This window comes from Cavia porcellus, unplaced genomic scaffold (genome assembly GCF_034190915.1).
Source record: "Cavia porcellus strain 051 isolate PalLab524CR breed Dunkin Hartley unplaced genomic scaffold, mCavPor4.1 scaffold_19, whole genome shotgun sequence".
Classification (NCBI taxonomy): Eukaryota; Metazoa; Chordata; class Mammalia; order Rodentia; family Caviidae; genus Cavia; species Cavia porcellus.
The window spans coordinates 37,474,694-37,618,872 of record NW_026947502.1 but is presented as its reverse complement, the minus strand read 5'-3'; the positions used below and the strand labels follow the sequence as shown (position 1 = coordinate 37,618,872).

The 144,179-nt window shown below is 38.4% G+C and overlaps 3 protein-coding genes across 7 annotated transcripts; 2 read left to right on the top strand and 1 right to left on the bottom strand.

Moving 5' to 3' along the window:
- Nucleotides 1-49,904: 49,904 nt before the first annotated feature.
- Nucleotides 49,905-107,315, bottom strand: Ap3s1 (adaptor related protein complex 3 subunit sigma 1). Of its 4 annotated transcripts, XM_013156126.3 has the most exons (7): nucleotides 106,970-107,195; nucleotides 93,942-94,033; nucleotides 90,599-90,710; nucleotides 64,398-64,469; nucleotides 59,229-59,336; nucleotides 56,175-56,215; nucleotides 49,905-50,614 (listed from the first exon to the last, which is right to left on the bottom strand). In XM_013156126.3, exons 1-6 carry the CDS (start codon nucleotides 107,036-107,038, stop codon nucleotides 56,180-56,182), a joined length of 489 nt encoding a protein of 162 aa, XP_013011580.1. In that variant the 5' UTR covers nucleotides 107,039-107,195; the 3' UTR covers nucleotides 49,905-50,614; nucleotides 56,175-56,179. The 4 variants fall into 4 exon arrangements, with proteins under 4 accessions (XP_013011580.1, XP_063087028.1, XP_003473325.1 ...); XM_063230958.1 differs by lacking the exon at nucleotides 64,398-64,469 and having other exon boundaries at nucleotides 106,970-107,315; XM_003473277.5 differs by lacking the exon at nucleotides 56,175-56,215 and having other exon boundaries at nucleotides 106,970-107,185.
- Nucleotides 107,316-107,457: 142 nt separating this feature from the next.
- Nucleotides 107,458-119,010, top strand: Atg12 (autophagy related 12). Of its 2 annotated transcripts, XM_003473276.5 has the most exons (4): nucleotides 107,467-107,666; nucleotides 111,712-111,848; nucleotides 116,246-116,308; nucleotides 116,989-119,010. In XM_003473276.5, exons 1-4 carry the CDS (start codon nucleotides 107,504-107,506, stop codon nucleotides 117,046-117,048), a joined length of 423 nt encoding a protein of 140 aa, XP_003473324.1. In that variant the 5' UTR covers nucleotides 107,467-107,503; the 3' UTR covers nucleotides 117,049-119,010. The 2 variants fall into 2 exon arrangements, with proteins under 2 accessions (XP_023422256.2, XP_003473324.1); XM_023566488.2 differs by lacking the exons at nucleotides 111,712-111,848; nucleotides 116,989-119,010 and having other exon boundaries at nucleotides 107,458-107,666; nucleotides 116,246-116,307.
- A 5,931-nt stretch (nucleotides 119,011-124,941) lies between these two features.
- On the top strand, nucleotides 124,942-135,666 carry Cdo1 (cysteine dioxygenase type 1). The gene is made up of 5 exons (XM_003473275.5): nucleotides 124,942-125,336; nucleotides 128,007-128,084; nucleotides 130,056-130,210; nucleotides 133,781-133,950; nucleotides 134,933-135,666. Exons 1-5 carry the CDS (start codon nucleotides 125,167-125,169, stop codon nucleotides 134,960-134,962), a joined length of 603 nt encoding a protein of 200 aa, XP_003473323.2. The 5' UTR covers nucleotides 124,942-125,166; the 3' UTR covers nucleotides 134,963-135,666.
- Nucleotides 135,667-144,179: the final 8,513 nt, after the last annotated feature.

The following is a 144,179-nucleotide window of genomic DNA, read 5'->3' as shown; positions in this document are numbered from 1 at the left end:
GCAACATCTAACTAGTGTTTTCAAAGTATGTGTCTTTTATCCTTTTACTTTAACCTATATTTGGATTTTTATATTCAAAATAAGTTTCCACAAACCCACTAGGTTAGGCTTACAGGATGACAAGCATAATTAATTGGAAAATAACTCCCAAACCTCAAAACTGACACCAAGGCCTTCTATTGTGAATTTTAGAGCATCAAAAAAAGATCATCTTAAAAACTTTCCATGGAGAAAAAAATTTTTAAAAAAATAGAAGTCTGAATGGTGTCAGACTGCACACAACATTGCTAGAACCTAGCTAACATATTGTAATTCTTTCAAAATTCTTGGTGGAAATTATTTGCAACCTAGATTTACAGTCACAGTGTTTGAGACCTTCAGATATGCCAGGACTAAAAACCTTAATTTCAGTGTGCTCTTTCTTAGGGAACCAGTGAGAGATGCCCTTCTTCATCCTCCAAAGAAAGATAAAAGATGGGAGGCTCAGGAAACAACAGACTCCGTTCTTGAGGATGAGGCTGTGTAGCAGACTTGCTAAAGCCAGTGCGGGAGCACCAAGAGGCAGCGGCAGGACTGTCCGGCATGCGCTGCCCTTCCCGACACATTCTGGCTCCAGGTATGACGGCTCCCCCGCAGCCTTTTAAGAAAATTGCGAGCTAGAAACAGAACTTTGAAATGGGGAGAGGAGGAGAGGTTGAAGAGAGGGTAAAAGAATGAAAGAAAAAAGTTACATCATGCACAGGAACAAATTCTCTATGATTAATGTGATCACTATGCATATCTAAAATGTACCAATGAAATCTAAGGAAAAAAAGAGATTCTTCAAAATAAATGAAAAAATAAGATAATTGATAATTCCAAGAAGAAGAAAAAGGTTATCTCAGAACAGAAACACACTCATGGCTATATTGTTGGTTTAGTAGTGAACAATGTGTGCATAAATCATTATGAATTTAACTTAAACTGTGGCATAAACATCTTAGGAGGATGTGAAGAACGACATTAAATGAGGTGGTTAAAAAAAAAAAAAAACCAGTTTTCTGGATGCGGTGACACACAACTGTAACCCCAGCACTTGGGAGTTTGAGGCCAGCCCAAGACACATAGTAATTTCCAGCCCAGCCTAAACTAATAACAAGACCCTATCTAAAAAAAATTAAAGATTTCTCATTTTGATGAACCAATTTTCAAAATTCATCTTCAAAAATTAACAAATTGAAAGTAATTGTGTATAATGTTTAGAAATATGCAAATATATTCCAAAGAAATAACTAAAATGCAATTAGAAATTGATGGGGAAAGATCTGGGGGAGGACTGCTACTTTTTATTATAAGCTTTTTTAGTAATGTTCAATTTTTTAAAACTATAAGTGTACATTACATTAGTAAAAATGTAAAGCATAAAGCAGTTAAAATTAAATAAGTACATGCATGCATGCCAGGGATCTATGCATATTAAGGAAAATGCAGAGCATAGCAGGAAAGGTTAGGGTGGAGAAACCAACTGTGATCTCATAACTCCAACAGTCATTGGAAGGCTTTATTGTATTTACTTCACCTTTTACAAAAGTAGCATTATAACTTTACATACAATTGAAATTCTACCTCCTTTGCTTAATATTATTCCAAAAGCAATTTTTCTTAACTATTTTACTAGCTACATAACATTCCTCTAATATCCTTTCAAAGCTCATCAAGGAGATATGACCATCTGCATTAACTGTTAGTATATGAACAGCAAGTCGTCTCTAAGAAGAGCGGATAGAGGAGGTCTTTTTGAAAATTACATTCATAAAAACTCTTTGAAAATTCAAACTAGTTCAGATAAAAAGGGAAACATAATGGCTTGGTGTTGTAGTCAGTGTTTGCAAGAGGATGAACTTAGTGCAGGAAACATAATTTATAGGTTTGTTTTGTAATATTCATTCAAAAAGTCAGTGCAGGAGATCTGTCCACATACTAGAGAGCCAAAGAATCCAGCTGAAGGCCTGGATCCCACAGCAGTGTCCTGCACAAGTCCCACTAAAGACCTAGAGCTCACGGCAGTGACCTCCATGAGTCTGACTGGAGACCTAGAGCCCACCACAGTGTCTCAGGCAAGTCTGTATCAAGGACCTGCACTGGGAAGGCCCAAAGGTCAGTGATTGGGGCTAGAAAGTCTGCACCAGCAGGAAGAAGGAGCTGTGCCAGCAGGCTGAGAGATCTGCACGGGAATCAGAAAGATACACTCAGGGTAAGGACCAGAGCTCCCCTGAAAAGATTTACAGCCATCTTCAGCAACAGAGAGGTCCCAAGTTCCTCTGGTGATGAGAACAGCGGACTTCATATCAGGAAAGCCAGTGTGACAGGCTTCTCCAGGAGAATCAATAGCACCATCTTCCACTCTAGTTCTCTTTTAATGTGGGCAACAGTCCTCAGGGGGCCTTCCACACCCAGAACCACACTGACTCAGTTCAGCTGGGTGTTCCAAGTTACCATCAGTTAATCCACCACACTCCAGGAACAAGGTCCAGGTCATTATTAGAGCATTGGTAGTTCAGCATCACCCAACTCCCTCCAACCCTATCTGTCTGTCTCATTCCCCGCCTGCCCAGTAATACTTGCTCTTCTGGTCAGTTCTTAGTGGCTCTTCCTCAGGGTTACAAGATGACTGCACCAGCTACAGCCTCATCTCTTTCCCGGGCCATTCTTTCGCTGTCCTCTTTAAAGGGCTCTTACTCTGCTTGGACCCGCCTGGGACATCAGTCAGTGCCAGACCTTGTTAATGGGCCAGGAAATGGAGTGATTTGATTGGCTAAGATGAATTGCATTCCACTGCCTCTGCTCTGACTTTTTCTCCTCCTCCTTCTCCTGAACTCGGGCCTCACCCATAGGAACTGAGAGCAGTTGAGAGAAGATTTCCAAATAAAAATCTGCAAATACTTCTTGAGGAAGAGGAATGGGTTTTGAGTAATCAGACAACAAATACCTGCCACAAACTTCTCTTTTTCTTGATTTGATCTGCTATAAGAGTAAATTGAGAAAAGTATTTAAAATAAAGCAACCCACCATAATATTTTGAAATGTTTGTTTTGTAGCCCACACCCTCTGAACTCCTCCGTTCCCTTCAGTTGTGCCCTGTCCTGTGAGGGAAAGCCTACAAAGCATCGCCAACCCAGCCATAGCAGCATCCTTTGCCAGTCTGCCCAGAGGTGCAGGACAAGTTCCACGACTGAGCATGCCCGGGACACGTCACATTCCTGATGACCAGTCTAGGGGGGATCTTCAGGCTTTAACGTTTTGCTTTTTCACCATGCACACTGTTCACTGCCCTGGCTTATAACCTTCCTCTGTCCCACCCACTTCCCACTTCCCAGAGAAAGTAAAGCCAGCAGCTGAAAACCACTTCGACTTTCCATACGAGACCTCCTTGTCCCCAAACTCATCTCTTCCTCTTCCCTCTGTATACAACAGATACCATGCGCTCCTGATCTAGGCCAGGGCATCCCCGATGCTCTGAATCTTATGATTCTCACATTTTCTTGGGAATCTTGCACTATCCCTTAATCTCATTCCTTTATACTCCCATTCTCTTTCTCCTCCGATGTATCATTTTTACTTCCTATTTAATCATGCTTTTTAGAGTAAACCTGTACTTCTGAAAAGGATTGTTCCTTGACCCTGTGTGCTGATCTATCCACTGTCTTCTCCAGAGCGTGTGCTTCTGCGTCTGTTTTCCTGTCTGTCACTCCTCAGGTACATCCAGCTGAAATTCCAGCTCTTGAAACTGCTCCTTCTTGGATCACCGTCCTATCAGTGTGGCTTAACTAAGGTTCTCATCTTACGGGATATCTCTGCCACACTGCTCACAGTGGACTACTCTTCTGTCTGATGTCTGCTGCTGATGCCACTGTCCTTGGTCTCTGCATCTCTCTTCAGCCCATCTTTTCAGGTACTTGTGCTTGACCTTCCCTTCTACTCAGACACTCAGTACAGGAGTAGCTCAGGGCTCAGTCATGGCCTGACTCTCTTCTGACTCTGTGTTCTCTCTTTCTGAGTGATACCATCCCATGCCTTATGTCCAAGTGACACACACGCTGGTAAGTCCTACATGGGTGTCTGCACCTCCTTATTCCTTGGTAGCTTTACTATTTCCCCAACTCCTTCATCTCAGCTGAGTTCATTTTTCTCGAACCTCTCACGCTGTAATATCTGCTGCCCCTCAAGTGTCCCCAGTCTTGGGGAATGGCATCCCACTCCTAGCACAGTTGCTTATACCAGAATCTGGGAGTTAGTCACATTTCCTTCCTCGTCCTCAGTCCTTATGTTGAAGCAATTGCCATGTTTTATCAGTTTAGCCTCCAAAACATTTCTCTAATATTTTCTCTTTAAGCCCTCTAAACCATCCTCCTGTCCCAAAGCCAGAATGTCAGCCCTCACCCAGAGCATTGCAAAATCCCATGACTCTTCAGACATGTGATTGTGTGCTCAAAGCCTGGCTTATCTACTGGACTGCTTACTTCATGAAAGTAAAGATGTGGGCTGTCATATTCACGCTTATGGTTCCCAGTCCACTGCTTAGCAGGGTTTATGCCTAGTAAATCTTTTGCAGAATTAGTTAAGGAACATAAAAGGTTTATTTTGGCTCAGAATTTTATTCATCTCATGACTGGCTTGGTTCTGTTGCTTTGAAGCTGTGACATCATATCATGGCAGAGCCTGTGGCAGAGTGAGGCCACTCACCTCATGGCCAAGAATCAAAGGAGAAAGCAGAAGAGGAAAGGCTCCACTATCCCCTTCAAGAGCATGTCTCCCCGACTTGATGACCTCTCACCCACCTCCACTGGCAAACATGCAACCTTGCAGTGGCACTAGCCTGAGAATAAAACCTTAGCACATGGGCTTTGGGGTGGCACTAAAGATCCAAAGTCTAGGTAAGAGAGATGTCACCTGCTTGACATGAAGTGTTTCAGAAGCCAACAAAATATCTATAATCAAAATGCCAGGCAAAGGAAGGGTTGAAGAGGTGGAAAAGTCAGAACCCTCGAACACGCCTGGTGGGTGTATAAAATGGTGCAGCTCCTTTAGAAAACAGTTAAGCAGTTCCTCAGATGATTAAATTTAGACTTACCAGGAATGATGGTTATGTTTGTCAACTTGATTGATTTGAGAACTGCCTAGGGAATTGATAAGGCACACTTCTGGGTGTCTAATGGGGTCACAGAGGCACACTCCAGGGATCCAAGGATTGCATTGTCTGGGCTGCCTCAGTGTCCAGAATTATTCCGCACATTCACCTTTCACACTAAGTGTCACTTTCGAGAAGAGACAGAAGTCTCACAGCCACATCCAATGAGTAAGGTAGACAAGGACACACCATCATGTTTCTGCAAGCCTGCCTTTCTGTTGGAAGGAGCCTCAGCAATGGCATTTTGGTATTTTTCTATCACACTTTGTAAAAACATCCATGAAGGAGAACTTCCAGAACTGCTTCAAAAGGCAGCTAGAATAATGGAATAAATGTGTTTAAATCAAGGGGAGTGTTTTGAGGAGGATTAATAGCAATATGCCTTTAATAATTATTTAAAATTTAAGCATCTACTGTATATTTTGACCACCCTTTGTATAGCTGGTCCCTAGCCTCTTCTTTGTTGGGTTTATTTCCTGCTCTGCTTCCCAGCTCCCACAAGTGGGCAGCTTCCCACCACTATATCTCTGCTGAGCCCAGACTAAAGCTTCTAAAGCCATGAGCCAAATGAAGCCTTTCCTTCTTTAAACTGAGGATATCAGGTATTTTGTCCCAGTGATGGGAAAACTGCCTAATATACCATATGACCCAGCAATCCGACTCTTCAAAGCATGTCCAAGAAAAATGAAAACACATATGTGCACAGTAACTTATATATAAATGTCTGTAACAGCATTGTTTGTGACAGCCAAAACATGGAAATCATCCAAACACCTATCAACAGATACATGTTATTTGGACATAGAGGAATAAAGTACTAAGGCATGGTGTCACACGCTTGTTATTATAGCATTTTGCAGGGATGAGGTAGCCTCCTTCCAAGTTTGGCCCAGTCTGTATAATTTAGCAACTTAGTGAGAATTTGTCTCAAAATAAAAAATATTTAGAAAAGGCATAGGAATGTAACTCAGTGTGAAAGTTCTGGGTTCACTCCCCAGTACTGCAAAAAAATAAAAATAAATAAAGTAATATTACACACTGTAAAGATGAATCTTGAAACCATTCAGCTAAGTGAAGGAAGCCATCTACAAAAGATCACATATTATATAACTATGATATGATCTATGAAAGTCTAGAAGACAGAAAATAAGTTAGTAGTTTTTAGGAATGAGGAGTAAGGAGATGGGCATATGGAGCTAAAGGGCCCAGAACTTAGTTTTGAGGTGGTAAAAATATTCTAAAATTGACTATAGTGATGTTTACATGTGACTATGAGCACACCAAAGACCATTAGATTGTATACATCCCATGGATGACCTACAGGACATGTGAATTATATCTCAGTGAAGTAGTTTTTCTGGGGGATTGTTTGTTTGCTCTGTTTTGTTAAGGCAGCATGATTGTAGCAGTCTTTGAAATAAGAAACACAGTATAGAATGAGTCTAGGTGGTTCTGAGGCAGCTCAGTGGGGTCCACAGGAGACAGAGAGGGCAGCACGGTGAAGAGCAAAGGCGGACAGGCCAGAGAGGCCTGCTTAAATATCGTTTACCCACTTATTTCACAAGCAGACGCTGCACTGACTGCGAAAATGCCATGTGGATTATTAAAGCCAGCAGGAAACAAAGGATACGAGATGTTCTCACGAACAAACAGCTGTGGTCCCTGCTGCCTGGGGGACATTACTGACTTCATCCTCTGTTTTGCTGACATTTCTGGCTTCCTATTTTTTGCTTTTCCTTCATTTGACAAAAATTCAAAGAAAGCCAATAACTGATGGTGCCCAAGAAGAATGATGAGCCCCACTGGATGATCTTTAAGTGCTATTAAACCAGATCACAGGCCACTCTCTACACATTCTCCAAACTTTGGAAACACACACCTGTGTCAGATTGGGTCTGATACGAGAAATGCTATAATAATTCTCCCTACTGTAGATAATTGTGCTCCTTGACCAAAAAAATCACTTTTCTGTCCTTTGGGGAATAAAACAAATCTGCAAAGTAATGATATTTTCAGGGTCTGGACCTGGCATTCTATGGACACACAGATGAGGAAACAAAAGGCCCAGAAAAAAGCATAAGAATATACCATAATAACCTCACTTTACCAGGACTGGAAACCAATTCTTTCTGTTCCAAAGACTGGACTGGATTTGAAAAGGCTACATACTACTTAATTTCAACTGTATAACATTTGGAAAACAGCAAAACAGTGGAAACATAGTTTCCTGTGGCTGGGAGGGATAAGATAGCTGAAGGTCAGCTACTTGGGTCCATGGGGAAAGGCAGCACGGTGATGGAGAAAAATAACACAAGCTGAAGAAGCTAGTTACTTGCAGTATTGCCTACTTATTTCACAGGCTGCAGATACACAGGTGGAGCTGGAGGATCGACAGGGAAGTGAAACTACCCTTTATGCCACTTTACAGGCAAATACATGTCACTGCGTTTATCCAAAGCCACAGGAGACACAGCAGCAAGTGTGGACGCGGTGTAAACAACAGACTTTGAGCAGTAACAGTGAGTCAGTGCACATTCACGGGCAGGGACCGATGTGTCACTCTGGTGGGAATGTTGATAATGGGGGACGTTATAAACACATATGGGTATTCAGGAAACCATTACACCTTCTGTTTTTATTTCCTATAACCTAAAACTGTAAAAAACAAAGTATATTTTTAAAAATCACAAAACAGCCTGGACTAGTAACTGCTATATTACGATGATTTCACCCGTCTGACGCTCCTATTTCTGCCCTGTCTTCTGTCTGTGAACCATCTATTTATTAGTATACAATGAACTCAATGCTGAGTCATCACTCAGTAATGTCTTTGGTTAGTAGCTGTCTTCATTCACGCCAGACAAGCAGAGCGGCTCACTGCAGCCCAAGGATGGAGGAGCTTGAAAGCAAGCCTACTTTTCTGCTTCACCTTTTAAAGACTTTAATATCGACCAGTTCCAATCTGGATAGTTCAAATGATCACCCACTCTCTTCATCTTGAAGAGCATGCTTAATTAAAATGAAATATAGTCCATACATTTCTGTTTCCATTACATTTAAATCATCAACAATGTTCTTTTGCAATAGCCACTAGATCGCCAAATGTTTCTGCAGACTCTTTTTTTCCTCTGAGGGCAGAAAGCTACATTTGAACAAGAATAATCACCAGAGGTCTTAAATTCACAACTGGAAAATTCAAAAGCATCAGGTTTGAATTGCAAATTTGCCCACTCCTTGTTCTAAACAGGCTCTGAAAAGCAATAATAACAAGAAGCTGGCAAGTATTAATACGTGAACATCTGGGAAAGGGAGCTGAGGAGAAACGAGAGGAGAGAACAATGACCTATGTGAATGTCCTCAGGATCCAGGCCAGGCAGGGTCCCTGATGACTCCATGAGACACGGTGTCCTTGGAGCCCTCACATTCTTGTTATGGGGTGAGAAATGGCAGTCACAGCCAGAAGAATGCACCAGGCAGCAGGAGGGCATTCCAGGTCAGAAACACAGATAGGACTTAGGTCCATTTTTACATAAAACTGAAAAATCTGTAGCTGGGCACGGGACACTTCTATGTGTTCAAATATCACATGTGAAGTTTTCCCCTCTGCTAGGCTGTGGCAGAATCCCAGTCTTTGGTACTGGCAGAAGAGTATAAAAAGTTAATTTTTCATAGTCAAAGGGTTAGAAAATAATTTTATACATGATATGTATTTATATAACATCTCATTTTATATTTATTTTAGCCTTGGTATAGAAAAGACAAAGAATTGTCTCAGTTACAATAAACACCACAAAATGGGAATAAAATTTGCCTGGAAAAGAGAAATGATGGTGGAAATCACCAGCTCACAACAGCCTCAGCAGAGAAGGGCCACGCACGACTCCTGTCCATGGTTTCTTGGCTGGAACGTACTACAACTGCCCTGCAAGGAGTCTGCATGGGGTAACCTACCAAGTCTGTGCATGATAGTAAGCCCTGCTCCTGATATGAGTATCTACTTTGATATGCCTGTGCATTAAGTTCCCTAGTCTTCCTTCGCCTAATTTCTAATTAATTGGCTGCATTAAGTCATCTTTTTCTTGACAAGTTCTAATTCTATAAAACAAATCAACCACTAGGGGAAGACACTGACGGAATTTCCAGCACATCAGTCTTGAGCTGTAGTATGGAGCAAACAGAGCTTCCTATCAGTATCCTGCATCATTTACACTTTCTCTGGGTCAGATAACATGGAAACTGAGGGGAGATAGTTCCAAAAGATACTAAATTTCCAATCACCATTCCCTTTTCCTTTAGAGAAGGATACATTGTTTCTGCTGGGAGAAAAGACTGGCCAAGAGGACTCAGGCATAACTTAACTGAAGGGAGGGTGAATTCCCAGGTGGGTGTGTGGCAATGTATGTACATAAGCACATCTTACATATTCTGTATCCTTCATAGGTCTGCTGCAGCAGATTACTGTGGTGTCACACTATGCTATTCAAAATTAGAGAGCATAAGAAAAACTTTCTGTCACTGCCTGTCACCACAAGATCTATCCCTAAGCTCTCTCCTAATCCCCAAGCTACTGTAGTGCTAAATGGGGCTATCCTTAAAAAAGAAGGGAATGAAAAGAAGGGTAATGGGGCTCTGCGCTTCCCAAAGAATCAGATAAACATGAAAGCCAGAGGCAGAGGTAAGTAACTGAGAAGGAAGGATGACGGCTCAGGAGCTCTAGGAATGGAAAATGCTGAACCTATAAGCCCTGGACATTGAATATGTCCAGCCTTTGGGTGTAAATGATGAAATATGGACAGTAATGTTCCAAAGAGCAACGGAAATTCCAGTACTTTCTTGCCAGACATCTCCAGCCGCAGACATCTTTTCAAGGTCTTTTGTCAACATGAATCAGAAATTTATTGCTGTCACCAACTCCGCTCCTCCTGAAATAGATTATGAAATATGTTCCTTTAGGCTGGAGAGGGCCAAGGGTGGGGTGTATAAATGGTACATTCTTGAATGGCCCAACTTATCCAGCTCATTGAAACAGGCATAGATACTAAGCATGCAATATTTTAAGGTGATGATTACAGGGTGGGTTTTCTGGAAGCGGGCCCTGGGATGGAGTTCAGCATGCAAAATGCTGGGTGTGGTGGTGCACACCTGCAACCCCAGCACTCTGGAGGCTGAGACAGGACAGTTGCCAATGCAAGTGCAGTCTGGACAGTTCAGCGACTTCAGACCCTGCATCCAAAGTTAAAAAGAAAAAGGCTGAGAATGTAGTGTAGGGTGAAGGCACTAAGTTCAATTCTCTACACTGCAACCACTCAAGAAAAAGGCTTGTTCGGGCTCAGTACTCATGACAGGAAGTGGTAGGAACCAGACAGAGAGAAAAGTCAATATAAGGTCACCCAGTAGGAAGCTCTGAAATAAATGATTCCCTTTGGAGCTGTCAAAAAGCAAAGTCTGGGGGCTGGGGATTTAGCTAAGCGGCATAAGCACCTGCCTTGTAAGCAGGCAGTCGTGAGTTCGATCCCTGGTACCGATAAAAAGGAAAAAGACAAAAAAAAAAAAAAAAAAAAAAAAAAAGCAAAGTCTGGGGGCTGGGGATTTAGCTCAGCGGCATAAGCACCTGCCTTGTAAGCAGGCAGTCGTGAGTTCGATCCCTGGTACCGATAAAAAGGAAAAAGACAAAAAAAAAAAAAAAAAAAAAAAAAAAAAAGCAAAGTCTGGGGCTTTCTATTTTTGAAATAAATGCTCAAACTTTATTCAGTCACTACCTACTAGTGCCAAGTTTAGGAAAAGTGACCCCTCACAGCAGAGGGAGGCTTTGTGGGTGACCCCTGAAGACTGGCACTGACTGCACTTTCTACCACTGGTCTGTGAGACCCTCCTGATTTCCATTCTCTTTTTCTTGTAGTTTTTATTTTAAAGAGAATAAAACCAAGCAAAATAAAACAGAATAAAGTCAATCAAAGCAAAACCATGTAAGAGATACAGGACTTCAAAACAAGATAATAGGACATCAACAATGGTTACCATAATGCTTCTTCTTTTCTTCAAAATAGCTGCTCATCACTTCAGACATAGTAAAAATCAAATAAAACAGAACAGAGTAGAACTAATAAAAACAAAACAGTGAATGCAATAAAAGAATTCAAAGCAAGAAAATAATAAATTCAAAGTTTTATTTTAGAAAGAATAAAACCAAGCAAAATAAAACAGAATAAAGACAGAGTAAGTGACACAGGATTTCAAAACAAGATAATAGGAAATCAACAACGGTTACCATGCCTCTTGTATTCAAATAGCTGCCCACACCTTTAGACATAGTAAAACAAACAAACAAACAAAAACAGAACCAGAATAGAACCCATAAAAACAAAACAATGAATGTAATACAGGACTTCAAAACAAGATAACAATAACGGTAAATCCAAAATGGCTACCATAATATATCTTGTTATCTTTGAAATAGCTGGTATCAGATATAATAAAATCAAACAGAACAAAACCCAACTCAGCACAATGAGAATGAAACAGGATTTCAAAGCAAGGTAATAGGAAATTAATAATGGCTACCTCCTTAACAGATCCCCACATATGCTACATGTTATCCTCTGAATAGATGGCCGGCTTTAGGCCTGCAAATTCAGTGCAACACTAAACACTACAAATATTAACTTATATTTTACCTCATTAGCTATCATGGCAGCCTGTATTTCTCTGGCTCAGCTAGTTGGGGGGGACCTTGGCTCTTCTTGTATCCCAGCCAGTGCTCTGGAAGGGGCTGGCCTCTGGTTCTCCCCCCTAGTGGCCCGTGCACGGCACTGACTCACAAGGAGGGCTTGGCTTCTTGTTGTCTTCCTGCTCTCCTCCTCCAGTCTGTGAATGGCACTGACAGGAAAGGCCTGGCCTCTTGTTCTTGCCCAAGTGACCCGTGAATGGTGCCAACTCACAGGGAGGGCTAGGCTTATTGTTGACTTCTTTTTCTCCTCCTTTACAGTCTGAAAATGGTGCTGACTCAAGATTTCCATTCTCAATGGTATATACTACCTGTCTCTACCTCATTGGTCGGTTGGTCCACACCAAGGAGGAAAGGAAAAGAGATGAGAAAAATAAATGATATAAATAAGACAGGGAATGAAGAAGGCAAATCAACCTGCAGTATGAGGTCAAGTCCCACTCTGCCTTGGGTCATGGAAGACCCTGGAATCAGAAGCAAATTTGTAGCAGACATATACCACATGAGATTCTCACAGGTGAGGCAGAAAGCCTGGACTTCGCCCAGTAAGCATTTATGGATCACAGTGAGGACAACTGAGTTCAGTGCTGGGATTGAGACACGAAAAATTGGTCTCAAATGCTCCAGACAGCTGAACAGACATCTCACAGATGGGCTTCCCAATCACATGGATTCCTTTCTCTGTTGATCAGTTAGGGCTCACTAGAGGAAGAGATTTAATATAATATATACAAAGGGTTTACAAGGTAGGCTTAAGATGTCCCCCTGAAGAGTTAGGTGCAGAAGAATGCAAAGGGGCTCTGTATACACTGGAGAGCTGGAGGATCCGTCAAAGCTTATATGGGCCTGGAACTCACTGCAGAGTCCTGTGTGAGTCCCTGTAAGAAAGCTAAAAGGTCTGCAGGAGAAGCCTGGAGAAAGATTCCAACAGTGATGTTTAAGACTGGAGCTCCTCCAAGCAGTGGAAATGAGACTGTCCTCTTTCCCTTTTTATTCACCCAGACTACAAGCTATTCACCGGTACCACTCACACCCAAGGTGGGCTTGCATCTTTAGTAAGTCAGTCACACAGCCATGCCCAGAACTATGCTACGCCCATAAGAGAGGCATTGCTTATTCAAGTTGACACCACAGTTCACCACCACGCCTATGGAAATAGCATTGATGGCAGTGAAACTCCAAGATCACGCCCATTGATGCAGTGTTGATGGACGCTGATGCCATCTAATCCTCTACCCTGGAGTTTGTAGTGGAAACACTTAAGACCTGGGAGTATCAGAGTAGAAAGGTACTGATGACAAGACACTAGAGGGAAGCTCCATGCATACCCCATCACATTGTTTTAATATCAAAGATGAAAATAATTCACATGTCTACCAATAAGGTGTTAGTTAACAGATTGGTGATGAAGCTATATAATACAATATATTTACCCATTTAAATGATGGCAGAAAGCTATAGCTATTTGTATGAAACATACCTGTGCTATATTATTTGAAAACATTTAAATACATTAAAATTAAAAGATTCAATGCATATCAAATATCTGCTTATCTCTGGGGGATAGTAATTAGGCATGCATTTCATTTTCTTCTTAAAATCTTTTCTCTTTCTCTCAGTCTCCTACAGGTAACACAGTAGTGTTATAATAAGGCAGAGTACTTTCAATTTCAGGGAAAAAAGAAAGCTTAACTGATGTGTCCCTTAGACCCAGCTTTGTGCTGTTCAAATGTACTCAGCTCCATCTGTCTCAGGGATCCGGGAAACCTGTTATCTTTCACCTCCCGCTGCCATGAGGCCTCCAAAGTGTCCAGGAACCTGACAGGTCTCACCTCTTATGCATATCTCAAACCTCAGCCTGGTCTCCAACTTCCTCAATGCTCATGAGGTAGGAAACCACTTAGTACCGTGATCCCTTGACCAACAGCCTTCAGAACATATCTTGCTCTCCCTTCTCTTAAAGAGACTGAGCATCAGTCAGGGCTGCCACCAGACCCATCATGTGGACTCCCTCTGCTCCCCCGTCTCACTCTTTTGCTCACTCCTCTAGGATTTCACTCTGTAACAAAGAACCAGCACATAAGCTCCTGCTTTGGCTGCGGTCTTTGGAGAACTCAGACTAACATAGTTTGTATTGTAGGTTAATGCCTTGGAACTGAAATTTCCCAAGTAGAAAACAACCAGTCACTTACAACTCTTTTAACTGGTCCAGGACTTTTGCTGTGTAAAAACTGCCTATCCTAATCCCCCATCCACGAAGAGGAAAAGCTAGTTCTGGTCTTACCTTTTCAAACTTTCTCTTTTAATTAAAGATTTAAGGCATGTAAATTTACCCTAATATCTTGCCTTTCACTTGAACCAGAAAACTAACACTAGAGTGAAGTACTTAGTCTAATTTCCCCCCAACTCAGAATGCTACAACTATTAGGTGTATTTGTATTATTTTTTTTAAGAAGACGAACTAAGAAGATAGAATGTGAGAAACTTCTTCATGTCCTTGAACTTCATCTGGAATCTAGTGTTTGATACAAAACATTGCTTTCGTTGTTCAGTAGAACATCTGTCTCCAGACACCTACTATAGCACTTTCAGATGTGCCTGTAAGAGGAATCCTTTGGGGCTATAGTGGAACTCAGCCAAAGGAACACTGAGCTCTATTATACCAAGTGGAACACTTTACAACTCCAAGCAGATTACTGCGAGGCCAGTGTGATTCACCAGTGGAGATGCCCCTGACAGAGCCTATTTTCAAAGGTCACTCACAGTACAGCAATTGCTTTGCACCTATATCTTATGTGGCTCAATCACCCGCTCAATCAAGATTGTGCACTGTATTTTCCTCCCTTTTGAAGACACTGAAAGCATTTCCATGTGAAGAGAGAATTGCTAGAGTAGCAATCTGTGGGATAGGGTGGGTCGCGTATTTGCGAGAGAGAGAGAGAGAGAGAGAGAGAGAGAGAGAGAGAGAGAGAGAGAGAGAGAAACAGAGACAGAGACAGAGACAGAAACAGACAGAGACAGACAGAGAGAGGTGCCCTAGAGTGTTTGTGGTTGTTACACTACCTGAACCTCATCAGATACTGTGAGCCCTTGGGGCATTTGGGGCTTGTTTAGAACCTGTAGCTTGTAAGCCAACAGCCCATTTATCAGGGTTGCCTAAGGCTATGGAAACCTTAAACTCCACTGCCTCCTATTTCATCCCAGCCTGAGCCCTCCATTTAGACAACAGAGGCCTCACTGAAGAATTCAGTATGAAGCCCAGAGACAATAATAAGTGATCAGGAAAGGCATTGTCAAAATATTAGGTTGTCATTGTGCCAAGACAGTTGTATGGATGTTTCCATTCTGAAGCCTCCTTTACCATGTGCTTTTGTCATTGACGTTTTGGGTGGGTGGGGACACTTTTCAGGTTGTTGGCACCCTGAGCAAAGAACTAGACAAGACACAAAAAAGATAGTGAGGATTTACATTTATTAATAATCAAAGAGAATTACTCTCTGTAGGGAGTGGTTTGCAAAAAACCCTCACAGCAACCACAAGGTTAATGATGAGGTCCTTTTGCATCTCCCCTTCCCAGATTACTTCTTTTGTATGCAAACAAGGTATTTGGAATAACTGGCCTATCAGAAACTCACTTGGGCTAGCATCAGATCCAAAATATCTGTCATCACAGACCTACTTGGTTTCATACCAGATGTAAAGGGAGAATTGAAGATGGCACCTTAGATTGGTCTCTCCTACAGCATTTGGGAACAGAACTCTTCCTGGATCTTGTGTACTGTGCAGGTGTCCTGAGTCCCCATGACTGATCGGCCAGGCCTGCTTGCTCAGCTCCTACCTCATTTCTCTCTGAGAGAGGTAATCCTCATAATTCTTCATGAGATGCTGAGGGGGTACAGGTCTCTATCTTCACACAGCTACTTCCAGCTGCAAGAAGCCTGAGGCCATACATATTGAGGATTATGTGCCCTCCAACTACCTTGAGCTGTTGAGTCTCCCTGACTGGGCCCTCAGAAGGCAATGAGAAAGGGTTAGTGCTGTATGTCATATCACTGAGCTGTCTGTTCAGTAGGGGATGTGTGTCAGGGCATGTGTCAGGAGAGTAATGGGCTGCAGTCTGAATCTTCATCAGAAGCCTCAAATGGATAAACTTTACTATTAGGTCGAGAACACAGAGTCCAGATAGGAGAAAGAGCCGGTCAGATTATTTCCTGTCTGTCAAAAGGTGAGCTACGACAGATTCAGCAAAGAGAGACATTATTTTTCTGTGCTAGTATTTGGAAAAAGTTATTTATTTCCATGTTTCTTATGGAGAAAAAAAATGAAGAGGAATATTAGATAAACTACCAAGAGCCTGAGAGCGAGGATCCTAGCAAGAATACTCACACTATGGATCCAGTTAAAAGGAGTCCCCTTCCTCCCAAAAAGGAGTCCCAATATGGGAGCCCATTTAATCAGGTGTCATTAGTCACTACCTTTCTATACCTGAAGCTGTATTGGAGTCTTGCTTTTTGAAGAAGAGCCACAGGTGCACTGAAAAGAAGCCCTTCCATTTTGGTTTTAATTGGTGTACAAGAGTCCTTTTTTCTAGATTTTTGTGAGCATTTGATCACCAGAGAAAACACTAGTTGATCCTCCTAAGCAGGGGCTGGAAAGTCCTTTGCCCCCATAGTTAAATATTTTGGTGTAGCTAGTCTGGGCTAATAAGCTGTTGTAAGAGTTTTATGATCTCTGGGTCCACTACCACACCAGCAGATAGAGAAGTCGTCCCATACAACATCTCAGATGGACTCATAATTAGCCCAGTTTAGTAGATGTTCTGAATCCTCATGAGGGTACTGACAATAATTGGAGCCAAGATGCAGGAGTTTCCTGGCAAAGTTTTGGGAGAGTTTGTTTTAAGGTCTGATTGGCTCTTTCTGAAGGACTGAGGTCTCCATGCAGAATGAAGATGGTATTTTATTCCTAAAGCCTTTGCCACCTCCTGAGTTACTTGAGATGTAAAAGAAAGCCCATTGTCACTCTGATTTATTTGAGAAGCACCTTGACCACCCCACTTTTTTGAATGGGTAAGAAGGATCAATCTAACATACAAAGGTGTCAATTAGGACCAGTACTTGTTTAAATCCCTTTCATAGTGTTTGTGTGAGTAAAGTCTAATTGCCAATCTCCAGGTCATGGTCCTCTCCTCTGCACAGGTTTTAGTAAAGGTCGTAACCTAAGTGCAACCAGAGTTAGGAACAGAGTGGGCAAGTTTGCAGATCTGTCAGAAGATGGCCACTAATCTTGATCCTGTGAAAATCTGAGTGATCATTTCCCAAGTAACACCTCCTTCCACATAAAAGAATCAGCATGGACCGCTGCCAGAGTGGAGACAGCCAGACCCAAGCCTCTCTCCGTGAACCATTACTATCCATAGACTGCAGGGGAGGGGACCAGGCCTCACCAGGAAGTGATCCCTGCCTGGAAACCATATTATTTTTGGTGTTTTGTTGGGTTGGGTTTTATTAAATTTGATTTTGTTTGATTATGTCAAATCTGATGGCATGAGCAGATATTTCAAAGGCAGCAAGACATATTATGATAGCGAGTTTGAATTTACTATTGGTTTGTTTTGAAGTTATTTCATTCACTGTTTTGTTTTTATTGCTTCTATTCTATTCTGTTCTGTTCGATGTTTACTATGTCCAAAGGTATCTGCAGCTATTTTGAAGACAACAAAAGGCATTATGGTAACTATGTTGATTTTGTAAGGTTTTGCAGTCCTGTATCACATATACAGGTTTATTTTAATTGGTTTTATTCTATCTTATCTTCCTTAGTTTTATCCTCTTTAAAATAAAAGTTTTTTCAAAAGAATCATAAATGGTTTCCATAGCTTTCCAGTTTGTCCCTTGAGAAAGGCCCAGGTTATTTCCCAAATACCAGCAAAGCTCTTTTGTAATTTCCCCTTGGCGTAAGGCTCGTTTATTTGTCTTAGTGGTATAGATTGGTTTTAATGGTTCCTCAGAAACTGGGAATAAGGATAGGGAATTGAGAGGTTGTAAGGCTGTGCTTTTTGCCTCTCCATCAACCTTTTGATTTCCCAAGGAGACTACAGAGATGTCTCTTTGGTGTCCCTCGCACTGAAAGACAGCAACCTGCCTAGGAAGATAAACTGCCTCCAGGAGAGTCTTGCTTATGTTTTATGGATGATTGTTTATTAGTTAGTACGCCATTTTCTTTATAGATGGCTGCATGGGTGTGTAGTACCTGAGAAGTATTTTTGAATCTGTATTTAGCCTCTTATCCTTTCCTGATATGATGACTGAGCTCTGCTTTTTGAGTAGAGGTCCCTAGGGCAACATGTTTGGTCTCACCAACCTGCTGTGAACTGACAACTGCATAACTGGCCTTTAAATTTCTTTTTTGGACAAAGCTACTTCAATTAATGACTCATATCTCCTCAGGGTCTTGGAGCAGCAGGTCTCTGATGTCCTGCCTGTTTATATAGGTCTGCGAAACCATCTGTTCAAAGGGGTGGCTAAATTTCTGAGCCTGTGGGTATAAATACAGCATGATTAAGAGTAATGCAAACCTTTATGATAGTGTCAGGGCCCTGAAAGCATGGCTTAGCACTTGGTATGTTGTTCCCTTGTCAACCACAAGTAACTTGTTGTCTCAAGAATAACCTTGAACTGATGGGAAATCAGAACTTGTGCAAAGTTAATTTCATAGCTTGTCCCAAAGTTCGTTTCATAGCTTCTTTTAAATTTTTTTTTATTTTAAAGAGATTAAGACAAAAGAGGACATAACAAAGCAGATCAGAACAGAACAATGTAACCAACACAGTATTTCACCATAAGACAACCTGTAATTAACAGTAACTACCATAATGTCTCTTTCTTTGAAATAGTTGAGCATAACTTCATATATAATAGTATCAAACATAACAAAATAGTATAAAACCATTCAAGAGAATGAAAGTATTACAGGGCATTCAGAATCAAATAACAGAGAATGAACAATGACTACCATATTATCTTATTTTCCATAGAAAATTTGTTTATGCTATCACACATAACGCTTCATAGCTTCTTAAGTTAGCATAGCTATAGTTGCGATTACCATCGAGCAGGATACCATCCAGAAGCCGTTCCTTCTAAAGTTTTTGAAATGTATTATCCAGTTCTTGAGTCAAAACACCTAAAGGAATTCCTTTCTTTTCTGGTATGTAGAGGAAAGAGGATCTTCTTAAAATCAGGTGTTTCTAGTGTTAGGCATTGAGCAAGTGCATGTTTTGTATTTTAAAAGGCATTTGTCAGTTACTGTTCTCCATTCTAAAGGCACATTTTCAGGACATATGGCAGCCTAATTTAAAGATTTTTGAAGTTAGTCCAAATTAGGATCTAAATGCAATAGAAACTGGCCTTTCACAGGAAGGAATGAAGCTATTATTTGGTAGCAGGAGGCCCAAAATCACAGACAGCGTGTATCCAGTCCCTAGACATCTGTTGCTCCTCAAAAGAAAGAATATGTAAATATTTTATTCTCTGAAGAAACACCAGCCTTTTTCTTTGAGACTTTATATCCCTTTATTGAGGCAGAGAGACATAGGTAGAAACTCAGGACAGCGTCTAGTTGGTTGACAATAGCACAATCATTGCATACTCATCTGACTGCAAAAACAACACATACTTACATGCATATACCTTGTACTAGAGAAAAGGTACCCTACTATATCCTTATAAAAATGTTACATATGTTTATGAAATGCCCCACTAACCTTGTGCCCTGCCCAGAAACAAGTGGAAACTCTGATGGTACCAATTGGTAAAATACTCCTTTTTGGAAAACCAGTTTACCCCTATGAGTAAGGACAGAACAAGAAACTATGCTAGGAGCTCATTTGGGGCTTCTCCCCGCCACACAGCTTGCTTAATGTGTGTGGCAGTTTTCTCCTGCTTTAGCACTATTATCAGTTAACTTCTACTTTACTATACTTTTATTTTCTAAGATCCTCATTCCACACCAGAGAGACGTTGAGTTCTGAGTCAGCCTCACTTCACCCTTTGCAAAGAGAGATAAACCAAGGAAGCAGAGGTTCTCTTCAGGTGAGAACCCCAGCCCCCAGACCTCTACCTGAACCGACATCATCTTGGGTAGAAAATTGAGAGTTTGGACTGTTTAATGGTTGTATAGCTCCCAATTTTGTCTGAAAATTAGAATATCATCTGTCAACTGTAAGATGGTCCTCTGTTCAAGCTCCAAATTTCTTAGGTCCTTTCCCAATGCCAAAGCAAAAAGGTGGCTATTGCCAAAGCACTATGAAAGAACTGCCCAAACGTATTGCTACCTTTCCTTTGAAATGGGATTTTCTCTTTCAAAGGCAAATAGGAACTGGGAATCTGGATGGAGCGGAATACAAAAGAAAGGATTTTTGAGGTCTAAGACTGAGAGTCAATTTGTGTTTCCTGGCATGTGGGAGAAGATTGTATATCGATTTGCCACTAGAGGGTGGGTTGATATTACTGCCTCATTAATGAGGCACAGATCTTGTGTCATCTGATAGATCCCAAAGGTTTTATCACAGGGAGAATATTACAAGGAGACCAGGAAGGCTGCAGAAGGCCATGTTTGAGAGATCTGTGTATGTGAGATTAAAGGCTTTTATGGTCCTCTACTTTGGATATTGTTTTTGGTTGGAAAACCACCTGAGATCTTTTACTTTCATAACTATTGGTACTGATGAATATTCTCAGGATCCACCTGTTGGCTAAGTAGGAAGGACAGGCCTGACTTAGTTCCAACAGGCAAAATTCACTTTGGCCTTTCCTAGAATTGGAGAACTGTTCCCAATTGTACTAATAAATCTCTGCCTAGTAAGGACGTAGGACATTGTGAGACAATTAAAAACTCATAATTGAACACTTGAACCTTGAATTGACATGGCAAAGCAAGAGTAAAGAAGCTCTGAGAAGGGCACCTTTCAACCCTATTTATGGCTGTAAATCTAAAGAAGAGTTTTCCAGACAAAGAAGTTTAAACAGGGTAAGCCATGTTTCCATCTATAAGGACTTGAAGTTGCTTACCTAGGAAGTCCATGTTTATACAGGGCTTTTCACAGGAGATGGAGATGCCCACAGACAAGGGTATTGCATTTGCCCTGAACCCCTTAATTCTTCATCAGAGTGTGCAGTGGAGGTTTTAGTTGGCCCATCCCCTCTCTGGCAGCAGGGACAGTCAATCCTCCAGTGCCACCAGTTAGGCACCTTGGCAGTCTGACACATGGAGCAAGGCCTGGGCAGAGGCCTGTTACTGTGGCCCTAGGCAGCATCTAGGTTCCTTGTATTTAAAGCAGGAACTCTTTTTTTGATTGGTCCTGGATATTCCCTTACATGACTCGGTGTGCTTAAAATGTTGCCGATTGTGACAGCCATAATTTCAGCCTGCATTTTTGTTGATTTGGTTTGGTTTTAGTTGTTTAGTTGGGGTTGTTGTTGTTGTTGTTTTTCTCCTTTTTAATCTTCCTCGATTTTCTGATTGCTAAATACAGAAAAGTCTGTGTCCAGCAATTCTGTCAGAGGGGTCCGGGAACCCATCTGAAATTTTTGTAATTTGTGATAGATGCCTGGGTTTGATTGACTAGTGAAATGTTGTCACATTAGCACCTGTGCCTCCTTGGAAGGTGGCTCTGTGTTTCAATATTTACAGAAAGCTTCTACTATGCAGCTACAAGACAGCTGAATTTTCCTCTTTGCCTTGTGAAATCTTTTCATAATTAACAGGGTTTTTGATGCATATTTTTGGTGCCACAATAAGAGCAATTATCATTTTGGACCTCATATTTGGTCCATTTGTAATACTATAGTCCGGATTGGTTCTGTGAAAGGGACAGTGACATCTCCAAGGTGGTTCTTTTTTCTTTCTGTAGCATATTATTTATCTGCAAATCTAGACTGCTAGGTTTGTTTTTCACCTGGGATACAGCAGGTTGCCAAGAAAAATTGAACATCTTAACATGGAAGGTCAAAAGCAAGAGTTAAAGTTTGAGATGCATCCTCAAACCTACTAGGACCTTTTGCTTTTGAAAATTGTCCTATTTTTTTTTTTTTAATTGTTGGATACATACGTGAAAAAGGAACCTGAACTCAAATAGTCCCTCATAGTCCTGAGACCTCTGCTGGGGGCAGATGCACTGTGAGTCGAAAGAGTAAGAAACTCTACTGTGAGACTCTCTTGAGGGTGGAGAAGTTGCGTGAGGAGCATGAAATGGGTGCTGGGAAATAGTGGATGTCTCTGGGAAGCTGTCCTCTAGTGGAGTTTCTCAGCTACCTGAAGAAGATAGGACCAATTTGCTTCTCTGAGGATTAAAAGAGAGGGATTGAGGAGATCTGAAGTACAGTTGCTTTCTTTAAACCTGTGGGTGAGACCCACATCCTCCTAAGAGATAAACAGGGGTGCGAGGATGGAATCATCAGTGCTGCTGGTCTCCCCTTTCAGGTCCTCTGTAAGCGTCATATTTCTTTGTCTCTTATAGAGGGATGGTTTCTGAAAACCTGAACATAAGGTATTTCAGACCATTTCCCTTGCTTTTACATAAAAGATCTGAGGAATAGTACTGCAATTTAGACTGCAATTCTGCACCCATCTCTCACCATTTCCTAGTTCATATTAGACCCAAATAGTATTACAATGGAAGACAATTTGTTTTTCTCTCAGATTGTCAGGGACATATTGTTTCTAATCTTCAATGATACAGCCTAACAGGCAGGTCAATGGGATCTGCAGGGTTTTTCCCAATGTACATCATGGGCTTGTGAAGAGAGAAGACTAGGGTGTGTCTAACAGAGGGAGGACTAAGTTATTGATAGTTATTTCACCCTGAAGAATGAGAAAGATGAATGAAATATTGAAAAAACAAAAATGTAGGAGTAGAAGAGACGTATTAAATTTTATACTGCACACTCATGGAACCCTCACGGGCCATTAAAAATTTCTTGCACCCAGCAGAGCCTAAAATGGTTTATTCTACAACTGGGTTAGAAACAGATACTTAGATAGCTCTTAATTGACACACTGTAATTAATTATTGAAAGTGGGGGGGCTGGGGATTTAGCTCAGCGGCATAAGTGCCTGCCTTGCAAGCAGGCAGTTGTGAGTTCGATCCCCGGTACCGATAAAAAGGAAAAAGACCAAAAAAAAAAAAAAAAAAAAAAGAAAGTGGGAAGGAAAAGAGAGACAAACTTGAGGTGGGCTTGTGGGCTTCCCCTATTGGCTGGGAAAAAAACACAAAATGTGGAACTTCTTACACACACACAATGGGGACACACTGGGAGCTGTTCTTGGAGTCACGAGAAAACTTTCTGAGTTTCCCAGTGTGATAGAAGGGACAAGCGGATTGGAGCTTTCTTAGGGGAGAAAGGAGGAGAGACATGGGCTTCTTCTTGGCTAGAGTCCATAGATTTTACCAGATCCCAAAGATCATGTCAGCTATCACCTACATGACCCTAAAGTCCCCATGCCTTAGGACATGTTTCCTGCCACCCAGAAAAGGCAGACATAGCATCAGGAGGCCCAAGCTTGTGTCCAAGTTTTGAGGAGGGAGGAGGGTGAGAGGGAGAAATACAGGCTGAAACTTTATCCAAAGGCTTTACCTCTCTTACCAAGAAAATGTTACCAGTTGTTTGTGCCCCTGAGGAAACACTTTCCAGGTTCTTGGTATCTCAAACAAAAACTGGACAAAACACATAGGAAAGGAAGTGATTTACATTTTCATTTATTACATTTATTGAAATTGGAAAAGAATTATGCTCTCTAAAGTGACAGCAGGCCATTGTAAAAGGCTTACAGTGGCCAAAAGGTTAATGGTCAGGTTCTTTTGTATTTGCCATTCCTAGATTGTTTCTCTCCCATAAAAACAAGGCATTCAGGATGGTTGTCCTATCTGAAACTTGGTTGGCCTGATACCAGTTCTAATGGTCCTGTCGTAGGCCCACTGGATATAAGTGAAGAATTGAAGGTGGCCCTTTCTGACTGCTCCCTCATACAGGGCTGGGAAATTGCAGTCACCTGGGATCCTGTGTTCAGTGCAGGTGTACTGGGTCCCCATGACCGACAGGTCAGACCCACTTGTTCAGCTGTTTTGCTCTGCCCTAATCTCCTAACCACTTTCTTTCTGCAACCATGGCTCTTTTCATGACAGTACAAACCTGTTCCCTCCCTTGAAAGGACATCTTTACCAAACAAGTGAGAAAAGTGAAACAAGAGAAAGACTAGCTCCATTTGAATTAAATGTCAAAGGCTGGGGACAGAAATAGTGGTGTGGAGCACAAACCTTAGACCACTTAGCTCCACAGCCTCTAAGGGAGCCAGCTGTGTCCACCCTGAAAGGCCTGAACCTTTCAGAGCTGCACAGTTCCCATCTATGAGAGTGAAGGTATACACCTGTATTAGAGCTTTGAAACTCCTTTGTGGTAAATCCAGACTCTTTATTCAAAACAGATTGTTTTTAAAGAAAAGAAAATGAGCTGACTTGTTGGACTTAGCAAGTACACCAGTGAGAACTACAAGTCTGGATGTTTGATAGAGTCCCTGATTGAAAACACCTAAGAAAGAGTGCATCCTGAAGATTCGTCTCATATCTTGTCCCTGCTGCCCTTCCAATCGCATGTTACTTTATCCACCAGATACATGCGGCAAACCTAATGAATTTTAAAATTTCAAAGTGACAGATATCAGAACTGTCATTGTTTTGGCAGGAAGGAAGAAAGGTGGAAATTTTAAGTGCCACAGTTTGTAACAGTTAGTTGTAATTGTGGCCACCATGAGAGTAATCCTTGAGAAATAGGAGGAAAAAGCATGTTGAGGAAGTTAGTCTTGGTTGGTGTGTCCTGACTTCGTATGACAGTGCATGGGAATACTCCACATAACTCCAGAGTGAGAGTCACAGCTTGCTCAAGGTCTGGAGGGTAGCAGAGTCTTCCCTGCACTGCAGGGTGGCTCCCCCTTTCTTTTTAGGTCTCCTTCCTTCCCTTCTTTCTTTCACAGTTTATCTGAACAAATCAAGTGCTCACAGACCTCCTTAGCTGAATGTCAGTGGTCTCTGACCTCAAAGAGTCTCCTCCAACACGTTGCTGTTACTTTCTAGGGGTTCTGTTTTCCTTTGATGCTGATTAGGGGTTTAGCAAGACCCATTTGGTGCCTCCTGATTCATTATCTGGTAAAATCTGCAATATAAAAGCATAATTGGATCCAAACTCCTAATATATTAATCTGTAATGTTCTTGGTATTATCTAAATGTGGAATAAAAAGGGTTGCATATCATTGCAGCAAGTCTGTCTATCTACCACTACTGAATAAACTTCTTAGGAACAAGTGCGGTTCAAAATATGTACCCATCACTCAATCACGACTCTGAAAAGTCTCAACAGGGATGAGGAACTGGAATGAATCCTGAAGACTGCCTGTTTTCCCAAGTGTTGACTTTTCAGTATTAGATGGTATATGGGTTGGCTTTTGTTCCACAAAATTTTATGTTGAAGTCCCAACCCCCAGGACCTCATTATGTGACCTTATTTGGAAGTAGGATTACTGCAGATGTGATCACTTAAAAAAGAGAATATACTGGCATAGGGTAGGACCTGAATCAGCATAACTGATGTCTTTACAAGAGGGGAGAAGTGGACACAACTTACAAGAACATAAAGGCAGAGACTTACACAAGGAGCATCAAAGATTACAGAATGTGGGGAAGAGCCTGGGACGGATCTTTCCCTAAGGAACTTTAGGAGGAGTATGACACATCCCCTGCCTTGATCTCAAACTTCTATCTAGTCTCTAGAACTGTGACTCTATTGTTTTAGAAACTCAGTTTGCAGTACTGTATTATGGCAGCTGTAACAGCTAACACAGATGATGAGGGGGCTCTGGAGTTCCACAGTGGAGCCGGACTGATACTCCAGGGAGTGTCTGTTGGGATTTTCAGTATTCCGCCAGTCACTTTAGCAGTACCAGCTGTTGCACACCAGCTGTCACCAAGCCTGATCATAGGGTGTTCTCTCATTTCAAGGAAAGTACTGCATCCTAACATCTGGCTTGCTTTTGTGTCATCCACATTACTGCAGTTCATTTTCTCCTCTCTTATTCAGTGTTGGAGATCAAGAAAATTACATTAAGAAAAATGATGAATAGTTTGAAGATGGGTAAAAGCACAAGAACATAACAAATCACCATAACAGGGAAACAGATTCTCACCAAAAAGATCTACACAGTAAGGAATGTGTTTCTCTATGCTGACTTTTAGTCTACATACAAAACAGTAGAAATATAAGAAATCAAGGCAATGAGATGCATCCCTGAAAGAAACAGCTTTCAACCCAGATTGGTGTACCTGCAAAACTTTCTTTGAAGATTAATGGAGATATAAGATACTTCCATGACAAAGAACAACTAAAGAAATTCATATCCACCAAAACAACCCTAGAAAGAGTACTGAAAGACATATTAAAGAGAGATAAAAATGACTACAATTTCCAGAACAACAATAGAAAGAAACCACCAGATAGGGCAAGCAATTAAACAAAAGGGAAAAGCAGGAAATCAACAAGAGGAAAATAACATGACAAAACTGAGCCAGTACATATCAGTTATATCCATGAATGGAAATAGTCTCAATTCACAAATTAAAAGAAATAGGTTGAAGTAGATCAAGAAACAGGATCCAACAGTATGCCGTATACAAGAAACACATTTGACTCAAAAGGAAACTCATAGACTAACAGTCAAAGGATAGAAAATAATACTCCATGCAACAAGAACCCAGAGAAAAACAAAGGTAACTATTCTGTTTGCAGACCATGTAAATTTCAAACCAAACTACATACTTGTCAGGGGAATAACTCAAAAGGAAAACCTAACAATCCTAAATATATATGCACCAAATACAGAAGCAATGAACTATATAAGCCAAACACTAATGAACATGAAAAACCAAATACAGAGTAACATAATTGTAATAGTGGGCATTAATACCCCATTGTCACAAAGAGATACATCAATTAGACAAAAAGTTGGCAAAAAAATATAATAGAACTGAATCAAACTTGTGAATAAGTAGATGTAGTAGACGTTTACACAATGTCCCACGTTCATCAGAATGCACATTCTTCTCAGATGAGCATTCTCTAAAATAGACCATATATTAGCCCACAGAACATTCTTAAGTAAATTCAAAGTTATAGAAATTACCTCATGCATATTATCTTATCAGAATGCCATGAAATTGGAAATTAATGGCAAAAGAAATTGTAAATCTACATAAGCACGTGGAAATTAAATAACAACCTCTTGAACAGCAAATGGGCTACAGCCAAAATTAAAGATGAAATTAAACAATACTTACAGTTTAGTGAAATCAGATGCAACATACCAAAACCTATAGGACGCAATGAAAGTGGTCCTAAGAAATGTATAACAATGTATAACAAATGTATAACAATGAATTATCGCATTAGGAAAACAGAATGAGCACAAATAAACAACCTAATGCTACACCTCAAACTTCTAGAAAAAGAAGAGCAAGTCAGTTCCAAACCTCTCATAGAAGAAAGGAAATGATAAAATCAGAGCATAAATTAACACAATTGAGACTAAGAAAACAATTCAAAGAATTAATGAATCAAAGAGCTGGTTCTTTGAGAGAACAAACAAAATTGACAAACCTCTAGCCAACCTTATCAAGAAAAAGAAAGAAAAAACTCAAATTCATGCAATAAGGACTGAAAAGGGTGAAATTACTACAAAGCCCATGGTAACTAAGAAAAATCACGAATGACCACTTTGAAACTCTTTATTCACATAGGGTGGAAAACATGGAAGACACGGACAGATTTCTAGAGATGTATGAATTACCAAAGCTGAATCAAGAAGTTATAACAATTTTGAATCACCCAATATCAGCTACTGAAATTGAAAATGTGATTAAAAACTTACCAACAAAGAAAAGCCCAAGTCCTGATGGATCCATGGCTGAATTTTATAAGAAATTTAGAGGAGATTTAATCCTCTGTATGGCAAATAAATACATGGAGGCATTCTCAACAGTACTGGCCATTCAACAAATGCAAACTGAAACAGCATTGAGATGCCATCATACTCCAGAAAGAATGGCTGCCGTCAAGAAATCAATGACAGCAAATGTTGGCAGGGCTGTGAGAAAAGGAACACTTCTCTACTGCTGGTGGGAGTAGTATAGACTGGTGCAACCACTGTGGAAATCAGTGTGGAGATTTCTCAAGAAAGGAGAATTGGTGGTCCTATCAATCCCATTAACCCATGTATTCCCCTTCTGAGTATTTTCCCAGAAAAATTGAAAATGTCATGTCACAGCAATATATGTGCACCCATGTTTATAGAAGCATAATTTATAATAGCTAAATCTTAGAAACAACCAAAATGCCCATCAACCACAGAATGGATAAAAAAGATGTGGTATTTTTATACAATGGAATATTGCTCAGCTGTAGAAAAGGATAATCTTGAGGCGTTTATAGATAAATGGAAGCAACTTGAGACCATATTCATAATTGAAATAAATCAAACTCACATTTACAAATATTGTATTGTCTCCCTAGTGTAAAAAATAAAAAATAAAAATCTAAAATGTATCATAGATATTTTAGTAATGAAAGGGAAAGAACTCAAAAGAACAGAACTACTGGGATAGGGGAAAGGAGAGAAGGAAGACAGGAAAAGATTATACGTATGTTGGTAAACATATATAAATGTATGTTTATATATGTATGCTACATAGATAACTATACTACTAATCTCTTAATTCATCAAAAAGAACAGTTTGTGCTATAATTTATTGATGACTTTTGTGCCTACATTTTATAAACTGAACAATTACTTCTAAGATAACAATCTGCGATATATTAACTAGTGTTAATTTCCTACTTTTTTTGAAATTCTGTATCATTTCTATCCTCTCTTTCTGTTTTATTTTTTTAAAATAAAAGAGAATTTCAATGACAACAGAATCTTAAAGAAGTTTATGATGATTAACCCAGCATCACAGAAAGTACGTAAGAGAATTCTTGACAGAGAAAGAGAGTCCATAAGTACCAAACAGCCCAAAGGAACATACACAACTAACTGAGACGTGGTTAAAAGAAGAAATGATGCAATCAGCACTGACAAAATAAAGCAGTAACAAGATAAACCCCTTACAAAAATAACTCTCAGGATCAGTGCTCTAGCCAAATATGAAACTGTGAGACTGAGAAGTTCATAGAGTAAAAGTAAAAGAACATAAAACAATATTTCATGCAACTGGAAACAGAAAGCATGCAGAAGTAGCTATCATTTTCAGACACAACAGACTTCAAGCCAAAACTGGTCAAAAGAGATGAACATTTGGAAGAGAGAATTATTTAACATCTTACTCTAGAAAGAATAGCTATCATTACAAAGTCAATAACAAGACATGCTGGTGAGATTATAGGGGGAAAAAAGAATTCTCCTACTTTTTTTTTGAAAGTATAAATTAGCACAGTCATCATGGAATTTCCTCAAATAATAAAAATAAAAACAGAAATTCTATGTGACCCAGCTATTTTCTCCTAGGTACCTTCCTGAAAGAGTTAAAGACATCATATTACAATGATACATGTATGCCTATCTTTACAGCAATAAAACTAACAGTTAAATCTTGGAAGTGGCCTCTATGTCCACCCACAAGTGAATGCATGGAGTACTACTCTTCACAAAAAAGAATACATTTGAGTTATTTGTAGGAAAATGGATGTACCTTGAAGCCATAATTTTCAGTGAAATAAATCAATTGCACAAGCTTAAATAGTGCATAGTTTCACTATATGCAAAACCCAATGTATCGATAACTTAAAAGAGCAAAATAAAAGATCATAGAGAAGAAGGGAGTGGACTTTGTACAGATCAGAAGGACATCTAGAGCTGAAAGAAGAGGGGAGGGAGGAGGGAGCAAAAGGCACTATAAAAGACCAAGATTTGAAGTATATTTATACCACCTCTCCAGAAAGAAAATGTTCATTACATATTGCAAACAAGTACTAGCAAAAAAAAAAAAAATCCACCTACTCTAATAGAATGTTGGAGAAGATTTTCATTTGGGATATGCTTAGTTTTGTAAATAACTCAAGCAGTACTCTCTTTCCTATGCCTACTGCTAGCTGCTGAGCTGGTCTGGACCCTAAGAGAAAAAACAGAAGCCCAAGACTGTGTCTCATCTTCTGAAATCATATATATATATATAAAACTTTTTTTGAGACACAATCTTACTGTGTAGTTCCGGGTGGCCTTGAACTCATTGTGTAGCCCAGGCTGACCTTGAACTCACAGCAGTCTTTCTGCCTCAGCCTGCTGAATTCTGGGATTATGTGTGTTTGTCACCATGCCCAGCCATCTTCTGGAATTTTAAAGACAAGATTGAATCAGTCAAAGGAAGTTTATGGAAAGCAACTGAAACAAGTATGATATGACTCATGTATTACCCTGATCACTCTTGGTGTTGTTTTTGCTGCCAGCTGGGATGACTGAACTTGAATGAAATGTTCCTATCATACCGGGAGTTCTGCTGTGTGACAAATGATTATGGATTGCTGGGACTGATGCTGGGATTGATAGTTCGCATCTCCTGCTGCTTGGCCCCCTGCCCCCTTACTCCAGTGGGCAAGTTGCTAAGAGCATTCGTGTATGAGCACATAACTGCTGTCGGAAAGAACTAGAAGTCTTCCCTACGCTTTCCATATGTGGGGCCAGTGTTCCTCTCTCTTTTTCTCTTTCTTTGTCTCTGTCTGTCTGTCTGTCTGTCTTTCACGCTCTCTTTTTGTTATTCTTGTTTTCCTGTCTCGTTTTTAAAAGCCTCATTCTTTACATTTTCCACTTGGTTTCTCTAAGTCCATCTTGATTATGAAATATTAATAGGGTCAGTTTGGTTCATTACCTTCTCCAAAGCCTACTGAGATTTTTAGTTTGCCCAGGGCCAAGCCCATAAATGTTAGTTTTGCAGTGATCTTTTTTAGCAAAATCCAAGGGAAATTCTCTGTGCGGTGAGGAAAGCATGTCAAAGTGACAGGAAGAGGGAGGATAAGGGTGAGAGGAGGAGAAGGGTGAGGCTGCACATAAGCGGCTGTGGGTCTTCCCAGAAATAGCAGAAGTAACCAAGGGACACATCAGGATGCAGGAGCTGCCAGGAACACGATGCTCCTCCAGCCTCACTAGAGAACACAGCCTCGCCATTGTCATGTCTGAGTGAGAACATGCCTGCATTGAGGGGCGAGGGACAAGTTGTGATCTCTTAAGTGATTACTTTGGGGAATCCTAAGAGATAAAAATGTGGCCACATAATTCCAGAAGAAGCTCTAACATCTGTTACATGTGTCTCTGGGCCCAATCGGAGATCACAAAAAGCCAACTGGCAAAGTGTGCTAGTTCCCTTGGCCTAAATCATAGCATCTTTAGAAATGTAAATTCACCTTGACTTTTCTCTTTTTTATAACTTGTTTTCACTGTTGAAAATAGTGTTTTTGTTTTACTTCTAGTTGGATTTTCTTTCTAACTATTTCAAATCTTGATCTTGGACTCGCATTCCAAAAGAGAAACTCTCTAAAAAGAGAGCCTCTACGAGGCTCGAAGCAGCAGTTTTGGAACACAGAGAAGAAAATCAGAAACAAATTTCAAACATTCTGCTGTTATTTAGAACAAGAGTTAGGTGATAGGACAAGGTTTTGCTTTTAGTACAGGCTGCCCTTGAACTCACCATGTAGCCCAGGCTGGCCTCAAAATCGCAGTGATCCTCCTGCCTCAGCCACCCAAGTGCTGGGATTACAGACATGCACCACCGTGCCTGGCTACTTGCTTCTTAATAGCCTTCAGTTCAATGATCCTTCATATTTTAAGACGACATATTCTGACCTCCCACACATGAAAGGGAGAAAAAGTAGAATGACTCTTCTCAAATTTTGTTTTGTTTTCATTTATTCCTAATCAAATGTTGCAGTTTGAATGTTAAATATTCCCCAAAAGCTCATGGGCTGAAAGCTTGGTCCTCATGCAGCGCTGTTCAGAGGTGACACCTTTGGGAAGTGGTTGAACCATAATGCTCTGATATCATGGAGAGATTAATCCATTGAGTGACTCACAGCGTATTGGGCTAGCGGGAGGTGGTGAAAACTTTAAAAGCTGGGGTCTGGCTGGAGGAAGGACAGAAATGGCAGTGTGCCCCTGAAGGGTCTACTTTGCTCCTGACTCCCCTCTTTCTCTTTGCTGCCCGGCTGCTATGAGGGGAGCTTTGCTTTATATCAAACTGCTTGCCATGATGCTCAGACCTGTCATGGAGCTAAAACAGTGGTGCTTAAAACTATGAGCCAAAAGAAACTGTTCCGTCTTTAAGTTTTCTCTCAGATATTTTGTCACAGTTACATAAATCTAACACAACAGCCCCTTATTGCAATGATATTAACTCCAAATAACCATTATTTATATCACGTCAGGCCCATCTCTCGCTCCACTGGGACCTCAATGACTTGGCTGTTAGGGATGTTTGCTTCTTGACTACAAACTGAGCTCTGCTGTTTTGAGATAGAAACTACTGAGCACCCCTCTTCCTGTGGGGCCTGGCGGTAAGAGATGTGACATACTAATCGTGAAATCACACAAATGAGGCACTCTGTGTGTATGTTCCCACAGGACAAAATTGAGAGCATGCTTTTTTGCTTTTTGGTTTTGATTATATAACTAACTACATTCAAATGTACTGAAAGATTACCGTCATCCAGCAAACAGTTTCTTGGATGTAATATCCTGCATATCTTTATAAAATGAAGCATTATGTTGGCTCCTATCATAACTAGACTATTACCAATGATTACAGATTCTTGATGGTTAGCATCTGTCTCTCTAATTCCTTCATTATAAACATGATGTAATACTTTGATAGAAATACCATTATTATTAAAAGTAATTCAAGAGTTCACAAAATCATCACAGAATCCACTATTCAGATCGGATTGTCCTTAAAATGTGGTAGAGTGTCTCACAGACTTTTATTTCTCTACATAGACACAGAACTGAGGAAGAACTGAATTGTCATATCGTACCAAGGGTGCATGGCTGGTCCCTGACATTGTTCATCTTGGTCACTGCTGAGGCAGAGTCTCTTGGGTCTCCCCACCTTGTGTGCTCCTTTCTGCATGTATTTTTCTGACAGACGCCCCAGGGTACAGCCTTCATGTAGGGACCAGGGACTAAGGCTTCAACTCTTTCAGGAGGAGTGTCTACATAACCTATTTGGAATTCTTTCATACAGATTTACTCACTCTTATGCATATATTTATTTACTCAAATTATTTATGTGTGCCAGTTTGGAGTGAAGAGTATTTATTTTGCATTTTGCATTTGTATGATGTAATCCTATGCTATTATTACTGTTCAAATTGTTTCAGCTTTTGCCATTGGGAGCTCTTCTGGTTAGTTTGAGTCCTTTTGATATCACTGACTGGCTTGGGGGATTTTTTTGTTTGTGTTGGAGCACTTCCTTTTGTCACTAAAAAATGTTCCAGGCCAAGTGTGAGACTCTGTCTCAAAACAACATGAAAGGAGGGGTGTGGATTGCATCCTAGAATGTATGCAACCTTGAGTTCAGCCACAGTACTTTGGGGAAAAAAAAGGGAGTGTTCAAATTCACCTTGTACATTCCTGCCCCAGCCCTCAAATCAGACATGTTTTCAGGAATGTCTACTCCCCTTTATTAAATATTGGTATTTAAAATCCAAAATCTGAGTGCTGGGGGCTCTCATTGTCCTATGGCATTTCTTTCTTTTTTCTTCTTTTGATAAATATATGTATGCATGTATGTATGCTCTATCTATCATCTAACTGTCTCATAGTTTCTTCCTGTATCCAACTGTATTTAGAGTTAATTAAGCTACACATGAGACCACACTGATGTCTCCAATTCTAATCCATTGCCACTTTTTTTTTTTTTTGGTGCGGGGATCGAACTCACAACTCCACGCTTGTCAGGCAGGCACTTATGTTGCTGAGCTAAACCCCGGCCCTCTATAACCGGATATTTTGTAGGCATTGCAATTGCCAATTTGAGTTTTCCCTGTTTTATGTAACTCATTTTTCCCATCGATTTTGCTTGGAAAGTTAGTAACTTCATCAGATCATATGCTGGAATTATTTTGTGTATATATGTTCATATATACTTTTCTAGCATGTAGTGTGTCCTTTCAAATTGCAGATTCTTATTTTTGCTTACATCCTGAAAACTTTTGAAAAGTAATTTCTTTAATTATAATTTAGATTGCATTTATTCATCCACTACTTTAAGAATGCCAACTATGTGATTACTGGAGTTCTTTCATCCACCTTCATAATACCAGACAGTCTAGAATCAAATTTTATTTCCTTTTAAAATTTTTTTATTTTATGAAAAAAGGTAAAATAAAATTTTATAACAGAATAATAGGAGAATGATAATGGTTACTACCTTACATATTTTTTATTTAAAGTAGTTATTCAGAGCACAAGATATAGGCATTAAAATATTCTCCAATTGATAGTAGCACAAACTCTTTTTCAGTGAAGTAAGAGACACTAATAGCATAACTAACTTGCATCTTTTTCCCTTTTTGCTCCCATCTTTTACCCCGTCCTCCATCCTAGTTTCTTTTTTCTTTTGAATAATTTCTTCCCATTGCACAATACCTACTGTACATTTTTAAACCTGATTTATTCTTTGTTTCTCACATGGGCTTCCATTTGCCCATGAACACGGGTGCATAGACATTGCTGTGGTATGACATTTTTAATTCTTCTGGGAAGATACCCATAAGGGGGATAGCTGGGCCAGGCGGGACTTCCAATCCTAGTTGGTTGAGAAATCTTCACACTGATTTCCACAGTTGGTTGCACCAATCTACACTTCCACTAATAGTGGAGAAGGGCTCCTTGTACCCTGCAGCCCCTCCAGCATTTGTTATTGGTTGATTTTTTGATGATAGCCATTCTTTCTGGGGTGAGAGGGAATCACAGTGTTGTTTTAATTTGTACCTCTTGAACAACCAATAGCATTGATATTTTTCTCAAACCCAGAGCCTTACAGACTTTTTCACTCAGCTCTTTTCTCTTTCTTTCTTTTTCATATTTGCTTCCCTTATAAAGTATAGTTACATTTATCTTTTATTTCTTTTGAGTTCTGCAAGACTTTTTAACTCTTTCTCATCTGTTCTTTAAATGCTGTTGAGTTCTCTTGTCAAGGAAATCATCCTATCATCCTTTGAAACTCTACATAACATTTTCTCAGTTCTTTATGCATGTTTTCCAGAGCATGGTACTTTTTCTCTCTCACCATCATTTGTGGTAATACCTAGCTTCTATATGTAGCAGATTATCTCTTAATAGTCATTGCTTACTGTCAACTGCAACTGTCAAAAGAAAAAAAATGGCATGAAGAGCAGTAGAGAGTGAGGGCAGCATGTCTTTAGTTGTTAGCTTTCAAGAAGCAGTGTGGGCTCCAAAGCTTTAAGTCGCAGGCTCTTTGTGCTGGATTCTGAAGTTGCCAGTATGGTCTTGAGTTGCATCCATTTGCCCATGAAAGTCTCAAGTGTATCCTTTATGGCTAAGTAGTACTCCATTATGTAAAAACACCACATCTTTTTTATCTGTTCCTCGTTGGATGGGCATTTGGCTTGTTTCCATGATTTAGCTATTACAAATTGTGCAGGTCTCCAAACTCACACAACTTGAAATGGGAGAGGGATCAGCAGAGCTGTCCTTCAACCTACTTCTCTGTGGTTCTTTGATTAGGGAGCTCTCATGGAGACATTGCCTGTTTTCTCTCTTGGGTCATCTATATTCTTAAATGTGACCAAATGCTCCCAGTTAAAGATCTTAGCTGGTAGGTTTGACTTTCATTTTATTTCTCATTGATTTCAAAAGATTTCTAGTTTGTGAGTTTGAGAAGGCAAACAGAAACACTGAAATGACATCCAGGATTTGGAGGCAGATTTATTCATGTCAACAGGCACTGATCAGGACCATTCCCAGAATACCAGGCCCTGGTCCCCAGTGGTCTAGGGCCTTTGTGAGATAAGCAAGCAGGAAGTACAGAGGCAGAACTGATACAGTGTGCATCAGTTACCAGCCATTTCTAAAAGACAGGAGCAACCAGAATGAAAACAGGAACTAAGAAACTGAAGTTTACTGGTGAGGATGGGAGGCATTTTCTGTTACAGTTTGGATTTATGACTATTTTTTTTAAATTAAAGATGGAAAGTTTGTTTTGTTTAGTTTTGCTTTGTTTTTTGGTGGGGAGTCTTTTTGTTTCTATTACCGTTAGATGTTTCAGTGAATTTTGAGAACAGTGGAATAAAAATGTGTTACTCAGTTATGCTTAACTGGAACAATTGATTTCTTAAGTGTTTATTTCCTGAACCATTTCTCAAATGTTTGTGAAGCCAGGTAATCTGAACACTAAGAGAGTGTGCATTTATCAAACACTCAACATAAGAGATTGTCAACATGCTTGAAAGCTTCCAGGGAATAACATCAGAACAGTTGATCCCTGTTCAGGGCACAGCAGTTGTGATCAACAGGTTAATCGCGTCTGTGTTTTTATCTGAGGCTCATAGTCTTCTGCCGAGGTTGCTGCTTATTGGCAGAACGCATTTTCTTGCCGCCTTCAGACTTGGGTTCTTGCTTTTTCGCTGGCTGTCATCCCTGGTCTCCCTCAGCTGTTCGGCTCACTCAGGACTGTGATTCCTGTCCTCTGATCTGCTTCTCAGTATGGAAGTTTGCTTCAAGACTGGCAGAAGGCACTCTGTTTTGCTTTGACTCTGTCCTTTCAGCCCATGCCTGGAGCCCATTCCCTGAATAGGCCCGGATGATACCCATCTGGCTTAACTCAGTGTCAGCTGCCGAGGAACTGTAATTACATCCACAAGATTACTTCATCTTTGTCGTATAACTGGTCATAGAAGGAAAATAGTGTCACTTTTCTATGCCTTGCTGTCATGGTTTATGTCAGTGGCCCCCAAGTCTCATGCGATTATGGGCCCTGCGTTTGTGATTGGTTCATTGTCTAGTGCTCAGATTTGTGGTGTGAGTGTACACCCGCCTAGGGGAGGAGCCAGCATAGGATGTAACAGCGGGAAGAAAGTGTGTGTCTCTCTAGTGGTTCGCTGTTTTCAGCGACTGCCTTGGTAGCCAGCCATGCCACCCTGCCCGTTAGAGCCAATTGAGTACGGATTGAAACCTCCAAGAACTGTGAGAAATAAACCTTCCCTTCCTAACTTTGAGTGTCAGGTATTTTGTCTCAGCAATGAGTAAAAAGGAACTAAGACACTTGCTCACAACAAAAAAAGGGATTATTGTACACCAGGAAGAAGGGCTGTTTGGGGGCTGTCTCAAACAACCTGCCTATCATAATGCCTAGTCCTTCCTACCAAGTTAAATATCTTATGTAGGCCTTCTTAAGTCCCATTTCTTTATGAATCCTCCAACGCTCACTTTGCAGTTAACAAACTGAAGTTTGTATGCCATTTGATTACAATGATTCCGCAGAAAGCAGCAGAGTTAGCTTTACTTCTCTTTTTGGGCCTGTCTTCATTTGTCAAGGTATATCAAGGCATGAGTTTAATGTGGACGTTGTTTTCAGACTTCTCTAACAGCTACAGATGCGAGTGGGGTGTTTCTACTATGAGCCCCTGGCCCACTCACTGGGGTCTGGGACAGGGAAATTCAGCTTTTGTTAATCGCATACTGTCAGACTGAGTAAAATCGTGAACAAAATTCACAAGAATGTCCAAAAAAATTGAACACTGCTAACTTAGCCTAACCTTTCATCTTGCAGATGAGGAAAATAGGGCCCTCCCTCAGGCTACGTCTCCAGGGCTGAGATGAGGATTAAAGTCTGAAGGGAGGCGCGACTGTGAGCGGGCAGAGGAGAGTGACATCTCGCCCTGGAGGAGCAAGCTGAACAAGGTCAGGTGTGCCAGGTCTGAACAATGCCCCAAAGTTTCTAAGTCTTATTCTGGGAACCTGCAAATGTTACTTTATATGCCAAAAGGGGCTTTTGCAGATGTGAGTAAATTAAGGATTTTAAACAGGGGGATGAACTTGGGTAACCCCAGTGGGTTCCATGTAATCACAGAGGTCAGTATGAAATCAGAGAGAAGGAAACAACATGAAAAGATGAAAAGCAGAGAAAGATTTGGAGATGTTACACTCCTGGCTTTGAGTTGCAGGAAGAGTCCTTGAGCCAAGGGATGTAAGTGATGGAGCTCTAGAAGACAGAAAAAGTTGTTCCTTCAGAAACTGCAGAAAGAACCAACCCTTTGGGCATTTTAACTGTTGCGCAGTTAAACTGATTTTGGGTTTCTGACCTCTCATAAGACAATTAACTTGTGTTGTTTCAAGTCACTAAGTTTGTGGTAATTTGTTACAGCAATAAGAAACTACCACATCAGGCATTAGAGGGGATGTGCACGTCAGGGAATATGCTAAAACAGAACAGGGATTCTCAAGCTTGTGAATTGTAATTGTTGGCAAGAAATAATTTCATATCATTATCCAAAATAAGCAAGCATAGAAATGTTCCCCTACACACGAGAGAATTAAAAATTTGCAAAAATATTTGTTTCACAGAGTATTCTGTTTTCTAAATTATCTTATTGCATTATTTCACTTTTTTAAAAAATGCAGATGGGGATTCATTACACTGATTTTGTAACCCCTTAATGGCATGTGGGGAAAGAGACTTGGCCCTAACAAGGATAGACCAGGGTGCATCGGAATTGGGCTTTAAGGGTCAGTCTCTTGACAGCATATGGCAAATGTTCCTTCATGGTTTATAGTTGATGTCACTTCCAGTGCTGCAGGGGTGTAGAGGCAGAGGCCAGGGCCGCTCTTGCTAACCACCATCTAGTGGCCTCAGAGCCTGCAAGGTATGAAGTATCCAGCCCAAAATGTTAGCAGTCAGCAAGGCTGAGTTTCAGAACTTTCCTACAGCAGCATCTTCTCTTACCCATGCTCTCTGGTAGTTTGGTTTGTTTTGAAATTTTCTCCCAAATGTGTCTCCCTTACGATTCAGTGCCTCTACTGCCTAGTACAGAACATGGCCAGCCCTTGTGAGTTATGCTTGTGTGAAGTGATAGCTGAATTTAAAATAGCAGCATTAAGTGGGAAAAGGTGTGTGAGATCTTGGGACCCGGGGGCCTCGTCTAGGCCGTTACTGTCAGGCAACTAGACCACATCGCAGGTTGTTTCAAACTTCCAAAGCTGCTGCATAGCTCAGCACTGCCGTCTTAAACCCTGCTCTATAGTTTCAATTTTACTAAAGCTGGATTTAAAGTACATTTGGAGATCCTTTGAACAAACAAGGGTAACACTGGTCCACGGAAAACAGAAAAGATGACTTCTACTTACAAAGCTGTTTAGAAGCTCTCTTCACTCCAAAGATAACTTCACCCCTGTCTCTAATTCTATACAGTTTATTCTAGGGCACTAAAAGGCAGCTCAAGGGTAAAAGGAATAATCAGTAACTGGCTTCTGTTGTTTCCACAAATAACTGGTATAAAATACACCATATGTTTAGGGAATGACATCTAATTAAAGCCAGAGTGGGGCCACTTTCTAAGGGAGGCCCAGACCATATTCACAGGACGAGCTCATAATGAGGAGTGGTACACCCTGGAGATGGAGTGCGGACTGGAAATGAAAATGTTTATTTTATCCTTTATATTTTGGGGACTTTGGGGGGAAAAAATCTCGCACTTATTGCTAATAATTCCATAACCCAGGGTTTTGAGGTCAGGGTTACTAGTATCTTTTCCTGTCCAAGGAACATGAAAGCACCAATAAAAATAAATTCCAGGAAGTGGAAGAAACACTACAAAGAGAGTTTTGAGCGTATTAATTGGAATTCCTTCCTCCTGAAACTAAAATAGCTTGTCTGTGGCGAGTACTGTGGTCCTACTGTGTGTTGCAAACCATGTGTCGCAGTGTAGCATCCTTTCTCAGCCTTCCAGGAGCCAGTGCACAGGGGAGGGAAGGGCTCAGCCAACAAATATTCAGGGGCAGGAACAGTTTAGGAGGGCGTCAGAAGTTTTCAGAAGGGCATGTTCCAAGCAGAACATGTTGGGAAGTGAAAAGCCTTCTTTCCTAGCCAGTGAGATGACTTTTGTGTTTTTATGGGCTTCTTCCTGAAGCAAAGGCACGTAGTTAAAAGAAAACAAAACAAAAAGCTGCAAAAAATATCAGTTCATTGAATGCTACTGATTGTGGTTGGCTCCGTGCTCAGTACTTTATATGAATTAATTGCTGTAATTGTCATATACTACCATTGGCATTTCTACTTACAGATGAGAAAACTAAGGCCTAGGAAGATCACTAAGCTTAGTAAGTCACTAGGGATTTTGACTCTAGAGACCATTAGGTGAATCCATTGGATATGGGATCTTGCTAAGTAATTCAGGCTAGCTTTGAAATCACTGTATAGCCCAGGGTGGCCTCAAACTCTCTGTGATCTTTCTGCTTCAGCCTCCTGAGTGCTAGGATTACAGACTTGCACCACCACGTACAATGGATATGGAATTCTTAAATATGCATTAACTTTAAAAATCTATAGGTGTTTTCTAGTCACTTTGATCTCATTATCAAGAGACAAGTAGGCAAAGGAATCTCTGCCCACCATTCTTCACAGGTAACTAAAATCTGACCAAGGAAAGGAGAGGAGAGGAGAGGAGAGGAGGAGGAGAGGAGAGAAGAGAGAAGAGAGCAGAAGAGAGGAGGGGAGGGGAGGGGAGGGGAGGGGAGGAGAGGGGAGGGGAGGACAAAGGAGGGGAGGAGGAACTGAAAATGATCAAGATATGTTATATGTAATGTACCAATTCCCTAAAAACAAATACCACTATTTTGTATTACTAACATGCACAAAAAAAAAAAAAAAAAAAAAAAAAAAAAGAAAAAAGAAAAAAAGGAAAGAAAAGAAAAAGGCTATTTCTACTTTGTATCTCGGGAAGAGACACACATTTCCTTTCTGGAATGCAGGACATCAATACACCTGGATCCTACAGTTGTGAGGACCAGACGAAAATTCCCCAAGTGGGTCATTTTAAGCAATTTAACCGAGGCTCTTCTTATTTCCACCCCCTTGGCGCCTGGTCCTGTGTAGCTTGCCTGTTGAGATACAGCACATAAATGATATGGATTTAGGTGTATACTACAGCCTTGAGAATGTTGCTTCTCCTTTGCAGGGTATCATGTTCATGTTGGTGCTCAGGCATGCCGCTAAAAGGCCACTCCATCACCCTCTCATTCTGGGAATTTGCTTTGTGGAGCACTGTTAAACCAGTTATCTCCGGGATTTGTATTCACTGTTGAGTTCTGGAGTTTAAAGGCTCTCATAAACAACGTGATTCAAAAAATTTTAAGGACAAAAAAATTACACATATTTATATGTTATTCCTTAAAAATTTTTGAATCATGTTATTTATCTGAGCCTTTGAACTCCAGAACTTTCCCCAGTGGCCGTGAGTTCACTCATGGAAGAGACAGTATAAATTGAAGAGGCAGTATGATTCATCGAAGTGTCCATCTGCTTGACAGTCTGCAAACATCCTAAGGTCTCTAGCCTCCAGATGACCATCATGAATGACCACCTTGTCTATCTCTGTCTGTGATTATATGAATGTACATGTGCTTTCTCTGGGGAATCTTGAATAATATAGTGTGAAAATAAAAGTGGTCCAAGGTAAGACTATAGACTCCTAGACAGACTAGTTACTTAACTAGTTACTCAAAGGGTTTTGAAGTTCAGAAACAAGAAGGTTTGCAGAAGAAATATGCCGATGTTTGCAATGTTGTAACGCAGCTCAGTCCAAGTCTAAAGTCTCAGAACTAGGAAAGCCAGTGATATAATTCTCAATCTATACTCAAAAGTCTGAGAACCCAGGGGTCACTGGGGCAAGTTCTGGAGTTTAAAAGCTGAAGATCTTGCCATGTCCAAGGCCAATGGCAAAAGAGAAAGTGGCCCTGTCCAGAAGTAAAATCCAGACAGGTTTTCCCGACTGTTCTGGATATATTCAGTGGTTTAATTGTTTCATCCAGGATCTCAGTCAATCAGACACTACCTGCCCACATTCAGGTCATATCTTCCCTACTCAGTTTTATGAACCATACCAGTCTTCACAAATGATCTAGCAATTTTCTAGACACACTTTGAATCAATACCAAAATTAACCATCACTCACACATCCATGGATATCCATATACACATTGAAGCTCTGCCCATTGGAAGGGTTTCTCCTACTGTCTTATCCAGGAACTAAAGCAGATGTCCTGGTCAACAATTGAGAGTGAAACTGGCCACGAAGCTTACTTATGCCCTCTGGCTCCATCTGATCCTATGATCCTATTTCCATCTTATTACAGGTAGTTTCTGAGTCCACCTAACCTCATATTTTGTGGGTTTGAGATCTTAGTTCTGGATCTGTGATTACTTGTATCCATCAGGGAACCAACAGCCCAAGGGACTATTTTTACAAAGGTCCCACTACAAGTGGTGCAGGTTGGTTACAAAATCCAAAGGGGCCTATAGTATTAATTTCCACCTAAAGTCTGCTCATAAACACTACACAGTATTTTTTTCAACAACTGGCAGCTCCAACATCATTGGATAAGCCTGGTAGTAGGGGGCATGAGGAAGAATCACTTGTGTACTCTGAGCCTCCCACAGAGGACATTTCTGCTCTGGGCTCACTCAAGTTAGGAATCCGTTAGTACCAATGGGTTGAAATAGTGCCTCAGTATGAAATATACTGCCTTCAGAATCCAAAAAGACCTACCAACCACTGGCTTCCCTGAGTGTAGAAATTAATGAAGTGCAATATTACTCTGATATTATAGATCACTGCATTCTTAAAAATTCACTGATATGCAGGCTCCCATCTTCACAGTATATCTGCCAACCATAGAAACTACGTACCTTACTAAAGTCTACAATAAACCTTGGAATTCTTGCTCATCCAATCTGTATCACACAATGTTACCAACATACGAACCAATGTGATATTATGTGCAGAAGATCCACATCCTTTGTGCCTGTACAATGGCTCGGGGCAGGTGAATTCACGTTTTTAGTGCACTGCTAGGTACCCAGAGTGCATGCGATCTAACCCTTGCTAACATGGATAGAAACAAGTGTTTATAGATCAATGACCACATACCATCCCCAAGGAGGCTTTCTTAATTTGCTCACAGAGACCTCACCTCTGGTACAGCAGCTATAATTAGGCCTGCAAATTGGTCAAGCTTGGAGCAGGCCACTCTCTCCCTCCAAAATCCTTTTATAGGGAACAGACTTATCAATGAAGGAGGGACATGACAAAGACCACTATTTCTGAATTCTTAGTTTTTTAACCTCTACCCTTCTCCCCAAATTGCAGTATTGCTATTTATACTACTCTGGCTTAGAAAGTGGGGAAGTTACAAAGACTTGTTCTACAGTAGCTCATCTCACAAATCACTGTAATAATTTTAAAACATTGTGTCCATGCCAATTAGATATATTCAAGTGTGAGGAAAGTGATCACAAAGTAGATCTGTGAATCCAATGGACTCATTATGAACTAAACCCAACCAGGCCCAGTGTATTATTTATCCTCGATACGTTCTCTGCTGTGGTAGGGGAGTGGGCATGATGATGCTTGGTCCCTGGGGTAACCTCAAAACTGCCCATAATCAAAATATTGGATATTTTCCATCTCCTGTTGCTACCTAAATGAATTGCTTTTGAAAAACAATAAGAAAAATCACCAACATATGTACTTGCTGTGGTGTTCAGACTTTCCTCCCAGGGATTTGACTTTTTGTCAACTGATTATTTCTGGGCCTGCAAACTGGCTGAGAACAAGAAAGTGGAGAAAGATCCATGATTTTTTATTGTGACAGCTGCTTTCAGTTTTCTGCTCATCCAGTCTTGATTTGCTTTAATTGTATAGAATGAGCAATGGTGCTCTCACTTGCTGGCCATCTATTCTGTCCCTTTTGAAGAGCTGAATGTTCCTTTATCCATCTTTGTAGCTCACTGCTTATTGCTCTGACCACGCAGTTCTTTAACTTGTCCTCTTTGCTCCTGGCCTCCTGCGTGCTGGGATTACAGGTATGCACCAGCATACCTGGCCTGCTAGGGTTTTTAAGCAGAACATTCCTTCTCACTCTGGAAAGTGGAACTGCCACTGGGTCCTCCTGTCCTATGTAGTACACTCATTCTAACACACACACTTCGCTGAGCTTCTCAGCGCTTTATGCCATCTTGGCAGTTCTGGTTTTACTTCACTTAGCTGGCTCGAGATGACTCAGATTCCCACCTAGCTGTATGCCAGCACTCTTCCAAAGTATTATTTTTTAATTTTAGAGAACGCTTACATAAAAACACTTGTCCAATTTCAACTCCTTTTCCCTGGCCCTGAACCCGCAGTATCCAGGCCCATGACACTTGTTTAAGTCCCTCAGGTTTGTTTTGCCAGTAGAGGTTTGTTATCGGAATCTTGTGACTGCCAGAATGTTATCGGGTAGCTCCTGCAAATGGCTCACCAATTGAACACTACTGGGTTCTGGGCTGCCCACTTCTCCTTTTGGAGGTGGATTCTAAGTTCTTCTCATGTCGAGCAAAGAACTGAATGAAACAAGCAAAAAGCAATGGTAAAGTTTATTTGAAAAAGTGAAGAATGAGGGAGAAACTGGCTGTGCAGAGTGAACTCGGGTCAAATAACAGAGGAAAAAGCAAAAGAACACCCTGGAGAAAGCAGGGTGGGACACTGTGAGGACAGCCAGGATAACAAGCTCTTCTTGGCATCTGTGTCCTTTTATGCTGTTAAAATCTCAAGGAAACCTTGAAAATTTCTATGTATTAGTCCTGCTGGAATCCTATGCCTCAGGCTAATGTCAAGTTTAGACCATTGAAAAGCTGCTTGAGTTCTCATGCGAAACCCACATACAGTTTTTTGAGAACTGATCTGTCCGTGTGTCTCGGGATTTTGTAATTACATAAGAGGTCACTCTTGTTCCACCAGCCAGTTTGGCCACACCCTAATCTCCTGTCTCAGGATAATACAGAGAGAATTAAATTGCAAAAAGGATGGCCTCACCTAATACTACAGGCAGTGCTGGAGCTAGGATGTCCTGTTAGAGCTGTCCTGTCTTTGTCAAGGTGGCCAGACTTTGACAGTTTGGATGCAGGTCTTTAGGTGAACTGTGGATGGCAGTTTTCAGAGGACACATCAGTGGAGTGCTCACAGCCAGCAGCTGAGAACTGGCAGCCTACACTATGATGGATGTGTGCTCTAGCACCCACTAGACAAACCCACACACCTCCTCCGCTGCACCTCCCACTCTAGTCTCAGAATGAAAGCATCACCAACACTGATTAATGAAAACAACTGGGAGTGAAGGGGAGGGGTAGGTCTGTCTTTATTATACAGTCAACTATTTTAAAGCACTGTGAAATGGCTCCGCCCTGGATGATCATAGTACCAACTCATCACATAGTTCGTTTGCTTTTTATTTATCTTTTTGAGGGTCTCGCTATGCAGTTGAGGCTGGCCTTGAGCTCACTTTGTAACCCAGGCTGGTCTTGAACTGACAATCCTCCAGCCTTGGCCTCCAAAGTGCTGGGATTACAGGCTTGTGACACCATGCCTGGCTTGCTTTTAGTTTTTAGGGATTACTTTTTCAAAATTTAATTTTGTATATTAATTATATAAATCAAAATGGTTCCAAAATAAGTTACTTCAGAATTTAGCTTTTATCCCTAATCTTCTGTCTCACTATAGATATACATTTAAACAGGTATGGCTTATCCTGTAGAAAGCAGCTTACTGAGCTTATGAGTAGGGCAGCTTGCAAAGGGAAGGATCTCATGTAGCACTGGGAGGCCAGCCTTGTGATAATTAACACACAGTGAGCTAGAACTTGGGACCAAGAATAAACTGTCTCAAGCCCAGTCTCCTCTAGGGAATTGGAGCCACTTCCTACCAAGTTCCTTGAATTCCAGGAATTTAAATGGAAAATACCTAATTTCTTTCCTCTAAAATCTGTTTCCCTTTAACATTTTTCTCCACAGAAACACCTGTAATACTTGGGCACAAAACAATCCAACAATTCTTGTGCTTTTCATGTTCATAATGAGGAATAGATTGGGACTCCTCCCGGAAATCCAGGAGCTGGTCTTATTTCCAGTAAAGCTCTATCTTCCTTTTTTCTACAACTTTATTCCTTTTGTTGAATAAGCAACTTAATGTGTATGTTAACATTTCCATTTAAAAAACACAAATAGACAGACATACTCATTCTCCCCTTTTTTAAGATAATCAATAGTATACTGTGATAATTTTATGTGACAGTTTGTGCCACAGAATAAGTAGATACTTGGTTAAACATTCTGAGTTTTTCTGTGAAGGTGTTTTGGGGTAAGATTATATTTAAATTGGTAGATTGAACAAAAGTAAGTCTTCTTCAGTTGAAGGCCTGGATAGAACCAAAATGCTGGCTCTTGGCACAAAGGAAATTCTTCCTGAGTCGGTGCATTTGAACTGAGGCACTGGTTTTAGGAACTAAGACATTGGCTCTTCCTGGGCCTAGAATCACGGGTTCAGCAATCTGGGATCTTTAGCTTACTGGTTCACTGTAGATCTACAATTCTGTCAGCCCCTTTAATGTCATGTGACCCAAGCCCTTATAATTTCACATGTATATGAAATTATGTCTGGTTCAAACCAAGGATGTAACTTAAGGTTTTTCAATTAATCTTTCTGATAAACACTGAAGTCACTTTAGTCTTTTGTAATAACTAGTTTGGCAGAGACTGTAATTTACTCAACCATTCCCTTATCGGTGGGCCATTACTTTACTTCACTTACAATTTTCTTGCTCTGCAAAACGAGTGCCGTATGAATAGATCCCCAAAGGCGGTCATGAAGTACGTGCACTGTGTGTGCACTTTTCCTTTGTCAAACAAAATTTAGAACATGGCACATTTCTTTTTAAAAATGCCATATTCACACTCAGTGTATGAGGTCCCCATTTCCCGAATTGTCTCTAGCTCTGTATAATCATATTTCTTTTAATTTCTGTCAGTGGGTAAAGACTGAATCTATCCTTTTAACATGCGTTCCTGACAGCTAGTGAGAATAAGCATTTCTATGTATTCACGGGCTACTGAAGCTTAGGTTTCCACGACTTGTCTATTGTTCTTTGAACCTTGTTTTTCTTACTAATTTTTATACTCAGTATGTCTCAAATATCAACTGTCATGTTCATACTAAACCAAATGATTATAGGCCCATAAAAAATTTTAAAACATTGCTATATACTTTGGCAAGAAAAGGTCTTTCCATAAGTTTAAGATTATGAGGTAACCTTGTAACAGCTATTACCTAGTTCTTTTTCTCTGACATTCTATAAACCCAGTGATCCTAAAATATGAATCATCTTGATTTTATCATATATGTTATTTTCAGGTAAAAACATTCCATTTATATCAATAAACTTACAAGATAATTAGGCTAATATTTATTTAATCTTACACTGTAATTTTCTCATCTTTTTGTTTTCTTGAACCTTCTATTTTCCTGTTTTGATCCAAGCTAACTGTCCTTAAAGACTGACAAAAAATTTGGCTCTGAGATTCACCTACATCCTGTGAATTCCCCTCATCTTCCCCCTGGGCTATGTCTTTTGCTGGCTGGATCCTACATCCCATCTTTATGTCAGAGGTGCACATCTTTTAGCAGCTTTCTGAAAAAAGAAGGCATGAGAACCATTTTTGAAACTCTTGCATGTATGAAAACACTATAATCTCACATTATTACTAAAAATTTGGTTAGTATAAGTCTGGATTGAAATGGTTTTCCTCCTCAGAATTTTGAAATAATTTATGACTGCAAGTACTGATACCTGTTCTTGTGACTTTTATTTTAAAATCTTTTAGAATCACAATGATGTGCCCCCATTCATAGCTGAAACTCAATCCCTAAATTAGGAGGTGGAGGCTTCACGAGCTTAATGGGTCCTGAAGGCAGATCTCTGATGATTATGGTCTTTCATATAAGAGGCCCTTTATACAAGAGCTTGCCTCGCCTTGAGAGGACACAGCAAGAAGACACCTTCTATGTGGAAATGGGCCCTTTTCAGACACTCAATACACTGAGGGCTTGACCTTCAACCTTAAGCCTCCAGAATTGTTAATAAACAAACCATTCAGACTGTTTGCATGTGCTTGGTGCAGGGCCCTTCTATTGAATTGCTCTTGCCTCACAAGTGTCTGTGAGTCTTTCCTCACTTCACCGGACAGGCCTTCTCCTACCCATCCACACATCATGGAAACACTAACTTACCCTGTCTTGATACTTCCTATTCCTTGTCCTCAGCTTTGTTTTTCTCCACAGCACTTGGCATCCTCAGCACATATTTACTGTTTGTTTTCCCCTTGAATTTATGCTCTGTGTAGCTACAGCAATGCTACAGCTGATGCTCAGAAAGTTTTTCTAAAGAAGCGTGTGAAGGAAGTATGTAAGACTAGTTGTGGTTTAGATGCTGTACTTGATAAAGTATGCGTTCATACTTTATGAAGTTCAAGTGTGCTCTAGCCAAGGTTTTCACTACTTCTGATAGATCACTACCAAACTAACGGATATCCTTCCCATAAATGAAGGGAAAAAGGAAAGGAGGGCACTGAATGTAAGGGGACAGGGATGTACTTGTTCCCTGGGCACAGAAGACACACACCTGTCCAGTGATCAATGAACAGATCTCCCTGAATGCTATGCTGTGTATCCTACTCTAGCATTTTTATATAAACTTGAGCTGATGAAGTCACAAAAATCAGACTGAATTTCCTATTCTTTCAAGAGAATGGGTCTTGGAGTTTGATTTATTTTACTTACCTCCCAGAAATTTTGCAGTCTAAATCATACATGTCATGAACCTAAGGAAATGTTTCAAAGAGATCATATGAGGAAGGAGGGCTCCCAGAACCTAAGGAAAACCATGGCCTAATTGGAAAGGGAACCCTACTCAGTTTCTGAGATAACACTAACCAGGAAAATGTGGGTGTGTGTCTTGCATCTCGATGTCTTCCCAAAGCCTCTCAAAGCCAGGGTGGTGCTTTTCCAAGGTGACTGGTCTAGGGCATGCGCTGCTGGGACCAAAGCTGCAATGCTACGATTGGTTCATGGTGTGAGTGCTGGATAAAATACAAGGGCGCATTCGCCCTTGCTTGTTGCTTAATGCAGTTACTGTTGTCTTCTGCTCTACAGGCCCCACTGCCATGTGCCACCGTGCCTTGGAGTCAGCCAACTGAGAACTGAAACCTCTACAAACTGTGAGCCAAATAAATTTTTCCTTCTTCAACTCTGGGTGCAGAGCACTTTGTCTCAACAATGAGAAAAGTAACTAAGACAGTAGGCTAATTACTAAAAAATATGTTAGAACTTAAAATTAGTTCAGCGTTGACTTTGGGGTAGGATATTCAAAGATTTTGTGTTTGAAATCAAATTGGTATTTATTAAAACTATTTTTCATCACATGGAGAAGAAATGAGATGCAAATCGTAAAGCCATTTGTATAAAAGTATTTAATTTTCTTAACATACACATTAGAGAAAGATTTGTCTATTCCCACTGTAGATCTTATCCTACATAATAAAATACTATGAGATACACCATTCCCCCGTCCCCACCTTCGGTGTTGTGAGACATGGTCTCATCATGTCATCCAGGCTAACTCACTATGTAGTCCAGGGTGGCCTGGAACTCACAGGGATCCTCCTGCTTTAGCCCCTCAAGTGCTGAGATCATAGGCATGTACCACCATCACCAACCAGAGATACACTACAAAGAATTTGTGAAATACTGAGCTTCAGAATAATTTAGTGACTTCAGTGTCAAAATGTTGGTATGTCTTAAGTAAATCAACATTAACAGCTGTTTAACAGTGATAAAATATACCTTTATTTTTTTTGAGTCAAAGGGTTGTAAAAAAAATTATTGCCAAGGTAGATATCAGGCAAACAGAAAGGTGCTTTAGAAATTCAGTTACCTTGGAGTTTATTTAAACTAAGAGGAAAAGGTCATAATGTTTTCATGCAATACATACTTGGTTCTTCAAATAACAATAGTGACAAATAGCAGAAAGAATTAAGGAATGTTGCACTTATGATCCATACAAAACACCAACATTTTGGATTGTACATAATTAAAGACACCTCACTTTCAAAATACTGTAACAGCCAATACACAGAGGCATGCCTTAGGTGGCACAGGAATGCAGTTTAGAAAACAACAACAACAAAAAAATCACACCAGAACTATACAATTTCTTTAAAATCACTGAGCAAGAAAAGCAACATTGAACTTTCATACTGATTTTATACTTTTATACAGTACCTTGACTTAAATCCAAGAGCAAAAGTTAAGACTCTCCTCCTCTATTTTTGGTAAACAACTGTATGGTAAACTTAGATGACTTGTCCCCCTGGGTTTTACCTGGGAGTGGTCTTTTTAATATTTTATTTAAAAGAGGGCAGGTTTGGCACTTTTATACTGATGTCACCAATGTTAATATTTCTTGGGATCTCAGGAAGATTCATATTCTTTACAGCTGATACAGCACGGGCTGGAGCTCCTGCTAAGCCAGCCTGTATATAGAAGTAAATAAAAAAAAAAAAAAAAGGAAGAAAGAAAATGTATAACTCAGGTGTAGCTCATTATAAAACACTATGGAAAACATTGACAAAAAATTTTCATGTAACAAGCTTAGAGATCGGATGATATTTTGAATTGGTATGAGATGGTTACTTTGAGATACTAATCTATAAAGAGAAAAAAACTGACACATTAAAAAATGGTGAATACATGCAAAAACAACATAGGATTTAAATACAAATTTTGTACTACCTAATTATCACACACAATATCCACAAGACAAAAGCTAAATCTTTACCTATATCTTGATTTAATATATAATATGAACACAAGGCATAATTTATATTAGTTTCCTTATTAAACATCTCACATAGCAATTATGACAGATATTTTTTCTTTTAAATGGCACTTATTATCAATATGTGCTGTGAAATAAAAAACTGCAAGTAACAGATAATAGTTTCTTTATTCAGGGGGAAATCTTTAAAATATTTCAAAACGGTAAAATTCGTTTTTAAAACTATAGGGGCTCTTTTAAACTTTTTAAAGAAAGTTCTAAAAAAAATTTTTTTTAAATCAGGCTTTTAAGTGAAGCCACAATCCAAAGAGAACAGGTCTAGCTAAAAATGGAACTATAAGGTCATTCTAACCTTTTAATCCATTTGCAAAAATCTAACTATAAAAATTATTTTGTCATATAAACTAGCTTTGACAACTATGTTCAGTTTACCGTCTATAAATTTAGGAAAAGAACATACATAAATAAATGCATTATAAAATTTCTAGTAAGTACTTAGTACATAATATTTGGCTTCCTCCTAGTAGGAAAAATTTTGTCAAATAATTTTGTAATAAAATATGCTTAAAAGAACAATGCATATATATGTATATATGAAATTTCTCTGAATCAGTTAATATCAATAGCCTTCATATTTAAGATTTAATTTATATCTCAATATTTCATCACTTTATATAGTTAAAAAAATTTCATCATTTTTTATACAATAAAGCAAGCCAACAAATACATTTGAATTTAGTAGCATCTTGCACCAAAGTAGACAAGTAATAAAACTAAATTTTCCATTTGTTCAGATTAATTCATGAAAAATATATGTAAAATTAGAAATTTGTAAAATTAAAGTCCTTTTTCAAAATTTTAGTTTTTTCTTTTATGTAATCCTACCTCTTTTGTTAATTAAAATAAGATTAGTAATAATAAAGCTGTTACCTGAGAAAAATCTTGACTGATACAAAATAGGCCAGTGTAAACTACTTGCTGAATAAAGGATACAAACATTGTTAAGCAATGAAATAAAAGCCATGAATTATCAATTGTGAATTGGAACAAAAAATTGATAAAATAGTATTTTATGTATTTTAGGTATGATAGGCAACGGGAAGAGTGATATGAATGAAAAACTCCAAACCCAAAGAAAAACTATATAGGGCTGGAGAGTTTAAATTTTATAATTTAATGGAGGTTAGTTATTTTTCATATAAAACTAAAAATATGACTACTTCTACATTTATACCTACCTGAAATAATGAAGTTTGTTTTATCTCACTTCCCTCCTGCTCCCTCAGAAGAAGTTAAAGACACAGCTAACTATTATTTAAGTAACATGTATCATACTCAAAAGGTTCTTTAATTTGATCATCTCAAATTAAAGGTCTAGATACCAAACTTTAGAATGGTTATTTTACAAAATTTCAGATGTACTGGAACTAGCATCAACTGCCCAGTAGAAATTTTGTAATTTTTCTAATTAAAAGATCAATTTACCACTACTTTCACATTGGAGTTTTGATAAGGGTGGAAATAAGTGGACTATAGAAAAGTACTGATAAAATACTTAAAATACATTTTAAAAGTTAGAAATTCTGAAGGACTTTATTATTTTAGAGAATGAAGTGTTTCTGTATATTTTACTGAGTTCTATGGTTTAATTTATAAATAGTAAACATTTTGCTTAGTGCTAACTATGTGTCATGAAGCTTTACTTTCCCTAACTCCCTGCGCTGGGTACAGCTATATTAAGCTGAAATAAAGAAAATGAGAATAAAAACTGCATCCTATTAAGTATCATTAGATTAAGCTGCTTCTTTTTGACCAAAGATGGTGTCAACTGTTGGCTGCTAATAAGAATAGATAAAGTCAACATAGCAGTTCATTTAAATAGCATATATGTGCCTTATGATGCAAAACCAGAACTTTCTAAATGCGGACAAAAATCTTTAACTCCTCTGAAGGTAAGCAGCAAGCCATAGACATGCAAAGGATAGGGACTATTTAGAACACGCAAATGAATTTAAACTGAATCAAATTATTTCTCAAGCATGTCCAATATTTTTATGTAGTATATCATAAATATAAGTGGTTAGATATTTTTAAATTGTACTTCAAGTTTGATTCTGCAAAATATAAAATATGAAAAAATGAGGATTATGATCAATAAACAGATGCTTAGATGGGGAACAATGTTTATATATAAAAACGATGGCTTAAACATAAACACTGTTACTTGCATAATACCAGAATGTTTATAAAGGAAATTTCTTTTTCAGACTCCCATGAAAATAAAGTCTGAAGCACTTTTATCTAAATATAAAATGCCAAAGAGGTAATTTGCCATTAGGAAATCAATTTACTGGCACAAACAGGTAAAGTGATTTTTATCTTAAGATTTTTTTTACAGTAAAGATACACTCAAAGCAATAGGATAGCTTTTACTAACACAACTTTTTCAGTATTAAAATTTATCTAAATCAAGTTGACGTGACCTGTTAGTAATACATATAATTTAAAAATGTAAAATAAAGTATTCCTAAAAGGACAACATAGTTCTTAAAAATTTAAGATTGCATAGTTGACACAAAGCAAAAATATGAAGAGTGAAATTCTACTGGAGAAATAACTTGTTTCCATCTACGTCATACTCGATCGCCACCATGGCAAGTAGACCGCAGCAATTCCACTAACAAAAACAAATACATGAGTCCAAAGCAGTCAGGAGTGTGAACTGGATGAAAGAATGAAGTACAGTATATAAAGGAATGGTCATGTTTTCTCTCCCATGAGATTAAATTAACAGAATTAAGAGAAAGAAAACAAAATGAAGTCTGCAAGTATACCAAAATGAGGCCAAACAGATAAAAGACTTATACAGACAAACTCTTGGGAATTTCAAGCACTCAAATCACAGAGATAGTAATGGATGGATATGATTTGTTTTTGATTTTGTTTTTAAATTGCCAGACCCAAAAATAAACAAAATATGTGCAAGCAAAACTGAAAAAGCAGCATAGCTAAAATATATTTCGAAGAACCTGAAGGCTCCCTTTTCCTCATGCAGTTAACCTTCTGGCAGGGAAATGGAAACTAACAATCTATTTATTCCATGCAAGTAGGTATCACCTTACCGCTTTAAAATATTTTCATGAAGCTTGGAATATTACATAGGAAGATGGTAGTGGAAAAATCTGTATACACTAAAGCCTTTCCTCATTCTTTCTGCTGCAAGTTGCTATCTGCAACAATGGTAATTTTGACCTAACAGCAAGTGAAGGATCGCCAACATTAATAAACATGGTATTAATTGGTTTCAGACTTTGAATGCATATTTTTGAGCAAAAAGAAATTTTCAGTATTTTAATTTCTGAGGGTGAGACAGAATAATTTTTAATTTGAGGATCTGCACAGGCTTGCTGTTTGCTTTAAAGGCAGCGCTTCAATGCTGCAATTATAACATACGTTAAAATGCTGGTGACAACCTTCTAGTGAGAAACAACTACAGCATTTTATAAATGATTTTATCAAAATGAGGATGTTTAAAAATTTTAGAACTTTAAAATGATTGTCATTTTATACATTATTTTTGGTTATACTTTTAACTCCTAACATGATTTGTCAGTATGAAAGGAGAATTTTTTTTTTTGATACTGGGGATTGAACTCATGACTTTGCGCTTGCCAGGCAGGCACTTAAGCTGCTGAGCCAAATCCCTAGCCATTTTTCCTTATTACAAGTAACCTCAGTTTAATTTTGTGGAATAAAAAATAAACGTGTATGTCAAGATAGAGGGAGAAAATCCACTCATGACTTCCCACATCTTAAGGCCAGTTTTCTTATTCTAAACTGTTTAAAAATAGATAAATCACTTGAAAAAGAAAGTCAATCACTAGTTCTAGAGATGGAAGTTAATAGCCCCAAGTGGTTGATGGTTCCTTTGCTAGAAAACAGCAGTTTCATATGAACTAACCATTGAAACTGGAAGCGATCTCCATCAACTCTATGTATTTTCCATACCAAGGATAAAGTAACATGGTATAGGACCAAAAACTCCCTATATAGTCCATAATCTCAGAATAAGACATTAGAAATTTGCTCTTTCTCAAATCCAGACAGTATTAACACTGTCATAACTAAAAATGAATCCCAAATTCTCAGAGTTTTTTTTAATTACTCAAGTGGGTAACTGATCGTGTTACGTTATAGATTTTTTTTCTCCACAGGAGTCAAATTTTCACTAGAAAATTTTGATTGGAACCTTAAAAGCATTTTTACTCTTTTCTAAGAGGGCTCTGTGAAATAAAAAACTATTTATCACAAGCTACATGATATTTTTCAAAAAGGAATTCACTTCATTAATTTACAGTGTAAAAAATATGTATAGAAAAGAGAAAAAAGTTTTATAAAGCTAGAAATCCATTAAAAACATTTCCAATATTTATCAATATTCTATGCAAAACTATTCAGATTTTACAGAATGTGGCTGATTCTTATTGTAACATATTTAGATGTCAGAGGTTTGCTACAGTAGAAATCCATTAAATTAAAAATTAAAAATCCATAATATTCAATTTTGGTCAATATATTTAATTTATTTTTAGAGAAATTAAGTGTTAGATTCCAATCTTCCATTTTGTTGGCCATTATTAATATGCACCTGCAGGTCAAAACTAGAAACGCGATTCTGTTAAGACTCTGGAGCTGAAAATCATTCTGAGGTGGGAGTTATTATTCTAAGCCTTTACTTCCTCCCATTTTGATACAGAACTCTAGAGGTTCAACTTCTGGTTTTTAAATTTACAGATACCAAAACTCAGTAGGTGACTCTGCGTTAGAATTCTACTTTAGAGACAAAAAAAAAAAAAAAATTTAGAGATGGAGAGTTAAATTAAGATTGGTTCTGCTGTATCATGCTCAAAATAGTAAACTAAGTTTTTACATACAAAGTATATTGTCATTTGTACAATTTGTCACTTAAAATGACAATTTTTTAAAAAGAAAGAACAAAAATTTAAACTTTCCTTTTACAATGCAGGCAGACAAAACAGAACAAACATGACATCAATGATATACTACTAAAATACACTAAGTCCAATAAAAAATGAAAACTACAGGAGGAACTAGAATGAAAAATAGGCTACAGGGACTATATGGGTTCATTAACACAAAGAATTTTTGAGTCTGGCCTAAATTATTAATTGCCTTTGACATCATTTTGCTTTCCCTTTGTTAAAGGACATTTTTTTTCTCAAAGTCAGCAATACCTTGTCTACCTGTCCTGTCTGGGAGACTGAAAGATAAAGGTCTGTAAGAGAGAAGAATGGAAAGAGCTAAAAAGATCAGGATGTTCAGAAAAAGAGGACTGACTTAAAAAGTAGTGACTGAATTCAGACCCATTTATCCATCTTAAAAATAACATGAAATACACAAAAGCTAACAACTCCCCGAACCCACCCCTCTACCTCCACCCTCCTCCCAGAGAGTTTATTTGCAGGCAGATTCATGGATGCTTCTTAAAATTTCCCCCCAGGCCCCCCCAAATTTCCAGCTCAGGCCCCCTTCTCCCAAGATCCCATGCTACAGTAAATCACTTTTTCTATCCAAATAGACTGGAAGAAAAATATATTCAGAGCATATCTTTCTTTCTCCCTTTTTTGAGGATCTGGTAGATCTTTGCTTGAATCTATCTGGGTGCTGAATTAACTGGTCACTTCCTTCCATCTTTAAAATGTACCGTCTTTAACTCCATACAATAAAATCTCTTGATTTCTGACAGACATCTTCATAAACCCAATTTGAAAGGTGTAGCTTAATTATATTCAGACTGACGTTTTAAAAAGATAAATGCTACTCCTAAAACACTGCTTACATAAATTTTAAAAATATAATAATAAGTTCATGGACAATGATATTTGGGGTTTTAATTAAGTTTTCCTTAAGTTTTTACTTTATAATGTCTTAACTGAAATTTAGTAAGAGATTAGTAAGTTTATATCTTGCTCTCAAATAACTGTGGATTAGCCTACAAAGTCAGATCTCTAATAAATTTAACTAGTAACATGGAAATAAAAAGCATACGGAAAGTTTCAACCCCTCAAAAGTGTTTGGAATAAAGCTGGTAGACTTCCAAATATACTTAAAATATGTGATAATTTCTGAAAAATGGCACAAAGTCAATCTAATTTAAGACTATTCCTTAAAATATGAACAGAAGTAAATGGATTCACTGTGACTCCAAATCCTATTTCATAATTAAAACAAAATTAGCAGAGAAACACCTGAAAACATAATTTTATGGTCTATCTCCAATCTGATTAAAACATACCTTCTTACAAGGTACAGGGGGAAAAAAACAAAACTAATTTGGTAACAGATAACAACTGATCATACATGTTAAAATATGATTAGTGGGTAATAAAAGCATTCACCAGTACTCAAAACTATTTAAATAGAACTGTTTTTGTAAAGAGAGTTCTTGGAAGTTTAGGAATTTAATAACTATTGTATTCAATCAAAAATACAAATTCTGAATCTTATAGCTTGCTTGCCTGCTGGCTTCCTTCCTTCCTTCCTTCCTTCCTTCCTTCCTTCCTACCTTCCTTCCTTCCTTCCTTCATTTATTTATGGCGACAGGGCCTCCTTATTCAGGCCAATCATGAATTCCTTACTGCCTGGGCCACCCAAGTGCTGAGATTACAGGTATGTGTCACCATGCCCAGCTACTGTTTTATACTGATAAGAAAACCTGTTACATTAACAAACTTTTACTGGACAATCAAAAAGCAAATATTCATAATGCACTTGTTATAGGTCCTTCATGACTTCTGTATACTGCATATAGTACACTAAAGAGCGAAAGGAAAAAAGGAACACCACCAAAGGAAGGAGGCAAGTACCTGGAAATGTGAAAATTGCAAACAGCTCGTCAATATAGTTTTATTGATGTTGGTACAAATTCACAAATGATCTATTCATCTTAGACTTATTATTAACAGATTATGTCACTATATCTTGGCATTTAAAATCTATAACCATAAAATCTGAATATACTTAAAAGTTATTTAAAACTTCATGGCTTAAGTTTACAGTTTTTTATTCAACTAAACACTACATTGCAAGTCAATTATGTTAAATAAGTCATTTTCCTTCTTAAGCAACATTTTCTCCAATAACCTGTTTTGTTTCCTCTTTTTAAAAATTAGTATTTTAAAAATTAGCTATAGAACACAAAAAACATATACTATAGTTATTGAAATAGTCCTAAATTTAAGTTCCTCATCACTATTACAAGGCTCTTGGGAAACCAATAGGAATAGGATATTGCAATATGTGAAGTGTTTTTATACAAAGTTACTCTTCAGTTCAGACTTATCTGTCATTATGTATTTCTTTTAATTCAAATAAGCATAGAAATTTGTAAAATTGATCCTTTAAAATGTCAACAAGATAAAAAATTTAAGAGCTCCCCTGAAGTAAATTAGTGCTACTTTGCTTTTTTATAGTAGTATTCACTTTAAAACAATCAAACATCTGAAACCTCATGCTGTAATGGTGAATGTTTTTTCCAATCTAAGTTTTGAGCATAAATAACAAATATAACAATATCCTCAAATAAGGGTAGCACTGAGTGAGTTATTAAGAGAACTCACCTTTGTAAATTCTGCTACGGTAGTAAGAAACCACCAAAATAATGTCAACATAAGTGGTTCAGACTCTTTCTTGTGGCAAGAATCATTAGAGTTTTAAAGTAGCACTTTATAAAATACTTAAGTGCTAGTGTCCTTCATCACCCACTGCAACACTAAAGCTAACACCCAAAAGTTGGTGAAGTATAAAAACAAAAATTTTTTCCTGTAGAACGTAATAAAATAACAAATACATGTATTAATGTGCAAAATATGTGGCTCAACTAAATGGTCAGCGACTTTGCGGGACAATCCAGAATTAACAGATGGAGATACTGAATTTCTCTTTTCATATACACTAAGACTTACTACTAAGCACTACAGTAACTTACACATTACTCCCTCAGTAAGAATTTCAGTTTTTCTCCCTTTTACTGAAACAAAATATGGAATCAGGTTTATTACTCAAAGCAGTCACAACTGCGGTTAAAAGAATATATAAAGTTTTTTGGTCGATAATACTCACTGGACATTTAACATACCAAGATGTATGTACTTCCTTTTTAAAAACTAAGTCAGTAAATCCAGCTGTACCTGAGAGCAATCCTGAATGACAAACCACAAAAGCTAAATCATACATCGTTTATGACTGTGCTTAGAGCCTGTGACAACTAAAGCACTTTCCATTCTTACCTCAGATTTCTCCAGTTTATTTTGTGCATCAATTTGTGTAACAATTTCATTCATGTTGGTCTCTAATACCATTCCCCCCATCACCATTTCTGCAAGAATATTGTGAACCTAAAGGAAAAAAATAATATAAACACACAAAGAAAATTAATTATTGAAAAAATTTCACATTTCAATAGTTTTTGTTTCACATACTGCTATTACAAGTATGAACAGTAAAAATAATTTGGAGGGAAGGGTCATAAGTCACTTTCATCATTATTATGAAGCTGCAGGCAGTTATGTGACCTCTTTAAGTCTTAGTTTAATGGTTGAAAAACACAAATAATAATAGTAACTTCTTCATAAGACTGTTCAAAGATTAAATTTTCTAATTCCTGAAAATACCCAATACAAAGTAATTGATAAATATTAACAGTAATTCCTCTTTTATCTACAATATCATATCCTAAGGTTCCAATTACTTGCAGTCACCTCTGGCCTTAATATATATATATATATTTATTTATTTATTTTGGTCTTTTTCGTTTTTTTATCGGTACCAGCGATCAAACTCATGACTGCCTGCTTGCAAGGCAGGCGCTTATGCCACTGAGCTAAATCCCCCTGGCCTTAAGATAATAAATAGAAAATTGCAGCAATAAATAATCTCTATGTTTTAAACTGCATGCCTGGTGAAATTTTGGTTACTCAGTTCTGAGCTGTTCAGGATGTAAACCATCCTTTTGTTCAGTGAATCCACACCGTATATGCTATTCACCTGACAACATGACAACTCAAACAGGATCATCCAAAGTGAATGCTCCTTCTGATATATAGTTAAAAGGTCAACAGTAGCCTAATGCTAGATCATAATGCTTACATCATTCACCTAAATTAATCCCATCAATTAAACATTGTACTATTTCATATCATCAAGCAAAAATAAGTACAAAAAGAAATTTTGAAAAACAACCAGATTGCATTCATAATTTTTATCATACTGTATTGTGAGAGGTATATTATTTTACTATTATTGCTGTGGCTTTTTTTTTTTTTTTATCGGTACCAGGGATCAAACTCACGACTGCACGCTTGCAAGGCAGGCGCTTATGCTGCTGAGCTAAATCCCCAGCCCTAATTGTGACTTATTTATAAATTAAACTTTATCAGAGGTATATATGCATAAGAAAAAACACAGGATAAAAACAGTTTGGTGCTGTTATAGTTTGGATCTGCAGTATCCCTCAAAAGTCCGTGTATCAAAGGCATGGCTGTCAGTCTGAGGTACTGCTACTGGGAGGTGGCAGAACATTTGAAAGTTGGGCACACCGTGGGAGTCAGCTGAATCACTGAGGGCATGTTTTCAAAGGTGCTATTGGGATCTCAGCCCTTTCTTACCACTCTCTCTGATTCCTAGCTAGCAAGAGAAGGTCTTCTCTGTCATACACCTCTGCCATAATGTAGTGCACTGTTACAAGCTCAAAGGAACAGGACCAAGTGACTGCAGACAGACATTTCTAAAATTATGAGCTAAAAGAAACCTTTCCTCTTTTTAAGTGAATTAACAGATACAATCTGTATTGTTGAGCATCCATTAAGGGGTCTTGGAACATATCACCCTTGAATAAATTTTATTGAATTACTGTATTGGAGAACTACTCTAAAATTATTGCTATAACATCAAAACAGTATAATCTCAAGTTTAAAACTCTAAATGACCCACAAGGGCTTTTTTTAAAACCAGATTCTTAGTCAACAATTATTAGGTTGCAATTTTAAACTTAAGGTTCTTAATGAAGCATTGTAGCACTGTTAACAAAATCTAGATAGTAAAAATGAATTTTCTTTTTACACAGACACTTTAATAGTCCTTTTACCCCAAATTCTCCATATATGTAATAGTCATATTTTTAATCATAAATACACCTGATAATATTAAAAATAGTATTTGCTACTGGGGGGGTAAAACATATATTTAAGATTTTAAAAATAAAGTATGGACACAAATCAACAATTCAGAGCTGAAATAGGTTTTATAGGATAGTATATGCAGCTATAATTTAAGTAATATGAAATTAAAAGACTGAAATTAGATATGCTTTCTGACTCTACCAGTTATTATTTGTATGATTTTAAGCAGTTACAGCACCAAGCCTGTTACCTTACCTACAAAACACAGAAACAGTACACTACAAAAATACTGTAGCTGCCCCCTAGAGTGAGTCTAATAATAAAAGTAATTCATGTAGGTGCTTAGCACAGTACCTATTAGGTATTTTAAGATAATTTTTTTATAAAAACATTTTAAAGGTTAAATTTATAACTATATTATTCAGTTTTCATTATTTTATACGATGTCACACAAATGCAATGCATGTATTTTCACATTTTTTTACTAATACTTGTTTGCAGTACACCACTACATTCATTGTGGGGAGCTGGTACATGTACATAACACAAATTAATTGTTTTTAATTCTCCTTCCCTTTCCACTTTTCTCCGTAATTCATGATTTAAAAACTAGTCTATTAACTATAATTTTTAATTTTGGAAGTCTTCATTTTGGAAATGTACAAATTTTGAAAAAAGATTTAAAAAAATTATCTTTCCCAGAAAACAAAAATCAAGTAACAAGCCATAGTTCTTTCAAACACTAGTGCTAAATAACATCACTTCTAATATCATTACTGCTACTAGACAGCATTTTTTAAATGTTTGGATGCTGCACTTAGGGTATGTAAGTTAATCCTCATAGTAACCTCTATTACAATAGAGAGAATAAATACAACTCACTCAAAAATACATATATTTGTATACAAATTTGTTCTCAAAGAAAAGTAATTCCTTTAACAGCCAATCCAAACCTGGTAGTCCAAGTCCTTGCAGTGAATGAAAACAAAGATCAGCTAAGTAATTAGACAATATAGAAAAATTACCTTATTATCACCAATACAAAAAGAAAAAGGTATTCAGAAAGTCCATTGCTAGTGCATTAGGTATTTATTAAAACTTAAGCTTTGGAAAAAGAAACCTCCACCCCTGAAAACAAATTCTCATAAGAAAGCATAATTTAGCTCCTAAAACCACAGCAAGTTTCCCAGTTCCTTTGCTCATCCTCTCTTGTGATTTCACATCCTCCTTATCCCTATGTGGAGTGCACATCCACCTTTCCAAAAATACTGACAAATATTTGCACTTTTGTGCTACCTTATAAATAGTTTTACCACTTTCTTTTCATCTTATTCCTCCTCCATCTTAGACCTTGTTCTGTCAAAGCATCCAATGTAGAGTTTGCTTCACTGGAGATTTCTCGGCACTGCTTCTTTAACAGTGTATTTTCTTTAAGTTCTTGAAAGTATTTTGGTTGATTTTAGAATTACAGGTTGGCAGTTATTTTCTGTGAACACAGCTTGTTATTGCTACTGAGAAAACAGTTGTGATCTAACCACCACTCCTACCAAGGTAATGCATCGTTTATTTCTGAATGCTTTTGAAAGCCCTTTCCGTTACTCTATTTCACTATCAAGAGTCTAGATGTAGATTTCTAGGTAGTCTGCTGTGATTATTTAATCTGCAAACTGGTATCATACTAATTCCAAAACATTTCCAGCTGCAGATATCAAATGTCTCATTCTGAAACTAAGAGTTCATTAAATCAACCTCATCTATCCTCCATGAGCAGAAAATATCTCATATTTTTCATCCTGCAGATGTGTTCCAGTTTTAAATTTATCTTTAAGGCCATCTACTTAAAATACTAACTTTGATAATTTTTCCTCTTAAAATTTTATTAAATTCTTTTTGAAAATCATCTGGATCACTTTTATACTTTGTCCAGTGCACTTTTCTTCCTTTTCTGGCACTAAACTTCCCACCCACTGGTGGTGATGGTTAGACTGTTAACCATTAGGAAAGCACACTGGGTATGTCTGTCGGGGAGAGGTCCAGAGACGACTGGCAGGCAGGGCAGCAAACTGCAGGATGAGAGCCGCTGTGTCTGAGGGTGGCTCCGCCCCACAGGCCTGAAGCCTGGGTGGGGTGAAGAGGGGAAAGAGGAAGACACTGGCTGCGTCTGAATGCTCCATTCTGCTTGTGTCTTTTGCTGCTGCCAGCACCAGTTTCTTCCACCTCTCATTGTGGACTGACACCCACAACTGTCCGAGCAGCTCCTGGGCCTTTAAGCTTGGACTGGCACTGTATCCATAATCCCTCTTACCCCAAGGTTTTCAGTTTCCTGGGCTGAGCAGCTACTCGCTTTCCATCACGTAAATAAGCCACTGTGGACTATCCCAACACTGTGGCCTTGTAAACCTATCTAATAAATCCTCTATATGTAAAAGGAACACACATGAAAAGGAATCAGGGTGCCTAGAAGACATGGCTGATAACATGTCTGTAACGGGAAATGTGTGCACTCACATACCGTTCTACTGATTCTGCTCCTCTAACCCTGGCTCCTCTAACTGGGGGACAGACAACTCTACCTTATTTTTCTAATACAGCTATTTTCTTTAGTGTGATGGCAGTCAGCTGTGTGTCTCAGTAGCTGTGCCGGGGGACTACAGGAAGCACTTTACGTTCCCCACTAGGCAGACAAATGGCAAGGTGTATGCACATGTGTCAAAGCACCAACAAGTAAGTTTTTACTCACCTTATGCTCTGTGTTTGATTTGTGTGTATTTATAACTTGTTTTATTAAATATTTTCTTTTGATTTTTCTTATAGAACTAGCCTAATTCAGTACAAGGTTGTATGAAAATCTGCTCTTATGACTTTGAGAGAGGCTAAAAGTGAGTCATCAGATGACTCAGCTACTGTGATGACTCGGGCCATGTAAGTCAAAGAAGCTGTGACAAAGACAGCAAGAAATGAAAACCAGTACAGAATGAAGACCTCATTTTAGATGGGAAAGGACTGTAAATAAAGTACTGTAAATACATGTTTGGCTACTCAAGATGCTACTAAATGGTCATGTACACCTGACCGATGCAATGTTAGAACTGGTCACAAAATGCTGCCTTGCCAGGGAGAAACCTACTGGACAGAATGCCAAAACTCATGTGAAACTTTTTAATTGAATAAAAGAACGGAAAAAAAAAAGTATTATTCATTAAATCCATTTTCACTCTGACAACTATAAATAAATGTTATGCTCATACACAAACACAGTTGACCACACAGAAACAGTACCTTATCTACATGGAAAATTAAATCCAGTTCACAAACATTTTCAAAACATTTGTCTAATGTTTCCACGAATACCTATAAAAAAAAAACAAAAACGAAAAATACTTTTGAGACTAAGTAAACACATTTAAATTTATTAACTATAAGGCAGGCAGATGTTAACTGAGAACCTAAAACTTCTCCATCTTTTCAAAACTTACCAGAATTTCCTTAAAACTAAAAACTATTAAATGTAGAATGAGTGAAAAAAAAAAAGACTTTTCTTCAGTTAAGCTACTTTTCAGGATTTAAGTATATGAACACATTTTTCTAAAAACTGGTGTAACTAGATGGAATTTCTAGCACCATTACAGTGGTACCTCAGTTCATCAACTAAATTTTTTCAGGATTCTGGTCATAAAGTGAATTGGACAAGAACTGAATCAAACTTCCCCATAAGGTCAGCATTAAACCTAACCATTAAATTTGACTAGGTAATCATCTAATTCAGTTTGTGACCAGAATCATGGAAAGAATTAAGTTCATAAACTGTAGTTGTATTTTTTAAAAAACATAAAAATACTCATATCATGGTGTGTGTGTGTCTAGAAACTACTCCCAAAGCTGGATGTGGTGGCACATGCTTGTAATACCAGCATGTGGGAAGGTGAGGCAGGTACAGCAGATTTTAAGTTCTGGGTCAGCCTAGGCTATATATTTATAGTCCAATTTCTTACATACAATGTAACCAGTAATTTTTAATTAGTTTAGAGACAAAATCCATGGCGTTCAGGAGAAATAAAGTGGGGAGTAAGGGTGGCTACTCAGTGATGTTTCTACCACAAAATTACAGTAAACTAAGAACTCACATAAGGCCAAGCTGTAGGAAAAGAGAAAAAGACACCTTCCCTCTCCTCATGCAGTCACTCATCACAGAATTTCTGACAGCACATACATGGGAGTTTCCCTCCAAAACCAAGCACTTCTCCAGCAGTTACCACCTGCCCTGTGATTCAGTTCCAACAGTAACTGGGAAATAGTGTCAGCTCCCGTACAATGAGGTCCAGGACTGCCTCCCACTTCAGCTGCAGACACAGGTAGGTTTTTGTGACCTGTATTTACGACCAAACAGTGGTAAACTGGGACTTCCATGACCCTCATAAGAGATTTGATTAATTTGCTGCAGCATTTAAAGGAAAACACTTGACTTCCATTGATTCACTTATTCTAAAGGGTATTTCTGAAAGTCCAGAGGAGTAGGGCAAGGTACATGGGAGGAGAAGCAGAGCTTCCACGCCTTCTTTTTCGTACCACCTTCTTGATACTTGCACGTGTTCACTTTCCAGAGCTCCTGAACCCAGGCCTTTGTAGTTTTTATGGAGACTTGCATTATGTAGGGACAATTAATGAAATCATTGGTCTTTGAGAATCATTTTAACAGTTCATCTCTTTAATCTCCCTGGAGACTGGAGGGTAGAGTGTAACTAAAAGTTCCAGCCCTCTGATCATCAGATTAGCTGTCCTGGCAACCAGCCTCCATTCAGAGCTGTCTACTAGTCCTCAGCCATTAATCGTCTTAGTGACATATAAAGAGGCATATTATTTTTGGAACTGGGAATTGAACTCAGGACCTGGCACTTGCCAGGCAAGTGTCATGCTGCTGAACTATATCTCTGCCTCTTTCTATATCACTTTTGAGATTCCAAGTATTTTAGGACCCATGTAACAAGTTAGAAAAGTCAGACGCATGTTTCATGTCATACCTGTGTATGCCCTAATAATATACCCCCTCACAAAGAACCCAGAATCTTTGCAGTGAGCTATATCCCCCAGCCCACCTTTCTTTTCTTTGTTCTTTTTGTTTGTGTGTTTTACTTTGAGACAGGGTCTAGTGTTCCAGCCTCCATGAGTGCACGTATGCCCCACTGGTGCTTATTTTAACAATTTACCTTCTCACAAATGAAATTATAGATAAAATTCTATGTATACTTGGTACGTGCAGACCTATTATTGTTTCTAGTGACTGGCATAAGGAGTTTTACTGTAGGTTAAATCCAGACTGCATCCCATTTTCGTAAATAGTTTTTTTGGAATAGAACCATGCTCATTTGTTTATGTATTATCTGTGGCTACTTTTGTTAGATTGTGTGGCCTTTTGCAGACAGCTTGCCTACCTCTGATCTATGACAGTATTGATTATAGTTATGTGGTTACATACCTACATTGTTTCACCTGTCTTATCTCTCCACCTTATGCCAGAAAGGAACCTTGAGTCATGATTTATGTAACTTGGCTTCAGATTGGAGCAGTTAAAGCAAGACTTGTTTAGACTTTGCTCCTTGTACTGTGACACCATGTATGAATAGTGTGACTGTACATTTTGGTTTGCTTGGGACATTTCTGATTTATGCTTGCTGTTCCAGGCTGTTACAACACTGCATGCTATTTTTTAAATTATTAATACCTATTCCCTTTTATTAATGTTTCCCTAGTATGCACAGTAAATTGTACATCACTGCCATGAAGACTACCACAGGGCGGGGCAGGGAGGGGGATGGGGAGAGAATGTAGTAGTCAGGGACAGCTCCACAAAGTGTAATTTAGAGGTTGCTTTCTTAAGGTCTGTTCTAGGGTTTCCGAGACCATCTCTGTGATTTTCTACACATATGTGCTGTCAGAAGGACTCAGAAGCTGATGTATATTTATGATTATAATTTAATACAGTGAAAGGATATAGAGTGAAATCAGCAAAAGCACATAGTAAAACTTCTGGAGGAAATAAACTATGAGTTTTAGATCTCTTACTGGAGTCACATGAGACATGCTTAATTCTCCCAGGAACATAATGATGTATGAAGTGTTTCCATCTGCAGAAGCTCATCCTAGCTTAGGATTCTAGGATTTTTATTGGAGGTCAGGCATATATTGCCGGAGTACCCATGGTTAACTAAGCTCCAGATCTCATCCTATCTCCCCAAGAAAAAGCAGGAATTCACCATAAGTCACCTTGTGAGCACAAACTATCTTCTCAAACTGGTATAGTAAATTCCACAAGCTCTCCAACACAAAAACACTCTTATCAAGTAGAGCATTCCACAAGGTCAGAACCTGGGGTGATGTGCAGATTTTGAAATCAAGAGTGATGAAGTGACTTCCCATACAAAGTTATGCAAGTTTTTCAAATTGGCATTTAAAACACAGGTAAATTGAATTCCAGTCTATGCTCTTTGCATAATTTTTGTCTCTATACTAATTAAAAATTTTAAATTATTTTAAATTATTTAAATATTAGAATTTTATTCATTCTAACTAACTGCCATTTTTCAATACAACAGATTCTCTTCATAACGCCTACCCCTAAATGGGGTAATGCTACTTCAACAGTAAGGTAAATACTACTTCTTTGGGAAAATAAGAATGAGAGTGAAAAGAAGAAAACTCTTCTCCTTGAGAAAAAAGAAAATATTTCTGAAACAGTTTTAAACTTAAAACATCACATGAACACTAATATATAAAATCATACTTAAAAGTTACAAGAAATAAAGCCATTTATGCTCTTCCTCCATAAATTTTTATTTAAGTCTAATATATATACAGAAAAATACTCAAGTTGAAGAATATATAACATGATAAATCTTCATGAAGTAGACATATCCATGTAATCAAAGTCCAAATCAAGGTTATTTTATTTATCTGCAATGCTGGGGATGGACCGCAGAGCTTCACGCACCCTAGGCAATTACTCTACCAGAGATTTATCCAGTCTTCAAGCAGTAGAGAGAATTCCTCTCACTGTCCAACAGTCACTATCATGACAATAGGCAACACTATCACGACAATAGGCAACACTATCACCTGTGTCTGCATGTTTGTGTTTTTATGAGATTCACTTGCATTACTACCTAATAAACAGTTCACTCACTCTCATACAACGTGCCACTGAATGAATACACTACAATGTGTTTATCCATTTTACCACGGAAAGAAATCTGGGTTGTTTCCAGTATGGGGATATTATAATTAGTACCTTTAAGAACATTCTTGCCATGTGTTTTACAAAATGTATACACATATATCTATTGGATGTAAACCCACAGTAGAACTGATATATTAAAGTAACATGCTTTAATATGTAGTACAAATAAATAAGTACATATAAATATGTACTCATATACTTAACAGTGTTATGGGAGTCCCCATAGTTCTGCATGTTTGTACTTACACTGTCAATCTTTCAATTTTAGCTATATTTTTCCTATAGGAATTCTTTACATGGTCTAGACAGTCCTTTGTTGCATGTACAACTTACAAACATCTTCTCCCATTTCACGATTTGTCTTTTCATTCTCATAACAGTATCCTCTGAAGCCCAGCTTTAAAATCCAAAATCGGCCAATTTTTGGTTTTTTTCTCAATGTTTATTATTTTTTTGCCCAATTTAAGAGACCTTTGCCTACCACAAAATCAAGAAGGTATTTTCTCAGAGAAAAACAAAACTTTTAATGTTATATTTTGTATAACTGATTTTTGTGGATGGCATGGAATGGTCTTCCACTGATTTATTCTAAATCATTATGAGACTAATCAGAATCATGTTTTCAGTACTCCTGTTTTTCTTATGCTTACTTTTATCATTTCTATTACTTTATGTTTATGCTACAGTCAACCTTTTGAACCACCAAAACTTGACTGTCCTTAGGAAAATGTTGTTTTACTAGAGTTCCCCTTCATTTACAACTACATATTTATAAAAATTAGTGGAACCCGCTGGATATGCAAAATAACCTTGGGGAAAAAAATCTTGAGAGTATTAGATGTGCCCCTGGTGAATTACAAAGTAGCAAAGAACAATTTCAGAACTGCAAAATGATAAAACTAGCTACCTTTCTAGATTATCATAAAGATTTAAACTATGTAGATGGAATACTCATTTGAGCTCCCAACTAACAAATGGCAGCCTGTAGTATATAATTCAGTACTCAAAACATGTAATGACTATAAAATTAGGAGAGGAGTAAACCAGTCTTAGCAGCATGCTCTAGCTACTAGAAATGGTGATTTGCTTGTTAACAGAAAAATACTGTCCATATTTAAGCCAATGTACCAACCATAAAAAAATATGGGTATTCAAAAAAACAAAGTACAGTAACAAGAAATTCTTAAAATGTAAAGCACTCAAATACTAAGTTTGGTTTAAAAAAATAATTGAAGACCATCTTCAAAAACATCTCTGTGACTCCAAGCAGCAAGCAGGGCCTGGAATCTAGTCGCAGGCCCTGACCATGCGCAGGTTGAATTTCAGTGCACCAGGAAGCCTTAGAACTTCGCTCCCAGGCAGTAAGACCACACCTTGTGTCTGAAATCATCAGAGGACACCCCAGAATCCCCTCAGCCCAACTGGCCCACACCCAGCGAACTTCAAGTGGCCAGCAGTCTGCCCTGGGAGCCAAAAGTGGGCCAGGTGATTCCCAGTGCACTGAGGAAGCTTTGAAACATCACTCAAAACCCAGAAATATGCATGACCTCCACCGGCCATGGGGAATGCAACGCAGCCCTGGGACCTTGGCCCACACAGCAGCTGACTTTATTAGCACTGAGGAACACCACACTGCCCTGGGACCTTGGCCCATGCCCAGCAGACTTCGGGACCCAGGACATCTGCTGGCCCCTTGGGAACACTCCCTACCTCCTGGACCTAATACTGCTGTTCATCTTCAGCTCCCACCCTTTCTCCAGAACCTTGGAATACAGCGATTAACTGTGCTACCTTTAAGGGGGATTCAGTAACTGTCTCACCCAAACAGAAGATCTCAGCAGGCCCCAGTCAGTGTGGTGAGTATGCCCCTAAAATAGAGGTGTACAGAGGGTAAATGGGGCCAGTAATAAAGCTCCCTCCAACTAACTGTAAGACTGCGGTGAGTCTGGAAAGAGTGTGGGTGACCCCTTCATATACACAGAAAACTTCAGGCAGGGTAAGGAGTGTGCCAATAAGGATGCCTTCAGCGTGGAGAAAATCAAAAGGGCTCATGAGACACACAGGAACGCAATAGGGACACAGTAGGGCCTGAGCCAACATAAACACTATAGACAGGGAGATTTGGTGACCTGGAATAGCCTGAAGATAAAGTAATAGCAGCAACTAAAAGTTAACCTACATTAATACTACTAGGCTTGTCAGTCCAAGAAGAATATAGGACTCACCCAACAGGCCCTGAGGGACCCAGCAATTGGACAAACATCATCACATCAGGACTTCAAGATACACACTATCAACAGTTGACACTAGTGGGATTGAAGGACCGAATATTAACTCAAAAGGGGAAATGGCAATATGAGAAAGCCAAATGCACTCTCAAATAGAGGACTTCAAAAGTAACACTCAGAAATCTCTGAAAAGATAGCAAGTGAAAAAAAAAAAAAAAAAACTCCATGAGGCTTTACAGAGGAAATCAAATTAGAAGTACTCTCCCATGTAAAGATAGAAATAACAACCTTAGTAAAGGAGTTGCTGAGCATAATTAAGAAGAAATAGAGAAAAAAGTACAGGAGCATGGGAAACTGATTGAAACCTTCAATGAACAATATAGTAAACAAGCAGAATTCATGAAACAAAATCAAACAGACATCCAAGAAACAAAAAAAAATTCTATTCAATGCTGGCAAAACCATTTAAATGAAGCTGAGGATAGGATTTCAGACCTTGAGGACAGGATCGCAATTAGTGATGAGGAAAGGATAGAACTTTTAAATATAACAAAACAGCATGAAATAACAATCCAGCAGCTTCAAGATGATGCAAAGAGCAACAATATAAGATTAATAGGCATCAGAGAACATACAGCAGTAAATGCAAATAACATACATAAAACACATAAGTAATAGCAGAAAATTTCCCAAACATGGAGGAGAAAAAAATCTGATATACAGATAAGTGAGGCATAAAGAACACCAAACAGTCACAACAAACATAAATCTACACCCAGACATATAATAATTAAGATCTCAGACATAGAGCATAAAAACAGAACACTAAAAGCTATTAGAGAAAAGACACAACTCACCTATCAAGGAAAGCCCATTAGAATCATAGCAGACTTTTCAGCACAAACCCTCAAGTCAAGAAGAGCTTAGAGTGAGGTATTTCAAGCCCTGAAAGAAAACAACTTCCATCCCAGACTGATGTACCCAGAAAAGCTTTCATTCAAATTTAATGGAGAAACAAGATACTTCCATGACAAAGAATAACTGAAGAAATTCACATCCACCAAACCAACCCTAGAAAGAGTATTGAAAGACATATTAGACAGAGATAAAAATGACTACAATCCCCAGAACAACAACAGAAAGAAACCACCAGGTAGGACAAGCAATTAAACAATGAGGAAAGGCAGAAAGCAAACAACTGGAACATAAAATGGCAAAGTCAAGCCAGGACCTATCAGTGATATCTGTAAATGTAAATGGCCTCAATTCACCTATTAAAAGAAATAGAGTGACAGAATGGATCAAGAAACAAGATCCCACAATATGCTATATACAAGAAACACATCTGACCCTAAAGGAAACTCATAGATTAAAATTCAAAGGATAGAAAACAGTATTCTATGCAATAGGAACCCAGAAAAAAGCAGGGGTAACTATTCTATTTGCAGACAACATTAACTTCAAAACTAAAATGATTAAAAGAGATAAAGAAGATCACTACCTACTTATTAGTGGAAAAATTCAAGAGGAAGAGCTAACAATTATAAATATATATGCACCAAATACAGGAGCACCCAACTATATAAGACACATACTAATGGACATGAAAAACCAAATACACAAGAACACAATCATAACAGGGGACCTTAACAGCCCATTGTCACAAAGAGATAGATCAACTAGACAAAAAGTCAGCAAAGAAATAATAGACCTGAACCATACCTGCGAGCAATTGGACTTAGTAAATGTTTACAGAGTGTTCCACCCACCCACATCAGAATACACATTCTTTTCAGCTGTGCATAGGACATTCTCCAAAATAGACCATATATTATCCCATAAAACATATTTAAGAAATGGCAAAGATGTCGAAATTATCCCGTGCATTATATCTGACCATAGCGCACTGAAATTAGAAATTAATGGCAAAAGAAATTGCAAAACCTACATAAATACATGGCAATACAATAGCAACCTTTTGAACAACCAGTGGGCTACAGATGAAATTAAAGAAATAAAACAATACTTACAATTCAATGAAAATGCAGAAACAACATACTGTAATCTGTGGGATGCAATGAAAGCGACTTAAGAGGGAAATATATAGCAATAAATTGTCATATCAACAAAACAGAATAAGCACAAATAAACAACCCAATGCTTCATCTCAAGCTTCTAGAAAAAGAAGAGCAAGTTAAACCCAAAGCTCATAGAGAGGAAATTGTAAAGATTAGAGCAGAAATCAACATAATTGAAACTAAGAAAAACAATACAAAGAATTAATGAATCAAAAAGATGGTTTTTTTCAGAGAATAAACAAAATAAACAAACCTCTAGCTAACCTCACCAAGAAAAAGAAAGAAAAAATCCAAATTCATGTAATAAGGAATGAAAAGGAGTAAATTACTACAGACCTCACGGAAATTCAAAAGATCATAAATATCTACTTTGAAAGTCTCTACTTACCTAGAGTGGGAAACACAGAGGAAATGGACAGATATCTAGAAACACATAAACTACCAAAACTCAATCAAGAAGATACAGCAATTTTGAATAACTCACTATCAGCTATTGAAGTTGAAAATGTAATTAAAAACTTACCAACAAAGAAAAGTCCAGGTCCTGAAGAATTCACGGCTAAATTCTACAAGAAATTTAGAGAAGATCTGACACCAATACTCCTTAAACTCTTCAATGAAATTGAAAAGGAAGCAATCCTCCCCAAATCATTCTTGAAGGCAAGTATTACTCTGATAACAAAACCAGAGAAAGACCCAACCAAAAAGGAGAAGTATAGGCCAATCTCACTAATAAACATGGATGCAAAAATTCTCAATAAAATACTGGAAAACAGAATGCAGCAAATCATCAAGAAGGTCATACATAATGACCAAGTGGGATTCATCCCAGGAATGCAGGGATGGTTTAACATATGCAAATCAATAAATGTAATACACCACATCAAAAGAACCCAAAACAAAAACCACATGGTCATCTTAATAGATGCAGAAAAAGCTTTCAATAAAGATCAACACATGTTCATGATAAAATCCTTCAGAAACCTGGAATACATGGTATCTACCTCAATCTCATAAAGGCCATCTATGACAAACCAACAGCCAACATCATACTAAATGGACAAAATCTGAAAGCTTTCACTTTAAAATCAGGAACAAGACAAGGATGTCCACTATCCCTAGTCCTATTTAATATAGTTCTGGAAATACTAGCCAGAGCAATCAGACAAGAGAGAGAAATAAAAGGAATAAAGATAGGAAGAAGTTAAATTATCACTATTTGCAGATGACATGATACTCTATATAGAAGACCCAAAAAGCTCTATTAAAAGACTTCTAGAGGTAATAAACAAATTCAGTCGTGTAGCTGGATACAAAGTCAATGCTCAAAAATCAATAGCATTCCTGTACCCAAACAAAATCTCACCAAGAGAGAAATTATGGAAATATTGCCCTTCACAATAGCATCTAAAAAATGAAATACTTAGGAATCAACCTAATGAAGAATGTAAAAGACCTATATGTTGAAAATTATGCTATGCTAAAAAAGGACATTGAAGAGGATATTAGAAAATGGAAGGATATTCCTTGTCCTTGGATAGGAAGAATCAACATTGTGAAAATGGCCACATACTCCCAAAACTGTTATATAGATTTAATGCAATCCCAATCAAAATACCACTAACATGCTTCACAGATCTAGAGAAAAAACTCCTAAAATTCATTTGGAAGCAGAAGAAACCTAAAATAGGAAAGACTGGACAACAAAGGTAAGGCAGGAGGCATCTCAATTCCTGACTTGAAACTATACTACAAAACCACAGTGATAAAATCAGCATGGTACTGGCAAAGAAATAGACCTGAGGATCAATGGAACAGATTAGAAGATGCAAGCAGAACTACAAAGACACTCAGTCACCTGAGGTTTGACAAAGGGGCTAAACATGTTCACTGGAAGAATGATAACCTCTTTAATAAATGGTGTTGGAAAAATTGGCTGTTTACCTGCCAAAGACTGCAACTAGATCCATTTCTATCACCATGCACAAAACTAAAGTCTAAATGGATCAAAGATCTAAATATTAAAACAGAAACACTAAATCTACTGGAAGATAAGGTAGGTAGAAGTTTGGAGACATAGGGATAGGCAGAGAATTCATGACAAAACACAAACTGCACAGGAAAACACTTCAAAGTATCAACAACTAGGATCTCGTATTATTGAAAAGTTTCTGTTCTCCAAAAGAAATCACCAATAGAGTGAAAAGAAAACCCACAGAATGGGAAGGAATTATAGCCAGCAACACCTCAGACAAAGGAGAACATATAAAGAATTGAAAAACATCAAGCCCCCCCAAATTCAAAGACTCTAAAAATGGGCATCTGAGATGAACACACAGTTCTCAGATAAAGATATACAAATGGCAAATGAATACACAAAGAAATGTTCACCATCATGGTCATTCAAGAAATGTTCACTAAAACAGGACTGAGATTTCATTTCACTCCAGAAAGAATGGCTGCCATCAAGAAATCAACATAACAAATGTTGGCGAGGCTGTGAAGGAAAAGAAATACTTCTCCACTGTTGGTGGGAGTGTAGACTGGTCCAACCACTATGGAAATCAGTACCGACAATTTTCAGAAGACTAGGATTGGAAGTTCCATTCAACCCAGCTTTTCCCCCACAAAAACTGGAAAGTCATATCACAGTGATATATGTACACCCATATTCATAGCAGCACAATTTGTAATAGCTAAATCTTGGAAACAACCAAGATGCACATCAACCAAGAGTGGATGAAAAAGATGTAGTATTTTTATACAATGGAATATTACTCAGTTATAAAAAACGATGATCTTGAGTCCTTCATAGGCAAATGGAGATAACTTGAGACTATCCTCATTAGTAAAATAAACAAGAATCATACTTATAAATATCACATTATGTCTCTAGTGTAAAAAGTAGTAAGAAATATAGGAGTAATAAAACCCAAAATGTGTAATTGCTATTATAAAAAAAGAGATGAAAAGAAAGTGCTCTAAAGGATATAACTGCATATATGTTTAAGTGTGTAGGATTGATAACCATATTACTATGTTTAGTTGAATAGTTGAACAGAACTGCTTGCAGCCTTGCTGTTTGAATGTTCACTCAGTATGCTTCACTTTTGTAACTTGAACAACTATTTCTAAGAGGACAATATGTAATTATCAACTAGCGATTTCTTATTGTTTATTTTTTTGAAATTATGTATTATTTCTACCCTTTTTGTTTTTTTCTTTACATAAAAATCTTTGCATTTTCTTTTGATTTAGCAACAATTTCTAACTTGGATCCAAAACAACAACAATCCACTACTGTACTATAATTTCACAAGGAGAAAGACAAAAGTGTTAAAACCAGAAATGATATGGTAAACAGCACCCTCTTGTGTTTCACCTAAAAAAATGATACAAAGCTTACAGTTGTTAATTTCAGTATCCATCAAAAGTAATCAGCAACTCAAGTGATGGGGATACAAAATCAAAGACTTACTCTTCAGCCCCAATGATTTTAAAGGCTAATGTGAAAGAAATAACTTTTAACTTGTTCAAAGAATTATACAAGTTTTCTTTCATTTTAATAGTTGCCAAAATTAATACTCCAAAAATACATAGAAAAATGCCACAATAATCACATATAATCAAGACTCCCCTTTCCTACACTATCAAAAGAATTCCCTTGTGTTTCCTTTATCTTTAATGAAATATCTGTACGCTCATGCCACAAATGGTAACAGGAATCTACTATGAAGTAGGCAGCTTAGCACTCAGAAATACTAAGTAGTCACACAAGGCTTAATGTTCAAGGGGTATGCTCTGAGAAATGCATCAGGCAGTTCTGTCACTGAGCAAACATCACACAGGGTGTTCATACAAACCTACAAGGCATAGGTTCACGGTACAAAGGGTACAGCCTACTGGTCTCAGGACTAGGATGAACAAAAAGCACAACGTTAAATTAAATGCAAGAGAAAATGCTGCAATCAAGAGACCTGTTAAACATGAGGCTGCTGCCAGTGTTGCATAGACACAGTTTTATAGTGAACTATTTTAATAAGTAGGAATACAATAGCTTAAGATAACAATAAGAAGTGTAATATGACAAATAAATACAGTAAATACACAAGCCAGTATTAGTTGCTTATCAACATTCAGGTATCACGTACTGTATGTTGTTGTATGCAGTTGTATGTCCTACATCCTAGCAACACAGTAAGTTCATCATACAGCATCAGCACAAACACATAAGCAATGTGATAACAGTAGAACAGCTATAACTTAGTGGGTGCTTGGATTTTAATTTTTTTAGCTTCTTTATACCTATAGAGGTTTTGTGGACCTCTATACTGTCCTCTATGCAGTCAAAACATTCAGTGGCATAAGTTTATCATGCCTTTACTTAAATTCCAGATTTACCTCTACATCTGAAATCTTCTAGGACACATTATTTAAATCTTAGTTCTTTTATAAAAAAAAAGTGAGGGGGACTAAACATGTTACAAGACAAGAATGTCTTCAATGCCAACTACTAGAGGCACAGATTTAAGAATACTAATAATACAGTCATGTTCCTACTATCAGCATTCTTGCCATCAATGTGTTAGGAAAAATATAATCTCAGAATTTGATCTCTGCCTATAAACTGAGATCTGCCTATAAATTGGTAGATAACTTCAAATAGTGGAAAACAAATGGTTACTTCATTGGTGATTTCCAATCCAGGAAAATTTAAAGTAACAAATTAGGGAGCAAGTCAACAGTATTAATATTTCCATGTTAAGTTTAAAAATAATCCATATACTAGGTATTCAAATGTTAAACCTTAAAAATTTTAACATAATGAGAATATCTAAGAGAATGTACTTTTTTTCTCCCTTTGTGTTACGAGTTCTTGAGCCCAGGACTTTCACACTGAGCTACTGGACCAGATATACATTTTAGCCCTTGCACTTACATGATGTATATTAAATTTAGAAAAGCAATGCTTTGATTATAAGAAATTGAACATTAAACATGAAAGTAGCCTCTAAGTATTTTCTTAGCACAAAAGCTTCCCACGAGAACATTTTCAAAAACTTGTACTAATACACTTTGTTAGAACTTTCCAGTAGGTTTATTAAAATGGCATTTGGTCTTCAAAGAAATGTTTTTATCTATAACTGAGTATACTACAATTGATACTTTGAGCACTGATATAAAACATAATAAAATAAATAAAAATATTAGAACACCTTTCCTTGACTATTCCCCTATAAGACAGTCATTAGCACAAAGAGAAAACACTGCTTTAGAGTAGACAGATGTAACAGGACTCATTTTAACCAAATGATCAGGATGAACATCCCAAGTACAAAGAAAACCGTACTGTTATCAATATAAACTTCCTGCTCTTAATAATTATAATGTACTTATAGGAGACGTTAATTTTGGAGAGGTGGGTAAAATATACAAAAGGAGAGAATTCTTTGTACTATATTTGCCACTCTTCTCTTTATTTTTTTGGAGACAAGGTTTCCCTGTAGTTCAGGCTCGCCTTGAACTCATCTTGATCCTCCTGTCTCAGCCTCCCACATGCTGGGGATTACAGGCATGAGCTACCACACTGGCTTATGTTTGCCACTGTCTTGCAAGTCTGAAATAATTTCAACATTTCTTAATGTTTAAAATATTCTAAAAATATTTATCTTAGTTATGCCCAAGAATACTTTCTTCTTCTATGTTCAATACATCCCTTAAAGTCAGTCAAGCTACAGTAGGAAGTAACAAATTTACTTTAAATCAAAGAAAAACACAAACATTAGCTAAATTTTCTCTTCTACCCATATAACAAAGAGAAAATAAATTTAAAGTACCTTGAGCTATAAAACACTTGCTTTATCACTATGAAGTAAGTAATAACATTTCTATGTAAGACCTATTTTACAATAGGTCTTACGCTGGCTGCTTAAGATCTAATTCTTAAAAAATGCTGACAAGTTAGGTATGTGAATCTGTACTTACATAAAAGAAAACTAGGCAAAGATAAGGCTAAATAATTTGCACAAAGTTATATAACAGGTTACAGAGCTAAGATTCATGTAATTCTGAATACTATCCTGTTATGCTTCCCAAGTGGACTGGTGATACAGCAATAAAATATCTTAAGTCAGTAAAGTAGCTATCAATAAATTTGATTCTAGGACTTATGATGAACAAGCAGCAATGTAAAAAATCTGACAGGTGATTACTATATTTCGAATCACTGGAAATTATACTTATTAACCATGAAAACGAGATGTGAAAAGAATGTTAGAAATCCAGAGTAACTCTAATAGTCTCCAATTCAAACTGCTTACAGAAATATTCTTCTGGTTTCCCACACAGACATGAAAAAAACCTCACTGAGAACAAAAAGTTTTAGGTCTACTGGTAACAGAATACGGTAGGAAGCAGTATTTTTCTTAAATGATTCTGATATTCAGTCTTTGCCCATAGTAAACTCACTGGGTCGGGCCTCCTTGTTCCAGCAGGGGAAACTGGTACAGTTTCCACAGGACCAGAGATTTATTTCCCTTCAGGGGAGGACTGCAACTTCGCAAACTTCCCATGCTGGGGTGTGTTGGTTTTCCAACTGATAGGGTTTCCATAGGCCCAGAGATTTATTTCCCCTCAACGGAAGACTGAAAATTCCTAAGTATGGCGTAGGTTGGTTTTTCCAGACAATCTTTAAGAACAGATGGCACCTAACCTAGAGAGCTTCAAGCTTTAAAAGCACACCTGCCATCTCACTGACAAGGATGCTTACAAGCTGTCCTCATCCTAAAAGAGAACAATGACAAGAGTGGGGGACCTCCCCCAGCACACCACTGTATTTTCAGTAGGTCAGCAGCACCTACCTCAGTGTCATTCGCTATGTGATAAAGAGGAAACCTTTTTTCATTTAAGTGTTCCTGTCTTACAAGTTTCCCCAATTAAACCTATTTTGCATCACATAAATGTGTCACCATGCAAATGTATCTCAAGCCATCACACTCATATACAATAAAAAGATTTACAAATGTTACTAAAAATAATAAAGTAAAAGGATTTATCTAATTCAGTTTGTATACTACTGAAATAATACTTTATATGACATCACAAATAGTTTAATAAAAATGCTTGCTAAAAACCTGATGAGGACAAATTAATCATTTGTCATCAATACCACATACAAAGTCTTTTATTAATGCTCATACCTATGGGTTGGTATGCCCATTTTACAGAGGAAAATCAGAATGAAAGAGCTTAAATAACTTACACAAATTGTATACAACACAGCCTGAAAGGTTTTAACAAGATACTAAGTTGCTTTATATTTATTTAATAACTTTACAAGATCTCTATGCAGCATTCTTGAAGCAGCATAATTCACAAGTAAAAATTGTATGTCTATAAAGAACTTGGTCAAAATAACACTAAATTAACTAACAATCATAAGTAGCATAGTTTCATAAAAGCTTATCTAACAATACTGCAATAATTACTATAATGGAGCTTTAGTTTAAATAAATATTCCAACACTGTGGTCAAAATATCTTGTTCTAAACCTAAAGTTCAGCTACTCTCTCTCTCTCTTTTTTTTACTATAAATGAACAAGACAGATGTTGTCATAACTGTTACATATGGTACAGAAAATTTTAACAGGAATTTGGAATTATTCAATTGAACTTTTATATCTCCATCATCGGTATAGCACAATAAATCGAAGACAATATGACTGCTTATAAACAACCTAATGTTAATATTTAATGAACTTCTTAATTCTGTAAATATTTTAACACTTCTGCTGAAAACATGCTACAACAGAAAGTCAGCTATTAATTGAAATTTGCTTTTTATATGGCAGTTAATATCACACTAAAAATATCAGGACTCAAAAGCAAACAACTGACTATTCAACTAGGTGACACAGTAGTATAAACTGTATGTAGAATTTACTAATAATGTCTTTTCACATATTTTATACAAGATATAAAGTCAAATCTGGGACAGTACATGAATATTTAGGAATAGTAAAATTTTGCATAAAAATACATGCTTCTAGCTGGGTACAGTGGTGCATGCCTATAATCCTAAAAGTTAGTAAGGCTGAGGCAAAAGGACCCAAGCTCACATCCAGCCTGGGCAAATTTAGTGAGATTTTGTCTCAAAATAAAAAATAAAAAGATTTGGGTGTTGTGTAGTTTAGTGGTACAGTAGCCCTCCGTTCAATCCCCAGTACTGCACTCAACCAACAAATACAGAAATAAATGCCTGCTACTGAAACAGGCTCAGCTTAGACTGGCTGGGATGAAAGGTGGGGTGGGATTCCAGAATTTACATGATACCTCTGCTCAAACTCCCTGTGTAAAGTTCTCCTAGGTTCCCACAAAGTGTAGACAGAATATAAAGACATGAATGCCACAAACACCCCACTATTGTGTCTTTTTATGAGACTCTGCCCTTTGTTTCCTAGATCCAGGATGTATTTTCATTTTTGCTTTTAATTTGTTCAGTTCAAATTCATTTGGCAGAGCTAGTTTCTTTCTCACCCTCACTTTTCAAATACACTGTCAGTTTTTAGCTTGTCTTGTTTAATTCTTATTTCAGACAAGAAAGACACGGTAATGTTTAATTGATGAGCTGTTTCTAAAAGGAGCTACCCAATAACATTTTGGCACAGCCAGCCAGAAGTAAAGCTCAGGTACCAAGAGACCAAGGTAATACCAATATTGAGCATGTTTTTTTGTTTCTCTCCATGAGTATATTTTTGGTCTCCTTCTTTAACTCTGTCCCCTAGGGTGTGGATTTGAAAGACATTCTGCCCCCCCCCTAATCTAGACTCTCAATTTCTATTTGACTTTGAATGGGTGATATTTTCTAGTTTGCAGCCCCAGATACTCAGCATATGATACAAAAAACTTTAGATGGGCCCGCAGACACCTATGATCCAACTGCTGGACACAGCCTTTTCTGTGTTCAACAATCAGGACCTAGAGGAGGGACGTGGCTCACAGGTGAGCCAATTCAACAGACTACTGATACAAGGGTGGCTCATTTTGTATGGATTTCTATCTCTGGAAAGCTCTCCTCTAAGTCTACAGCCATAGCTGGGGTCAAAAGGACCCTTAACTGGAGATTTCCCTTCTTCTCTGCCCAAATTTAGCTATTCTTGTGAACAAATCTCCCGGACCTAGACAAGTAGGCAGGATATTAGTGGCCTGCCCCTCTAAAACCTTGAGGAAGTGTCGGGGTTCACTGATGAACTTAGCTTTATCCAAAATGAACACTGATATAGATCTCCTGTTGTCTTGCTTTGAAATCTGTGTCACTTACATTGTTTTCTTCTGATCTGCTTTGTTCTGTTTTGTTATGTTTAGTTTTACTCTCTTTAAAATAAAAAAAAATGAACACTGAAATGCAGGTTACGCAGCTGTCAATTCGCAACAGGCCACTCAAGGTAAGCCTCTTACAACAGGAACCTCTGCTCAAAAGGCAGAGCTGACAGTTCTTTTTCGTTTTTACCGGTACCAGGGATCGAACTCAGCGACTGCCTGCTTGCAAGGCAGGTGCTTATGCTGCTGAGCTAAATCCCCAGCCCCAGAGCTGACAGTTCTTACTCAGGCATTGACATTAGAAAATAAGGGAGAAGGTTATACAACTATGGAGATTCCAAACACGCCTTTCTGATGCTGTACACCCATGCACCAATCTGGAAGGAAAGAAGTTGTAGACCATCATCTATAATTCACAGGCAAACAAGTCTTAGTCATGAACTGTAAAGGGGACCAGATAGACATGTCTGAAGTCTCGTTGAGAATAAAAGGGCTACTTGAGAGGCAAAATGGGCAGCCCCCAAGACTTTAAGACTTGAGCTTTATTCCTACATCCTGAGGAACTATTAAAACTAGCTTATTGGGGCTGAGGATTTAGCTCTGTGGCATAGTGTCTGCCTAGCAAGCGCAAGGTTGTGAGTTCGATCCCTGATACCTTTTAAAAACAACTACAAAAACCAAAAAAAGAGTTTATATTTCTCAGCAAGATAAATGGGCTTTAGGACAAGGGGCAATTAAAAAGTGACTCAGGTGATAGGAAACAAACTAGTCCTTCCTCAAAGGACACAGTGGAAGGCTATAAAAATGCTTCATGGTTCTTTCCATATGGGAAGAGATGCTATATTGGAAATGATCACTTGAGTTTTCACAGGACTAGAAATAGCAGCAGCCACCTGACAGGTCTGCAAAGCTTGCCCACTCTGTGCCTGTAGTAACCCAGGCAAGCCCAAACCACCTCTTTTATTAGAATCTGTACGGAGGAAAGGGACAGACCAGAGAAGACTGGCTACCCACACGCTACCATAATAGGATTTCAACAGACGCTAGCCCTGACTGACACCTTTACAGACTGGATTGAGCCTATCCTACCCATTCAGAAAAGGCTACTGAGGCAGTCAAGGTGCTTCCTAAAGAAATCATTCCCAGATTTGGACTACTCTGGTCTCTCTAGAGTAACAACGGATTTTCTTGTATCTCTCAACTCAGGGATTGGCAAAAGCTGTAGAAATAAAGTACTACATTCATTCTACTTCTCAATCTTCAAGAAAGGTAGAGAGAGCCAAACACATCTTAAAGAGACGTCTGGCAAAAATTTGCCAACAGACATCTGATTCCTAGTCAAAATTACTGCCAATAGCACTCGTAACTTGGCATCTGCAGTAAGTTTGAGCCCATTTAAGATGTTATATGAGAGGCCATTTCTATCCTCCAGTGATAGGCAACTCAGAAATCACCGGAGTTACATATATCATCAATCTGGGTCAAGTACAATAAGTTACCCAAATGCATGTAGACAGAGTCCTGTTAGCTTCTAGCCCAGCAGAACCATCTATTGTCCACCCTGGAGACCAAATGCTCATAAAAATTTGGAGAGAATGCCTGCTGACCTATTAAAAACAAGGCACATTCAGCTATCTGATCATCAACAAAGTAGTACAGAAACACACACTGGAAGAAAGCCTCTTCAACAATTGGTGCTGGGAAAATTGGCTATCCATATGAAGACTGAATCTAGACCCACCTCTCTCACCAAGTACTACATTAAAATCAAAACGGATCAAAGATCTAAATATTAAAATAGAAACAATCTGCTGGAAGGTAATAAATAAAACTCTTACAGTCACAGGCACAGGCAAGGACTTTCCAAACAGAACCTCAACTGCACTAGAAGTAACATCAAAAATCAACAAACAGAACTTTATCAAAGTTTCCGAACAGCAAAGGAAACATCCAACAGATTTTCTCTAATCTATAGAATGTAAAATTTTTGCCAGCTATACCTTAGAAAGAGTACTAATACAGAGAATATAAATATATTTTTAAAACCCTCAAAAAAATCACCCTCCCAAAATAAAAGACACAAACAAATTAAGGGAAGGAAAGGTTTATTTAGCTCACAGTTTGTGGAGGTTTCAGTCCATAATCAGCTGGCTCCAAGGCAGGGTAGCATGGCACAGGGGCATACTTCTCAGGGGCAGAAGACAGCAAGAGTAGCAAGAGCAAAAGGGGAGAGAGCAAGCCTCTTTTCCTCCCTTATTCTGAATTCAGGCTATCCCAGTAGGCCAGGTATAGCACTCACACCATCTCTCTCTCCGCCCTCCTTTTGCACAAGATGAGGAGTTACAAAGTTAGGACCCTAGCTCCCTGATTAAGTGGCTCAGCTAAGCTTTTAATCTCAAGTTGACACAATCTATCAACCACTATACTGACCCTTTAGATAAATGCAAAAGTTATTTTTGTTTCTCTGGTTTTTAGAGACAAAGTCTCACTGTGTATTTCAAGCTAGTGGTGAAATCACTATGTAGCCTATGCTGGCTTCAAACGTGTTATGATCTTCCTGCCTCAGCCTCCCCAATGCTGGAATTTCAGGCACATGCCGCCACACCTTCTTAAGTATACTTTAAAAGAACGCTGAGAGTCCATCTAACTCCAGAAAAAAATAGCAATCAAAAAATCAAATAATAACAAATGGTGAAGCTATGGAGAAAAACTCTTCTACATTGCTGACAAGTAAGTAAACTGGTACACCCACCATGGAAAGCAGTATGTAGATTCCTCAACAACTGAAACTAGAAATTCCATGACCCAGCTATTCTCCTCCTAGGTAACTTTCCAAGATTTAAAAACAACATGTTACAGGGATACATTACACCTGTGTTTATAGTAACACAGGTATATTCTTATAAGAGCAAATAACAGTACATACAATAAAGTAGGTCACCTGTGTAATATATTAGATAGTAATAGCTGCTTAAAAAAACAATAACACAGGGAGAAGTTAGAAAATATAGAAGAAAAAGTTTTAGAAAGAATGGTGAGAAAATATCATATTGAGAAGGTAACTTTTGGGTCAAATCTGAAAAATGAATGAACCAGTCATGGGACTATAAAATGGAAGAACATTGTAAGTGCAAAGTTCAGGAAGTACAAGGCTCTGAGGTAGATACCTGATATTTCTAAGGAACAGCAAGGAAGTTAAGCAAGCAAAGGAGAAAGGAGCAGAGACAAAGGTAAGTAACAAGAAAAAAGAAGCCAGCTCATGTGGAACCTCAAGGATATTGGAAAAGAAATTGGCTTTACTCTGAATGCAAAGTGAAGTCACCAAAGACTTCAAAATAGAAGAATGTAAGGTGTAGTATGTTTCAATAGTATCACCCTGGCTCCTGCATTGAGTAAAAACCAGAAAGAAAACAAAACTAAACAAAACCAGTGGAAGCAGGGAGATCAGTCTGGAAACTACTATAATAATCCAAGCAAAAGTGTAGTGGCTTGGACCAGTGTGGCAGTAGTAGAGAGGATAGTAAGGGGTTATATTATGTAGATCCCATAGGATTTGCTGAAGAAGCAGACAGGTGTGGGGGGCAGTTAAAGAATGAGAGTGAAAGATAAACAGCTATTTATTAGCTGATTTGTCTAGAGGAATGAAGCTGATGGACCATCCAGACCTGAGTTGGGGGACATATTAAATTTGAGATTTGTGTAAGATACCCAGTAGATATACCCAGTGGGCAGCTGAGTGATCAAGATAGGAATTAAGAGCTACGGTCTTTAGATTCAAGTGTTGCTGCCATCAATATATAACAATATTGGAATAAAATCACCTAGCAAATGAATACAATCAAGAAAGAGAAGACAAAAATGGCACCCAGAGCATAGCCAACATTTGGAGGTGGAGAGATAAACAAAAATAAAGTAACTAAAGGAGGTGGATAACAATCAGGGGAGTAAACTGTCCTAGAAACCAAGCGAGAAAAACTTTTCATGGACAAGAATGATCAACAATCTGAATCAAGCGCTTGCTTTAGTGGCACATACACTAAAATAAATGCGCACTGATGTCCTTGGATTCAGCAACAGTGGTAAGAATAATACAGAAAACGGAGGGAAAATAATAATACAAAAGGGAAGGACTGCTTGGGCACTTAAGAGGTAGAAACTAATTTAGTGGTTGTCTTGGTTACTTTTCTCTCATTGCTGAGACAAAATTTCCAACATTCAAAGTTAAGGAAGCAAAGGTTTATTTGGCTCACAGCCTACAGAGGTTTCTGTTCATAATCAGCTGGTTCCCAAGCCAGGTGGCATGGTAGTCATTCAAGGCCACTAAAGACAGACAGCAAAAGCAACAAGAGCAAAAAGGGGGAAGCAAGCTTCTTTTCCTCCCTTATACTGTAAGCAGGCTATCACTCCCTAGGGTTGGTGTAACACTCCCAATATCTTCATGCCCTCCTCTTGCACAGGATGAGGATATTTATAAAGGATGGACCCTGGTTCCCTGCTGAGTCTCTTAGTTAAACTTTAAATTTCTCAACTTGACACAACATATCAACCATTACAATTCACCCCTTGTCAACCAGAAACACTTCTTTAAACCAGTTTCCAGATAGAAAGGCATGCTTATTCTTATCATTTCACAACTTGAACACTTAACACAGGGTTAACAATTCTTAAGTAAGTCTATCAACATTATGTTAGAACTGTAACATTTCTCCCCGGGACCCCCAAAGACTCATGCGCATCCTTTTATGCATAATGCATGTAGTCTAAGAGTTGCCAAAGTCCTAAAAGTCTCAGCATTGCTTAAAAGTCCAAGTCCCAAATTTCCTCCAAAATATAAGGCAAATTTAGCTACAAGACCCTGTACAAATGAAGATAAAAATTAAACTCTTTCAAAATTCAATGGCACAAGTAAACATTTTTATTCCAAAAGTTACAGTTCAGGAGACAAAAAGAAATGGGACCAAAGCAAGTCCAAAATCCAGCAGGTCAAACATTGAGTCCTGTAGTTCCTGCCTGGCCTCCCAGGCCTTCTGAAATCAGGGTGGAAACCTTCCTGACCCCACAACTCTTACGTTTGCATGATCCTAAAACTAGTGGATGATGCCAAGCTCTGCTGCCAGCTGGGATAGTAGGCAGACTTCTCTCTCTAGAGGTTGAGTGCCTCAATCACTGGGCACTTTGAATCCAATTCTGAGGAGCAAATTTTCTATGTCACTGTCATTCTGGAATATGGTGCTCTGCAGCTTTCTCCTCAAAGCAAAATCGTTCACTTTTACAACTTTTAGGCTGCAGAGTGCAAACTTAACTGCTTCTTGTGATAGCATCAGGCCATCTTCTATATTCTCATTTCTTCTCAGCATCAAGATCTCCATTGCTCTATCTTTGCAGTCCACAGCTTTACAGAAGCTTTTTTTCTAGCCAAACCCGGGACAGTTTACAGTATTCTGCTGGGCTCTCTGCTCCTAATTCTCAACATGAATCTGACTAAAAGCCCCCAACAATAGCCATGCCACCACCTCAACATTAGACTGCCCTCAAATTTCTTCTGCCAGATTAATTAGTCCATTGCCCTTAATCTTAATCTCAGACAAAGTCTCTGGTCAGAAGCAAAATGCCAACTAACTTTTTGCTAAGCCATAACATATATCATCTGGAGTCAAACAACCAATGCAGTCCTACCCAGCGGAAACTTCCTGAGCTTGGTCTTTACCAGGAGGATTTCTATCAGCCTTCTGGTCTTCTGGGCTCTGACCAGAATCTCCCATATAGAACAATCTGAGCTCTATTCTTTCAGGTGACATCTTCAAACTTTCCAAACTCTTCCCATAAGCCATTCCCAAAGGCTCTTGAACCACATGATCAGGTATAATCATAGCAGTAACCCCACTGCTCTGGTACCAAATTCTTAGTTACTTTTCTCTCAAAGCTGGAACAAAATACTCAACACTCAAAGTTAAGGAAGAAAAGGTTTATTTAGCTCACAGTTTGTGGAGGTTTCAGTTCCTAATCAGCTTGCTCTAAGGAAGGTTGGCATGGCAAAGGGGCAATAGTTCAAGGCAGCCCAAGACAGCAAAAGCAGTAAGAGCAAGTCTCTTTTTCTCCCTTATTTTATAAGCAGACTTCACTCCCTAGGACTGATATAGCACTCACATCATCTCTAGGCCCTCCTCTTGCACAAGATGAGGATATTTACAAAGATGAGCACCCTGATCTTGAGTCGCTTAAACTTCTAAACTTCTCAAGTTGACACACTGTATCAACCATTATAGTGGTGCATAGGTCCACCTTACTTAGGAGCATAGTGACTTCATCACTCACAAAAGATGAAGTAAAGCACGATGCAAGGGCACAGATGTAGGGTAGCTAGGTAGATAGTGGGACTCTATGGAAGTTCTCCTTCTATTATACCGTAAGGAATGTGTTAAAGTCTGAGGATCTGAGGAAACAGAATGATGGATCTGTAAGTCATCTAGTACAAGAGAGTAAAGGACATGAAATATGATTACGATTAGCATGAAGGACCCAATGACATTAGGGACTGTATTAGTCACCTAGGTACTATTGTGCTGACATACACAACAGAGGAAAAGTTGTTTTACCGTAGCTCACAGTTTCACAGGTTTCAGTCTATGATTGGCTATAAAGCAGAAACACCATGGTGGATGGGCATGGCAGAGAGAAGCTGCTCATGTCACAGCAACCAGGAATGAGAGTGACAGGGAAAGAACCCAAGAAAAGATAATACACTTTAAAGGGATCACACTAAGTAACCACTTCTTCCAACCATGCGTCACCTCTTACTAGCCAATTCACCTACAAATTTATCAATGTGTTAATCTACTATCAGGTTAGTAGTGCATTTACAGTGCATTTACCTTTCTAGGTATCTCTTAATCTGCCCAGACTGACAATCAAAACTGACCATCATAGGGAATCATGGATTTTAAATAAAACCAGGAGGTTTGATCTTTTTTTGAGTATTTTCAGACATACTAGTTCAGAGAAGGAGTCAAGGGTGTAGAATGATATGATTATCATGACTGATCAAGGAATTTAAGCTGAATAAGAAAAGGCAAAACATCAAGGAGAATGAAAAAAAAATGGTGGATTTAAAAAACTGAGAGATCCAAAGTCTTGTTGCAATAATAAAAATAGAGATAGGAAAAGATAAGCTATTGCTAACAGAAGGAAGAAACTGTGAAACTGAGATAAAGGACTGGTTTTGGCTTGGATTAAGAAAACAAGAAGTGAGCAGTAAGATGGGGTAGAAGGCAAAACCCACTGAGGAGGAATTTCACTGCTCAGACACCGCTTCACCGGAAGAACTATCCACATGAACATTGAAATCGCCAAGAGTTGTAATTTGAACTGTCTTGGAATAAATCTGTGTGAACTAGGAAACAAGATCTTTTAAGAGACAATTAGATGTGGGTTTCACAGTTCTGTACACATTGTAAGAAGAGTTACTCATTGTCTTTGTTCTGGACTACCTTTTCAAGTATGCTTGAAACAGCTTTGAAAAATTGTATCTTCTTACAGAGAAAAAGAAAGGTTTTTCTTCTCCTTTACAAAAGATAACCTCTTTCTCCCAAATAAGGGCAGACACTCTTCACATCCATTATAAAACACCGCAGTTCCCTACGTCTGGGGTTCTTTCGCCGCAGTGCAACCACCTGGGATCAAGTTTACCTGGTCTTCTCAACGTTTTTAGAACTGGTGAGGAACCAGTATATGTGAATGCAGTCATTTTTTTCTTTTGGGGTAATGTCTTTGCTGTGAGTAATAAAAGTCCTTTGTTTCTGGCCGAGAAGTGTTGTATATTCTGCCATGAAGTTGCGGCAGGTAAATTTGTCAGCTTACAAGTAGAATAAAACCTCAGATCCTTGATAGCTGTTGACAAAATCTCCAATGAAGAAGACAGAAAGAAATGACTACAAAACAAATGAGTAGAGCATGAAATAATGTGGTAACATGAGACAAAATCTGGAAATTTTTTAGAACAAAGAATATTCTAGAAGAAGCAAAGTGAACGAGTCCCACTGTCAAGGATTTAAAAAAAAGCAAGAAAGAAAACAAGTACTTTAGGTGGTTGAAGATAGATTCAACACACAGCAAAAAGGTGAAGTAGTACTAATAAAAAGGCTATAAATACTTTTCCAATAAGTAACTGTGAGTTTCAGGGACATTACAACTTTCAGAAGTAAAGAGACAGGTAGCAGGGGATTTAGCTCAGCAGCACAAGTGCCTGCCTGGCAAGTGGGAGGCCTTGAGTTCAATCCTAGGCACAAAAAAAAAAAAAAAAAAAAAAAAAAAAGGAAAAGAAAAAAAGAGAGAGGTAGATTTTAGGGCCAGATTTAGATACGTGTCGAGAGAGGCTCATGAATCTTGGACTCCTTGTAGTAACTCATGAACAGCTGGGGCGAGGGAGGGATAATATGAGATTAGTCTTAACCAGATTAGTTTCCTTGCTTCTATATCTCCATTCCTCTTTACCTACTCAGTATTATGGAACACTTATTTCTCACCAAACAAAACAACATCCTAGAAAATTCTGAATATAAAATTTTTAAAGAAAACATAAATATAAAACTAATTCAACACAGTTAAATAAGGCAAATGTTAACTTACTTGAATTAGATCTAAAATACCAAGTTCACTTTCTGAAGAATCCACACAGAAGACAAAATATAGTGTTGCATAATGTCTATATATCAGTTTGTTGTCAGATCCTCCAATTAATCTAAATGACAAAACAAAATTGAAATGTTACATGGAGCAAAATGCAAAATTTTCTCATTAGTTCAAATAAACTGAGAACTTGTTTAAAAGCCTTTTATAAAATGAAAAGTAATAATTGCAAAGCACTAAAGTGAAATTATTTCAGAAACTAATTAAGATGGCTCTTTTCTTTAGAAATGTCAAAAGAAACCAGTGAAGTCAGTGCTTAATTTTCATTCATTCATTCATTCATTCATTCATTCACAAAACTACTTACTGAGTGACCACTATGTGTCAAACACTGATGAAGCAACAACCAACAAATAAGAAAACTATCAAATAGTGTAAAGGGCTACACAGAGAGTTAAAACAAGGTAATGTCATATTGATGGGTTCACAACTTTAAACTGAGTATTAAGAAAGTGACATTTAAGATGAGGTCTAATGGTTAGAAGGTGATGGTGAAAAAACAAAAACTTTTGTTTCAGGTTAACACAACAACAAAAGGACCATTACATCAAGAACAAAGTATGTTCAAACAAGGAGAAGGCAGTCAGTGGACAAGAAAAGATTAGTAAACAAGAGGTCAAAGAAATAAGCAGAAATTAGATCACAGGGCATTTGTAAGGGCTTACTAGATTTAACTCCACAGGTCACAGTAAATTACACATCTTAAGACTGGATTACCAACTAGAAACAAAACAAAACAAAGCAAAAAAAAAATGGCATTTCTTAAGTTTTAGATTTTCCATCAAGATCTCCTCCGAGTATAAATGCAAGGAGCTAAGAGACATTTAATTCTTTCATTAAATGCTTTAATTTATATCCACTAGAATTCTAATTTTATAAATAATAACTTAGGAATCATTCCAGACATCTTGTATTTTTCTAAATACAGCTTAGCTATATCGTGGTTAATTTTACAGTAACGATTTCACCTTGTCAAATGACTACTAAGCACTAATCTAATTTAAAACCAAGATTAAATATATTCAAGTTAATTAAACATTCAAACAATTTAACAGTGCTATTTAGCACGTATTTCTTACTAAATTTAACAATAAGCTTCCAAATTCCACAGAAACAACTTTTCTAAGTGTACAATACTTTTATGTCCTCTCACAACAAAAGCAGAAGTGATCTCTAGAAAAATTAAGAAGTTCTACTATGTTAGTTTTTTATAAAGATATTTTTAAAATATATACTTTAAAGATTTTAAGATTATATTTAACTATAGTTAAAATGATTCTTTGAAACAGAAAGAAAGAATAAAAATAGTGGGCTTCACTTTATCCTGAATCAGCAATTTAGCATTTTCTTTTGCTTTACTTTAAAAGAAAACCAAACTTTCAAAAACTGTAAGTTTCAACATGACCAATAATGTTACTAAAAGAAACCAAAATACTGATATGGCAAGTATATGCCATATCTTTAAAAGTAAAACTTCATCTTTAACTTATAGTATAATATGGATATAAATTATAAGTGGAATACATCATATAAAACCGTAAAATTTTAGAGATCAGAATCTAAATCCCAGTTTATAGGAGAAATGTAAGGCCCAACAATTTGAAGGGCCTACTTAAGCTTGATAGGGACAAAACTAGAATAAATTCAGGTGTGTCACCCTCATGTCTGCTGGAATATTTGCTTCCTAATTTTTCTAAGGGTGCACAATTCTGAGCCATAATTTCTAGTTCAAACAGTTGTTACATCAATCAGGTTCTTACATATTTACTACATGCAATGCATTGTTCTGGGTGATAACTTTCCTATGAGATAAATTAAGAGGCTAAGATGAGAGAAAGTGATGATATGGTGAAAGCAACCAAACTCATATAGTGGCTTAAGATATGAAGAACAAGAAAAATTCAAAGAGAAGTAGGTGGGGCTGGGATACAGTTCATATAGTTCAGTGGCATAAGTGCCTGCCTGGTAAGTACAAGGTCTTGAGTTCAAGTCCCAGTACAATAAAAGAAAAATAAGCATACTTTATTTCAGCAATTAAAGTAGAAGTCTCAGCTCGGCGTGATGTCATGGACCTGTATTCCCAGCCCTCGAGAGGCTGAGACAAGAAATCTATTTGAATTCACCAGGTGGACAGCTTGTCTCATAAATTAATGAAGTTTTAATAACACAATTTACAAATTATACGTATGTATTATGCATTTGTGTGTAATATGTTATAATCTTAAAAATTCAAGTAGACGTTCTACATGACGAAAGTTTATGATTAGTTAACAATGGGTTCTATTACCTCCAACAATATTTTCACAACCCACATCATAATCCTTAAAATATGGAAAAGTCTAGATTTCTCTGACTAATCTGATTATTCGTAATGATACTCATTTAAAGTTTAGTTTTAACTTTCAATAAGGAAATATTTTAAGTGTATTAATTATATAAATGAGAGAGGGAATATGAAAATGTTAGAGTAAAGTATTTTCACAGAATTCATGATTTAAAAGTATTTACAGCTGGTGCATGCCAGCAATTGATAGGCTGAGGCAGGAGGATCACCACAAGTTTAAGGCCAGCGTAGGCTCCATAGGAAGTTCAAAGCCAGCTTGAACTACACAGCAAGACCTTGTCTTTAAAAAAAAGAAAAAAATATATAATATTTGGCAAGCTAAGTACAAGTAGCTTTTATTCATTTCAAATGTAGTAAAATCTATTAGCTGAATTCTAATTTATACTACATAGGTAGATGGATGCACAGATGTGTTTGACAAATAAGACTTTGCTCTTGTTTTTAATAATAAAAGATACAATCTAAACTTTTATAAACATTTATTTTAAGAAGTACTCCATAGTCATGAAAAAAAATGAGATTGTTCTGTGTTTACAGAAAAAGCTTTGTAAAATACTAAGCAAAAAGATGCTAGTAAGCATATAGTGTGATCTCATACACAAAATGGATTAAAGTTATATTTTTATGTTAGTAAATGCAAAATTTTCTAGAAGGATACATAAGGAATTGGGAAGAAAGGCTAAGGCTGGGACAGGGAGACTCTTTTAATATTCTGTATTCCTCTACAATGTCTGAATTTTTCCATATGAATATACCATCTATACATAAAATACATAGTTTTAGAAAGATTCCATAGCTTTAAAAATTTGACATAGATTAGTAATATAGGTGACAATTCAACTAATCCAATTAAAATGAAATTTTTAAGCATAAATGGACCAACTAGTACAGATTTTAATTAGTAAAAAATTAGAAGTATCTATGAAATGTTTTACTTACAATCCTCCTTCTAGGAAATTACAAACATTTTCATCTCGCTTAGATACCAAATGGAAAGTCTCCCTGATGATTTGCTGTTGTGTATCTTCACTCTGAGAAAAAATAATTCATATACATTAGGATTAATTTTATGTTTAAAAGCATTTATAGAATTTTTTAAAAAATAAACGTTGTAATCTCAGCGTAGGAAATCCACCTAAGGAAAGTGTCTTTAGAGAAGTGACTTAAATTATACTTAGCAAAGCAAAACCCGACATTTTTCTAATGAAAAAGAAAAATCAACATTTTATAGTTTATCACTATAAAGTAACTTACATTTCTCAGTTTCAAAGCCAAAAAGAAAAAAAATAGATGAATTTTACACAATAGTAAAATGGAAACTAGATATCAACTAGCCAAAGTCTACTGGTTTACAAATGAGTAAGGCTACGCAGGGACACAAAAGAAAATCATGTTTTTAATATATATTTGAATGAATAATACAGAATCTGGTAGCTTCCAGTAAAGTTTAACCCCTATTAAATGTAGACTGAGTTTAAAGAACCTGTCTTATCATCTCTGTATAAGTAAGACTTAAAATCAAAAATTGGTTCAATAAATATTAAATTTACATTCCAGTAAAAAAGAATCGGCTTGCCAAACAAAACACAAGCTAGACAAAATCATGAAGGAGAAAAAACTTAAGTTACATTCAAATTTAAGTAACAATGAGATAGCTTCACAAGTGCTACATGACAACATCCAATTTGAAAACACCTGGAACCAAACAAACTCTCATCTCACCGGTGGGAGGGTAAACAGTGTGACTACTTGGGAATAGTTGTATTAACTGGCATCTTTACTCCTAGATATGATTTGAACAATATGAAATCTCTGCTTTTGAAGATGAAAAGCAACTGAATCTTGGCAATTACAGATACAGATATAATAATATGTACACCAGAAGATAGATACAATATTCATAAAAGCACTGTGTAAAAAAAAGCAATCTTAAATGTCCACCACTCACAGAAAAATTATGGCAGTATGTTATAGTATACAACAAAATCCTATAAAAGTGAGTTATACCCTTAAATATGAATGATTCTCAAAACCTTCATGCGGAAAAGACAATCAGCACAGTGTACCCTGACAAAATACCTTAGACTGTGTGACTTATGTGACAAATTGACTTTCTATCAGTTCTGAAGGCTAAATATCCAAGATCAAGGAGCAGCACAGACACTGACTTTCCTCTTATCTTGCGGATAGCAGCTTTCTTTACCTACACATGGCAAGGGAGAGGGCAAGAGCAAGTTCTCCAATGTTTCTTCCTGTAAGGAGGGGGTTCCACAGTCATGCTATTTCTCACCGAGGAAACCATAATTTCCAACAAAAACGTTTGCTCTGACTGACACCTGTCTCCCTATTCAACTATCCTACCTCCTTAAAAACAAACAGTATATGTTACTGCCAATATCCGTAAGACCGAAAATATATAAAATTCCTAGTAAGCTGCAAAATACCTTGTAAAATCTAACCCAGACCTAGCTGTGGAGTTTCCTTGTCATTTGTTTACCTTTGTCCAGTCTGCTCTAGCCACCATGAACTTTTCACCATTCACATCTACCCCATTTACTACCTTTTTTAAAAAATAGAGCTCAAACATTATCACTTGTATGAAGTCTTTTTTAAAAGTCTCTCAGGAAAACACTAGTTCCTTCTACCATGTTTCCCTGGTACTATGCCTATTAAATAGTTTAAATAATGTACTTGAATTTCTTCTATAGACTCTAAATTCTAAAACACAAGAATCTGAGATTTGTATATGATATGTTAAGAGAACTGTACTGTAACACACCAAAATTAGCTGGGCATCATGGCACAGACTTGCAAGACCAGCGATCTGGAAGGCTGAGGCAGGAGGATGCTAAGTTCAAATTTAAACCTAGCCTGGGGGATTATCTCAGCATGAATGTCTTGTGTTCAATCCCCAGTAAAAAGAGAGGGTTATTTCTAATACAGAGGAGAAGAATTCCCATAATGAAGGAGTCCATCAACTACTTAACACAATGAATGAAAACAAACCCATAACCAGAGTCTGAAACTTTAGAAACTGCAGGTTTCTAAAGAATTTAAGAAAATTTAAGAAATTCTTCCAGTCAGTTAAAAAAATCATACAGAACAAAAAAAGTATTAGAATTGCTTCAGATTTTTTGATAGCAACATTGGAAACTAAAAAGTAATGGAGCAATGAATCAAAAGTCTGAGAAAAAATTATTTCTGATCTAGAATTTTACATGCAGTGAATACACCTGTAACAAGATCTTTTAGTTTTCAGTCCCATGAGGTTTCATAAAATCCATCTCGTAGGCCCTTTCCTTAAGAAGTTATTGGTTTTACCATGATACATCATAAACCATGAAATCAAGCAGTTGGTCATGCAATACAAGAGATAGGCAAAACAAAGATTTCAGCATGACTAGCACATAATTGCTACAAATGGCTCTTAGTCCAAAGACTTCAGAAGTTTTCTTTAGGAACATGAAACAAATAGAAGATGCACACAATTCAGACAGCTGATAAAGATGTAAATCAGTGGTAAGCAGATTGAGAAAAAAGCGAGCAAAGGAAAGGCAGTTATCTTCAAGGAAAAGAAAATGTTGGGAAAGAAAAAGTTACACATTACAATAGTGGCTCAAACGAAGATAATGACTATAATAATCAGTTAGTATAAATAGTGAATATTCATTTAACCAAAAGCATGAAGTAACTATTGGAGACTAAAAATCAGATACAGTAAAGGAGAAGAACTAAAATAAACTAAAAATAAATAAATAAAAATAGGTATTCAAAAATTCAGAGAATAGGGAGTGTAAAGTCACACACTATTTGAGACAGAAATTTTGGATGAAAGCATGAAATCAAGAAAACAAAGGAATATATTAGATCATTTTGTATTAAGGGAACAGAAGAGGTGTAAGAACTAAATTTTAGAGCATCCCAACATTTAGGAATCATAATAAAAAAGAAAGCCTCAAAGAAAATTCAGTAAGTTTTGTTTTGTTTTGTTTTTTGGGGAAGAATCAGGTTTTACCAAGTAGTGAATCTGGCTGGTGACTGGGTACCTGTGTGCCAGCCTCACTTTACTATAAACATACAAAGAACCAGCAACCAGGATAAGACTGTTCTTAAATCCTACACAAACAGGGACCAAAGCTACTTTTTTTTTTTTGAAGTGAGTCGGGTCACACAGGCTGGCTTCAAATCCTCCTTTTGCCTCGGTTACCCCCACTTCCCAAAATCACTGGGGTTTTGAAGTCAAAGTAGCACCACTGCCCCTTGCCCCACTGACTTAAAGAAAATCTCTCAAAGTCACATGTGGTGGCACAGGTCTGCAATTTAAATTACTCCAGAGTCTGAGACAGGGGAAACAGAGTCAAGGCCAGTCTGGGCTACTTTGCAAGATAAAAAAGAAGCTCGGGCACGTCTCAGTTTCATTTTCTGCTAGAAAAGCCTCACTGGAAAACTTTTCTTTAGAATTCCTAAAAATCCTTGTATTTTGTAATAAAAAGGAAGTTCATTCCAAAACAGAGTCACATAATTTAAACACCAAAGTCTTCAAGAAAAATAAAACAGCCAATTTATTTTTAGGAAATGAAAAATACTTGTGAACAATCATATATAGTTCATTAGCTACCTAATCACTCAAATGGGGTATTCCAAATAGCAAATAATAGTAACAATGAAAATAACCGTTACTATTAATTTAGGTGTAGCTATTCAGTGTTTATTAGGTACCAATTTTACAAGCATTTTCCTAATCTTCATTAAAAACTCATTTAAAACAAAAGTCCACAAGGGAAGACTGGTTAAATAAATAACTATGTACTATACAATATTACATGCCCATGAGAAGTAACAAAAGAAAAAACAGAGAATTTGGAACTTACCAAATTTAAAATATTTTGCATATCAAATGACAATATCAAAGGGGAAAGGCACACAATGGACATGAAAAAAATATTTGCAATTCATGTATCTGATAAAAGATTGATACTCAAAGTCTTACAACTCAACAAAATCTTACAATCCCCCGCCAAAAACCCACAGGACTGAAAAATGGGCAAAAGAACTGGATAAACACTTCTTCCAAGATACAGAGAAGATCAATAAACACATAAATGTAAATCAGACATAATCAAAGACATGTAAATGAAAACCACAATAAGATACCACTTCATAGGATTAGAATGGTTATTACCAAAAACCAGAAAATCACACGCACTGGCAAACTCGTGGAGAAACTAGATGACTGCACACTGCTGGTGAGTACATATGTAAAATGGTCCAGCTACTGCAGAAAATAATATGGTTGAGATTGAAAAAAGGGCCCAGCTCCCCCTTTTCCCTCTGACAATCAAACACAGCGATCCAAATGACAGCATTATGCCCCTTTCCTCCTGCTTCCCCAAGGGTGACAGCGGGAGGTACTGCTTCCAGTATCTTTCTGTCACCACTGTGTCTGCCTTGGTAACTGCTATTGCAGCTCACTTATGCAGACCGGACAGGAGCCACAGCTAGGCCAAGAGTGTGAGGACTCTGAGAAGCAGCTGGAGGACTGTGCCTAACAGCAAAAACTGGGTTCAGACCAGGAGCCTGTTATTATCCCTGAAATCCTGAAATCCTAATGGACCACGATTAACACTGCACCTCCTAAAGACTTCTTAAAGCAGCAGTCGACTTCAGCCCTGTCATTTTCCTAGAAATGGCACAAACTGTCAATTCAGTAGCCACTTCTTCCACAGTTTCCTGGACTGTCACTGTCAGGAGAGGTAGATACTCCAAAGCTGTTTCAGAAGATATTTACTTTGGCTGCAGCAAGTCTGAAACAAGAACCTATCCCAGATGATTCCATTCTGTAACCTCTCGAGGTCACCCCCCCCCCTTTCTGACACTACATCAGAAGTTCTACAATAAGCATGCAAAGAGACTTCCCTTTGTTTAAGTAGCATTCCCTTACACTCCTGAGGTCAGTTCAGGTGTGCTCACTACCCACCCTGTGATCACAGCACAGAATCCTACAGAAGTCTCACTCAGGTAGTCCTTGCCTATGCAGGATGCCTACCTCAGGTAGAGTGGGTTGAGCAGGCTGAATTAAGAAAGGGCTGCTTATGCATGGGGCTATTATCCCTGAAGAGCTCCAGTGAGCAGCAGAGACCTGCGGTGACGTTCAGACTTGCAGAGCCTCTGGAGATTTGCAGAAACAAGTGCAAGAGCTCTAGAAGAGCGGACATTCTTGAAGAGTTTCAGAAAGCTGCCAAGGGGTCACAAGGACCAGCTGCTGAAGAGCTGAAAGGGACAGCTGGAAACTGTCAGAAACTGTAACACTAAGAGCCTAGAAGACACGGGTACTCAGAGCTAAGAGCTGTAAATAAGGGCACAGAGTCATTGGCACTCAAAATCCACAGTTGCTAACATCAGGAAGCTGCACTTCTATCTGAATTGAGCAGAAGAATCCCAGCTGATTGATAACATGGTCATTCTCCAAAGAAGTAAACGTAGATTTACCATGTAATTTAGCAACTCTACTTCAGGTTATGTACCAAAATAAATAAAGACAAGAACCTGAACAGATATTTGTACATCTAAGTTCACAGCAACATTAATCATAATAAATAAAGGGTAGAAGCAACCAAAGTATCCACTGACACATAAATGGGTAAACAAACTATGGGATTTACATTACATGCAAATATAACTTAGCCTTTAAAAAGAATGACATTTTGATACATACTACAACCTGGGGGAACCATAAAGACATTCATAAAAGGACAAATATTCTACCACTCCTCCTAAATGAGGCTGCAAGAACAGTCACTTTCATAGAGAAAGTAGAATAGTGATTGCCAGGGGATAAAAGGAGGGAATGAGAAGCACTATGGTTCACATCTTAATTGTTCTACAAAAGGCCATGTGCCAGCAGGTTGGTTGCCAGCCTGTGGTGCTACAGAAAAGTGATGTAACCTTTAGGAAATGGAAGTGAGGTCACTGGGGCATGCCCTTGAAGGGGATCCTGGGACCTGGGTCCCTTTCTCTCTGCTTCTTAACCCACAGGAAGAAAGCACCTTTGCTCTGACACATACTCCCCACCAGGATGCTCTGCCTTGGCACAGGTCCAAAATTAAGGAAATCAACTAACCACAGACTGAAGCCTCTGAAATCAAGAGCTAAAGTAAATCTTCCCTCCATTTAAGCTATTTATCTCTGACATTTTGTTGCAGCAATGAAAAGCGAACACGGGGAATTGGTGTGTAGTAAGTACAAAGTTCCTGTTGGAAAAGATGAAAAAATTCTAGAGATGGATGGTAGTGAAAACGGGACAACAATATGAATGTACTCAATGCCAAAAAACTGCATACTTCAAACAGTTTAAATGATTAGTTTGATATTACCAAAACTATGATAAAAATTATTTTATTACTGAGTTGGAAGCACTTAGTTACTATGCAAGAGGTCCTCGATTCCATTCCAGCATCACACCCATACACACACACAACATATACACACACATATATACACACAGAACATATACACATACACATACATAACATATACACACACACAACATATATACACACGCGACATATACACACATATATACACACAACATATACACATACACACATACATGCACACACAACATATACACATACACACACGACATATACACAAACACACAACATACGCACATATACACATAAATATACACACAACATACACATACTGCATACACACACATATATATACATACAGCATATAAACATGCACAGATATACACACAACATATACACACATATACACACAACATATACACACATACATATACATACACAACATATATATACACATACACATATACATATATACACACATATGCATGCACATAACTAACTTTTATATCTCATTAAGATATATTAATAACTAGAAATAACAATATATATATATATATATATATATATATATATGTAATACAATGAACTGGTAATCCTCCCCACTTACTTAGTACAAAGTGATCTAAACTATTCAATGAGCTTGAAATACTGAAAACAAGTCCTTTTCTTCTAGGTAGCAAAGAGGACAACAAGTAACAGTTAATGATTCTTGTAATTACATTAGCTTCAAAGCAAGGCAGGAATTGTTTCTAAGTGGGTTTCACATAAACTCTGTTCACATAAAATTAAGACTGTAAGAGGTGTAAGAAAATGAATTCCTTTCTCTTGGGCCATCTTACGTCACAAAACACAGGAAATGGAATCCACTGGATCTTAGGTCTCACTGGCACAGAGGCTGCACAGAAGTGAAACATTCACCATTACCTTCATTCACTGGACCAGTACTCCTATCTCACCAGAATCTAATGATAACTGCGGAAAGAAAATAACTGAGCAGAGAATCACTGTGTTTTCTTGAAAAATTCTTCAACAGTACAAAATACAAGTTTGTTTCATGGAAACAACTTCTCACCTATTACTCCACATTTCATATCCCCAACCCTAGGGCTAGGACTGAGTCTAGGTCCTCACATATCTAAGGTGAACAGTCTTCAATTGATATATATATATATATACTTTTTTTTTTTAAACTGAGCCAGGGTCTTGCTTGCTGCCTCCTATGTGCAATTCTCCTCCATCAGACTCAAGTGGCTGAGATTTTAAGTATGCATCACAAAATCAATGCCCAGTTTTCATTTTCAACACAGACCAATTCACAATCTTACATAATTTATTACCCATCTTCTATTACTAGAATGTAAACTTACCAGAATGGCGTATCACTGTATTATTACTTACAACAGACCCTGTCTTAGCTACTTTTCTCATTGGTAGAAAAATACCCGACACCCGAAGTTAAAGGAAGAAAGATCTACTTGGCTCACAGTTTGCAGAGGTTTCAGTCTATAACTGAGTGGCTCCAAGGCAGGGTGGCATGGCAGAGGGGCATCACAGAGGAGAAAAAGTTGATGGCATGACAGGGCAGGCTGAAGGCAGCAAGCAGTAGCAATGGCGATGGCACCAACAGTCTGTCTTCTTTCTGTCCTTCATCCAGGCTACTCACTCTTTTTTTTTTTTTTTTAAACCAGTACCAGGGATCGAACTCACGACCACTTACCTGCAAGGCAGGTGTTTATGCCACTAAGCTAAATTCCCAGCCCCAAGGCTACTCACTCTTAGCTAGTACCACCCACACTCAGTTTCACTTCCTTAATTCCAACATCACAACTGTAATCCCAGCAATACACACTGGATCCAGCCACCTCCAAAAAGTCCCACTGATGACTTCATAAGGCTTTGGGAGAATATATAGATACAAGGCATAAGAAAGCCCTACAAACAAGTAAATACTTGAAAGAATATGTGCAGGGAAACAGAAGAATGCAGTGGAGGTATAGGTCCACAGGAACCTATAGGAACATTTCCAGAGTTGCCACTCTTCCTCTTAGTACTCCAAATCTAAAACACCCCTGTTCAGAGTTGGAACACACGTTAGAATTGCCCTTGATTCTTCTCACAGTACAATATCCTTTGAAGAGCTATAGATACTTCAGTAAAAAAGATTACCTATATTCCAGTTGGAAAAAGCTGACAGGGCAGAACAGGTAAGGAGAGAGTAAGGGTAATTTATCCTAAACAGTGTTATCTACCAAGAGGCAAAAGGGGACTTTAGGTGGTCTACAACTGAGAATTACCTAAGATTATCAGAAACAGCAAAAAAATACACAAGTATGAAGGGATGGCAGTTTATAATAAATATGAGGAAACAAAGGTACTTTACAGCTTAGAAATCTTCCTAATTGCATTTTATATATCTGTGGCACATGCTCATGCATGTATACAAACATTCTTTTATAATAACTGTGAAAAGTACTAAGAACTCACACAAAAGAAAACATTTCTACTTTATTAAAGTGATTCATCAAAAGATACATTACAGGGGCTGGGGATTTAGCTCAGCGGCATAAGCGCCTGCCTTGCAAGCAGGCAGTCATGAGTTCGATCCCTGGTACCGATAAAAAGGAAAAAGACATAGCTTGGTAGCTATGTAAAAGTACATCTTGTTTATGAAATATAAGTGTCAGTAATAACACAAATAGTGCCAGGCAAATATTAAGACTAGACTATTGCCAAGTTGCTATTGCCAGGCATGAATTGAAAGAAACAAACCAAGAAAAACATTTGAACTTCTGCAGACAGTTCAAGGATATAAAACAAAAAACAAAAGAGAGGCACTGAGTCCACTCTTGAATTATTACCACCTGGCTCTAGCAGAATGAACCAAATATTCAGTCTAGTGAAACAGATGAGTGACTTCATGTCTCACATGTGACAACAGCTAAAAAGCACAATCAAAGCTAAAAATCTATTACGCTTGCAATGAAGATATGCACTAGTGCACTCCTAAAGGACAAGAGAGAACATGTAAGCTGTTATACAGTGCCTGCATGCTGAGGGAGCATAAATAAAAATAAACACAGTGCAGCAGGAGACACATGTTAACGAAAGCTTTCAAACCATGCTGTGTTACACCATTATCACTGACTCGAGCCTCAGCATCTTATCAGGGTACAGAACTGCTGGCTCAGTCAGATTTCTAGACCCTGCTTAATAATTTATGAAGCAAAACCATCAATTTCACTGGATAGGTCCTTTTATATATTATTTTTTTATCAGTACAGGTTTGTAGCACACAATGATTATGTTTCTTGTGGCGAGTCGGCACATGTACATAACACACCTTAATTCTCTTTTCATACCCCCCATTCGTCTTAGTCTCCCCTAAACTCATTCATTTGAAATCTAGCTTAGGATATTTCTGATTGGGATTCCTAAAGGTCCTTCTGGCTCTTAAAATTTAATGCTTTATTAACCAGAAATTTTTAAGAGTCCATGGTTTCAGTACAGAAATAATGGTGGGTTAGCTGTTACTTCAACTTTTTACTTTGAAGAAGCAGAGTTGTACAAGTTCGCACTTTAAAAAAGTCTATCTCCCTATTTCCTATTACCTATCTTTTATTTCACACTTCATATTTTTGGGTTTCTCATAAAAGAGAAGCCATGAGATACTTACGCATGTATGTGTGGGTACCTACTATGGCATCTGGGTTCACAGACACTTGTTTGCAAACAATCCAGTTAACAAACAGCAGCCTTTGGCAAAATTTTGTTTCTGTGTGCAGACTCTGCGTCAGTGCCAAATATGGCCACAGCTATCTTTCCCACACAAACACAAATGTGCCCATCTTTTCCAAAAACCAGAACAATTACATTCTTCACTCTAGGTACCACTGTACTTCTTTGAAGTCAAAAACAGAAGTAACAGCAAACCCACCACTACTTTTGTGCTGAACCCATGGACTCTTAAGATTTCTGGTTTATGAAGGACTGAATTTTAAGAGTCAGAAAAGCATCCAGGAATTCTAATCTAATTCTATCCCAAGCTAGATTCTAAATGAATGAATTTAGTAAAGATTCAGCATGAGTTTTCCACATTCAAGACTCAGTGCTGCTTGCTGAGGGTGACATAGATCTGACACCACACCTCAAGGATTCTATAGGATAGAAAAAGCTCCAAGGATTATAGGCTGTGGAACAGATTATCCTCCCATTACAAGATAGAGAGAAAATCTTATTAAAAAAATAAAGTCTTGCAGCATGATAAACTACTTCAGTAAATGAGTAAATTCTGAGCCAAGCCTAGATCAGACATGAACTTTTTGAGATCAAGTGCCCAAAAACATCCCAAAACTCCCTTATTTACCGCAAAGTGCCAACACTGCGACTCAACCTGATTGCTTGGCTACTGGAGCAACATGTCTGCAGGCACAGCTGCCCTGCTTGTCTGTCGCAGCACACAGGCCACTGGCTGAGATCAAGGTGTTCGATTTGGATATTTGGCAATTAAAGAAGAAATTTCAGGCAGTGAGAACAGAAAGTATTTGACTTTTCAAGACACATCTGCTCATCAATGCCAGTCAGTTCCTCAAACAGGTATCCTCTCCTCGGGGCCTTTGCTTGTGCTGCTTCCTGGAATGTTCTTCCTCGATCTATCTTCAAAACTGGTTTTAACTCCTTCAAATCTTGGTCTCTATGAGGGAATGTTCTTCCCCGATCTACCTTCAAACCTGGTTTTATCTCTTCAAGTCTTGGTCTCTACCAGAACTTCCCTGGCTACTTTGTTTCAAATAGCTATCCTAACACTGTCTACCATTTTGCCCTGCCTTATTTTTCACATGGCATTTATGTTAGCCAGTGTGCTATTTGCTCTACTATACTTTCTACAGGCTGTGTCCACACCCCTTCCCCACGAGGCATTAATCTGTTTGTTCATTTCAATGCCTAAACCTAATAGGTTGTTGACAAAATGATTGACAGATTACTGACTAGAAGAAGTAAATATGTAGATTATCTGTTATTCCCAAACTACACTTCACAAAATCCAATTTATAAAGAATACCATACAGCAACAGTTTCTGGCATCTCACTTCTATATAGTCAGTTGATCGTTCGGCACTTTCTAGTTCTAAAACTCAAGAACCACTGTCACTCACAAAACAGACAAAAATGCCACCAGAGTGTTCACTGCTGCCATGGCTGCCCTTTCCCACATTAACCTTCACTACTGTCAGGCAAGAGAGAGCTGTAGTCCTAGATTTTCATATTAAATCTGTATTTCAACAGTTACAGTCAACGCTACTGTGGTTACACTGTTATCGTGGATTAGCCAGAGAATCTTCTGTTTTGAATAATGTTTAACTGCGAAATTTAGATACAGAAAAAGTAAATTTTTAAATTCAATTTCATTGTTGAAGCATGTGTTTTCTACACTGCAAATGAATGGGCCTGGTAAAACGTTTAAGAGAAAGATTCCTTCAACGAAGGTTAGGAGCATGTTAAGGAAATGAACAATAAAATTAAAGGCATTTTTCCACTGAAAAAGATCAAGTCGAATTTTATTCTGTATTTAAAAGCTGCATAGAATTTTCAAAAGGAGCATTAGTATTTAGGTCATACTAAATTAAAATCACATGGCCCTAGGGGAAAATATTCTTTATCACCAGCAAAACCAAAACTACATAACGAAATAAAGAATAAGTTCAAGACTTCACACTTCACCTAAGTGCTCCCCGGACTGCATTATCATTTTAGACAAACTGACATTTTCACATTTAATTTTCAATGGCAGTAATGATTTCCATCTGGGTTTTAACTGCATGAAAGTGTTAGTCTTGGCACAGTTTTCGACACTGAAAATTCATTTCCGGCTTAAACAATATGCCCCAATCCAACACAATACTTACACTGCAAATTAATCCTACCTCTGTGAGCCCAATTTTATGATTTACCTAGTGGTAAATTCTGCCCTCAGGTAAGCATGTCGTATAACCCTTTCTCCACTATTTATAAATTTAATTTTCACTACTTTAAAACCTCCTGCATTTACCAATATTTACAGTTCTAAGACAGAACTGTATTGTTTACAGGAAGAAAACTGAAACAGCCAAGTCTCTTCCGTTACATAGTAATGACAATCAGAAGCAGACACCGCAACTGTCAGGTGCAGCACCAGTTCCCGCCGGTGAACGGCGATTCCCAGCTGACAGGAGCTGATCTCCACCAGTCACAGGGCCGCGGTCCCGGCGCGGGGACAGCACAGAGACAGCACGCAGGCCGCCCAAGTTCCCCGCTCCTCGCGGGGCGGGCCGGGGCACAGAGCGGCGGCCCGGGCGCCAGGCGGGCGGGAGGCGGCCCTCCCGGACCGCAGCTAGAGTGCTGCAGCGCAAGGCGGAGCGGGCGGGACACGGGCGCGGTGGCTGAGGCGGCCCGACCCCAGGCCCACCCAAGCAGCCGGGAACGCAGCCCCGCAGGGACACGGCGGCGACGAGGCAGCCGATGACAAGCGCTGAGAGCCGTGGCGCCCCGAGGGTCGCGCGGAGGGAGCCGCCCGGTGCCAACGACTCCGCTCGCCCGAAGCGGCGGCCCGATACTCACGTAGGGCTGGTAGAACTTGGAGAGCCGCGGCTTTCCGTGGTTGTTGAAGATGAGAATCGCCTTGATCATGGCTGGGCCGGCCGACCAGATGGGCGCTGGGGCCAGGGCGGGCGGGCACGCGAGCCGCGCCACGGGAGCTCGGCGATCCTTCCCCACCCGCCCCTCCGTGCGCGCCCCCGAGCTATAGGGCGGGGAAGGGGCGAGGCAGGGGTGGTGCAGACCAGGAGAGAAGCGGAAACGTGGCTTAGCTTAGTCCACTTGTCCAAGTCTAGGGGTGTCCACTACTTGACGACCATGCAGACGTTGTTCGTAAGGTGCGTTCTAAAGATTGATATATCGGTAAATCACTCTTTTTCAAATTCATGGTTGAATATCTGAGGTAAGTCAGACTTGAATAATGATCTTGTCACTTCCATGCCCACTATGGAGCTGGGTTCCCTACTCTCAAGGCTCTCTTGCGACATTCCCCAGCGCAAAGCCCGCCCACTGCACGCGCTCTGCCTCCACTTCCGGCTTGGCGCCGCTCCCGGGAAGATGGCGGAGGATCCCGAGTCCGTGCTGCAGCTCCCTCCCTCGGCTGTGGCTGCTGGCGGCGAGGGTCTTGGGGAACTGTCTCCCGAAACAGCCACACCAGAGCCCCCTTCTGCTGCAGTTTCGCCGGGGACGGAAGAACCTGCCGGCGACACCAAGAAAAAAAGTAATTTTCAGGGTAGTTTCTGAGTAAGAGGCGGGTGGTTTAGTTTCATCCCTAAAGGTGGCTTCGAATAAGGAAACAAAATTTAGAGGAGGGTGCGTCCCAGACGTATGTTGTCAATTTCCAAGCCTGGTTGAGATGAGCGGAGAAAGCCCCCTTTGGTCGCAGCACCTTCGCGCCTAGGTAGGCTCGGTCAGTGCCGCGTACTTGGTGCCCTGGCCCCTTGCGATGTATTGACCCCTTGCGGTGTATTCGCGTCCCCCTGTGAGTGGGTCAGACCGCAAAAGCTTAGGCGTCAGAGGTGAGCGGCATCCAAGTCCTTAATCCTGGAGCCAGTTATTCCAATAATGGTAAGGTGGTGAGAAGGGCAGAGCGTGGAATTGTCTTCTCACTGGTTCACTCTCCCCCTCCGCTGAACATCAGTTCACTCTTGGAACCAAAAAATTGCAATTTAAACTAGTACGAGGAATGTTAAGGGGGCTATGCACATGCACGGCACACGCTCTTAAGACACTTGGAAGGCAGAGGAATTAGAACTGCGAGTTCCAAACCAGCCTGGACTACGCAGCGAGACCTGTTCTAAAAGGGGTGAGGTCGTAGCTCTGTGACAGAGCGCTCACTTAATATATGTGAAGACGCGGGTTCAATTCCCTGACCACCCAACACACAATGCTAAGAGAAAAGTAAAAGCATAAGCATTACCTTCAAAAAATACTATTCTGGAATATTTGTTATTTTTTTTTAAACTGGCCTTTATTGCCTGGAAGAGTTTCCCGATAGAAATTGAAGGTTTTGGGGGTTTTGTTTTTTTGGTATCTGGGATTGAACTCTAACTCAAGACTTCCGCGCTTGCCAGGCAGGCACTTAATGCCACTGAGCTAAACCCCCGACCCCAGTTGAAGAATTTTTTTGAGGTTCCTTGTCCGGAACATTCTAGAGTCAGAGTTTTCTGTGAAAAGATAGCAAATAAACATCTTCGAATTAAAGAAGTTGACGTTGTGGTAGGTAGTTGTTTTCTCAGTCAAAAGCCTTTTTTTTTTTTTTTTTTTTTTTGCTTTTTGAAGAATATTTACGATAGAGAATAATAGCTAATATATTTTTTATTATCTTCAGAATAGTCAAAGATTCTCTTACAAGGAGAAAACAAGACAAAACTTTTTTTCGGTGAACTAAGAGAAACTAATAGTATCAGCGAGTTAACATACATATTTTTGTTACAGTGGAGTGGTCTGAAGGGGTAGGCGCCTACGTTTTCTGCGCTGTCATCTCAAGGATTATGTTTTCTGCTTTGTAGGGACTTCACAGATCTTCCTCCCATGGTGGAGAAAGACTCATTATCCCAGCTCTTCCCTGCTTGCTTTTCAGTTAGAATTCCTTGAGGCTGGGGAGTGTGATCCGCCTTAGGGGACCTGCCAAACCACTCAAGGCCCTGACTCCAACACTCCTCCAACCCCCAGGGAAAAGAAAATAAATCACACCGCCTTTTCATTTGGGGAAAATGAAGTACCATGACTGTTTGTGGAAGATAAGTCCCTAGAATCTTCAAAACATTACTGTTAAGTTTTAAGATTTTCCTTGAATTTCAGTTTTTTATAAACGGTAGCCCACTTTCAAAGGATATAAGGTCCCAGGTTAGTACTTGACTGTGATTGTGGCTTTATAAAAGATAACAGGGAACAGTGGCCCACAATCCAGATACTCCTGGAGAGCATGTTTTCTTTGATCTGCACAACTCTTTTTGTCATCCGTTTTGGAAGATAATCTAAGGAAAGACACTAAATATTTTATAAATGTTGTATATTCTTTTCCTTTAATTTACAGGAGAGAAATTATTGACTGAGGCTTGTGGCCCTGAAGGACATTTGAAAATGACTTGAGATTTTGAATTGTTGCCAGTACTAAGGTGCTGCTTCCAAAAGATTCCAATTTAATTCATGTGGACATTTGTATTTTAAACATTTCTCCCTTGATTACTTCAATCAAGTCACCTTTAGAATTAAGAAAGATAGCTATAATTACAATACAGTAAATACTTCTCTAGCTTCTTGCTGTCCTACTCTTCAATAGTATAATGTTTGATTGCAGCTAAGTTATATTGATAGCATCAAGGGATTGAGGTTGACAGAGAAGTAAGGTATGAAAGACAAGCTAACCAAAATCTGTTATCTTCAAGTTCATTCCTGTTCCCAAGATAATGGAAAGGAGAATAAGTAATTTCTTAGTGAGAAAGTGTACTATGTGCATTGTGTGTTCTGTGTGCCTGTGTATAGGGTAAATTTGAGCAGTCGATCTCTTTTACTGATGCTTTTCAAAGTTATTACCAAAGGCTGATGCAATAAGGATGTACTATGTAATACAATAAAGTTAACTTGAGGGAGTAGTAGCATAATATTTTGCTTTCCGTATTTATAATTTTAGGTGCTATTTTGTGCCAAGTAACTTTTAAGAGACAAGTTCATAGTCTTTGGAGTTCGCATATCTGTGTTTTAGATTATTGAAACCTTATGATTTCTCTCTGAATCTTCTGACCTGCAGTTGTATTTACTTTTTCTTAATTTTTTTAAAGAAAATAATACCAAAATAAAACAGAATAAAACCAATCAAAACAAACCACTGTAAGTGACACAGGACTTCAAGACAATATGAAGTTACCAATGGTTACCATAGGCTTCTTGTCTTCACAATTGCTTCAAAATCTTAAGACATAGTAAAAATCAAACGAAATAGAACCAAAAAATCAAATGAAACAGAACCAATAAAAACAAAACAATGCAGTAAAGGACTTCAAAGCAAGACAATAGTAAATCCAAAATGGCCATGATAACATACTTGCTATCTTTGAAATAGCTGCCCATGTCATCAGATATAACAAAATCAAAACAAAACAGAATAAAACCCAGCCTGACAAAACATTGAAGATGAGACTGACTTTAAAACAAGGTAATAGGAAATTAACAATGACCGTCACCTTCAAAAAGAGATTCCCCCATAGGTCCCATACTACGCACAGTTATCCTTTGAAAAGATGATCAGACCACTGGTCTTAGACCTGCAAAATCAATGAAACACCAGACACCACAAGCATCAAGTTGCATTTCACCTGGATACTTATCGCAGTCTGTGTTTCTCCACATCAACCGGTCTCTTGGGGATAGCAGTGAGGGAGTGGGTTGACTCTTGTTTCTCAGCCTGCACCCCAGAAAGGGCTGGAGTCTGGCTGTCCCCCCAGCAGCCCACACGTGGCATAGCGCTGATTTACAAGGCTTTTTGATGATTTCTTTTCCCTTGCAGTCTGCAAATAGCCAGTTGTATTTTATTTTTAATGCTATTTCCCTTTACTTAAAAACTAATCGTGGAGTGCTCACTTAAGCACATGTACTAAAAAATTAATCCTAGAAAATTTGGTAGTTCAGGACCGGGATTTAGCTCAGCAGCACAGTGCCTGCCTGGCAAATGTGAGTTCATGAGTTCGATCCCTGGTACAAAAAAGAAAGAAAGAAAACTTGATAGTTACAAAAATTGTAAGTAATGTCAAGTAATAATTGCCTATAATGTTATTACTGAGAAATACAGCCTCCTTAGGCCATTAATTTGGTCCACATTTTGTGGAGATCCAATCCAAAATTGGCTGGCTGCATTGCAGGCAGCATGGCACACCAAAAACAGACCAAGGGAGGAGCAGAGAAGAGACGGAGCCAGGCACACTGCCAGTGACCCACTCTTACCAGACTCCACCTCCTAACAGCAAATCAGTCGCTTTGCAGAAGCCCGGTCTGTGATCACATGAGGCTTTGGGGGCACATTTAGATATAAGCTATAATGTTCTCTTTGGAATTACCTCTTGATGTCAAATGCAGTTTAAAGATGAGTCCCATGGGGAGAACTTTGTAAGATCAAGAAAAAAAAGGAATCTAACGTTTTTACATCTTTGGTTATACCTTCAGAATCATAAATGCCAAAAGCTTATGTAAATTAAAGATTTCAGCCGTTGAACCCTTTTAGATCACATTCTCATTAGCTGTTTATAATAATTGTTTTCCTTTTACAGTTGATGTCCTGCTAAAGGCTGTGGGAGATACCCCTATAATGAAAACAAAGAAGTGGGCTGTAGAACGAACCCGAACAATCCAAGGACTCATTGACTTCATCAAAAAGTTCCTTAAACTTGTGGCCTCTGAACAGTTGGTATAGTGATTGTTTTTCTATAAAAATTCAAAATCGTTCTTAGGCAGCAATGAATATTTTATATATATAAATACACGTGAATGAATGAGCTACTTTTGTTACATTCTTTTGTTTCTCTTTTAGTAGAATTTTGGTAATTTATAGTATGATTTTTTGGGGGAACACTAAAATGAACCAATATAATATAATATGAACCAGTTTTTTCCTCTAGTAATCAAGTTGTAATTTTTAATTTAAGGTACAATTTTTTAAGTTGTAAATTTAATGTCACTGGTTTTTATTTTGGTATTTGTCTCCAAAACTTTATCTTCATGTAGTCATGCACTATTTAACAGTGGGAACATGTTCTGAGAAACACATCACTGTTTTTGGTATATGAACATTGTAGAATACTTATACATACAAACCCAAACTGCCAACCAAAACCAGCAGAAAAAATTGGTTCATATTATATTTTACAGGACCACCATTATATTTGTATCCCTGCCTAAATGTCACTGTGTGACACATTACTTAATGAGAATTTTTTGTTATATTAATACTTTGTGTCAGACACCTTTATTTGTAGGTAATTCATACTCTTGAACAGTATTGATATAGATAACAGGTAAGTGGGTAGATACCTGAAGAATCATTAAGTCTTATGTATGTAAATAATTGGTATATCTTTGCTTGAAAACAAAAGTTAAATAACTACAATTTTAAAAAGATGTAAAAAGAGTGAAATCATTAAAGTGGGATGTTTTCAAAATTATTTTTGTTAGTAAAGAACAAGAAACTGAAACTTTGATCTAACAGTTTGCCTGTGGGTAGGTCTTACAAAAAGGGAAAATTCAACATAGGTTAATCGCCAGAAGTTGTTATTTTAGGCAAGAATAGCATAAACCCAGGAATCCCTCTAAAGTTATTTGGGTAAAGTTTTGGAAATAATTGTTTTACATGTGAACATACCCCTTTATGATCAATCAGAATAATAAAAGCATGTGTTTTCTTGAGTGTCATATGTAATTTAATTGACAGGGAAATGTCACAAATGGTTAAGAGTTTTAGCATTCTCCACATAGCTGTGATAGTGAATATGTAGGAGCAACAAACCTTGCCTAGAGTTCAAGTCCTAATGGAAAAGTCAGAATGAGGACATGCTCTTCAGAGAAATGAGCAGAAGCTGTATCTCTATACTAAAAATGCAACAGGAAGTATTGGTAAGGTCAGTAAGCAGAGTAGTACAATAATTGTAAGGCATTTATATTTGAGAAATACATAGAAATAGAAAAAGCCACACTGTTTCCTGTGTTAATATTTGAATTTTGAGGTTTTGTCATGGTTCTATTCAGTACTCTGAAAAGAACTTAATGTCAGCATGTCTTAGATTAAACCATGTAAATTGCCATTTGGTCACTTCCATAGATTTCCCATCATCTGACTTGTATCTAGCTGCACCCCACGTTATTTTAGCAAAATAGGTGGTTGAAAGAAAAGAATAATGCTGGAAATTCTGGAAACACAGTATCAGAAAATATAGTTGAATCTCTGAATTCCCAAAAAACCTAGTCCTAGAGAGCAAAATCAAAGCACATGCTTAGGGTTTATGAAAACTAGGTGACAAGATAGTCCCATGAACCTCAAACACTGGTGGGAGCTGCAAGACCTGTTTGATACCAGCATATCTACACCAAGGGAAGCTGCAAGCAACACTGAGAAAGAGAACCTCAAAATAGCTAAGAGGTGCTGTTCCTCACAGATTCAATAATAGCATAGGGGCTGAGGATTTAACTCAGTGGTGCAGTACACTGATGCCCTACGTTTGAGCTTCATCGCCCTGAAAAAACAATACCTGAACTGGATATTCTCTCTCCTAACTAGGTAATAACTATCTATACTAAGCAGGACTCAGCTACAGCAGTGTACCCCTGAGGGCTCTCAGAACACACCCAGTAGGACACTCTTTCAGGACAAGACCCCAAATTGGAAAAATGTTTGGGAAATCAAAATTGAGCCAAGTAGAAACTTAAGAAAGGAAGGAAAGGTAAGCACTAGATCTGAGTGAAAGGAAACAGCCCTTTAATGCAAGCCTCCCTATTTTTTAGTGCTATACAAGAACGTAACAGTAGAGGGAGCTCTCAAGTTATAAAAACTATCCTGAACCACTTTATTCCAAAAGTAGAGGTGAACAAATTTCACATAAAAATCAACAGGAATCAGCAGGATTTACCATGGTCAGCAGGAATTAGCGTGGTCAAATCCCACTCAGTGTTACTAAAAAGAGACAATAGCAACCCTCGAGACAGTGAAGTGTTGCCAAGAATAACGATAGATCAGAACTAAAAGGCATTATGAAAACACTAGACATGAAAAAAATTAGCATTAATAAAACAGTGACAGAGCTCAAGAATTATAAATAGAAGGACTATCTCAAATGTAACTAATGTAAACAACAAATAGATAATAGCTTTAAAAAAGGTAGATATTTCAAAAGAAAGGGAAAAGAAAACAAGGAAGAAAAAATGTGAAAGGGGCAGATGTTGTATGGGAGCAGGGTGTTTGGTGGTTTTGTGCATCGCAGTCAGGCTGGCCCGGAACTCCATCATGCGCCTTAGCTTCCTGAATGCTGGATTGCAGGCACGAGCCACCACGCCTGCAAAATACATGTATTTATGGCTTAAAGCCCTTAAACTAACTAAATTCTTTTTTCAATATTTTCACTTTCAGATCCAAGTTTGTGATAGAAAATCACTTTGAGTTCCCTTGGTTCTGCATGTAGTCTGCTGTTCCATAAACTAGCTTTTCCCTTCTGAGTTCTTAACTATCCATATGTCTGTTTCTCCGGTGGATCATAAGTTTGTGAATGGGAAGATTCACAATAATCTTCATAATTCCATACCTTGTTTGGTTTTTAGTATGTCGCAGACACAAATATCTTTTGAAATGAGCTAATCTTCAGGAGGCTTTTCCTTAATTTTCTTGTTGTTGTTATTGTTGTTGTTGTTGTTTGTTATACTAGTGGCTCTCAGAGCCTCTTCTATACTAGGCAAATGCTTTATCAGAACTACCCCCAACCCCAGCACCATTCTAATTGAAAATCTACCAAAAACTGTAAACTCACTCAAAGTTAAAATGGTGGGAACTACAGTAGGGTTTTGAAATTCTCCTTAAAATGCACACTGCTGTTACATTTCTGAAACTTTTGTAATACTTCAACATGAACTATATTTAAACAATTTAACATCTATTGAGTGCATGTATCGGGCACTATTACTTAGTGTGTGTTCTCATTTTTCTTACCTAGCAACAGTAAAAAGTTGCTATTTTCTAAACATGCTGTTTCTAAAATATATTTTCTATATTTTACAAATGACTTTGAATTGGTATTGAGGCATATACTATTTTAAAATAATTTTACAGTAACTACTGTTAACTGTAGGTACAGCCATTCTTAATATGTTCACTTTTTTCTTTCCTAGGAGCTTCAAACTCATTATTTTGCATAATTTTGAAATAATTAAGCCAACAAATGGCACTTGTAAGAGCCAGGATTCAAACCCAGATATGTCTACAGAAATCCTGTATATTTAGTCATCACTTTATTTTCCTATGGAAAAAACACTGTAGTTAATGATCCAAACAGTCTGTCAGCCAGTTATACTGACACTTTTTTTTTTAATGCCCAGGATATTTTAGTATTAGAATTCGGTTATAGATATTAAAAGGCATACTAAATTATCTGTGGATAATTTTTCTAAAAAGAAAATGAAAAAAAATTACTCTATCACTTTGCTCTTTGTAATGAAACATTTTAATGAAAGCAAACTAAACAAATATTAAGCAATAAAACCTTTTAGAAATATTAGGCTTCAATTATGTACATTTCCTTTTTCTTTCCATCATTTTCCTGCAAGGAACTTTGGTGCTACCCAGCCCAAAGATCATTAGGTTTGAAAGTTTTCAAAAGTGGTAAAGGTTTAAAAAAAAAAAATCTGGCCGGTATGTCATACATTTACCCAAAAACAAATGCACAAGTCGGGCGTGGTGGCTCATGCCTGTAATCCCAGCACTCAGGAGGCTGAGGCAAGAGGTTCATTGGGAGTTCAAGACCAGCCTAGGCTACAAAGTGAGCTCAAGGCCAGCCTGAACTGCATAGTGAGACCCTGTCTCAAAAAGACCCAAAAAAGCAAAAACAAATGCACAGAGTATTTTGAATGTTATGTTTATTGACTAGAACAAAAATTCTGAGTTTTTTGATTTTGATATACCTTGAAAAAAAGATGTGATCTTAATAAAGATTCATTTAATGAGTTAGGATTTTAGGGACATTTTCTTCAGTCTGAAGAGATTGAAATAGGTAGATTAGGACGCCAAAAAATGCAGGGTTAAAAATGAATGTTTTTTCTTTCTTGTAGTTTATTTATGTGAATCAATCCTTTGCACCTTCCCCAGACCAGGAAGTTGGAACCCTTTATGAGGTAAAAAGTAACTGCTTTTTTTCTGTTTTTTTTTTTTTTTTTTGTAATGGATTGTCTGTGCTATATAGTACACATCATGTAATGTATAATATTGGCTCATTAAATCATGTAAGAGTAGCATGCCATTCTTAACAAAAAAGGAAAGAAGGAATGACTTTCTGATACTTACTCTATGGTGTGATAATGCTGAGGACATCTTGAACACGATAGGATCCAGTTATTTAGTGTTGAAGAATTAAGATATACCTTGTACTTCAGGGTTGCCTTTTGTTTGTATTTTGAGGAAGTTTTTAATCTACTTTTTTCACTTTTCTGTTTATATGGTCCAAATCCAATCTACCTTCAAGAATTTTTTAAATACTATATAGGAATGACTTTACTCGACATTATTCGAGCTTCCTGGCAATAATCATTAAAGCGACTGCATACCAGTACCACTAGGCAACAGCTCAAAAGAGCATTTTATCATCAGAGATGTAGAAAAGGGGCAAAATTAAAATATTTAAGCCCATTCATACAGAAAATGTTCCAGGGACAGGTTTTTATTAACATGATTATTGGTATGTGTCTGATAGAAATAGACATTTTTGAAAGAAATAGCCTTATGAGTATTTATAGTATATATATTTTAATTTCATGTCAGAATCACAAAAATGCATTTCTTTTTTTCCTTTTTGTAGTGCTTTGGTAGTGATGGTAAACTGGTCCTGCATTACTGCAAATCTCAGGCATGGGGGTGAACCCCAGAGAAAAACAACTTGGAACTCAAGATGATGTTTCGCAAAGGAAATAGCTGTGAAACATGTTGCAGCGGCAAGAGACCTAATGAATATGACCTGCTCAGCCTGTATCTGCTCTGACGTGTGTATGTGCATAAGAAAACCTCCATAGAGTGAATGGATTCACAAAAATATGGGATCAATGTTAATACAGAAATCATCATGGAAGATTGATATTAGAGTGTGTCCTTTGTTCTTTCGGGTGTGCCTCCAAGGATGAAAAGAAAATAGAAACTGTATAAACGTCTTCATTGCTGGTTCTTAAAGTCTCTGAAATTATTTACTCATAATACTGGCACTCTGTTGATTTTTTTATTGTTATTGTAAGAGATAATTTACTAAAGGATTTTGTTTTTGTAGCTTATTCAGGGATCCCCATTTTGTTTGACAGAATAGATGTTACATGTTACATGCTGTAATGCCTTCTAAAACTAAGATTGGCTCAGTACCTCTCATAGTCCAGTAGAGGGCAGCGCCGCTAGCCAAAAAGGTTTGGCAGTTGGTTTTACATTGTTGCCCCGTGACTAACAGAAAAGACTTCTTGGTAACTTAAAATACTGACCAACTGAAAGACTTTCTGAAAAAAAAACTATGTTGGGGAACAAGTAAGTTTATAAATGCTGTACAAATGATTCGTGCAGTGCTTTTAATTCCTGTTATTTTCGTATTTTTGTCAAAATACTCTGTTACTCTCATTTATAAATGTCAGAAGAACTCACTGATAAATCTCACAACAACCAGTGTTTCACACTGTATTTTCCAAATTGAAAGCACTCAAAGAGTAAATGAAAAATATTCTTAGATGTTCTCCATGTTTTGTGCCATAACTAATGGAGTGGTTTTTACCAATGTATTAAATTGATTGTTGCTCAAAGTGAGAGTCATTCCAATACATTGAAGTCCCAAGTAGGTACTTAAATTTGAAGTCTTTATTTCCAAAGGTAATATAGCAGGAATGAGGTATGCTTGCGTCCATTAAATCCCGGAGTGTATCTTATGGCTAGTGGTCAGCTACATATTACTACCAGGAGATGCTGAGGACAATTCATTTTACAGTGGAGGAGCTGCTGTCGAGCTCTCATTTTCTGCCTAGGAATGAATACAGCTTCTTTACTTCCCCTTATGCCAGGGTCCCTTTATAATAAATTACTGCAGCCAATAGTTAGCAAAGGAATAACACTGATAATGGTATGGTATACATAATTTAGAGCGAAAAAGTTTTACATGTGTTGAAAACTGGAATATATGAATTCTCAAGTCAAATGGATATGGAAAAGAGGTGTTCTTTGTTTTTGGTTTATGGAAGAAAGGAACATACGATAGATACAACAAATAGCAAATACTTGAATTTATTTCATTTGCCACTGATACTTCATAGAATATTCACTTCAATAGTCAAAAATACTTGAGTTCAAATTTGTAACAGCAACTTAAGTCTATTTCACTTAACAGACTTACTAGCTTACTAAGTCTGTGGGTAGGGTTGGAAACATCTCTGTGGGACAAGTCATGCCTGGTATCCCCAGCACTGTTCACTAATCAAATCTAAGGTTAGCTAAATAGATACTTTATTTATTTTCATCTATAAAACCTTGAAGAATATGTGGGGCTATAATTTGGAAAAATAATAGGGCAAACAGTTTACATTGTCTATTGATTTCTGTCTTTACTCACTTTACAGCCTTTACTTGAAAACCTATAATCCTAGAGCTCAGTAGGTGATTAGAACCAAAACTTTATTCATAAATACTTAAGTAAAATTTTGCTTTGTCTTGTGAAGACCCACAGTACATGAAGTGATGTGATAATTAGCATACTGTGCTCCCCTCTGAAAGTATTTATGCCAAATACTTTCCCCGTATTTAGAAAACAAGGTAAGTTAAGAATGTTTTGTCTCTAATAAAGATCAGGTATTTCCTGGAATCTTGGTTCTAGCACTTTTTTTAACTTTAAAGGAACCTTAAATATAGTCTTCCTTAAAAAGTATAAAATATGCCTCAAATTGTATGCAACAACCATTTTACTTGTTTATAATTGAAATGGGAAAACATTTGATATGGAGTGTGAAAATGAAAAACCTTTCATAACTTCTGCTGCATTCTCTAAGGGCTAATACACTGAGTAGTTTTTAGCACTAAGAAAGTCAGCTCCAGGCCACACAATGACTGGAGATGTATTCAGAAACAGTTCCGTTTGTTTTAGTCTTAAAAAGATAAACCCTATGTGAATCACTGGAGGGGTGACTTTCCTCATGAGCATACTTGCAGCAAGCTACCACCATTAAGCACTCAACTGCATAGTACTGTGAGATCCCTGATTTGGGAGGGTGGGATGTTACTTAGTACCTACACAGAATGAGTGAATTGAATGTGATTTAGGATTAGAAAAGCATCAGTGAAGGAAATTTATACGGTTTAAATATTTGTATGGCAGAGAATCATCAGGATTTTAATGCTTTTAATCTGTAAAGAATTCATTTTGTATGACGAAGCAAACTAGTTGACAGTGCAGGGGCCACAAGTGTAGCTCAGTGGTAGAACATGGGTTCAAAAAAGAAAAAGATGCAACATAAAAGAAAAATGCCAATAAATCATGAAAACTCGTGACTTCCATTAATTTTTTTTAACTTCGTTGATTTTTAAAACAGAGTTTTGAGCCGAGTAATGCTGCAGGTCTATAATCCCTGTACTCTTGGAGACTTGAGTTTAAGCCCAGCCTGGACAGTTTGTCAAGGTCTTGTCTCTGAGAAACACTGAAGATGTTCAGGTTAAAGGTCCTGAGTTCACACTCCAGTACTGGCCCCCACTAAAAAGACTGAAGTTTTCAGTAAAGACAGTGTAGGCTGCATTGAAGGTACTCTCCTCGGCATTGTAGTAAGACAGTGTAGGAAGAGTTGTGAAATTTAAATTGTGGAGCTTTTTAATTGAAGTTTTAGAAATAAGATTTGATAGCCAGTATAATAAAAATGTATGAATCCAAGTGGAATCTTAAATTAGAAGCAATATGTCAACTGTCGACATTTTATGTCTCTTAACAGTGTGAACATTTCATCGGTTACTGCTGATGTAAGTTTGGTGTGGCTAAACCAAGGAAGTATATGCAGATTTCTGCAAGAATTGTGGTCCCACAAAAGATTATGAGGTAATGAGGAATACTAGTGTCTTTAAGAGTGCGAAGTAATTCAGGAGTAAAAAGGCTTCTTTTGGTTGAGTTCCACAGATAATGTGTCACTGATAAGAATTCTGAGCTATGAAATACCAACATGTGAACTAAGGGATAAGAGTTGCTCATGACAAAAAAAAGGCGGGGGTAGACCTGTCCATTGTGAAATGGACTGTTACAGAACTGTCTTCCTGGCAATGTGGCTAAGTCTGTTTCCTGCCTCATTCAACAATTTGGTCCCAGTTACAGTATCTACTTCACAGTACTTTCTTCTTGCTTACCCTGGTTTTCGCTCAGTAAAAAACTTGTTTTTCCATGTGCATAGCTGCCTTTGGTTCATCATCCAAGCCAGATCAGTCAGCAAATCCTGAAAGCCTTACCTTCACCTTTAGAACTTGTTCGAATCTAGCCCCATTTCTTACCTCTCCTAAAATGCCCATCAACCTATATAGGTATATCATTTTAATGGCTAACCAGTGGGCTCTACTGTATCTGCTCTCTGGCCCCATACTCTGCTGGCTTCCAGTGAAGGCACTAAACGCTGAAGTCCTGATGCTGACCTATGTGATTCCCACAACATGAGAGAAAATGTGTGCCAGCAGTACCTCAGACAAAAGGTGAGAACACATAACTCACAAAAAGTAAGTCCTCCCTGACTTAAAAGACCCAGTCCAAAAGTGGGCATTTGATGTGAAAACACACTTCGCAATGAAATATAAACAGCAAATAAATACATGAAAACATGTTCAATATCACTGGTCATTCAAGAGATGGAAATTAAAACAACACTGAAATTCTGTCTCACCCCAGAAAGAATGACTATTACCAAGAAATCAGTAACAAATGCTGGAGGGACTGTGGGGAAAAGGGAACCCTTCACTGTTGGTGAGAATGCAGACTGGTACAACCACTGTGGAAATCAGTGTGGAGAGTCCTCAAAAGAATTAAAAACATCAAACCACAGTGATACATGTGTACCCATGTTTATAGTGGTAGTAATAGCCCGATCTTGGAAACAACCCAAATGCCCGTGGATAAAACAAGTGTTTTTATGCAGTGGAGCACTACTTGGCCATAAAGAAGGATAAACTAAAGACTTAACAGGGAAGTGGATACAACTTGAGACCATATTCATTTGTGAAATAAATATGATGTGTAAACGTCATATTGTCTCTGTGAGAAGCTGAAAGAAAACGTATGTGTATGTATATAAAAATAGTTAAGATAGTTACAGTACTAATTTCTCTGAGTTCACTGAAGAGAAAGATTTGTGCTGGAATTATTCAGACAATTGAACGCAGATGTCTTGTGCTCTGGGTGAATAATTGGGGGATGACAGTGCGTAGTGTATGTACCATTGTTGCCCCTGATTGATGTGTTTTGAAATTTTTAGGTTTTTTTTTTCTTCCTGTTTCTCCTTGAAATAAAATGGATTTGGGGGGAAAAGTCTATAGGATTATAATCCTCACTTCCCACTCTGCCACGTTGTATGTTCATTTGTACTCTTATCTAAACATGAAAATTGTACCCATCCCAGAGCTTTTCCACTATTTCCTCAATCTGGAAACTTCTCCCAAACACATCTCATTAACGTCCTTTCTTCTGGCTTACACCCTCTAAAACAGCAGCTTCTCACCGCCCACCCTGCCCTGCTGCTTTTTCCCCTCCATTGTACATAGTTTACAGTCAGTATTTGTGTGTCCACCTCTCCTCTATGGTGTAGATGTGAAGTGGCCCCTAAAGACTCATCGAAAGCTTGCTCCCCATTACAGCTCTGCTCATAGGCCTAGAGAGGACTGGATCATAGCTGGATGATCTACTGGAAATGGGGCGTGTTTGGAGGAACTGGGGGACGGGGTGGGAGGGAGGCCTTTGAAAGGAGGTGCATCTTGTCCCAGGCTCCTTTTGTCTAGCTTCCCTTTCTCTGGTTCCTGGCTGCCAGGATGTGAGCAGCTTCTTTCACCTTTCTCTTCCGCCATATTGTTTCTGCCTTGTAGACACCTGGCCATGAACTGATTTATAACTGTGTCCTCTCAAGTGTTTTGCCTGGCAACAGAAAGCTAATACGACTGCATACAACAGTTGTTGGTGTGTCCCTAGCTTGTCCCATGATTACTAAACCCAAGGACAGTGACTTAGTTAGCAGTGTGACCAGTGCGTCGCTCACAGGATCTGCTTTTAAAAATATGTTGGCTAGATAGACATTATTTCCATACCTTTAGTGATTCTAGATCATTTCTCTAATAAATCTGTCCCCTTGGCAATATGTCTTATAATGTGGCAGTCATTTGTCTGGAGTAAAATAGAACTGCCTGGATCTTGATGTGGTACTTACATTAATAAAGCCTATAATGTCAATAACAATTTTTATGACTAGTTAGGTTATAATATACAACTTTGGGAAAGAATTCTAGTCTTTTCCTTCATTTAAATTGACAATGGCAGGATCCCCAAATTTACTGTACCCAATTAATAAGCTTTTCCTAACTTTGCAGGCATGCACTCAGGATTAACATTTCTTGACTGCCTAACATGCCCAAAGGACTGTCATCACTGAGGGGGAAGATGAGGCAAAAAAATGGCTTGAGCCCAGAAATTCAAGGCCTACTTGGACAGCATAGTAAGAGGCCTACCTTGAAAATACAATGTGTGTAAAACTTGTCCTAAAGGTTTTCACTGTCAAAGTGATCCACATAGGAGCTGCAGAACATGGTGAGAGATAGTGAGCACTTTAAGATACCATTGCTCCAGTTGTTCCAAAGGAGAGACTGTTTATCTGTGAGGAGAGCAAGAACTGGAGTAAGATTTGGACAACCGAAATGGCCTGTGGAATGCAGATACAAGGAAAACTTTAAGCAAAAGAACTGAAAATAAATCAGTTTGGATGAAGATACATTTGTAAAGAGTAACAGGGTGAAAGATTAAAAAACAAAAAGTAATTTAGCTAAAATTTGGAGAACTTTATCACAAAGCTGACAAAGCCTTTTATTTGGGAGAGTCAAGGTTACTGAAAGTTCACGACAGGAAATAACCAGTCCATTGCCTTAGAATACAACCTATGAGGGTCTGAATAAAAGGTTCCAGTGGGGAACTATGAAATTCAATGCAGGCGGGGAGTACAACAATCCAGTCACAATGAAAGGCTGAATGAGTGGAGTCGCCATGAGAATAAAAGGAGGGAAAACCAAAGGAAAAAGGAAATGTTGGCAATCGGTTGCAAGGAGTTTGGAAAATAACAAGGAAAGATCAGATCAGGCCGTGGTGAATGAGATTTAACCGTGCATGCTACCTTTGTTGCAGAAATAGGACCTCTGGTCGCTGAAGAGCGCACTGGAGTAGATTCACTAACACATAGCATCTGACATCCCTAAAGGGTTTACGGAATGCGCTTAGCACGGAAACTTAGGCACATATGGGAAGCACCTGCCCAGAAATGATAATGGCACCGTGAGCGTGGGGAACAGAATGAGACTTAGAGAGTGGTAATTCAAAAATACGTGCGTCTATATTAAGAAAGCTCTTTAAGATTCTTGGGGCTCAAGGAATGAAAAGCTCAAAAAGAGGAATAAACAGAAATGCAGAGATGATAGGTTAAGCTTGAATTTGATTTTTGTTCATTCCAAACATTAATGGATTAGATTGTTGAATTAAGAGGCTGAAAACAAGAATAAAAGAAAAATTTTGAGTACACACGGTGAAGTACACGTTATGTGAGTCCTTAATACTGTATTAATCACCACCCAGCAATCACCAACGAAGGCTGGCTTGTACCTGTTTATTCTTTTTTCAATAATGGCAACCGAGCTACTGTTTTTCCTTAACAACATTGTGAGTGCTTTAAATATGACTGCGTGGTGCAAGTAACTTTCATTTTACGTGGGAGAGTTTGGAAAATAACGTGCCCAAACTCTCCTAGAAAAAAAAAAAAAAAAAAAAAAATATATATATATATATAAATTACCTCAGCCCACCAAAACGCCACTTCACTCACAATTGAAACATTAAGTTCGTTGCACTGGATCTTTCTGGTGCTTTGAGAAAGGATCTCCAGAAGTAGCTGAGGCTGGCCTTAAACTCATTATGCAGCCTAGGGTGGCCTCGAACTCCTGGATCCTGCTTGGGCTTTCTGCAGTGCTGGGATTACAAGCGTGCGCCACCATTCTGGGCTCTGGACGTCTTATTGCAAACAACGTTTGATTTAAAATCAAGCCTGGAAGGCATGGCTTTCCATTGTTTCCTTAGTCCTACCAGAACCCCGACTCTCCGGTTAAGTTGGATTTAACACTGCAGTACAGGAAAAGCAAAATCTTCATTTTCCTTCGGCCTGGGGTGTGTGGTCGCAGTTCCTATCCACAGTTCCCATCCAGGCCGGGGGTGGGCGCCCCTCTCCGACCTTCAAGCTGGAGCCCCCTTGAGGTTCGGAAGAAAGGGGCGCATTCCCTGCCCTTTCTTCCTCAGCGTCCCTGAAGAATCCGATCTTCCCGCGGGTCCCCGCACCGCGAACCCCACGAGAAGAGGGAGGCGGCGCGGAGAGAGGGGGGCGGGCCGTGAGAGCGGGGGTGGGGAGCGGGCGCGGGGCCCGGAGGCGTCCCCGCCTCGGCCGCCCGCTCAGGTGGCTCCGCGCCTCGCGCCACCCCTAGGCCGGTTGGTACAGTCCAGCGTCCCCAGAGTTTAAAAGGAGCCGGAGGGCGAGAGCCGCGGATTCGGGGGTCGACGCGCGCACGGCGGCTCTCCGGCTGCTCTCCGGCTCCCGAGGGCCGCGCGTCGTGGCGGCTCTGCGCTGGGCTGCTCCCCCTTCGGCCCTCGAGTCCGCGTGCGGTTTGCGTGGGTCTCAGCAGGGGCCCCTCGCGCCCGCCTCTGTGCCCCCAGCTCTTCGGCCCGGGCCGGCAGGGAGGCCCGCGCGCCGCGCCGCGCAGGATGGAGCAGACCGAGGTGCTGAAGCCGCGGACGCTGGCCGAGCTCATCCGCGTGCTGCACCAGCTCTTCGCCGGCGACGACGTCAACGTCGAGGAGGTGCAGGCCGGGCTGGAAGCCTACGACAGCGACCCTGCCGAGTGGGCGACGTACGCCAAGTTCGATCAGTACAGGTGAGAGCGCGCCGGCCTCGGGGCCAAGCGGCCGGACTCGGTCTGCAGAGCTGGCGGAGCCCGGGCGCACTGCCTGCCGCGCCCACCCTGTGCACCACGGCTGCAGTCGCGGGGCCGGCGCTGCGTGCTGCGGGCTCCCAGGCTTCGGCTTGGAGAAGCTGGGTCCTGCTATCGCTGCTGCCGAGACACAGCCCGCAGGAGGGCCGGGGCCAAGTGGGAGACCACGGCGCAGCTGCAAGGGGTTTTCTTCCTGAGCTCCTCCACTGCAACCACATCGATGCCCCCACTCCAGAGCGATGGCCGACCCCAAAGTCGGAGATACAGAGACTCCCCGCAACCAGACAACACAGGCTCCTGCCCGCCTGTCTCCTGGAGGACCTGACTGGCGAGGGTGCTCGCAAGAGAGAAGCACATTCTGCTATCCAGAAAAAGGGTGGGGGTGGGGGACATAATTCCCAGACATCAGTTCTCCTTCTCTATGCCGTGAATCACCAGCAGCCAGGCACCTTCCAAAAGGCATTGTCCCAATGTAAAAGAGCCTGTTGATTTTTGTCAAGCACTACAAGCACTGCTGCTGCTTGCACTCAATCTCCTCAGCCATGGGTTTATTTAAATTCACTGTCAACTTTTGCAAATTAAGCACACACCTGCCTTTTCAGTCCCCAGACCACTGGCTCACTCTTATCCCTAAGTTCCATGGATCTGTAATGTATTCTGAAGACGTTTTTTAATTTGCGAAGCGGTTTTGAGAATTTCTTTTGGTTTTTATCAGCTCAGTTCCTGGCCAGGTCCTCTTGCCTCTCAATAACGCTACCAGAACATAGCATTTAAATGTTGCCTGCATTTGCTCCAGACAAATGAGAACTTGTATTCCTTCCTGTCACTTTACTCAAAAAACCAGGTTTCCTTTTTATCCCGATTTTACAAGCAGAGGCTGGTTGGCAAGTGAGAAGCAAAGCCCTCAGATGAACTATACAGGGTCTCATTTCTGTCAGGGTCAGATAAACCTAATTGCTCTAGAGTCCATTCTCTCAGTTATCACTGAACTTCCTGGGAATATAGGACACTAATAGTTTCATTAAAGTGCATATCTGACTGTAATATTGGCTAAGTGAAATTAATTAACCAGGGTAAGCTGTAAGCAAGCTTAATCTTTGGAATCAGATAATAGGATAGTCTGCTTGGACAGCTGGGCAAGTAGGGAATGGGGGAGATGGGAGTGCAGAAATTCTGTTGGATTTCTGGCATAGAACGGTGCCTGGAGGGTGGCAGTGGGAAAGGAGGGAGTGTGACGTTGAAGAACCCTCCAGAATATGCTCCACAGAATGTGTTTGGTCGATGGAGCCAGAGGGTGAGTTCTCAGGAAGGAGGTGGCCCCAAGACTGGCAGAGGAGAATTGAGAGCCTAGTGTAGAAACCCAGTTTACAGTGGATTGATTTCAGGCTGTGTAAAGAGTAACAAAATGAGGGAGGACAGCTACAAGTATCTAACTAAACAACTCCCTCCAGGATCTTGCGCTGGCTGCCAGCGGCTGGCCCTGAACCTGAGGGAGAGGAGGGGACAGGAGAGGACTGAAGGGGCCCACGGAGCAAGAGGTAACAGATGCCAAAAGGACACTACCAAAAAGGCAGGAAGATCCCTTTTCTGAAAGATGAGTCTCAGCTGTATAAACCTCTTCTTTTTGCTTTTTTTGTTTTGAGTAGAGAATTGTCTTGGGCTACATATTAAAAAAAAAACTATATATATATACACACACACACACACATACACATTTAATGTATGTAAGTAACAAAACTTTCTTGCTCAAATATTTTTATTGAAACACTTTTTAAAAACTGTAGAAAAAAGATGAACAACTCATTGGCCAGGCTTCTTTGAATGCCAGTTATCAAATTTTACTAATTAGATGGTAATAATATTATCTATGGGGCCAACAACAACATTAAAGTTGAATCCTCCCCACCCTGCAGAGTGGCAGTGTGGTTGGGTAGCTGTTTTGGTTTGGATTTTTTTTTTTTTTTGCCAATTATTTATTGATTTTTCTTGTTTAGTGTTCTTCCCTAATGAAGTCTTTGTTCTGGGGCTTAGATCCACCCCCGCCTTACTGTGGAGAACTTTTCATTTTAAGTGCTTTTGAATGTGGTTTGTGTCTGGGCTTTAGTGGTGAAGCTACAGAGAATTCTAGAACAGCTATTTAATGAAACCTTGTTTCTCCAGTTCTGTTCAGCCACAGGGAAGGAAGGAGGCCAAGACAACAGTAACATTCTTTCCTGGAGAAGTTGTATGCTTGCAAATATCTTCTATGAGAAACTTAAACTTCTTTTTATCAGTTCGATACTGACACAGAAATACAGAATTTATTTTTTGAGATGTTCTTGTTCTTTGTTACCTTTTCACACCTTTAGTCAAAACTAAGCAGCTATGTTGTGATTCCGAATACAGAAAGGTCCTGTCATCTTTCAGAGACCAGCAAAACAAAAAATCCACAAAATATGGAACTGTGAAGAATAATTTACATTTGTGCTGGATTTCTTATTACAAAACCACATTCAAAATTGCTTAGAGGTAGAACTTTTAACATGTTAGATACGTGGCACTTTGTAAAACTTACTTGCCTAATCCTTGTTTCAGCAGTCAGATTTAAACTTCTGAATTCATTCTTTTTTTTAGGTATACCCGAAATCTTGTGGATCAAGGAAATGGGAAATTTAACCTGATGATTCTGTGCTGGGGTGAAGGGCACGGCAGGTAATATAATCATTCGAGATGTTTCTTTAGCACATTTGGCTCAGCAGATGAAAGGTACACAGTGCCAGGCTGGCCACTAACTTTATAGACTAACAGATCACATTTCAGAATACCAGCATGCATTGTCCCACAATCCCAACAAAAATTCCCCCCATGGGAATTAGCATAGGGGATTCAGGCATATACCATACATATTAAAACTGGTTCCCAAAGTAATTAGTAAATCAAATGACCTTAGTCACCTTAATTTAACCTCTGTCTGCTGTAGAGTTAAGCTTTTTATGGAATTGTGTTTAAACCTGACCTTTGTGGTGTTTGAGGTGTGTAAACAATCGTGGGACCAAAGACCAACCCAGATTTGGATCTGGGAAATCATTTCACAAGTTCAGAGGATTTCTTCCTAGTTCAAGCTAATTACTTAGCTTTGTTTGTTTGTTTTACCCTGAAAACAACTTTGTACTCTTTTACAATTGGTTCTGTGTCTTTGGTCTGTGCATTCGCCAGTCTTATTGTCAACAGCATATTGTTTTTTAAAACAGATCCTTCCTAGTTTTTGAGAATGATAAAGAACAATAATTCACGAGTATTTTTGATGGTTAAAAAGGACAAATGAATTTTTAAAGCATTAGAAAGTTAACTCTATCAAGTAGATTTTTTTTTACTCATATGGAATAACTTGTATCCATTCATTGAATATTATTTGTGAGGCAATTACCAAGGATAGGCCTAGGCCCTGGGAACTTAGGAAACAAAGTCTGATGCTACATATATAAGTTAATAGAATTTTAACATATGAAGAAAATACTAAAAACATACACAGGTTCAGTGTTGTGTGATTTGCTTTGAAACAGGGTCTTGCTTTGTAGTCCAGACTGGCCTTGAACTCACTATGTAGCCCAGGCTGGCCTTGAACTCCAAGCAGTCCTCCTGCCTCAGCCTCCTAAGTGCTGGGCTTGCAGGTGTGTGCCACCACACTTGACCATGTGCATGAGTTTATACATTTTAATTAGTCTGTAGCCTTTATTACTTCATGTACCTAAATACTATTTATTCTAAGATCAAACATAACTAATTTTCTCTACCAGTATTGAGAGATAACCACAGACTGGCTGCTTTAAATCTGTAGTGACTAACATTGTATGTATTACACTGTAGTATACAGTATAATTTTAGGGGTGTAACATGCATATACATCTGCTTCTGCCCCAAAGGAAAGAGAAGCAAAAAGGTATCATGGGTGGAAAAAAACCAAAACAAACAAACAAAACTAACATAATAAGTAATCTCAGTATGTACAATTACAAAAATAAGTATCTTCATTCTTTTAAATTTTCTCTAATGTACTTTTGTTTTTTATGTTTTCTGTTTTGTTAAATGGTACTGAAGATCAAACCCAGGGCCTGAAATACTAGGCAAACGCTCTGTCATTTCTAAGACACATTTATAATCAAATTCTAACTCTGGTTGAAAGCACCACTAAAAGTTAGATTTTGAGGAAGATAAAAGATTGCTGTTTTTATTATCAAATGAGTGTGACAATGACATTTTAAAAATTAAATATTCGTTACCCTGGGCGTGCGTGAAAACTGTGCCCCTTTACAGTATGGTGGCATATGCTCATCATTCCCAGCTGTTTAAGTTAAGGCAGGAGGATAGTGGATACAGGGCCAGACTAGGCAACATAGTGAGCTCTGGTCTCCAATAAAAAGGGCTGAGTATGTAGGTCAGAAGCAGAATGCTTTCCTGGGATACCCAAAGCCCTAGATCCAATTTCCAGTGCATATTCCTTGATATGGATGACTTGTTATTTTATTACTCTGTCTTGAGTTGTAGACTGATGGCATTTTAACAGTCCATCTGAAATGGATTTGGGGATGGAAGGTGTCCTCTTGTCTGAATATAGGTATCAGCTCAGGGCAACCTGGATAATATGCCACCTGCTGAGTTCTGTTGTCCTTTGTGTATTAATAGCAGTATTCATGATCACACGGATTCCCACTGCTTTCTGAAAATGCTGCAAGGAAATCTGAAGGAGACTTTATTTGCCTGGCCTGACAAAAAGTCCAATGAGATGACGAAGAAGTCCGAAAGAACCTTAAGAGAAAACCAGTGTGCCTACATCAATGGTAACTGTCCTGTCTTTTCTCTAAGGACGGGTGGGAAACACTGGATTCTTAGCTGAAATAGTGATTGTTTGCATATGTGTAGTGGAGCCCGTCATGGAGTCATGATCTCAAATACTTGGAAAATGACTTAAGCACAGTGGGTTTCATTTTTCAAGGCTTTGAATCTTGGCCAGAAAAATTTATTTAAAACATATGTATGTAGGATAGGATCCATTGAAAAGTTATTTACCTGTCAAAATTTAAAACAGACTAGAATATGAATTTATATTTCGTAGACTTGACAAAAAAAGTTCAAGTTAGAAATAGTCTGTTTATGTTAAAAAAATGTAAGGAAATGTTCTGGAAGTGATTAAGAACACTAGCAAGCCCCTATTTTTCTAAAACTCACATAGCGTAACTAAATAACTTTCCTCATGGGAGATTCTACAAAGCGTGATATTTAGCAGTGATTTTAGATATCTTAATAAGCATTCATTCTTTCTCCTAAATGTGGTGTGGGGAGATTAAGTGTTTCTCAGAAGAGGCAGGATTTAGCTTTTATATTCCTAAAAGGGCCCGTATCTTTCCCCAAAACTTAATAAAACATAAATAATATATAGGGAAATTAAACACCTTGTCTGAGGTCACTCTGCTTTTGAGTAGCAGCCAGGATTTGAACCCGAGTACTCTGGTTCCAAAGCACATGCTCTTAATTGGGATGTAACCTCATTCTATAAAATGAAGTGTTACCGATGTTTTTCTGGCAGTGCCTTACTTCATATATGATGAAGTCTGGTGTTAGTCTTGATAGTTGGCCTAAATTTGTCACATCATTAGGTGAAGAATGCAAGTCTTTTGCAAAAGTCAGATTTATGAAAGTTTTTTCCCTCGATGCACATAGCACAAGGCTTGGTTTTCTATGCAGTAGAAAATGCATAATTTTATGTTTAAAATATTTGAGAGTTGCCATACATAAGGTATATCAGATTTACAAAAACAAGATTGTTGCTTGTACCATGCACAGTAAAGACAAAAGCCTTGCAAAACAGTTCTTTGCAATTAGAGTCAGTCTGCGATTGGCTACTGGGAAATACGTAAGCTTTCTCCAGGGTTTCCTGTGCAGACATCTGTAAAGCGAAGCTGTGAGGTAGGAGAGTAATGCAGGCCAGGGAAAAGTCCGTGGCGCATATGCAGACCACACTGTGGGAATGGTGGTGTCACCCTACAATAAAAGCACCTTGATTACTTTTTCCACATAATTCTGGAAATGTTGATTCTTATTTTTGTAGACTAATTATCCAAACAACTTAAAAACCACAAATTTTCAATCTCTGATTTTTACAGATCCCAAGTTAAGGGTGCAGAGGGAAGGTGATGAGAAGCAAGATGGTCAAGTACAGAGAAAAGCATGAGTGAAGGCCCAGTGCTTGCCGAGCGGGAACTTCAGGAATGGGGTTGCGCGAGAGAGAGAGGGAGAAGGGTTTGGATGGGGTTAGTAGGAGAGGAAAGCGATATAAGCATCTGGGCTGCTAAAACCAGCACCATGCAACACAGGCTGGAGGAGCATCGAGAACTGGAGCAGGGATATAAAGTTTGAACAAAAAGTAATGGGCAAAGTTCACAGAGCATAGATATAACGGGCCTTCGTACATATCACCAAGAAAGACCCAGTATTACTGTAACAGAGGGTACATCACAAACACAAAGGAAAAGAAGGCAAAGACCAGAATAATAACAACCCATGCTGGGTTAACACTAAGGCTCATCCGTGCCTCAGGCTTAGCTAAAGGATGAATGCCTAGTGTTTGCAGCCTTTGCTTGCGAAATTGTCCACTACAGATGGGGTGTTGTCTGTACCTACTGTGGAAGAAACAAAAAATTATCCATATAAAGGACAATTGGTTCTTAGGAATGCCGACCATCTGCTCAAAACTGTCCTTAAGCCAGTAGATTATGAAAGCTAGAGAATCAAAGCTTTTGCTGGCCTAGGAATTAGGTTCCACTTTTAGAAGCAAGGAATACTGAAAAACTTTGAAGTTGTCACCTGTTCAGATGTAACCTCATAGGTCACACTTAGAACCCGAGTCTTCTGCTTCTAGACTTTGTTTTTCTAAAATATCTCTGAATTCCACTCCTGCAGCGTGATTGGTTATTCAGCAGAATGCAGGTGGTGATCATCCCCCAGAGCTGTTGTCTTTTTTGCTTTTTAGTTTCCATGTTCAAGAGCAAAGCCTGGTGCTACTCTGATTCTTGCTCCTTCCTATGAAACCTCTTTGGCTTTCTGCACATTTTTGGAACCTTTTGGTGCTTTTATTCTGTCCACAGTGTTGTCAAATTTCAGTGTTGCATCCTGCTTGATGACTCCTTGGGCTGGGTACTCAGTAAGTTCTTAAAATCTAGAATTTGCATACCTCAAAAAAAATATTCTTGGGTTATTTCTTGTGGTGGTGGTGTTTCTGAAACTGTGATTGTTAAGATATTAAACATTCTGAAGTAATTCTCCGAATCCTCCCCATCTTATTTTCTATGTCGGTCTTTTTATTCTTTGAGGCCCCTCCAGCTTTTTCTGCCAACCATTCTATTCAGGTATTTATTTCTAAAAGATCTTATATTTTTTGGTCCTTTGGCACTTTACTCTCATAGGACACTCATGACAGGGTTTTAAGTCTTCTAAGTGGTGTCTGTTTCAAGTTACCTTTCTCAGGTTGCTCTGGTCTATTTTCTGTTCTAGGGGGTACCTCCGATATCTGCTAGCCTTGGCTATATGGTAATGTGTAAAAGCCAGGGACCAAAAAAGTTAATCAGTAGCTCTAAATGCAAGAGTGGACTTTTCAGTAGATTTCACTTTGATTATCTGGTGGTGACCTTTCCTTGAATTCCCAATGACAGGATGTTTTAGGGCATTTTATCTGAGCAATAAAATTCCTTGAAAAGCTGCTTCCCATCTCCTGCCTGTAGGAAAAAATCCTGTCTCGCAGCTAGATGGTGAGAAACACAGGAATCTTATCATTCACTATATGAATTTTTATTCAATGCACCTGTTTTCCACTTGGTGTTTACTAGTCTCCAGTTCACTCATTGGTTGTACAGAGAACAGATCTCAGTCTTCTGGGGAAAGGAAAGGAAAATGGGTGAAGGGGATTTGTCACTGTTCCTCAGTGGGCCTCCAACCAGCTGGTATATCTCAGCTCTCTCTCTCCACTCATTTCACAGAACCGCCAATTCCTGAGCTAATTGGGAGTTTCAAAGTGCAAACCAGGTTACTTCCTGGCTTCCCCCAAAAATGACTTAAGATTTTTCTGTCTCTTTTTTACAGAGCTATCCATTTTTCAAGCTTTCCTAATTTTATTGTTTTTCCTTTTCCTATTTTCTTTGTCTCTCTATGTCAGTTTCTTTTAAAAAAAAAAATTCTTTTACTGCAGTGGTAAGGCAAATGTGCGTCACTTACTATGATAACTAGAAGTTCTAACTAATTTCTGTTAGCTCCATGTGCCTCAGTATTGACTCAAGACCACAGATGATTAACAAAATGTTTACCCTCAGCTATCATCTAACTCCTGCATCTTTTCTTCCTTTCCTGATATTGTTCAGATTCCATTGGCTTACATCGAGTAGAGAATATCAGCCACACAGAACCTGCCGTAAGCCTCCACTTATACAGTCCACCTTTTGATACATGCCATGCTTTTGATCAAAGAACAGGACACAAAAACAAAGTCACCATGACATTCCATAGCAAATTTGGAATCAGGACTCCATTTGTAAGTCTAATGTCTTTCTTCTGGGTTTAAATGTCTTATGGGCTGACTGTATGTACTACTGTCATTATGAATATTTGAAGTTAAGCATTCTTGAAGAATGAGACAAACTTTAACCCTGGGGAAAGACCCAGTATATCTTACTTGTTTCTTAAACTTTGGAGACAATATTCAAACTAGATTTTAAAGAAAAACAAATTAGATGCAAAGAATTATTCATTGAGAAACTTTAAAGTGTACATTCATGCTCATTCTTAAAGAAAATGTTTTTGTTTGTAAATAATAGTAAAATCTATGTCTTTTGATAGAAATGTTGCTGCTACGATTAGTTTGCTGGAACAAATAAGTAGCATAGATAGGCTTTGTAAAGTGGAGACTTTTCTGACGAAATTTGACTGTTTTATTGCTTTGTCTCTGAACTATGAGACTATTTAGACCCCAGATAAGTGAGGATTGGGTTAAACTAGCATCATTTGCGTGTAGTTGAGCATTTGTGTCTGTATGTGTGTGTGGTGTCCTTGTGCATGAGAAGCAATTACTCTACTAGTGAGCCATCCTCCCAGGCAGCCCCTGATTTTTCTTGAAGAACAAGCATTTGCACTTAAATATAATCAGGCAACCAACTAACACTACAGCGGTATGGCTGTGTTCTGATGAGATAAATTGGCTCTTGGGAGGAATGGTCTTTATTTAGTCATGAGAATGTCCAGAAATAGTACTTGAAAAGAAAGACTGAAAACAATCCCTTTGATTCTTAACAAAAGCACAGCCTTGGAGAGAAGCAAGGATAGAATTGTCTCATGTTCTTTGTCTTTATCTCACACATTCCGAAGTGTAAAGAGCCTTATCACTGCAGCAAAACAGAACGGCTTCACTGATACAGCCAAGTTTTCACATACTACCAGAGAAGCAAGACTGCCTTGAACAAACTGTAATGACTTGGATAAAGAGTCTTACACAGCTTTCTCCTATCCTTTCTTAACAGCCAACTTCAGGTTCACTGGAGAACAACTGAGGAGCACCAAATCCTGCAGAGTTTTGCTTTAAGATGTGCTGGTGAACATTTTTACCTTAGACCAGAAGGCCTTCCACTGTTTGATGTCTAATAATACACTTACATAAGCCAATACTTAGATCCATTGTAAGGCAGATGCTAATGGTAAGGCGTTAATGAGCAAATAGTATCCCAAACTACTGTAGAGAAAAATCCCATTTAAAAAGTCTTGAAATTTTAAAGGCCAAATCAAGTACTCTCCTGATTCTGTCCTCTAATTCCACTGCAACCATACTAGGAGTTTCAAGGAGGGTCTGTATTTCTTTCTTTCTTTCTGCTTTGGAAATAATTTGGTCACTGAATTGATATTTGCAATAAATATAAACAACTTATAGATACCAACTCTCTGCTTTGTTACTTGGAGAATTAGATGTAGATGTTTTTAATGTACTTTGTATACTCTTAACATTTGAAGAGAATTTTTTGATCTTTGAATTTTATTTTTTCAATATTTTACAACTTCCTTTTCTATGGGTAATAGAGAAACCAACGGCCATTTTTCGCTTGATAATAAACTGAACGGCAGAGAACTTACTTTGAAATGTAGTGTACCCAAACCTGTAACAAACCAAAACCCATATCTAATATGTCCCAGTCATAGACAAGGATTTTGTACTGCTTCCCAGTTTGCCAAATCATTTTAATAAAATTTGATTTGAACACAATTTGAAGTTGTCTTTGTGAAAAACTGTATAAATCATTGTTTCTTAGAGTACCAAAAACACTGTAATGTGTCTATCTTATGATGTAAGATAGCGAGAGCCAAAAAACTACATTCAAAAGCAGTTTACCAGATTGGGCATTTAGGTCACACACGCGTACACTGTCCTCTGTTTGAAACCCAGAGTCAGAAAAAAGAACAACTTACCCTTTTGGGCTTCATGTGCACTCATTAATTGGCCAGAAATGCCAACCCAAAGATCTCTGGCACTAGCATAGCTCATGAATGTGATCAGTTTTGTCTGAAAATTTGTGTGTGTGTATGTGTGTGTGGGTGGGGAATGTAGACTGATGTGTAGCATTGAAAAAATGGAGATTTGGGCCGGGGATATAGTTCAGTGATAGAATACTTCCCTAACACGTGCAGGGCCCTGCATTTGATCTTTAGCACAGAAAAAGAAGGGAAATTTTAAAGAAGGTACATATTTGAGCTTCTGGAAGATTTGAAGTATCTAGAAATACCCGGCCTAGACTACATTCACACTGTCATCAGTTAGTGAGAGCGGAGTCTGCCCTCAGAGGGGCCACCTCTCCAGTCTGGTACAGCGCCTAAGTCACCTCTTTCATTATGTTATCTGCAGAGCTCACATGCATTTGAGTTTGCTACCTGCACTGTAGGCAATTTTATTAGAAATAATCTGTTATAACCTCACAGTATTCTCTCTGGACACTTTATTATAAAGTCTTTTAAAAATAGTTCCTAGTTGTTTGTTACTTCAGAGAATTATTTACTTAGTAGTTTTTTCCCATCTTTGAAAAAGATACTGATGTTTATTGAATACTTACTACATAGTAGGCAATTGTTATTAGTTGTTCAGATTTATTGAATACTTACTACATAGTAGGCAATTGTTATTAGTTGTTCAGATCTGTTAACTTAGTTCTGAAATCAAACTTCATGGATCAGATTCTTCATGGATCAGTTTTTCACTGCTACTATATTACTGTGTATTTAGTGACTTAACTCAATGCAGATTTATTATCCAGCAGCTCTGAGGTCAGAAGTCTCAGCAGCTTCACAATGCTAAAACCAGCGGGTTGTGAGGGCTACATTCCTTTCTGTAGGTTCTGGATTTGTCCTCCTGTGCTTTGATTTCCCAGCCTTCCGTTTTCCCCCTCCCTCTAACTTTAAAGACAGCAGTGGCAGGTAGAATCCTTCCTATATCACTCCGATACAGTCTCCCCTCTTCCACTTAAAGGGATTTATTTATGGTTGGATAATATTTGCGTCTCAAGGTATGCTTAATCATGTCTCTTCACATTATAGTATCAACTCAAAGTCCACAAGTCTTACCTAAATCTCACCTAAATTAGATACAGGGGAGGCTCTTATTCTAATCTATCCTGAGATGCAATTCTTCTCTAAAGGTAGACATACTGAGCATTGTTAAGAAACTTAGCAATGATACACAACCAAGACATTAGAGAACTAAGACTTAGATCTGAGTTTGATTTCAAGCAATCTTCCTCTAAAACATTGCTGCTGTATTTGGGCTTTTTAGGGTATTTTGGTTGGGATACAAAACATCTCCCAAAAGGCTTATTGTGCTGAAGGCCAGGCTGCCAGCTGATGGACTGGGAAGGAACTGGCTCATTAGGGTTCTGTCATCAAGTGGATTAAGCCATACATGAATTCATTAGCTAAGTGAGATTGTTAGGAGATGGGGCCTCCAGGGGTGAACCAGGTTATGGGGGGCAGGGGGAAATGGCTGCTAATTGTATATCCTGTCTCTGGCTCCTTCTCTGGCTTTTACCCCTCTCTCTGCTTCCCAGACACTATGAGGGAAGTAGCTTTGCTCCACCATACCTTCCTGCCATGTTTCTCTACCTTGCCACAGACCAATAGCATGGGGCTGGTTTACCATGGACTGAAACCTCTTAAACCATAACACAAAATAAATCTTTCCTCCTTTAGACTGACTGTCTCAGATGTTTTGTTATACAGCAGTGACACAAAGTAAAGGAAGCCTGGGCCAGTTTTGTGTATCTTCCCATCTTAAAACAAAAAAATTATGGTATAGTTACAAATTTTATAGATAAGGTGTTTAAATGTTTCATAAATAGCATGGTTAACACACAAATAAAGTGATAAGTATCCTATGTATGATAAGAATGGACGGTGCGCCACTGGTAGGGCCCTGCCCAGTGATCCTAAGCAGCCAGGGAGTATTGGTGTGCTGCATGGCACAAAATACAAATTTGAGGATCCTGTGAATCCCAAGCTCAGGGCAGTCAGCCGCATGGGCAGTGCTGCCCACCCTATTCCTCAGCCTTATAACGGACCCTGCTTGCTCCTGCCCATGATGACATGCCTGCAGGAGGATGTGTGCTGGTCTTCTCCCAGAGCTCAGTGCTTTCTTGGGTCACCCAGGTGTTTGCACACATGATAAGGCAGTGACAGCACTGAGCCTCAAATGCGTGCTGAGATGCAAATAAGACACAAGCCCTGTATAGAAGGGTTAACTGACTTAGGTATTCTGAGTCCTCGCACTACTGTTAACACATCATAGGGGCTTAATATTCATAAAATAAATGGAAAAAATCTCAACTCCTTACACAATAATTTTGTACTAAGCTACCTTGATTTTTTCTCTCAGCCACCAAATCAAATATACCATGTTATTTTCATTATGTATGGCAATTCTCAGATACTTTTTAAGTTAAACTTTGTAAATAAAGCCTATATCAGAAACTTACATTTTGTTGTGCATTCATTAATCATAGACTTAGACAAATTAGTTGATGAACAGAAGCCTCATGTATGTTTCCATGGGAGAAAACAGCATTAATTACACTATTTTTGGCAATGGTTTGTATCCTTCTTTCGGATGATGGGACGCCCTGAAAATCTTTGCATGTTAAAGAATGTTTCTGTAGAAATGTTTCTGCATAAATTTGCATGCAGTCTCAGAAAGTAGTCATGGGCCCTCTGAAGGCCATTAGAAGTTCTGGTTAAACATGAGCCAAAGCTGATGGGAAATATTGACTATTTGACTTCATTTTTCTGAGATTAAATGAGCATTAGCATAGGGGCAGTTAACTGTTTAAAGGTTACAATGCAGTCTTCCATCAGTGGAATGAGCTACTTTGTTCAAGGCAATCCACACATTTCACAAGATCTGTTTTCTCTGTTTCTAAAGTAATTTCAGACTTTCACAACTATCCAATTTGAAGATGCTTTTAGAGAAAAATTTATGTAGGAGAGTGACAAAAGACATGGCGCACTCACCTGAGGCACCTAGAATTGGCAAATTTGTAGACAGAAAATAGAATGGAGGTTACTGAAGGCTGGTAGGAGGAGAAAATGAATTATGCTATAATGGATAGAGTTTTTGGTGGAAATGATGAAGGATTTGAGGTAAAGATAGTGGTGATATGCAATGTGAAGGGGTTTTTATTAGTTTTTCAAGGATATTTATTTTTAATTAACCAAATTTATTGGTACACTTAGGTACACATAATGATCATATTCATTATAGGGAATTTGTACCTGTACATGATATAACTTGATTCTTTTTTTTCCTATTCCCCTTCCCTTCCTTTAACCCCTATTCCCTTCCTTATTTACAAAAGCTTTGTTTCCATTTTTTCTACTTTTCATATCATTTTTTCCCTTCCTTTCCCACTTCCCCATCCCAGATTCCCCCTCCCCATTTGAACATTTTCTTCCTATTTCACAATATCTATTTCATATTTTCAGTATGGCCTCAGGGTTCATCCATTTAACTAAAACTGTCTCAAGCTTGTCCTTCTTTGTGACAGAGTAGTACTCCATTGTATTAAAAAAAAACACATTTTCTTTATCCATTCATCAGTTGATGGGCATTTGGGTGGTTTCCAAGATTTAGCTATTGCAGACTATATTGCAATAAACATTGGTATGCATTATATTGCTGCAGTTTGATGCTTTTAATTCTTTTGGGAAGATACTAAGAGATGGAACTTCTAGTCCTAGTTTTTGAGGAATCTCCATATTGGTTTCCACAGTGGTTGCCCAGTCTACTACCCACCACTAGTGGAGGAGGGTTCCTTTTCCCCACAGCCTGACCAGCACTTGTTATTGGTTGATTTCTTAATAATAGTGATTCTCTCTGGGGTGAGATGGAACTGCAGTGTGGTTTTAATTTGCATTTCTTGAGTAACCAATGATGTTGAACATTTTTTCATATATTTATTTGTTGTTTCTATGGCCTCATCTGAGAAGTACACATTCATCAGATGCCCATTTTTGGATTGGGTCTTTAAATTTAGGGGAGTCTGATTTTTTGAGTTCTTTATATATTCTAGATACTTGTCCTTTACCTAAGGAACAGCTGGCAAAATTTTTTTCTCACACTATGGGTTTTCTCTTCACTCTGTAGGTGGTGTCTCTTGCTGTGTAAAAGCTTTTTAATAAGATGAGAACCCAGTTGCCAATGCTTTGTGATAGCTTCTGTGCGATTGGGTTTTGCTCATAAAGTTTTTGCTTACCCCAAAGTTTTCAAGAGTTTTTACCTATTCTATCTTCTAGCAGATTTAGTGTTAGCACTGTGAAGGTATTAATTCCACATAATTGTACATTTACAAATAGTTAAAATAAATATTTATAGGGGCTGGGGATTTAGCTCAGCAGCATAAGTGCCTGCCTCGCAAACAGGCAGTCGTGAGTTCTATCCCTGGTATCGATAAAAACGAAAAAGACAAAAAAAAATGTATATTTTCCCCAATAATGTTTTTTTATAAAAATTTAAATGTGGAAAAAAGTGTGTGAATATGTACAGGTGTGATCAAAACATATGATGAATGTTTAAATTCTTTTTTTTTTTTTTTTTGTCTTTTGCCTTTTTATTGGTACCAGGGATCGAACTCACGACTGCCTGCTTGCGAGGCAGGTGCTTATGCCGCTGAGCTAAATCCCCAGCCCTGAACGTTTAAATTCTTAAAAATTTATTATACTAACAGACATATTGCCATTAATCCCCCTTAAAATACATCCCTCGCTTTGAGCACAATTAACCCATTCTTGCCACTTTCTGAAGCAGTTCTAAAATTCTGTTTTCATGAGTGTCTTTATAAATTGTGATGAAAATATAGTGAATGCTCCTGTTGCATCGCATCTATAGTGGCAGACTCCCAAATCCTTGCGTTGTGTCCTCACCCATTTTGTGCACTGGATCTGGCACTTGGTGATTTCTACTTCTTCCTCAGTGTCAGAATTACCATGAAAGGTAGGCATTTTAATTGATTCAGGACATTGGGGAAGCTGACTAAACAATTTACGAAAGAATACTTTGAGAACTGGTTCAGAAAGTGGCAAGAACAATGGATTAAGGATGTTCAACCTGGAGGCAAATGTTTTGAAGATGATTAATATCAATTGGTCTTTTACTGTAATAATTTTTAAAAATTGAAACATTAGCTGTATTTTGTGATCCTACCTCATGTATTGGAACAGGTAAGATACACTGATCATAACAAATGCAAAGGATACAGAAGACATGTTGGAAAATCCTCTTCCATTTCTATCTCCAGGTGCTCATTTTCCCTTTCTAAATTAGCCAATGTGCCACTTTTTAAAACATCAATGTACTTTAGATTGAACTTACAGCCTTGTGTGTAACTAAACAAGCGCTCTGCCACTGAGCTGCACCCTTAGCCCAGCAGACCAATTTCTTGTGTTTCCTCATTTTTTCTACACTTTTTTTTCCTCCTATCATTTAGACTTGGGGCTGCATTGTAAAGTCAATGTTGTGGCCCAGTGACCCCAAGTTGCTGGGGAGCTTTGGTGTATTGCACGGCGTGAGTTGAAGACCTGCCCAGCATACTCCACCCTAGTCATACAGCCTTGCCATGTCACTTGGAACCTGGTAGGGCCTTGCCAAGAAACCCCAAGCAGCTGGGGAGCCTTGGTGCATGGCTTGGAACTTGGCAGGACCCTACCCAGTGGCACCCAGCAACTAGAGAATACCAGTACACCACATGGTGCAAGCTTAAGACCTGCACAGCATACTCCCACCTATCTGTGCAACCTTGGTCCAATGCTTGGAACCTGGTAGGGCCCGGCCCAGCAACCCCAAGAAACCAGGGAGCCTTAGTGTAGCATTTGGCTCCATGTAGGGCCCCTCCCAGTAACTCCAAGTAGCTTGGGAGGTCTGGTGCACCACTGGTAGGGCCCTGCCCAATGATCCTAAGCAGCCAGGGAGCATTGTGTGCTGCATGGCACAAGCTGAAGGACTGCACAGTGTACTCCACCCAGCTGTGCAGTCTTAGAGGCCACTCGGGACTTGGTAGGTCTCCGTCCGGCAAGCCAAATCAGCCAAGCAGCCTTGGTGCTCCGTGTGGGGCATGCTGCATGTCCACCCAGTGTACTCCATCCATTCTGGGAGCCTCTAAGTGCTACCAGTACATGGTAAGACCTGCCCAATGACCCCGACTCAGTTGGGGAAGTGCCCTCCAGTACAGGCAGCCATCCTAGACCCAGGAAACAGCTGAGACTTTGCATTTGGCTGCCCTAGGAATAAACAGGAAAATAACAAAACCAAAGGGCAAAATGCAATATCAAACTCCCAGCCTATCCCAAATAAGCCTAGAAGACATGGAAATAGAATCAAGTGTAAGCCACACACCTGAAACTTCTGAAATGATAGCAACTAAAGTAAAGAAACAACTCCATGAAGCTGTAAAGGAACTCAGATCAGAAATAATCTCCCAGGTAAAACAAGAAATGACAAGTGTAATGAAAGAGATGCTAAACACATCTAAAGAAAACAGTTTAAAAAATAGAAGAACACTGCAAAAGGATGGAAACCTTGAATGAACAAAGTAAGAAAGAATTACAATGCATGAAACAGATTAAAAGAGGTATCCAGGAAATCAAAAATTCTATCTAAAGTTGGCATAACCGCCTGAATGAATGTGAAGATAGGATTTCAGACATCGAAGACGAGATTGCAGCTAGTGAACAGGAAAGGAAAGATCTTTTAAAAATAAATAATCAGGAAATAAGTCAACAGTTGCAAGACAATGCAAAGAAAAATAATATAAGATGAATAGGTATGAATGAAAGAAATGTAAACATAAATGATATAAAAAGAATACTCACAGAAATAGTAACAGAAAATTTCCCAAACATGGGAAAAGAAACTGACATACAGATAAGTGAAGCATACAGAACTCCAATTAATCATAACCAAAATAAATTTACACCCAGACATATAATAATTACCATCCCAGAAATTCAACATAAGAACAGAATATTAAAAGCTGTTAGAGAAAATAAACAAGTCACCTATTAAAGAAACCCTGTCAGAATCACAGTAGACTTCACAACACAAATAATGAAGTCAAGAAGAGCATGGAGTGAAGTATTTCAAGTCCTAAAAGAAAATAACTTCTAACCCAGATTGATATACCATCTTGATGGAGAAATAAGATACTTCCATGACAAAGAACAGTTTAAGAACTTTATGACCACCAAACCAGTCCTACAAATAATATTGAAAGAGAGTCTAGATAGACATAAAAATAACTACAACTTCAAGAACACCAACAGAAAAAAACCACCAAACAAGGCAAACCAACAGAGGAAAAAGGTAAAGAACCAACAGCACAAATATAGCATGACAAAAAAGTCAATACATATCATTTATAACCATTAAATGGCCTTAATTCACCAATGAAAAGAAACAGACTGGCTGAATGGATCAAGAAACAACATTCAACCATATGCTGTATACAAGATACCATCTAACCCAAAAGGAAATTTGTAGACTGAAAGTTAAAGGATGGAAAACAATACTTCATGCAACAGGAGCCCCTCCCCACAAAGCAGGGATAGCTATTCTGTTTGCAGACATTGTGAAGTTCAAATCAAGAATGATCAAAAGACATAAACAAGTCACTACTTACTGGTCAGGGCAAAACTTCAAGAGAAAGAGATAACAAACTCAAATATGTATATGCATCAAATTTGGGAACACTCAACTATATAAAACAAATATTAATAGACATGAAAATCAAATAATAACACAATTATAATGGAAGACCTTAGCTCCCAGTGATAAAAAGACACAAATCAGCTAGACAAAAAAATCAGAAAAGAAATAATAGAACTGAATCAATAGAACTTGTGAATAAATGGACTTAGAAGTCATGCACAGTGTTCCACCAAATAACATCAGAATACTCATTCTTCTCAGCTTCACACGAGTAATTCTCTAAAATATAACACATACTAGCTCATAGAACATGCTTAAGTAAATGCAAAAGAATTGAAATATTCCATGCATAATATCTGATCATAGTACCATGAAACTGGAAATTAATGACAAAAGACACTGCACATGGAAATTCAGTAATACACTCCTGAACAATTAATGGGTCATAGTACAAATTAAAGAAGAAATTAATATCTTGTGGCAAACAAATATGCAAATACTACTTACTAGAACCTGTGGGATGCAATTAATGCATTCCTCAG

Bases quoted from the DNA above. Each gene is read 5' to 3' on its own strand.
- Atg12 (XM_003473276.5), top strand. From the start codon at position 107,504: ATGGCGGAGGATCCCGAGTCCGTGCTGCAGCTCCCTCCCTCGGCTGTG. The intron at 107,667-111,711 runs GTAATTTTCAGG...TTCCTTTTACAG, and splicing joins CGGCGACACCAAGAAAAAAA to TTGATGTCCTGCTAAAGGCT. The intron at 116,309-116,988 runs GTAAAAAGTAAC...TCCTTTTTGTAG, and splicing joins AAGTTGGAACCCTTTATGAG to TGCTTTGGTAGTGATGGTAA.
- Cdo1 (XM_003473275.5), top strand. From the start codon at position 125,167: ATGGAGCAGACCGAGGTGCTGAAGCCGCGGACGCTGGCCGAGCTCATC. The intron at 125,337-128,006 runs GTGAGAGCGCGC...TCTTTTTTTTAG, and splicing joins GCCAAGTTCGATCAGTACAG to GTATACCCGAAATCTTGTGG. The intron at 133,951-134,932 runs GTAAGTCTAATG...CTTTCTTAACAG, and splicing joins TTGGAATCAGGACTCCATTT to CCAACTTCAGGTTCACTGGA.
- Ap3s1 (XM_003473277.5), bottom strand. From the start codon at position 107,038: ATGATCAAGGCGATTCTCATCTTCAACAACCACGGAAAGCCGCGGCTC. The intron at 94,034-106,969 runs GTGAGTATCGGG...ATTTTTTCTCAG, and splicing joins CCAAGTTCTACCAGCCCTAC to AGTGAAGATACACAACAGCA. The intron at 59,337-64,397 runs GTACTGTTTCTG...TTTTTCCTTTAG, and splicing joins TAATTTTCCATGTAGATAAG to GTTCACAATATTCTTGCAGA.